Source organism: Miniopterus schreibersii, assembly GCF_964146895.1.
Source record: "Miniopterus schreibersii genome assembly, chromosome: 6".
In the NCBI taxonomy this organism is placed as follows: Eukaryota; Metazoa; Chordata; class Mammalia; order Chiroptera; family Miniopteridae; genus Miniopterus; species Miniopterus schreibersii.
This window is the reverse complement of record NC_138107.1, coordinates 64,100,094-64,221,989: the sequence shown is the minus strand read 5'-3', so window position 1 is coordinate 64,221,989 and position 121,896 is coordinate 64,100,094. Positions and strand designations below refer to the sequence as shown.

The 121,896-nt window shown below is 36.5% G+C and overlaps 2 protein-coding genes and 1 pseudogene across 5 annotated transcripts; 1 reads left to right on the top strand and 2 right to left on the bottom strand.

The window, feature by feature from the left end:
• The first annotated feature begins 361 nt into the window (after positions 1–361).
• SERINC1 (serine incorporator 1) lies at positions 362–26,059 on the top strand. Its single transcript, XM_081140017.1, has 10 exons — positions 362–542; positions 6,589–6,750; positions 9,445–9,614; positions 16,820–16,899; positions 17,128–17,265; positions 20,608–20,777; positions 20,872–20,962; positions 22,472–22,616; positions 22,717–22,947; positions 24,489–26,059. Exons 1-10 carry the CDS (start codon positions 504–506, stop codon positions 24,622–24,624), a joined length of 1,362 nt encoding a protein of 453 aa, XP_080996143.1. The 5' UTR covers positions 362–503; the 3' UTR covers positions 24,625–26,059.
• A 3,734-nt stretch (positions 26,060–29,793) lies between these two features.
• On the bottom strand, positions 29,794–60,968 carry HSF2 (heat shock transcription factor 2). 3 transcript variants are annotated; one of them, XM_081140137.1, is made up of 13 exons: positions 60,753–60,968; positions 47,473–47,581; positions 47,198–47,325; positions 46,177–46,301; positions 44,076–44,151; positions 42,108–42,169; positions 40,803–40,890; positions 39,688–39,836; positions 39,026–39,265; positions 38,280–38,385; positions 34,126–34,179; positions 31,412–31,496; positions 29,794–30,990 (listed from the first exon to the last, which is right to left on the bottom strand). In XM_081140137.1, exons 1-13 carry the CDS (start codon positions 60,843–60,845, stop codon positions 30,698–30,700), a joined length of 1,608 nt encoding a protein of 535 aa, XP_080996263.1. In that variant the 5' UTR covers positions 60,846–60,968; the 3' UTR covers positions 29,794–30,697. The 3 variants fall into 3 exon arrangements, with proteins under 3 accessions (XP_080996263.1, XP_080996264.1, XP_080996265.1); XM_081140138.1 differs by lacking the exon at positions 34,126–34,179; XM_081140139.1 differs by lacking the exon at positions 39,026–39,265.
• A 57,335-nt stretch (positions 60,969–118,303) lies between these two features.
• On the bottom strand, positions 118,304–120,272 carry LOC308559138 (large ribosomal subunit protein eL32 pseudogene; annotated as a pseudogene). Its single transcript has 2 exons — positions 120,257–120,272; positions 118,304–118,782 (listed from the first exon to the last, which is right to left on the bottom strand). The product of its transcript is annotated as a large ribosomal subunit protein eL32 pseudogene (transcript).
• Positions 120,273–121,896: the final 1,624 nt, after the last annotated feature.

The window sequence follows — 121,896 nt, the reverse complement described above, 5'->3', positions numbered from 1 at the left end:
GTGTTTGTTTGGGTTTTTGGGGGGAGGGGGGGGAAGACGCAGAAGTGGAGAAACGAGAAGCGGAGGCAGGAGGGATGAACGCCGAAAGCAAGCAACCCCCAAAAGCAGAAGAGGGGGTTCTCCAGCCAAGGAGGGCACAACGGCCACCAAGACCCCAGCTCTACCCTCTGCTACTACCTAAATAAGAAGCAAAGGGGAGTTTTCCTCACACCGTCTAATCCGACAAACCACGGCCGGCCGCCGGCGCCGTCAATCCGGGGAATTAGAACGTCCCCGGGAGGAGGCGGCCCGGCCCCCGCGGCCGCGCACGCGCAGTCCGGGCGCGGCGTCCTCCCCGCCCCGCCCCGCCCCGCCCCGCCGCAGAGGACGTGACGCAAGGCTGAGGGGCGGGGCGGGGCGGCGCTGCGCCGGAAGTGGCCCCTGGATCGTAAATAAGCCTGAAAGGGCTGGCGAGGCGCTGTCTCCATTTTGTTGGCATTTGCGGCGTCTGCGACGTTGTGGAGATGGGGAGCGTTTTGGGGCTGTGCTCCATGGCGAGCTGGGTAAGGGGGTTTGGGGCAGCCTTCGGGGCGCTAGCGTGGGAGGCGGAAGAGAAAGGGATTCGGGTGGGCTTGGGGAGACCGGCGAGAACGCCACACCCCGCCCAACAGGGAGTGCCTGCCGTCCCCATTTTCCTTTCTGTCTCCTGGTCACTCCGACTCAGCTTCGGGGCTGTGATTCTTGCTGAGAGCTGACCGCGTCGGGTGGGGAACGGTGGCGATGGGAAGGGGACTCCTGTGGGAGAAACGAGGAAGGGAGCTGCGAGCCTCCCGCCCCACCCGTCTTTCTCGAAGGCTTCTCCCGCTCGCCCAGGCCCCCTTTGTTGTTTTCTCCCTGTCGGCCTAGGCCAGCCCTGCGAAGCCCGTGGCCCTTTCCCCCTGCGGTGCTCCGTCTCCTCCTCCGCAGCCGCCGCAGGCTGCGGCGCTGCCATCCCTCGGGCACGCCGGCCTCTTTGTTCTGCCGCGCAGACCGCGCTCAGTGCCCGTTACTTGGGACAGCCTGGCAGTAATACTGATGCAATGATGTCGATTTGAAATAAATAGTCCTATCCTGCGACTGGGCGCTCGACCTTAATGCTATGAAGACATTGCTATACAGTACTTCTCCAGTAATTTGGGTGTCTGGAAAAGCTGGTCAGTTCCGCAGTATTAAACATCCTGTGTCTTTTGACATAAAGCGTGATTGCGTAATCTGGAATTTCATGTTTAATTACGCGTACTTTTCATCTGGATTAGACAGCGTTTTTAGAGTGAAACCATTTTTCATTTTAGTGGCAAGATTTCTTGATTTAGGTGGTACAAGTCAATTTTAGTTCAAAATAACCACACTCTTCCAAGTAAAAGTAGACAAAACATTGACGTTACAGTTAATAGCGGTATTTGTAATTTTGGGCGAGATATTTGGATTCAAATCATCTTTCTTTAATCTATGAGTTCTAATTTCCACTTCTAACAGTTGCTTGTCTGACTTCCCAAAATACTGTATTATATACTTTAGCCAGCGTTTTGATTATTTTACATACTTTTTTTCTCTCAAAAAGTTCTTGATATGGCTTGAATTATAAATGTTAAATTTTAATAAAATAGTAAGTGGAGGTTGTTACTCCAACCAGGCCATTCTCATAGTCGGACAGGAAAACTTGGAATATTTTTATCCAAATAAATTAGAGAACCTACTTGTCTATTAACTTTTATACAAAAGAGGCATAATTTAGTATAATAAATAAAATGCATTACAAAATAATAAATGATTATTATAAGATAGCTTTCATTGTTTCTTTTTGTAGTGGAAGATACCATGTAATTTTATTCATAAAGCTAGATTTTGTCCAGCTATCAAGTGGACATTTCTTTGTATATAGGGAAGATTTAATTAGGAGGGGTACATGTTTTCCATTTCTCTTCTCCAGATCAGTGATGATCAGTCTTTCTAGTTCTCCACCTTTATTGACTACAAAACTGCAATAGAATTGACACTCCCTTTCCAAGTACATTGGAAAGATAGTAACAAAGAGGTAGTTTTCTTATCTTCTGGTAATTACATCTCTGGCAGATAGAGAGGCTAGGTGGCCAAGGTTATTCATGGTTCTAGATTATTGTGGCCAGTGTGGGAATTTACCCTGTAGTATGCAATTCAGGTCATCTTTTCCTTCCTGGTGCCTTTGTCTCTTTATTCCTGAAGTGTTCAGTTGTAGTGCAGTTCCACAGCAATTAAAGGGGAATTTGCCCTTTAATATACATATCCATTTTCTTCCACAGTCTTAACAGTCAGTATGCTCATTTACGTAGAGGTTTTGACAAAAAGTATTCACGTCATTAAATTAGATCAGTTAAGTCATAGTTAAGCAAACCTCATTCTTCCTTTGCTCAAATTTCTTTAGGTTAATTTTTGTAAAAGTTTTTCTGATTAATAAAGCAACTAAAAAATTTCCGAACTATGGAAAAGGAGTGTAATACTGTGTAGAGATTGGAGTGTTAAATTTTTTATTTCATTGATTTTTTTTTTTTTTTTTTTTGCTGTTAAGGGGCCTGGAATTAGATGACTCATACCGTTTGGTGATGACTTTAAACACCATAAAACATCTTTGGACCTCCCGCCTAATCCTATAACTACAACATTACCAGCAATTTAAACTTGCTTAAGTGTTTTTACCCACCCCAATCTCAACAACAGTGTTAGTGACTAGAATTGATTTTTTTGGATGACTGCACCTTGTATATAATAACTGTCATTTTTTGCCAAAGATATTTACAGTAATGTAGTTAAGTAGTTAATAAGAAAGAGCTAGTGATTACTGACTGCCTATTTTGCACCACCCTTTGCTAGATTTTTATTTTGTTGATAGAATGGCTTGTTTTGTGGAAATGATTCATAGCTGCTACAGATAGTCAAGCAATGCAGAGTGTACAGTTAAAATGTCACACAACAAAACAATCCCACGGCCCATAATATTTCTTCTGTCTCAGTGCATATATACAAATGGACGAATAAATAGACAAAAATACTTTTTTGGGAATAGTGGCATGCTAAACATGTATTTTTAAAGCAATAAATCTAACTTTTTCTGAATTTAACAAAAGAAAAAGTAAAGGAATTTCTGAATGGTAAATAAACATTTCTTCATTAGGAGAGTTTAAAAGATTTTTTTAAGGCAATGTTTTTATAGCAATGGTTCTCATCTGGGCACAGTTTTGCCTCCTTCAGGAAATGTCTCATACCGAGGCAAAACTGTGCCCAGATGAGAAAAATGCAGACATTTTTCATTGTCACAACTTGAGGTAAGCAGTGTTAACATCATCCTGGTGGGCAGTAGAGGCCAGTGACACTGCTAAACTTTCTGCGATGTACTTTCTAGGACAGCCCCCAACAACAATTATTTGGCCCAAAATATCAATATTGCCATTTCTGCCTTATCGTCTTCATTTGGCCAGAGCAAAAAATGGAATGAAATCTGGGGTCTTAAATTGCTCTTTAAAAACTCTTTCAAGTCTGGCCAGCGTGGCTCAGCAGCTGAGCATCAATTCATGATCCAGGTGATTCCCGGTCAGGGCACATGTCCAGGTTGCAGGCTCGATCCTCAGTTGGAGGCGTGCAGGAGGGAGCCAATTAATGACTCTGTCATTGATGTTTCTATCTTTCTCTCTCCCTCTCCCTCCTTCTCTCTGAAATCAATAAAGACATTTAAAAAAATAAAATGTCCTCTACCTAGTAAGGATCTCCCTCCCTCCCTCCCTCCCTCCCTCCCTCCCTCCCTCTCTCTCTCTCTCTCTCTCTCTCTCTCTCTCTCTCTCTCTCTCTCTCTCTCTCTGTGTGTGTGTGTGTGTGTGTGTGTATAACGGCATTCAACCAATCCTATTTTCAGTCTCACTTGTGGAGGTATGTGTTGCCACCAATTCTTGATCTATTTGGAGATTCTGCTATAAATTTTATTGCTTTTTAATTTTTCCTTTGATGGCTTATAATTTCAACTTTCTTACTCTGTTAAGTCAGTTATTATTACTCTGTCTTCCAGATTTAATTTGTTGTTTTGGCCTTTTAAGTTTATTTCTCCTTTAAAAAATCCCTTTTTCATTTTACTGGTGTTTCTAAAGGGAACATGAGTAAATTCATATATTCAGCATGCCATCTTTAACCAGAATCCCTCTGTATTATTTTTTTATATGTAGCCGTTATTTTTTATAACCATAATTGCCACAGTTGCTTAGTCTTTGAACTAAACTAGTCATTGTTAAAGTGTGTTCCTAGACCCAGTAGCATTAGCATACTAGGAAACTTGCTGGAAACACTGACAAGGGCTCAGCTTTCTGTTTTAATAACCCCTCCACTTAAGTAGATTCAAAGCTAAAAGCATTACCTTTTTACCGTGTTTTCTCCCAATTTTTGGTATGTAATAGATTTTTTAAAAAGGATTCATGAATGCTGAAATCCCTGAATTCTTCGATATTTAAAAATGTCTGTTGGCCCGGCCAGGCGTGGCTCAGCGGTTGAGCGTCGACCTGGGATCCAGGCGATCGGGGCTCCATTCCCGGTTGGGGCACATGCCTGGGTTTCGGGCTTGATCAATGACTCTCTCATCATTGGTGTTTCTACCTCTCTCTCTCCCCCGCCTTTCCTCTCTCTGAAATCAATAAAGATATATTTTTAAAATAAAAAATAAATAAAAATAAAAAAATAAAAATGTCTGTTAAATTCTTGAGAGAGATTGTGGACTGGTATAATGGTATAGTTGACCCTTGAACAAGGGGAGGTGGTTAGGGGCACTGACCCCCCCCCCCATGCAGTCAAAAATCCAAGTATGACTTTTGACTCCCCCCAAAACTTAACTACCCTTGGTATCCAAAGGGGTTTGGTTCCAGGACCCCCTGCAGATACCAAAATTCATGGATGCTCAAGTCACCTATGTAATATGGTATAAATTGGTGCATACAGTTAGCCTTTGCCCTCCTTGATTACCAGCTGCAGACTAAAAACAATATAAGGTATTAAAAAAAAATCCACGTATAAGTGGACCCACACAGATCAAACCCTGTTGTTCAAGGGTCAACTGTATACCCATTTCCTTCAACTTTGTAGTTATTTCTATGGATTGTGTTCTGTCTTAATACCACCCTCTATCCCACGCCTGCCAACACATGTCACATGTGCAGTTGACTTGCTTCTTCTACCTGGGTAACTGAAGAGTTTTTACTTATTTTTGAAATTAATTAATGAAATATGTCAGACTTTAAATCATTTCTCACTTTTTTTTTGCTTCTGGAAAATAGTGTTCTTTTGAAAATACAGGTTAAATTTCTTCATCTAAGGAAGTTTTTTTTGTATTAAATCTTTGTTCCTTTTCCTTTGTTTTATTTAGAGGATTCTCTTTATTTTTTAATTTTTTTTTTAAACATATATCTTTATTGATTTCAGAGAGAGGAAGGGAGAGGGACAGAGAGATAGAAACATCAATGATGAGTCATTGATTGGCTGCCTCCTGCACTCCCCCCACTGGGGATCGAGCCCCCAACCTGGGTATGTGCCCTGACCGGGAATCAATCCTGGATCTCCTGGGTCATAGGTCGATGCTCAACTGCTGAGCCACGCCAGGCAGGCAGGCGAGGGTTCTCTATTTTAAGGATACCAGTTACCTTTATGTTACACTGTCTTTGTTTTCCTTCCACGTTATTATTTTTATATTTATTTTTGTCATTTCTTAGTTGATACAGTGTACATAAAATTCATGCTTTGTAGTGTATACAGTTCTGTTTTGATAAGTCATGTACTTGTGTAACCACAACAGAACAATTATCTCCTTAAAATACTCTTCTTTCCCCATCTTTGACAACCCCTGTTTTTTCTGTCTTCAGAGTTCTGCCTTTCCAGAATGTCGTATAAATAAAAATCATACAGTATATAGCCTTTTGAGTCTGACTTCTTTTACATAGTGTAATTCATTTGAGATTCATTCATATTATTATACTTTATTTTTTTTTATTGTATGGTATTCCATTGCTTAGATGTACCATAGTTTATCCACTCGCCAGTTAAAGGGCATTTCCTGATTTTGGTAATAAAGTAGCTATAAGAATTCCCATAAAAGTTTTTAGTGTGACTTTAAGTTATTTTGTTAGGTAAATATCTAGCAGTGGAATTGCTGAGTCATATAGTAAGTGTATGTTTGGCTTATAAGAAACTGCCAAACTGGTTTCCAGTATGTCCACACTATTTTTTATTCCCATGAGCAAAGCATTCTAGTTGCCCTGAATTCTTGTCAGTACTTAATATTATCAGTTTATTTGATTTTAGCCATTCTAATATGTGTGTAGTGATATTTTCCTAATAACTAATGATATTGGGTACTTTTTCATGTGCTTATTTGCTGTCCATATTTTTTACTTTGCTCCATCTTTACCTAGAAGTTACTAAGTTTTATAATTTACAGATATGTATGTGAGCCATGTACCTTTTATCCCTTGGTAATTACTTCAGTTTTTTCTTTTTTGAATGGGTAGAATGTACATTTTCACAGTATCATTTTAAATATACTTATTTTTAATATTCTTTTCTCAGATACCATGTTTGTGTGGCAGTGCTCCTTGTTTGCTGTGCCGATGCTGTCCTAGTGGAAACAACTCCACTGTAACTAGGCTGATCTATGCATTTTTCTTGTTTGTTGGAGTGTGTGTAGCTTGTGTAATGCTAATACCGGGAATGGAAGAGCAACTGAATAAGGTTAGTCTTTTTTTTTTAAATTGATTAACTGAACCTATAGTGTATGTATGCATGAAACTGATTTTTGTGTATTGGAAGCAGAATAATGTACAAAGTAAGATAATACATAGTCCCAATTTTAGTAGCTCATAATCTTTTAGGAAAGACAGACCATATAAGGCAGCTTGTTAAATTCTGTGATGGTGGTGCAGAAAATGTGCTTTGATAATAAGAGAAAATAAGTAATTCTAATCAAGTAAATGTCAGTGGGTCTCATGGGAAAAGGGACATTCTAAGAATGAGTACAACTTTTGTATTCAGAGATTAAAAAATAGGAATCCTGATGAAGATAAAGAACTTTTTTGAGCCTGATTATGTATGCTCTAGGAAGATTGATCTGATAATTAGGATAGAAGACAAGCAATTAAGCATGGAGGCTGTTGCAATGATGTAATAAGTGTGTAGAGGTCCTGAAATAGACTTTGTAGAAATGACTGAATCTGGATTTAAATATTGGCAGTGATAGGATTATAAATAATAACAAGGTTCTGGTCTTAGACAATTGGGAGGAACCTGTTGCTGTTAACCCAGAAAAAAAATGGGTGGGTGTTTTATTTTTAAGATTTTTTTTTTCATGGAGTCAGGTTGTAAAAAGATGAGGAAAATACAATTTATTATAGTTTGTAACATGTTGACTTGGGAGTACTGAACTATGTATGTGAGAGGGAGAGAGAGAGAATCCAGCAGGAAGTAGAAAACATGAGTGTGTAGCTTAAAAAAGAAAGGGGTTTAATAGAGGAAAAGGGAACCTCTGAAGGACCAGTGAAAAAAGGGAAAACCAGGAGAATGTACTGTTGTGTAGACATTAGGAAAAGAGTCTTGGACAATCGGTTCATGACCTGAAAAAGTAGTTTCTTTATAGATGATGGGGCTAGAGGGGAATGGGAGGAGAACCGTCAGGCAATAAGGAAATGTATCCAGTGGGTATAAACTCTGATTGGAAGTTTTATAATGAAGATGGTGGTCTTGGCAGGAAACTAAGTCAAGGAAAGGATTTTTTAGAATGGGGAGATTTAATTGTTTGTATTTGAGCAGAGTCAAAGATAAGAGATCTCATTTGTGTGTGTAGGAGAGTGATACAAGAAGAGGGAGAGGAGGAAGAAGGTGATTGAGGGAGGGGATATGCAGTAGAAGTTAGCTGTCCTCTAAGGCAAGATGAATGATGACAGGAAATTTGAGGTTGAGAGAGAATATTTAATGTCAGAACCTCCATTTTAAAGCACATAGTTGTCTGCTTGGGGTTAGCTTTGGGGTGAGGAAAAATGGTGAAAGTTTGGGAAACTAGATTATTATGATTTTGAAAGTAGCTAGCATTGTATATGACACATCTGGATACTCAGTTAATGTTATTCCAAGTCCTGGGTATAAGCAAAAAACATGCCAGGAGATGTTCATATGGTTTTGTCATGGATCTAGTTGACCATGGTTATAAAAGTTTAGTTGGTGAATGTTAGCTCATATCACCAAATATTTCTGCTTCTCTGCTTTCTGAAGGTCATCAAAGATTTGTATTTCCTAGAGTACTGTGATATGTAGGGTCATGTCCCCAGTACTGATCAGTGAGCTGTGCGTGGGTATGATACACTTCAGCTACTTCATGATGGAAGAGCTCCTTTCTTTTCTACTACAACCTGCACATCATTTGAGATGGTGGCTTCTCCAGCAGCCTGGATTCCTGAGTTGACTACCAATTATGTACATGTACATGATGCAAGAAATATACCTTTGCTGTCTTAAGCTGATATATTGGGGTGGTTACTGTGCCAGCGCTACTTAATATAGGTGGCTGAATTAACTTAATAATGGAAATTGGCCAGATGGTGTGCTACTCTAAGGGAGTGGGATAATTAAGGGTGCTAGTGAGTACATATTACAAGTGATTATGTGTAAATACATACTGCCATAAGGTTTAAACTGCGTTGGAAAGGTAGGATTTAAGTCAGACCAAAAAAGGGCTGTTGACTGTAGAAAGTAGCAAAAGGAAGTAGCACCTTCTTAGTTTAAATGTTATTTTAAGTTCTCATACATACAAATAGTGTATATAGCTCTGAGGACTACTATTTATTTCACTTAAAAATATTTTTTTGTATTCTGATTCCAATATGACTTTCTGAAACGATCAGTCTTTTTCAAGATTCTAAGTTAAAAAAGAAAATTATTGCCAGTGATTATGTTAACCCAAATTTATTCATTATCAGAAATAACACTTGTAGAATAAGGGACCAGAACTCAAAATGAATTTAAGTAGCATTGGTTTTGAAAAGCCATCATTGTTCTCTTACGGGTTTAAAAGGTGACTTAGTTGCTCTATAATTCTTTAAACTTTTATTGATTGTATTTTTTTCTTATATAGGTACTTCAGTATATCACAGTAGAATGCAAGTTTTAAAAAAATTCAGAATAAGTCTGCAAGTCAAAATAAACATTCTCTTTAGGAATTGCATTTGTAGTTTATCATGTACTCACGTAAAGTGAAAAAGAATTAAACTTTTATCTATAAAAATGTTCCAGACTTATACTTTGATTACATATTCAACATAAACTGAAAAGCAAACTTTAATTTTCTAAATCTTTACTTAAACTACTTGATTATATAGAATTTTTATTTTTACTTGAAAAAATTCTAGATCACAGACTCTTGTTTTGTTATATTAGATTCCTGGATTTTGTGAGAATGAAAAAGGTGTCGTCCCTTGTAATATTCTGGTTGGCTACAAAGCTGTATACCGTTTGTGCTTTGGCTTGGCTATGTTCTATCTTCTCCTCTCTCTGTTAATGATCAAAGTGAAGAGCAGCAGCGATCCTAGAGCTGCAGTGCACAATGGGTAAGTTTTTGAATATAGTCATACGCTGCTTCTTGATGGGGGTACATTCTGAGAAATGTGTTGTTAGGTGATTTCGTCATTGTGTGAACATCATAGAGTGAACTTACACAAACCCAGATGGGATAGCCTGCTACACAACTAGGCTATATGATGTAGCCTATGACCCTTAGGCTACAAACCTGAATAGCATGTTACTGTACTTAATACTGTAGGCAACTGTAACACATTGTTAAGTATCTGTGTATCTATCTAAACATAGAAACAGTACAATAGAAACATGGTATAAAAGATAAAAATGGTACACCTGTATAGAGCACTTAACCATGAATGGAGCTTGCAGGACTGGGAGTTGCTCTGGGTGAGTCAGGGAATGAGTAAGTGAATGTGAGGGCCTAGGGCAGTACTGTAGATAGACATTTTGAACACTGTACACGTAGGCTACACTGAATATATGAAACAACACAAGATTAAATCAAACACGAGAAACTGATCAGTCGAGACATGGTAAACATGAGATACATGAGGCTGCTGCTGGCATAACACTGCATACTGTTTTACAGGAAACCTTTTTTAATAAGTAGAAAACAGTACATGCTAAAGTAATAATGAAAAGTATAGTATACCCTGAAACTTATATAATATTGTATGTGACCTGAATTGAAAAATGTATTTTAAAAAGTATAGTATAGTAAATATATAAACCAGTAACAATTCTTTATTAGCATTATCTAGTTTACATACTGTACATAATTGTATGTGCTATACTTTTATAGGATGACACACAGTAGGTTTGTTTATACCAGCATCACCACAAACACATGAGTAATGTGTTGCTCTGTGATACTATGTAAGCTACATTGTTACTAGGTGATAAGAATTTTTCCGGCTTCATTATGATCTTACGGGACCACTGTCCTATAGGTGGCCTGTCTGTGGTTGAGCAAAATGTTGCTATGTGGTGCATGACTGTAAACTTCAGTATAAAAGTATGGGTAGTCTCTTCTCAGTAATTTTGAATCTGTCTAAATGTTGAAATAAAATAAACGTAAACAATTTGCAGAATTATTTTGTGATTCATGAACGATAAGGTAAGAAAATCCTCTTGTGTCTATTTGAGAATGGCAGGATTTCCTTCTTTCTTATGGCTGTATAATATTCTATTATGTATGTATCTTACGGTATATTTATTCATTCATCCATTGACAGGACACTTAGGTCGTTTTCATATCTTGCCTATTGTGAATAATGCTGCAGTAAACATGGGAGTGCAGATATCTTTCTGGCATCCTGTTATTTCCTTTGGATATACACCTAGAAGTAGAATTGTTGGATCATATGTTAGTTCTATTTTTAATTTCTTGAGAAACCTTCATACTGTTTTTTTGTAGTGGCTGAACTAGTTTACATTCTCACCAACAGTGCATAGGGGTTCCCTTTTTACCATATTCTCACCAGCGCTGGTTATTTCTTGCCTTGATTATGGCCTTTCAAACAGGTGTGAAGTGATGTAATTGTTTTGATTTACATTTCCCCTACAATTAGTGATATTGAGCACCTTGTCATATACCTGCTGGCTATTTGTATTGTTTCTTTTGAAAAAAATTTCTCTGTCCATTTTTAAATCATATTGTTTGTTTATTAAGTTGTATGAGTTATTTGTATATATTGGATAATCACACCTTATCTAGTATATGGTTTGCAGTTATTTTCTTCTATTTTGTAGGTTTCATTTTGTTGATTGTTTCTTTTGCCATGTAGAAGCTTTTTAGTTTTATGTAGTCCCACTTGTTTGATTTTACTTTTGTTAGTGTGCTTTTGGTGTCTCTCGTTGCCAAGACTAATGTCAAGGAGCTTCTTCCCTGTTTTTTTCTTTTTAGTATCGGTATCTTCCTAGTAGTCTTTTATGGTATTTGGTCATATGTTTAAGTCTTTACTCCATTTCTAGTTAATTTTTGTGGGTAGTGTAAGATAGGAGTCCAGTTTCATTTTTCTGCATGTGACTATTCAGTTTTCCCAAGATTGTCTCTTAAAGAGCATATATCTAAGGGTTTAGTACTAGGCTCTCTGTTCTCTTCTATTGTTCTATGTGCCTATTTTTATGCCAGGACCGTACTGTTTTAATTGCTATAGCTTTGTAGTATAGTTTGTAGTATAGTGTGATACCTCCAGTTTTGTTCTTCCGTCTCATGGATGCTTTTGCTATTTGGAGTCTTTCGTGGTTTTATACAAATTTTAGAATTGTTTTTTCTACTTCTGTGAAAAATGCCACTGGAATTTTTATAGGGATTGCATTAAATCTATAGATGCCATTGTGTAGTATGGACATTTTAACAGTATAAGTCTTCATTCAGATCCATGAACACAGGATATCTTTCCATTTGTTTGTTTCTTCTTCAGTTTCTTTCATCATAGTTTTGTAATTTTCATTGTACAGATCTTTCACTTCCTTGGCTGAATTTATTCCTAACTATTTTATTGGATTTGGAATAGTTTTTAAAATTTCTTTTTCAGATATTTTGTTATTAGTGAATGGAAGCAACTGATTTCCATATGGTGATTTCTATATCCTGTAACTTTACTGAATTTGCTGATTAGTTCTGACAGTTTTTTGGTTGAGTCTTCAGGATTTCCTATATACAAGATCATATCATTTGCAAATAACAATTGTACTTTTTTCCTTTCCAAGTTGGTTACCTTTCATTTCTTTGTTTTACCTAATTGCTATGTCTAGACTTCTGATACAGTGTTGAATAAAAATGGTGAAAGTGGGAGCCCTTCTTCCTGATTGTGGAGGAAAAACTTTTATTGAAAATACTGTGTTCATGGATTGGTAGAATTAACATCACTAAAATGTCCATACTACCCATAGCAATCTATAAATTCAATGCAATCCCTATTAAAATACCAATGACATATTTCACAGATACAGAACAAATAATCCAAAAATTTATATGGAACCAAAAAAGACCCCGAATAGCCGCAGCAATCTTGAGAAAGAAGAACAATGTTGGAGGGATCACAATATTAGATATCAAGTTACACTACAAAGCCACTGTAATCAAAACAGCCTGGTACTTGCGTAAGAACAGACATATACATCAATGGAACAGAACAGAGACCCCAGAAATCGGTCCAAGCCGTTATGCTCAATTAATACTCGACAAAGGAGGCAAGAACATACAGTGGAGTAAAGTTAGTCTCTTCGATAAATGGTGTTGGGAAAATTGGACAGGTATATGTAAATAATGAAACTAGACCACCAGCTTACACTGTACACAAGAATAAACTCAAAATGGATAAAAGACTTAAGTCATGAAACCATAAAAATCCTAGAAGTAAACATAGGCAGCAAAATCTCTGACATCTCATGTAGCAGACTTTTCACTGATACATTGCCTAGAGCAAGAGAAACAAAGGAAAAAAATAAACAGATAGGACTACATCAAACTAAAAAGCTTCTGCACAGCAAAAGAAACCAGCATCAAAATGAAAAGGGAGCCCACTGTATGGGAGAGCATACTTGCCAGTGATACATCTGATAAGGGGTTAATTTCCAAATATATAAAGTATTCATACAACTCAACAAAAGGAAGACAAACAATCCAATTAAAAAATGGGCAGAGGACCTGAATAGACACTTCTCCAAAGAGGACATACAAATGGCAAAGAGACATGAAAAAATGTTCAGTGGCACTAATCAGAGAGATGAAAAATAAAATGACAGTGAGGCCTCCCACCTTCCAGAATGGCTACCATCAGTAAATTAACAAGTGCTGTCAAGGATGTGGAGAAAAGGAACGCTGGAACACTGCTGGTGGCAATGCAGACTGGTGTAGCCTCTATGGAAAACAGTGTGGAGTTCCCTCAAAACATTGAAAATGGAACTGCCATTTGACTCAGTGATCCCACTTCTAGGAATATATTTTAAGAATTCTGAAACACCAATTAGAAAGAATATATGCACCCCTATGTTCATAGCGTTATTTACAATAGGTAAGATCTGGAAACAGCCCAAGTGCCCATCAGTAGATGAGTGGATAAAAAAGCTGTGGGACATTTATACCGTGGAATACTATGCAGCTGTAAAAAAAGTATCTATTACCCTTTGAGATAGTGTGGAAGGACCTGGAGATGATTATGCTAAGTGAAATAAGCCAGTCAGAGAAAGACAAATATCACATGATATCACTAATATCTGGAATCTAATGAACACAATAAACTAATGAATAAAATAGAACCAGAGGCATGGAAACGTGGAACAGACTTGACAAATCTCAGAGGGAAAGGGGGGCGGCGGTAAGAGTGGGAACCCTTGTCTTCTTCCTGATTGTCAAGGAAAAGCTTTTATTCTTTCACTATTGAATATGATATCAGCTGTGGGTTTTGTGTATATGGCCTTTATTATGTTGAGATATGTTCCTTTTATACCCAATTTGTTGATTGTTTTGTCATGAAAGATGTATTTTGTGAAATAGTTTTTCTGCATCTATTGAGATGGTCTTAATGATTTTTATATTTCCTTCAATTATCGCATTTATTGGTTTGCATATATTGAACCATCTTTGTATCTCAAGGATAAATTACACTTGATAATGTTGAATTTGCTTTGCTAATATTTTGTTGAGAATTTTTGCATCTGTATTCATCAGGGAAATTAGTCTATAGTTTTCTTATCTTGAGGGTAGGGTGGCATGCAGATGCTGACCTGGCTAGGGCTTGGGTGAACTGGTCGTGGCCTTGGCGACGAGGCTTCCCCTATGCCAGTTGGGGCTCTGGAGAATGGAGGCTGGGCCCTGACGGTTGGTGGGATAGAAGGCCTGTGGACCCGCTCACCCCATGCAGGGTGGATGCAGCCACAGTGAGGATGGATGTCCTAGAGGAAGAAAGCTTCGTGCTTTCTCTTCTACCTTTGATGCTGTGGTTGGACATTCATGGAGTTCCAGTTACGACAGAAATTTTATGGACAACTAGTACCAGGAGTTTGAAGACACAGAAGAGAATAAACTCACCTACACACCTATATTTAACGAATATATTTCTTTGGTAGAAAAGTGTATTGATGAAGAGCTGCTGGAGCAGATTCCTGGATTTAACATGGCGGCTTTCACAACAACTTTACAGCAGCATAAAGAAGACGTGACTGGGGACATATTTTACATGCTACCGACATTTACCAATTTTCTGGCTTTTAAAGAAATGTTTCTGGACTACAGAGCAGAAGAAGGCTGGGGGACTGGACTTACGCAGTGGTTTAGTGGTAACTTCATTGTGCAAATCATCTTTGCTGGCTTCCCAAAACAATCTGTAGCGCTAGGTCCCACCTCCAGGCAATGAGATTGTTCTGGAGAGCGGCTGCCAAATATACTGGGAGAGGCTTCGGCTAATGATGGAAGAATACATCTTGGAAAGACTGGCTCTGTTTTGCAACTCTTCATTAATGTTAAGTATTGATGGGTCAAAAAAATTACCTGACTTTACTATGACCTAGTTCTCCTGAAAAACCTTGTTTGTTCAGTAACACCAATACTCCTTCCCCAAGTAGACTCCTCTCTCAGGGGCTTTTGAGTCAGGCTTCTCTGGAGCAGGCCCACATTCCACCTGGGGGCCTTTTCCAGCATACATGTTGGTGTGTCAGCAACCACTATCACCAGCCCTCTTTGTTCCAGCAGGCTTTGCATGAGTCTTGGGCAGGCAGAGCTTTTTATATGCATTAACGTTTCAGTCCTCAATGGGGTTTTTTGACTGTTTGGGACTGTGTATGTGGGTGTTACTGAAGCCAGATGCCTTTCTTGAGATTTCCGGAGCTCCTACTATCACAGCTGGTCTTAACTGGAAATCAACTGAGAAGAGATGTTCTTAACCTAAAAGTTACATGTGAAAATCAGTTCCTAGACTTACATTCGCAGTCCTTGTATCACTGTGTCTTCTGCTGGTCCTGATGGAGTCGCACTGTTTCTAGAAATCTCTTTTAAGCATTTTTGAAAAAATATTTTTGTAGTTGAATACTTAGGCTACCCTAGTAGATATAATCTTGGGATTTCCATGGTTACCCCCTTAAAGATCAAGTATTATGTGCTGTGTGCTTTTTAGTTGATAGTGCTATAAAAACAAAAATGCTTTTTTTATTGTAACACTCCTGTTTTACTGGGCACCAGTGAATGTGTGCTTATGCTGGAAGTAGAGTAACAGGTGTCCTTTTCTTATAGCATGTTAAGTATTCGTGCAGGTTTGCTTAAAACCCTTCTGTATAAATCAGTTTGTTAGGTTTTCTGTTGGGATAGGGACTCTGCAATTCTTTCTTCCTGTCAAAACCTTCCTACAAAGACAGTGTTCCACTGGTCTAGCTCAGCATAAGTAGAGATAGCAAACAGTTTTTTGGTCATCTGTCTGCCTTGATTTAGTACATTGGCTTAAGTAAAAACAAGAATCTCTACTGGCTTTTCTCTTGGCTTTTCTGGTTTTAAAGCAGGGGTGGGGAATGTCCAGCCTGCAAAATCGTTTTGCCTGGCCCTGCCAAGGCAACCACAGACGGGACTTGATATTCAGTAAATCTAGGAGCTTTTTTCATAGCTGATTTTTAAGTTGATAATTTTGTATGGCTCACGAATGATGTTATAAATATCCAAATGGCCCTTGGTAGAAAAAAAGGTTCCCCACCCATTTTAAAGGATGAGCTACAGATTAGGTGTTTTTTGTACTGATAATGGTGCTTATCACTTTTGTGCCATGAGTTAAAAACACCACCACCAAAGGCCCTGGCTCGTTGGCTCAGTTGGTTTAGAGCATTGTCCTGATACACCAGGGTTAAGTCAGTGCACGTACAAGAAGCAATAAATGCGTAAGTAAGTGGAAAAACAAATCAATGTTTCTCTCTCTCAAAAATCAATCAGTAAAAGAAATGAAACCTTATTTAGCTGTACAGTGTACCTTACATTTTCACATATTATCTCACTCATTACATAAAATATACCTGTGAAATGGAACTGATTGTCTTATTTTATTATAATGAATTAATGACAAAAATATTTTTCTTAAAATTGTCCTAAAATGGTTTACATAGTAGTCTTCACTTCTCATTCTCAGGATGTCATCAGAAAAAAAAAAGAACAGCCACTTAAAGTGTTGCTATTCTTTAAAATGCTTTTAAAAGATTTTATATATGAAATTATTGTTTATTAATAAAATCATATTTCTTGTTCTTTTAGATTCTGGTTCTTTAAATTTGCTGCAGCAATAGCAATTATTATTGGGGCTTTCTTCATTCCAGAAGGAACTTTTACAACTGGTAAGATAATATATTTCTTTAATTGCGTGATGTTGCTTTTATTAAAGAAACAAATCATTGCTTGGAACTGTAACGCTACTTGTTTTGTTTTGTTTTCTCTTAGTTGGCAGAATCAAAGCATTTATGTAAAATACTATTTTCCCCTTGGAGTATTGTGATTGTGACAATGAAATAATAAAAATTCAATGAGCCACTCATTTGTATGTGTGTTGTTGTTTTTTCTTTCAGTGTGGTTTTATGTAGGCATGGCAGGTGCCTTTTGCTTCATCCTCATACAGCTAGTCTTACTTATTGATTTTGCCCATTCCTGGAATGAATCATGGGTTGAAAAAATGGAAGAAGGAAACTCAAGATGTTGGTATGCAGGTAAGTTTTTATCTTACAGAATATCTTCAAGATAGTTGAATTTTGAAGATGGGAGCAGATATGTAGACTATAGAGAAATCATGATTTTTATGGGTTTAATTTTTTTATGAAGAGGTTTATGTATATGAGTAACACTAAAAGAATTCTTATTGTAATTGTTTATTAATGATAATGAACTTGAGTCCTATGGTTATACTGTAAAATAGATGAAAATTCAAATGCTTACAACACATAATAAAAATGGAGGAAAAGAGCCAGGTTTAAGTTTCTTTTCAGTCCTTGTAAAAATAGTAGAGAATGATGTTTTGGAGACTATGAAGGCCTTGTTTAAAGAGCATAGCTGTTGCTCATTTCCATCCTATAGTTGCCCTGTGGAAATGTGAACCCAGTGTTGCTTAATTTTTCTGATTTTAGTTTTCAAAAAAGCCATAAATCTAGCTTTAATGTTAAATGGTCTGAGTTTCAGCTAAAAAATATTTTAAATCAAAATGAAAGGTAAGTCCAACATACCTGCTAGCCTAATGTTTCTCTCACACAACTAGCTTGTGGTATTTTATCTCAGTAGTTAAAATAGGAGAGTTTGCTATTCAAAGAAATAAGCTTTAGTCATTTGGAAAATTCACTTATATAGAATATGTCAGTCTTTAATGTTAAGTCTAATGTAAGAGTTTTTGTTTTGTCCTCTTGTTGTGTCCCCAGGGCCTAGAATGTTGTAGGCATTTAAATATTTGTTGGATAGATCCCCTGTCCTTGATTTATATATACATAAATGTGTGTATATTAAGCATACATAGCACAAAACTAAAATACATTGTGTATGTTGAAATTTATTTAGAAGAAACTTAGGCTACCTTATTAAATAATAATGACTTACTCTTTCATAACAAAAATTTTCTTAAAGATTTTAGTTGAGGAAAAGCATTGTTTTATGGGCTTATTAGCATTGACAATGAAAATAATTTTGTTTCAAATGCCTTTATTTACAACTAAACAATTATGGTTCTTTAAAAACCTTAAGTAGCCTAGCCACAGCAATCAAACAAGAAGAAATAAAAGACATTCAAATTGAAAAGAAAGCAAGTAAAGCTGTCATTGCAGATGAAATGATACTGTATATAGAGAACCCTAAAGATTTGATCAAAAAAACTACTAGAACTGATAAATGAATTCAGTAATGTAGCAGGATATGAAGTAAATATCCAGAAATCAGTTGCATTTTAATACACCAGTAATGAACTATCAGAAAGGGAAGCTAAAAAGCAATCCCATTCATAATTGCTTCAAGAATAAAATACCTAGAAAAAAATTTAACCAAGGATGTCAAAGACCTGTACTCGGAAAATTATTATAAGACACTGAAGAAAGAAATTGAAGAAGATACAAATGAGTGAAGTGTATACCATGTTCTTGGATAGGAAGAAACATCATTAAAATGTCTATACTACCCAAAGCAATCTATAGATTCAGTGCAGTACCTATGAAGATATCAATGCTATATTTCATAGAACTAGAACAAATATTTCAAAAATTTATATGGAACCACAAAAGACCTCAAATAGCAACAGCAATCCTGAGAGAGAATAACAAAATTGGAAGAATCATGTTACCTGATATGAAACTATATTACAAGGCCATAATAATCAAAACAGCATAGTACTGCCATAAAAACAGACATAGAGATCAATGGAACAGATTAGAAAGCCCAGAAATGAACCCACACCTTTATAGTCAATATTTGACAAAGGAGGCAAAAACAAAATGGGCTAAAAATAGCCTTTTCGATAAATGGTATTGGAAAATTGGACAAATACATGCAAAAAAAAAAGAAACTAGACCCACCCTCTTACACTGCACACAAGCATAAACTCAAAATGGATTAAAGACTTTTAAATGATAGACGTGAAACGTTAAAAATCCTAGATGAAAACTATAGGCAGTGAAATCGCAGACATTTCTCGTAGCAATGTTTTTTCTGATATATCTCAGGCAAGTGAAACAAAAGAAATAACAAATGGAATTACATCAAACTAAAAAGTTTTTGTACAGCAAAGGATAGTAGCAAAATGAAAAGAACCCACTGAATGGGAGAACATATTTGCCAGTACATCTGATTAATATCCAAAATTTATAAAGAACTTTTAAAACTCAACACCAAAAGAACAAACAATCCAATTAAAAAATGGGCCAAGGACCTGAATAGACACTTCTCCAAAAAGGACATACAGATGGCCAATAGACATATGAAAAGATGCTCAACATCTCTATCAGAGAAATGCAAATTAAAACCATAATGAAATATCACCTCACACCTGTCAGAATGGCTATTACCAATAAGTCAACAAGAAGAAGAGTTGGTGAGGATGTGGAGAAAAGGGAACCTTGTACACTGTTGGTGGAATGCAGATTGGTACAGCCACTGTGGGGGGCACTATGGAGATGCCTCAAAAAATTAAAAACAGAACTGCCTTATGACCCAGCAATTCCACTTCTGGAAATATATCTGAAGATACCCAAAACACTAATTCAAAAGTATATATACACTCCTATGTTCATTGCAGAGTTATTTACAATAACCAAGATTTGGAAGCAGCTCAAGTGTCCATCAGTAGATCAGTGGATAAAAAAGCTGTGGGACATTTACACCATGGAATACTATGCAGCTGTAAAAAAAAAAGATCTCGTACCCTTTGGGACAGCATGGATAGACCTGGAGAGTATTATGCTAAGTGAAATAAGCCAATCAGAGAAAGACAAATACCGTATTTCTTTCATTCATATGAGGAATTTAATGAACAAACTAAACTACTCAGCAAAACAGACTCAAGATAGCAGGCAGACAGCTTTGATGGGGGCAAGGGGTTGGGGGAAGGAGGAAGTGAGCAAAAAAGAGAAAACTCATGGACACAGCCAACAGTGGTGATTGTGGGTTGGGGAGAGGGTGGGTGGAGATGTAAGCAGCTAAAGGGATAAATGGTGATGGGGAAAAAATAGATTAAAAAAACCTTAAGTAATACTCCCCTTCTAGATATTTTTCTGTATTTTGAAAATAATGTTTAGTGTATGAGAATGTGTTTTATAAGCTCTGTGATTACTATTAATAACAACCACATTAGTATGTTACTAGAAAACATCTAATTGTGAGCTGTGTGTAAACACTATAAAACTATTCTGTTATAAAGTTCAGAATTAATATTTTTCCCTCCTTTTATAGCCTGCATAATGCTGACAGTGTTAGTTGCTTAAGTATATTTTGAGTAAAACAACATTATTTTAAATAAAGCCTATGCCTAATTTCTAATATTTGTGATAAAATCTAATTGTCCAATTATATTTCTTTCACAGCTTTGTTATCAGCTACAGCTCTGAATTATCTGCTGTCTTTAGTTGCTATCGTCTTGTTCTTTGTTTACTATACTCATCCAGCCAGTTGTTCAGAAAATAAGGCCTTCATCAGTGTCAACATGCTCCTCTGCCTTGGTGCTTCTGTAATGTCTATACTGCCAAAAATCCAAGTATGCTCTTTATATCATTAGTTTGTATGAAGCTTCTATTTTTCTGAGTTTTCCTAAGTCTTGAATATTTATCTCCATTGCTTATTTTTTGTAGGAATCACAACCAAGATCTGGTTTGTTACAGTCTTCAGTAATTACAGTCTACACAATGTACTTGACATGGTCTGCTATGACCAATGAACCAGGTACGTTTTTTTGCTTGGCTTTATTTATTTTTAATCAATCCTGCAACTTTTTTTTCCCCCCAAAGATGGTCACTTTGTGAAATTAAGCTATTTAAAATTTAAGAAAGACAAATGTATGATTTCACTCATATGTGGTATATAAAGACAAACAAAAGAACAAACTAACGGAGACAGACAACAGATGGTTACCAGAGGGTAAGGGGTGCTAGAGGGAGGGCATATTGGATAAAGGGAATCAACTGTATTGTAGGTGAGAGAAGATGGTTATATTTCTAGAGCAATAAAGAGTATGGAAATAATACCCATGTTTGATGCATTGCTATATATTTTTTAATTTCTTTCACTAACAAAATTATAAGAAGTTATATGAAAATTATAAGAAATGTAACTAATTTTCCCAGTGCATATGATATGAATAAGAAGAAATAAAAGTGGTTCAAATGCTTCTTAATTCAGTTGTAGACACTAACAGTTTTTTTCACTGAAGTTATTCTTTTTGTCTTTTATTACCTAGCAAGTGAATAGAATTGGGCTTTGTAATGAATCTGTAGATCAGTTACATTGCATTTCATGGGAATACAAGCCAATATATGTCACTTGAGTTGAAACAAATTGGTGAGAAATTATTTTTTTAAAAGGAAGAAAATAGTCTCTTTTCCTTTAAAATAATTATAAAATGTTATCTGAATCACATTTCATTGAATTTACAAACTCTAGGTGCTTTATCACTAGTTGGAGAAAGGGTTTTTGGTTTTTTTAGTATATTAGAGAAAGAGCCATTATTAATTTTGTCTAGGTAAGTGGTTAGAAAAACAATATTGATTTTGAAATTATCCTTATCTGAATGGCTTTAAGATAAGAATAATCTTCATTAATAAGATGGTGATTGACATACCCTGCTTGGTGAGAAAAAAAACAACATATTTTGGAAATTTCACTGAATACTTTACCAACCCTACTTTAATTCTTTCTTAGAAGAGTTAAGAAACTGAGTAACCCTCAGGTCATTAGAGCATATAATGGTCATTTCCACAAAGCATTTCCTAGAATTTAATAACTGGTATTATGTGTAAGCTATCTTGCTTTTATAACAATGTACTTTGACAAGTTGATAGAGTTCTTAAAGTCAGTAGAAACTGCTGGTATATGACAGCATATATTAAAAGCCAATGCATTTTGGTTTAGAATACTTGAATTCTATTCCTGAGTCATCTAGAGATTTATCCTTAGAGAGCTTAATGTTTCTCAGCTCTGCATGAGGTTGAAAATGAAATTATTTAACTTTTCAAGCACTTCTATAAAATTAGCAATATAAAACTTGAAAGGTTTCATTATTAATACAAATACTAGTTGTTTTAAAATATTTTTTTGTTACACTTGTTCTCTTTTCCAGAAAGCCTTTTGAATTTGTAAGGGTATAAAAAGTTAAAAGGAACTACAATTATACCTTGAAAAATACATTTTTCATACTATTCTAACATTTTAATTTGACCTTAATTTACATTGCAGAAACAAATTGCAACCCAAGTCTACTGAGCATAATTGGATACAACACAACAAGAACTGTCCCAAAGGAGGGACAATCCGTCCAGTGGTGGCATGCTCAAGGAATTATAGGACTAATCCTCTTTTTATTGTGTGTGTTTTATTCAAGGTAAGAAAAATTACGGAATTTTTTTTAACAAGAAGTCTAGATATTCATTTATACATAATTTTTTAATGCCCCTTTTCTCTCTTTTTAAACTGTCATTTAGCATCCGTACTTCAAACAATAGTCAGGTTAATAAACTGACTCTAACAAGTGATGAATCAACATTAATAGATGATGGTGGAGCCAGAACTGATGGATCACTTGAGGATGGAGATGATGTTCACCGAGCTGTAGATAATGAAAGGGATGGTGTCACTTACAGTTACTCCTTCTTCCACTTCATGCTTTTCCTGGCTTCCCTTTATATCATGATGACCCTTACCAACTGGTACAGGTACTTATATTTTGTGAAAACTTTGCATTTAGAAATTCTGATAGCTTTTTCTTTTTTTCCCCCCAAATATGTTTTTATTGATTCCAGAGAGAGGGAGGAAGAGGGAGAGACAGAAACAAACATCAGTGATGAGTGTCATTGATTGGCTGCCTCCTGCACACCCCCCATTGGGGATCAAGCCTGAAATCTGCGCATGTACCCTGACCGGGAATCGAACTGTGACCTGGTTCATAGATCAGTGCTCAAACATTGAGCCATACAGGCTTGGCATGATAGCTTTTTCTTAATTCCATTGCAAAGTATGGTGTGAAGTACTTTTTAACCTTCAGTGTATTTCAAAATTTATAGCGAAATGAATATTGAGATCAGTGTGCAAAATGCAGACTTCTGTGCTTTTGTGATAACATTAAAATATTTCCAAATTCAGTAGAGATTAAAATAGATATTTTCATGAAACTGACATTTCTTACAGAAATACTTGGTAGTTGATCCAATAGTTTATTTTTTCTTATTTTTTAAATACTGTAACCACTTCTCGACAACATACAGTAAAAGATATGTCTTCTGTTTTGTTCAAACCTTGTCATTAAGGCTTTAAAATTGAAGTGTGAATACATTAGTGTAGATAGATCCATAGAACCTCTTTAAAGCTAATCTGTTTTTTTTATCACTTTAAAACTAATCCGTAAATCTGTTTCTGGTAAGAGGAATGTAGCAATTTATATTGTTTTTGAAAATTCAAATTTTGTCCAAATGATTAGTGGAAGATTTGATCTGAGATTCAAGGTGAAATAGATGTTTTGGGCAGTTCTGTTTTTAATAATTTTTAATGCATAATACCTTTAACTTGTAATAAGACTAATTACCAGCAAAAGATTTAGAAAAAAGTCACTCTGCTTCATTTCTTTGAGAGCAGCCTTTACTGGCATTTACTATTGAAAAATAAACATTTTTTAAAATTCCTACAATGCAACATATTAAGCTGTAAGAATCCACATAGTTCTCAATAATTCAGTTTTGGGTCTCAGGTAATAAGAGTAAATGTTAAGACTTTAGATCAAAAATATATTTGGTATGTTTCATTAACACAAAAATCAGCTAAGTTTGGGATGTATTTCCTTCCCAGTCTTAAATCTGAGAGGGAGATGGGAGGAAGGGGGGAGTTTCCAATGTATGCTTTGAACAGATTATACGCGTTATACAGGATAAGACTGGTAAGTCTTTTGTGTTATAACAACATCTAGGGGTCACTCTCCGTTTCTCTGCTATCTCAGAACCACTGAGCTAGAAATACACAAAAAGCCTCTGAGTATTATATAAAAAAACTACTTTAGATGCCTGTGTCTTTTACTCCTTTAAAGAAAATTACTGATTTTTACCTTCACATTGTTAAAGTTAGTGAGGAAAGCAAGGCAGCAGATTAGTCAGCAACTATATTATTGTTATCTACAAACTGTATACAAAGAAAACTTCTGAAGTAATGAAGTAGCTTGATGGCTGGTAATTCAACACTTCCCCTTTCTGTTTTCTTTAAACTTCAGGTATGAGCCTTCTCGTGAGATGAAAAGTCAGTGGACAGCTGTCTGGGTGAAAATCTCTTCTAGTTGGATCGGCCTTGTACTGTATGTCTGGACACTGGTGGCACCACTTGTTCTTACAAATCGTGATTTTGACTGAATGTCTGGCATGAGAGTCCCAGTTTGATCACTGCTTATTTGAGGTTAACAGTATTTCCAGTTTTTGTAAAGTTGTGTATGTGTGCGCTTCCCATGAAACTTCTCCAGTGTTTTGGCATGAATTAGATTTTACTGCTTGCCATTTTATTCATTGTATTCTTGCCAAGCGCATTGATAGGTGTGTTAGAATGAATCACAGAGGTTTTATGAGTATGGTGGTAAGATAGGAAAAGTGGACATTGTTAGGTTTAACCTGTTCCATACATGTGAAAATAATAGATAAAAGACCTACTTGACAATTTTTTAAATTGTGTTAGAACTTAAGCTGTCTTAGAAAGAATAAAAGGAAGTGTATGGCTGCCTTTCGAAATACTTGATGCCTTGCCCTATGGGAGATTGCAAAGAACCATTTAAAAATTATATAAAGTCACTTAAACAACAGTTGTCTGGAAGATCTTTTCAGGTTTTTCCCTTGATATAAAGATAGGAAACTTAAACAAGTAGGGAGTGTTTGATAGACAACAAGATAGGTTATGATGGAGACTGAGACAGAGACTTCAAAGAGACTCAGATTGGTGGTAGGTACTAAATAGAATACTCAATTAGGTTAAATCTTCCTTGAGGAGGGATCGCTCTTCCATACCAACACAGTGAACTTTGTTTTGGTCATTATAAACATGCAAAAGTATGGGCTTAATGGAGATCTTAGGAACTATGAAGGATTTAGACAAAGGTTTTGAAAAGGATAATCATGAATTAGAAGGAAGTTGTTGAAAATCACTTTCAAAGTTTGTTTTGAAAATCAAAGGTGGTAAACTTTTGACAGGACAGCAAGAAACTGCAAAATACTAGGCTTCAGTACTTAGACAAAATCCAGTCCAGTCCTCCCGTTTTAAAAATGAAGCAACTGAAGCGGACTTAAAACACCTCAGGTAGCTAATTAGTGGCAAAGCTGGCAGTACGAAGTCTGACATTCTTTCTGGCATTCAAAACTGATTTCTTCAGAGTACGTGCAAAGTGGACTTTACACCTGAGCAGTGGTGGGCAGTTTATGTGATGTGGATGGCCGGTACCCAGCTTGCCTTCTGCCTGTAAACCGAGATCATGAGAATGATGGAATGCTGTAGAATGAACTCCTGCTTATAATATACTATACAGTTCAAAAGATGTTTAAAATGCTCTTGTATATGCTGCCATCTAATTAATATATATAGGTTATAATCTTAAAAATAAAACAGTATAACAGCTAATTAGAAACTCTTAGTTACTTGTGTCATTTAGTGGTGTCTTAGTCTTAAAAGTCTACCTTTGCTTTTAATGTATTTATTAATTTAAATGAAATGTAACAACTTAATTCCCCCACTTTTTTCTGTGTTGATATTGTGTTCCATGATTTGAATGACTGTATTCTCTCTAAATAAATGAATTCAGAGGAAGTGTGCAGGGTGTTTTTTATCAAATTGAGGTGGCTGTAAATACTCAGACCTTTATTCCTACTGTGTATAAAATAACCTGACACTAGAGGCTTAATTGACCATTTTCTGTCCTGAAAAATTGAATTGTTTTAAAGGTGATATTTACCCTTTTTTTCCTCTGAAAGTAACCCCTGAAATTGGATCTCAAAGGTAATTAAAGTGGTGTTCTCACCCTAAAGAACCTGTAGGTGGACCAGTTTAGTTTGGAGAATATTTTTAATTCACTTGACAGACAATTCTATTCTATACTTGCTGTGTCCTCCAGTCATTTTTTCCCTAAGTTGCCATTTGATGCTGCTGCTCTTATTCTTAGGGTAGTATTTCAACAACCCAATCAGAAAGTGGGCAGAGGGCCTGGACACCTCTCCCAAGAAGACATACGAACAGCCAGTAGACATATGAAAAGGTGTTCACCCTCACTAGCAGTTAGGGAAATGCAAATCAAAACTCCAGGGAGCTACCACCTCACACCTGTGATCAGCAAGATAAGCAATAAGGTGTTGGGGAGGTTGTGCAGAAAAGGGGACCCTCCTTCACTGCTGGTGGGAATGTAGACAGGTAAAACCACTATGGAAAGCAGTTTGGCGGTGCCTCAAAAAGTAGTAAAGCTACCATACAACCCAGGAATCCCTCTCCTGGGTATGTACCCAAAAACTCGAAAACGTATTAAAAAAGATATATGCGCCCCCCCCAAAATATATATGCTCATTGCAGCATTATTCATGGTGGCCGAGACATGGAAACAACCAGTGTCCTGCAGAGAGGGCTGGATGAAGGAGATGGCCGTTATACTACTCAGCCGTAAGGAAGGAAGTACTGCCATTTGCAACACAAGCATCTTGAGAATATTACGCTAAGTGAAACGTCAGAAAAAGCTGAGAACCATATGATTTCACTCATGTGGGATAACTGAAACTTGTGGACACAAACAGCAGTGTGGTGGATGCCAGAGGGAAGGGGGTGGGGGTTGAAGGGCATCTTAAAATATGGTGATGGGAGAAGATATGACTGGGTGGTGGCCATACAGAGCAATGTATATATCTTCTAACAGAAACTCACACCTGAAACCTGTATGTTCATATTAACCACTGTCCCCCAATAAATTTAATAAAGTATTGCTCCTGCTGTGAATTTCAAAAAAAAAAAACAAAAAACATAGTAAAATGCTCTATTACATATGAATTATCAAGTTTTATTACGTTTAATAACTCATTTGAAATGGTCCAAATCTCTCCAACATTATACACAAAACAATGTCCACAAAACTCTTGGATATTTACCCAGAGAAACTAATGCTCACACAAAAAACTACATAAGTGTTCATGGCAGCTTTATTGGTAATAACCCAAACTGGAAAGAACCCAGATGTACTTCAACAGGTGAAGGTTTAAACACAGTAGTACATCCATGTCATGAAGTACTACTAAACTATAAAAAAGAGTGACTATTGGTACAACTTCAACGGATCTCCAGGGCTGTATGCCGGGTTAAAAAAGCCAGTCCCAGAAGGCCCATACAGGATGCTGCTGCTTATATAGCATGCTTGCGGCGATAAAATTAGAGAAATGGAGAACAGATTACTGGGTCCCCAGAGTCAGAGGTGAAGGGGCAGGAGTCCTTGTAGATGAGTCACATGTTTAGTTTTATAAAACACTGCAAAACTACTTTCTAGAGTGACAGTAGCATTTCACGTTCACATCTTTGATGTATGAGTTCAGTTTCTCTGTACTTTCGCCAGCATTTGATACCACTCTTATTTTAGCTGTTCCGATAGAAATGTGATACCTCATTGTGGTTTTAATTTGCCTTTCCCACATGGCTAATGTATAGTATCTTTTCATGTGCATACTTGTCATCCATGTGTACTCTTTATGTCTTTTGGCTATTTTCTAGTCAGATTGGTTTATTTCTGTTAAGTTTGAGAGTTCTTTATATATTCTAGATACTTGTCCTTTATCAGATATGTAGTTTGAAAATATTTTCGCCCAGTACATAAATTTGTCTTTCCATCCTCTTAACAGGGTCTTTTGTAGAGCAAAAGCGTTTAATTTTCATTAGATTCAGCTTATCAATTTTTAATACCTTAAATGTTTCAATTAATTATTGTCTCGCTGTTCCTATGTTCGACTTGTATTTGGCCAGTATTACCCCTTTTAGTACTGCCCGGTGACATCTCTCAAAGTATCCCCATTTACTGTGCAAAAGCTATAGCATTCCTTCACTCTTGATTTTCTAAGGTATATAGCATAAAGAGAGCTTCTGTTTACTTTTTAGTGTATTGGAACCAACAGGATATGTATATGGAATTGTCACGCTGACTACAAGGGCTGACAAGTCCAAAATCTGCAGCTGGCAGACAAAATCACAAAAGACTGGTGTGTGTAAGGCAATGGCACCATGGCTGCTTGGGTTGTTTTTGAGGGAGCATTGGAGGTATTGTACAACCTCTGGGCTCACAGGAACGTTCCCTTTGACATTCCAATCCAAGTCAAGGTTAATAATGAAAAGTTAACCTTGATAGCATGTACCTTGATATATGTTGAAAATGATACTTCACCTCTGTTCTTTCCCAAAACCCAGCACCCCAGTCTAATCATGAAAAAAAATCAGGTAACCCCAAATTGAGGGACACTGCAAAACACCAGGCACTGTTCCACAAAACTGTCAAGGTCTAGCTTATTTGTATCGTAGTCTGCTTGACACCAATTCCTTGAAATTTGATGATTTGCTTTATAGCCTAATGCACAACCAGTTCTCAAAAAAATTTCATGTATGCTTGAAACAAAGGTCTAAGTGCTAATTCTTAAATGTAGCGTTCTATACATGTTCATCAAAACGACATACAACAAAATACTTCCAGTATTACACATTGAAATGTGTTCCATACATACATTTAAGAAAGACTAATAAAAACAATATATTTTCCAATCTGCTTATGTGAGAGGAAAGAAATCCTAGAGAAAATCCATGCAGGCATGGAGAGAACATGCAAACTACACAGTGGCCCCAACTAGGAACTGATTTCTTTTCCTCATCAGCTTAAAACGAAACAAAAAGTGAACAAAGTATTATTTGAGGACGTGCTGTAGTGACACACCCTAAAAAGAACATTTAGTTCTCTAAAGTTCTCTCTCCTCTCAGTCTCTCAACTCTTTTTCACCTGAAAACCTATATGAAAGCTTATGCAGAAAACTGTTCTGAGGCCTTTAATTAGTTCACCAAGATCCCACTCTCTGAGCCAAATATTTCAGGATCTGCTAAGAAAGGGTTTCCTATCCCTCTGTGCTAGGCTTTACTCTGCTCTTTTACATCATAGAAAGAGAAATTCCAAGATATTAAGAGACAGAATATGGCCAATAGGGAAGTCATCTGTGTAATTCCTCATCAATAAGCCCTATAAAATACTCAGACATTAGCCATACTGCTTCTAGCCCCCTGCCTGTCTTTAAGTGATAAAAGAGGTGGCCTTCTCTTGCATTAAGTCTCTATAGTCTCTGAGCACCTCTGAGTTCCAAAAGGTGTAGCTGATGTGACTTTCTCTTACCTTCTCTCAGAACAAAAATTATAGGCCCTTAGTGGCATCCAGTGATAATGTTCTTTACTCACTTGGAACAATGAGAGGCATACTTCTAAGTTCTTTATTAGAAACAGAAAGCAAGTCACTATAATTTTTAAACCAAGAACTATAAAACACATTAAGTTTAGAGACTTTATATTCCTCCCTTATTGCAATACACAGTTTATCTTTTGAGATGAGGCACAAAATTCATGGTGTAACTCATATTAAGAATGGATAACAGACTCAATTTTTACAGTTTTAGTCTACTTCCTATGAAAAGAAAAAAATGGTACACGTGGGTGTCATCTCCAAAGAAGACACATAACAGACACTAATATGCAACATTCATTATATTTATTTTACTAAATATTATGGTTCAAAAAAACAAACCAAAAAACTTTTACTTAAAACTAGTCCAAGTAGGTGGATTGGGCTGACACGATCCCACCCCCTTCTTCTATGTATACAGAACTGGAACCATATCAGACATCAAGCACTCATGTATACTTTGCCTTTCCTGTTGAACGTGAACTTCTCTGAACCGAGAGACAAATGAAATTTTACAAGATACAGGCACTTTATGTTCCCAGTTTTAGAAATAAGCCAAGTGAAAAATACTTAGTAAAAGTAACTGGAACAGAGGAAAGCTTTAGGAGCTCTACCATTAATTTTAGTGACTTACACTCAATGCAAACAGACAGCATCAAACAAGTAAAACAAAAGTTTAACTGGGGTTAATGGGCATATATATAAAAAATAATTCAAATTTACTACAATTGGAAAAAAATGCCCATATAAATCCAACTTAAAGATGTGCAATAATGTACATTAAATCTTGTGTACCTACATAGCTGAGTAACATATGAAAGCTTTGCAAGACTGTGTGGTTAGTGAGAAAAGCAAAAGGTGCTTTTGATTCCACAGTATCCAATTAAACAGAACAAAGCAATTTACAAAAAAAAAAAGGTACCAAATAATACTTTAAAATAAATAGTTCATCATTTTGATGAATATATACATAGAGTCCAATTCTTGGGAATTTAGCTATCTAAAAGTGGCATATCACTATCCAGAGGTGCAGGAGCAAGTTCACATAAATAGAACAGAGTGGCTTCACTAGCTTCGGCTTCAGTCAACGGCTCCAGGCGAACAAGCTTACTTTGGGTTGGTTCTGGGTCCAGGCTGCTATCCAGAAGCTCATCAACTTCTATGGGTTTATCTACAGAGGACAGAACTTCTGATGATGCTGTGCTCCCCTGTTCAACAGCAGAAGCAGGGTTCCCATCAAGGAATGCAAGAAGTGGAAAGGCAGTGTACTGGATAAGCTGTTTATCTATAACAAAGATTAGAAAAAAGCTCTTTTATCACCAGCTTATACAGAGTTCAATATGAAAAGTAGAAAAAACAAAAACAGAGATGTGCTTGTATGCAAACGCTAACCCAACAAAATAAGAAAGATATTTGTCAGTAAATTAAAAATTGTTCAAGTCAGAAGTCTTTTATTCAACAATTAAGAAATGAAGGTTCTTTCAGTTCTCCTAAAATTAAGTAGGAAAACAATTTTTTTAATAACTATTACCTCACCAATTCAATTTTCTCTGTATCCTGGAACCTTGACACATTATGCATAGAACTGAGATCAATACATTCTATGTCCAACTGTTAAGGCAAGAATTTCACTGGCATGAATTAGTTTCTATGTAAGCCTCCTAATTTTGACAATCTATAGAAACTAGTAATACATTTATACCTACCTGTTTTGGGCTTAGATTTTCTCCCCTCTTCTGAAACTGGCTGAATTACATTGTTCTTGGTAGTTTCTAATCCTTTATTCTCAGACTAAAAGAGAGAAAAATAACAAAAGTACTTTTTCATATTTTCTATGTTCCTGAAAACAGCAAAAAATAAAAAAACTGGTACATGAATATTGGTATATTATCTGACATATATAGGAAGGGGGAGCATCAGGAAAGATGGACTAGAGAGAGAGAAGAGATTTGAATAGAATAAACAAGATTGGTTAAGAAACGATTGCTGTCATCAAGTGGATGAAACAAAGATCCTGAACTAGGATGACAATAAGTATGAAAAGGAAGGGGCATTTCAACAGCAGAAGAGACAGAACTTGTCACGGATAAAAGACGGGAACAAGTCAAAGATGGCTGGTTTCAAACTTCTAATTAAGAGATCATTCTTTAATTTTAAAGTGTTCATTAAAAATATATTACACATTTCTCTTCATTCACAGAGTAAATGAACACATTTATAGTAGTTGAAGGTAACATGGTGAAATCCTAAAACTATTTATCCCTATATTTGGAAGCCTCAAAGTTGAGGTGGTTCTTCGTTTCCTTTATAAGTGGCTCTTTCCGTTCTTTTCTGTCATTTAAATTGCTTCTTTCAACCAGTGTCTTCTCTCCTTACATGTGATTGTAAGGGAATTAAATCTCTAATGCTGTTAAATTCTTCAATGCCCCTTTCAACGATGTTCAAAGTGAAGTGCAGAGGTTCACAATTTCTCCTAAATAGCTGTAAGTCCCATATAGCTGCATGCTGGTTAGTTATATATGGTGTAACAAACATACTAATTCCTGTAATTCCCTGATATTGTAAAATAAAGCAGTACGAGTTTCCAGGATTCAGAGAGAACAATGCCAAGATGTAATAAAAACTTATACCTTTCCAAAAATTTACATAAAAATATTTCTCCTTTAGCATTCACAATAAACATTAAAGCAATATTATTATTTTTATTTTCCAAGGATACCACTAAAACATGAGAGAACCAGGATGGCAAATGGGTTTCAGCTCCCATGCAAATGCTTATTCATTAGTAGTGGCCACTTAGATTCCTGTATTGAGGAGTATAAGGTATCCTGATTTATTAGGAAAGAGTCTTGTAATCCATGCCACATAATACCTGTCATGAGCAAAGGAGTAACAGTTGATGTGCGAATTATTTGAAAACGTTAATCTAGATTCTAGAACTATAATGAAAAGTTGCTCTCAAATTTAATTTTTCTATAGTATTTTGGAGCAATATGCCAACTGCTATTTCTGAAAACTGTATTTAAGCTATTGGTTTGTGGAATAGGGAGGAGATCCAAGAATAAAGAATGACTCAATGTCTACAAAATATAAACAGCATATCACATTCATTAAATAAATGCATGATATGGGTTCACTCAACTTAAGGGCTGACATTCAATAATATCATACTTACTGAAACACAGTGAGATGGTCCATAGAACCTTACAACATAAATCTAGGCAAACTATAGTCCACATGCCAATTCAGCCTGCTGCCAGCTTTTGTAAATAAAGTTTTATTAGAGCTAAGCCACACTCGTTCTTTTATGTACTGTCTATGGCTACTTTTACATCATTACAGAGTTGAGTAGTTATGACAAAAGAACACATGGCCTGCAAAACCGAAAATATTTACTAACTGGCCTTTACAGAAAAAGGTCTGCCAACCCATAACATAAATCATCCAAAACTGAATGTATAATCAACTTTCTGGTTCAAAGTTCACAAATTCTTTCAACTCTAAGTTATCCAGGCTATAACATCTGAAAATGTAAAAAACCTGGTTAGGCTATCCTTATGTGTGGTAATAGTCAGAAAAACTGTACCCCCTCCTCACTGTAATCACTCATATTTATTTGATATGTGTTCATTTTTAAACTATATTTGATTCCATTAATATAGAATTTGTACAAATTTCAGATGACTTGATTTACCTTTGTAATCCATGAAAAACAGAGGTTACTAAACAATTTGGTATACACACAAGATAAACAGAGTATATATACCTATTCGAGACAATAAGCAGTACAAAGTAATAATTTCTTTATGTCTACTCTAAAAACCTCAAATTGTCCCTTATTACACATAAAAAACCAGTTTCAAAGAATTTCTTATTAACACGTGCTAATCCCAACTGGACTTCCTATACCTTTAAGAAAATAACAAAAAAACATTACTTAAACTTTGTTTCAATTTGCCTTAACTATAAAATTAGTACAGATCCCTGAGCTTTTACTACATTCTAATAAAATGAAGAAACTTACTTAAGAATACAGGTACCAGTAAATTCTCAATAAAAAATGCTGAGAAGTTTATAGAAGAAGAATGCAAAACGAAGCACATAAAACATAAAGAAATCATATTTTAATAATTTATTTCAGTGATATAACCTGATCATGCTAAGTTTAATCACGTGATCTCCCAGCACTTTGAGGGCTGATTTCATAATGGTAGCTAATTGCACAAGTGCCAGTGAAACTGGGTAATGATTTACCCCATAACAAAAAGCTAATTTTTCATCGAGAATTTTACTATCTTGATTGCACATATTAGTTAATATAAAATGCTTTGTAACTGGGAGTGGTATTACTCTATGCTTACTAGGACTTTTAAAAAATTCTTATAGCTATGGGTCCTGAGCAACGTGAATTAAAACTTACTTTTGTATTATTGATGTAATCTGTGGGATTCATCTGCACAGAACTAGTGAAAAGCTGAAAGACCAAACAAGAAAGATAAGTTTAAAAAATATTTTAAAAACTAACTGTGTTCAAAATTTTATACAGCCATGTTGAGTGAAGAGATGTAGTTCCTGCACTAGGAAGTTTCCATAAGTAAAATAAGTTTGGAAGAGAAAAGCAGGAAAACAGAAAGAAAAATAAACAAAAGCAGAGCAAGCTAGCCCATGCATTAGAATGCATGTAAGAATTTATCTGTAAAACTTTGAAGTAAATCACTTGAGATAAATGGTGGTTATCCACAGCTCCCCTCTCCTTCATTTCCTTTCTTTTTCTTCTCCCTAAATGCCTTGGGTCTTAAGTGGCAACCAGGACTGAGTTCCTTGCCCTGACACTAAGTCTTCACTAACTATTTGCTAATTATGTGATAAATTTATAGAATCTCTTCTATGATAGTGACTCCTAGATTACAAATGGCATGCCTCCTTGTTGGTTCTTCTTACCTCATCCAGCAAGGGAAGCTGTAAATGCTAAAACCACTGCTTACTGAATTCCTCAGTCCAGCCAGTTTACAGACATAACTTTTGTTTAAGTCATAAGTTTCAAACTAATTCATTCCACAGGAACTTTTTGACCATATAAGAAATAATTGACATCATAAAGAATATAAAATGAAGACACTATTCCTGCTCTTCAAGAGCTTACAATCTAAAAGACAAGGTAAGAACAACATCAAATAGCAACATATGATCAGATACAATCCAGTATTATAATAATAATGGATGGCAGAGCTCAAAAGTACTAAGGAGTTAAGAGAAAGAAAGAAAGAACAATACAGACACACAAACATATGCATACATACGCAAGATAAAGAAAAGGTCTGGATAAAGCTATGCAACATGTATCAGTCAGTCCCTGAGGACTGGTTAATGACTTGGAAAGGAAGGACGGAGGGAAGAACATATTATTATACCATTAGCAACAACAGGGAATACGATGACCAATCCAAATTACACAGAAGTTCTCAGTTGAATACTAAGCTGTATACATGAGGTTCAAAAAGTAAAGCAAAGGCCAGTCAGAGGACAAGATCACATTCTGTTGGCAATAAGAGCCTTGGGAATGGGCTGAGCCATGAAATACAGTGATTAAAGCATTTTGAGAGAATGAGCACACCAAATGGTTCACAGGATAGAATGAAATGCAGAGGCCACAGGCAGATTCCTTCTCTATTCTAGACATTGATTCCTCTGAAAGTTCCACATTCATGGTAGACCTAAAAATATCCCCAGCTCTTTTTCTTTTCTTTCATTAACTTTTCCCCCTTTCCTATCACCTACTAATCTATGAGGAGGAAGAGACTCAGTTCCCTAAGAGTAGATAGCTATACGTGACTGCCAATGTCTTCCAGTTCAGCTTGCACTGCCTTAGAGGCCTGACCAGATTCTGTCCCTACTGAAAGTGGCATCTAAAGAGGGCCAACAGTGTAAGATCCTCACTCATTCTTTATTCCGCTCCCCCTTCACAATGACTCAGGATTACCTCCATGGATTCCCAGGTGTATGATATGAACTAGAAAGATGTAGATCACAGATGAGGAGCTGACATAGTTGGTTGAATTCTATGGCCAGGCCGCTCCTGCTGACTACACATGGTGTCACTCAGTACTGAACTTTGCAGAGAGAACTCATGAACTCTTTAGCATACTTATTCATGTCCTTATTATCTTTGCCATCTCAGAGAACAAGGCAACCTATGGGTGGATTTTTTATTTATGAGAATACAGCATAATTCAAGTATGAGCTAATGAAGGTCTTGGATGAGAGGCAATGGTGGAAACGGAAAGCAGAAATAGCTTGTGAATGCTATTTTGGAAAATACACGGGACTTGGTGAATGATGAGATAAAAGATCAGGAAGCCAAGATGCCTCTGTGATTACCATCCTGGGTGAGTAAAGTGAAGTCTGATACCACTACAAAAAATAAAAAAAACTGAAAAGGGTCTCCAGTTTAGAGAATAAAGAAAAATTTGGTGTTAAACACAATCAACCTAAGGCAAGATCTGATGATTCTCAAGGGCATGGAATTAGAATTCAAGCAAAGTTTACTTTAAAAAAATATTAAGAGCTGGAGATATATATTTGAGAGCAACTCTACAAGCACAAATCCCTTCAGAGAGGAAGGATAGAAAAAGAAGAGGTAGAGAAAACAAGAGAGGATAAAAGGCTGAGTACCTTGGGGAAGACCCAAGGAGAAGTAAAAGACAGCAGGAAAAAGAAAAGCTCTTTGAGGAAATGGAGACAGGAGGGGAGCAAAGGTCCAGGGCTTCTAAAATCGTGGAAAATGAACAGTATTAATAATAATACTGCTAATTACTTATAATTCTTACAACAGCCCTTCTGGGATTTAGCTACATTTTATAGATGGGGGAACTGAGAAAGAGAGGTTAACTTTCCCAAGGTTAATAAGTAACACAAGCCCAAAATGGAACCCAAATCTGATTCAAAACAAATGTTCCTTCACTAGTCCAGTCACCTAATTTGCGGAGGAAAAAAAATCACAGCCTACTTACTATGGATAAACCAAGGCAGCACAGGCTTAGAGTAAATAAGGAAGACAATACAAGGTTTCAAAATATAGAGTAAAAAAGAAGTAACAAATATAGCCACTCATTTCTAAATGAGTGAAACAATTATAGAAGCAGAATGGTAACTGAGCAGAGCAACACATCAAAATGTTTTTTAAGATGGGGAAGTTCTGAACCTATTGAAGGCAGATGGGAAAGATCAAGGACAGAGCTCGAAAAACAGAGAGACAGAGGGCAGGTGTACAAATTGGCTTTAAAGAGGAAGTAAGCACTTCCTCTATGATAATATTCTTCATGTTACGAGAGGACCAGGGCAGGATGAATTATCCTCTGTGAATAGTAAACAAAGACAAACGACTGTGATGTTTCAAAGTTGAATTAAAATAACCTCTAGTTGAAGACTACAAGGATTTGTAGAGGGCCAGAATTTTGGCATTTTATCAGAATTATGGGATTTTCTTTCTTTCTTAGTGATCTAAAGGACAGATATTCTAGAAGGTCACTGGATTCAGAGAGGGGACAAAGACTGACAGAATTAAGAAGGGCAGTCAAGTCTCCTGTTAAGATGAATGTTATTAACACGAATGCTGAATACACTTAAGATAGTAACATAGGTCAGCATGGAAAGAAGTCTTCACAAAGATGATGAAATCTATCCTGTGAGGCACTGATTATTTGGAAAAGATGACCAAGTCTTGTGACACAGACTGATGAGAAGAACAGGGATAAGGTGGTAAATTAAGATTGAAGAGTAAGAAAGGAATAATTCCTTTTAGCCTCATTGAGAAGCTCTTCAAAGGACAAAACTATACACTCTTGATGTGAGAGAAGCTGCATTTTAAGGGAAAAAAATGCCAAAAAAGGAGAAACAAAGCCTTCAAAAGACAGAAATATGTTCACAACAGAAAATGAAAATGAGGAAAGAACCAGATTTATCTGGATGGGAGCTTTAGGTAAGGGGAGGAGGAGTGATAGGAACACAAGGGAAGAGAAGAAGAAAGGTGGTTAGTGCCAGAAATGGTAGATAAGGATTCACAGACCAGACAACATTGGAGTCAAGTTCACAGAGGTGGTGGTGGGGACTGGAGCAGGGGAACCTTAGGACACAGGACATAAAAATTTTAAAAATATAGCAAGTTTAATACATTTGAATGGAAAACAATAATTCCCAAAGTTAGTAAGTGTCTTCATGCTGTTTCCTGGCTACATACCTCTAATAGTAACTTCCACCAATTTCTATGCAGTGACAATTTATTCTAGAGGAAAACAATAAGCAACAAGTTCGGACAAGACCTGGACTTAATAGTACTGCTGAACAGAATTGATATGTTGTTACAGGGGGATTAACGGAACTGCTACTCACTGACGGGTAGTGACTACCCTCATTCACTGTCCTCAACCCATCTGTTCAATCTTTCTGATAAAACCGTTCATTTAAAAAAGCTGCAAAAACGAGTGTAGAATACTAGAAAATGATGTACAGATTTATAAATAATATACACAGACACAAAACCTGCAAGTACAGCAAAGATTTATTCAAAGTACCTACATCAACCAGGAGATCTGGGTCTATGCTAAACTGTCTTCCTGACAGCATGGCTTGAAAGTCCTCTAAACTGCAATCAATACTGTCAAGATAATCCAACAGCTCAACCCTAAAGGAAAAAAATTGAGAGAGGAAAAAAATCAGTTTTTCTTTTTATGTTTAAATTACACTGCAATGTAGCTAGACAAAACATTCCCAGCAACTGCTGAATCCTTACCAATTCTTATCTTAATAGATTCTATTCAATATTTGGGCTTCCTGAAAATCCGGTTAACTGAGAACTTAGAGCCTTTACACACAACTTTAGTGTTTATAGAAAAAAGGTTCTGCAACAATACAGTCTGATTTATCTCTTCCCTCTATATTACAAATTATTAAATGTTTAACCAGTAATGTTACTGATCATTGCTAATTTGTTCTTTTAATGCTAAAAAGTAAGTCCCTTAATAGAGATATGTCATTCCATCATCCTGATATAAACACAAATACAATCACACATACTTTATAGACATTCAAAACAAGTATTTCACTAAGAAAATCTGAGAAACTGCCAAGAAAATCCCAAGACTGCTCTCAGGATTAACTCCTTCTCAAAATAGCATTTGTGGAGCTCAGCCCTGCCTGACCAATTCAGAGAAAGGTAGACTACATGAGTTCATAATGTGAAAGGAAGATCAATCAAAAAGAAATAGAATATATGAAATAAACAATGAGAGCAAATAAATTTAGACATCTAGATGAGCACTCACTTTCCCAAAAGATTGATGTTATCATTTAAAATGGAATCCATCATGGTCACAGGATCATCTGTGGTCAGACTGGATGAGCCATTTAGTTGGACAGCACTAGACATGAGAGGACTCGTGCCATCAGAGCCTGAACTTAGGGATTCTCTGGCTGGTTCATTCTGATCTCCACTCTGAATAACAGGTGCATATTCATCTTCATTGTCATCTTCAACAATGACAATATCAGGGTACTGGCTACAGCTAAATCAGCAATAGGATAAAGAACCAATTACAGACCAAATCAATAAATTAATTCTATCCATTCATTCTCCTTGGAAATTCTCTCCCCAAACCACATATCAAAAGGCTTAAATTTCTTGGGAGAGTATCTTAACACAAATATTGATAGTTCGTACGATATAAGACCACAAAGAATCAATTAAAGGTTTAACTATAAAATTTAAAAATCAGAATTCTCATTAGTTTTTTGTTGGGAGTCTTTACGCTTGGGGGTGGGTGGGTGGGGTGGTAATCTGGTTGAATAATTTGACTTACTTTTTCAGTTTAATAACCCAACATGAGTTAGATATTAGTTCATCAAAGAATAAAGTGTTCTTGAATTTAGCTCTTTGGTAAGAAAAGTAACCAATATTTTCATAAATGTTATTTCACAATCTCCTTACTTGGTAGGATCAGATATAACATCCTCATTAGTTTCTGGAATAACTGGGATACTTTCTTCATCTGCATTATCATCAGTAACATCATAAATAATGATGTCATCTGAAATCCGCTCCCTTGGTTTTAAACCTTCAGTCCTACTGTGTGGAACCTAAAAAATCAGGGAGAAAAAAAATATATAAAAAAATAAAATTATATTAACTACAACACATTATTATTTTAAAATGCTAATTGGGAACCTACTATTTACTAAATGTTGAGACTACGATAGCAAGCAAAACAAGTATGTTCTCTGCCCTTCTTGGATTTATACCCTAATTAGTATTAGTAGTACAGAGGTATAAGGCATATTCTCTGCATTCTACTTAATTTTTTTCTTTTAACTATAAGGGACCTTGAAGATGACATGCCTCAGAATGCTTATATGGAAAGATCTTCAAATTTTAAAGTATATTTCCATACCCAAAGAACAAAAAAGTCAGGATTTCACCAGAAATTTTCAAGCATAACCACAGGGGTGCTGTATTGATGGGAACTATTTCATCCCAAAATACTCTGTTTGACACATATTTTATTCTTACTCATTAAATGGTTTCAAAAATCAGAAAAAAAACCACTTCAACTATTCCAGTTAAATGTCAGCCTGGCATTTTAGTAATTTTTTTTTTTTTTTTAATTTAGCTACATTCAGACCATAGGTACATTGACAAAAAAGCATTCAATTCTTTAAAGCAAACTAAAGTCATTAGTATAATGCAAAAATCTATCAATTTTAACACTAGATAATACAGAGGCAGAAGATATAAAGTATTTAAAAATATATAAATCCAGTTAAATTAAAAATCTTCATTCTCTTATAAGAATCTTCAATCCTAAAAACAAAATATTAGGTGTGCTTGATTAGAAACAGTGGTGGGAACAAGGAACCATGTTAGGTTAACTCTGATTTTCCTGAGAACAAAATCTTGAAACTTCAATAATAAATGTCTTAATAGTATTTAAAATTCTAAGACTTGAAAGTAACAATGATAATCAGATACTAACGAAGTCTGGACTCTGTTAATAAAATTTAGCTTGAGATAATAAATATAAAATAGAATTTAACTAAAAAAATTACTTTATGATGGTGATTATCAGCTGGTTCTTTGACTATGTGCTGAAACAGATTCTTCTTTTGGGCTCCATTAGTGTTCAGAAGTAGAGGTCTGAAAATGAGAAGATATCCATGAGTTCAGTGAAGCAAACATATAAGGAATTTAAACTGCTTCTAATAATTTATCTACATACCAACACAATCACGTTAATAATGAATAAAAAATTTAAGTGAGGATACAAAGAAACCCTTAAAAATGACTATATCTTAGAAATAGTAACTGAGGGATGAGTGTGCCTAAAACTTTTATTTCTCCATTCATCTGTACTACTTTTGCTATAATAAATGTAATAAACTACTCTCTCCAGATATACTTTTACTGAACTATATTATTCTTTAACAACTGTGCTTACATGTTAAAAAATAAATAGGTAATATAAGAACTAGTTAGTGGAAGTAGAGTTAGTTAAGGCCACAGCATAAGCTGTGAACATAACCAAGCTCTGCTAAACTCTTAGCCTTTCAAGACAGTTTTTTCTCCTTCCAAATATTCCTTTGTCTACATTTTAAAAAATATATCAGTTGTGACAATGGTAGTTACTGATAATTATAGGTTTCACAACCCACGGTTGACATACAGGCTTTTAAAGACCCTTATGAGTAGACTAAACATAAGATCAGGTAAAAAAAAAATCAGATTATTTTGCCCTAGCCTGTTTGGCTCAGTGATTAGAGTGTCAGCCCTTACACCAAAGGGACGCAAGGGTTTGATTCCTTGTCAAGAATATGCACCTGGGTTGCAGGTTCAATCCCTGGCCCCAGTCGGGGTGCATATGGGAGGCCACCAATCAATGTGTCTCTCTCTCTCATTCATGTTTCTCGCTCTCTCTCCCCCCCCTTGCCTCCCTCCCTCCCTTCCACTCTCTCTAAAAAAAAAAAAACCAATGGAAAAAATATCCTCGGATGAGAATTAGCAAATAACAAAACTGGTGTTTATTTTTTTAAAGATATGGACTTTTTAAAAGAACTTCCCTCAGGTTTTTAATGACACATTATAAATTGCTAATGTGAATGAAATATGGATTTTTTTTATTAACTGTATGTGTCTATAAAATGACCATTTAGGTTATCCTTATCTTTCAAAAACGTGAGCAGGATAACAGCACTAGGAAATGACATGCTCTTGAAATGAGAGTGTAATTTAATGAGGGAGCACTGTTCATCCAAAACAACAGGCATACACTAAGCAAAAGTAGGCCATTCATGGTTAAATACTAAAATTTTTGGTTGTCCATATATAGATCAAAATGTTTTACCATAAAAACTTACCTTTTACGTTTTAAACTTACAAGCTGGTTATTCTGAACTAATGTAACAATAAACTGCACAATCTAGAAAAAAAAATAAATAAAAAATTTTTCCATCATAAAGAACTCCTAGTTCTTTAGTCTACATTACTGGTCTTACAAAATTAACTCAAGTATTTCATGTCCTCTATTCTAAGTCACATAATTTCTCATATAATACATTTGAAATTGGAATGCATCTTAAAATTGATATAAAAAAATATATACCAGCTTCCAGGCAGAAGAATAACCTGTGATAAAATTACTACTACCTAGGACAAAGGGATGCCTGACACACCGGTCTATCCTTCCACCTATCCAATATTCAGTTCAGTTATTTGTTTTGATGATAAGGATCAAATGTAAAAATACATTTACACTTAAAGATATCTTTGAAATCATTCAACTTCAATTATTTTTTTTTAGTTTATATAAAAGTGTTATGTTTCAAATTCTAAAAACATTAGTAATTGAGTTTATAAGAACACGAATCACTGGCTAAATTTCTTCTGAAATTTGTTCTACACCTCAGTTCTCCTTTTACACTTCTACACCACACTGTACAAAGTTTGTAACCTGACGAAGATGAGGCATCTAAGAGTAAATGGTAGAGTTAAAAACCAATTCCAGGAACAGGAAAAAATGATTGGCTATCTTCATGCATTATATAAACTCCCTAACCCTCACCAAAACACACAGATTTAAACTCAAATCTGAGCAGATAGAATGTTAGCTTTCATGAAAACCTGAAATGTTATATAAGTATTTTACAAACTATTCTTGCCATTAGAAAAAGAAAAAAAAGCCAACAAATTATGGAGTATTGTAAGTTAATATTTAACCAAAATACTATTTTCTGAAAAAAGAGGAACAGAGTTTTACAATAAAGTACAGGTTAAGGTACATTATCATTTAAAATCAGGTATTCTTAACAGGACTGTGGGTTGAAATTAGCTATGGAAGTTTTGAAAATGTATGTACTTGGACTTATAATTGAATTCTACATTCAATCTTCACTTGCATTAATAATTATTTAAAAAATAACCTATTTTCACTATAGGCCAAAGGGTGTAACTACCATTCATCTCTTTTCTAAGCCTGTTCCACTAGATTCAAATCCTGTCAGTCATAATGCTATTTTTAGCTAAAGACCTCTGAGCATGAACAAGCTGAAGCTCTCCCACTTCTCCCTCAAAGGAAAAAAAAAAAAAAAAAAAAATCTGTTGTGTTTTAAACTTAAGAATCCAGTTTATTTATGAGCAAAAAACAGCTACCTTACTTTTTTCACCTCTTATTAACATATGAAAGCTGATATGAACAGATTAAGTCACAAGAATACAATGCAACAGAGAGACTTCTGTTCTTCCAGTAATTTTCAGCTCAGATACTAAAATCTAGGATTTATTTTACAACACTGTATTAACTGCTTTTCTGCAGACTAATAATGATATATTGATAACTCATTTTTTGGAACTCATAATTTGGTCAACTGATTTGAAAATATTAGTAATTTATCTTCCGAACCTGTATCCATGCCTTTTAGAGTAAAAAAAATAGTAAAACCAACAAACAAATCAACAAAACCCCCACAAAGTAAGGCTTTGCTTTTTATAATAAAGTAAAAATTGTGTAAGAAATTGGTAATGTATTAATTATGCTTCTAAGAGTAAAGTATTTTAAAGTTGTTCTATCAGGCAAAAGGTTCTTTATTAAAAGCTAATGACATATTAACTGGGAGCATGGAATAACCATATTTAGCTAATGAAAAGTTTTTTATAAAAAAGAATATTAACACTTGGCCTGATTTGTTTGATTTCATAGTTTTACTTCTATCTGTGCACCCAATATATGAGACTAAAATCAATCACTGACTAGTCAATAGAGAATTCTTTAGGTCACAAATGGTACTCACTGAACAAACGCAATTACAGTCATTGGGGAAAAAGCTTACCTTTCGAATAACTTGTTGCTGTTGTGCGTGTTTTGCTCGTAATTCTGACACCTCCTTCCAAAGGGACTCATTCTCACTGTGTTATCATTTATTAAAAACAAATAAAAAAATTCAGTCAGAAAGCCAGGTCTCAGTATCTTTAATTAAGCATATCAGAGAACACCATAGATACAGAGAACAAGCTGATGGCTGCCAAAGGGGAGGGGGAGTAAAGGCATGGGAATAAAAATTTTTTTAATTAAAAATAAAGATTAAAAAAAATAACAGAAAACTTAACTAGTTTTAATTACATATTTTTATGAGACTAGAAAATCTTTGGTTCAATTATATAGATGGCAACCATCTTGGCACAAATCCAGAATCATTCCTTCATAACTGTAGTAGCTTCTGCTTATGGCACTATATACACAAAACTTAAGACTCATGCTTATATTCATATAGTAGTAGGCAATTTATTCTTCTGACAATCTGGTTCATTACTTCTCATTTAAGCTAACCTTTCAACTATGGCTACCAAGTGAATTCAGTATTTGTGGTTAGGAAACAATTCTTAAAGGTAAGTGACATTTACCTAGCACTTGCTATGCTCTAGGCACTATGCTCAGCATTTTATATGTACTAGTTATTTAAACTTCTCTCAAATCCATCCTGAAGGGATTATCTCTATGTTATAGATGAGGACACTGAGACTCAAAGAGTTGAGAAGACTTGCCCAAGATCACACAGATAATATGCTAAGTGTTAAAGACAAACTAAAGTCTGTCAGACTCTAAAACTGTCTATCTTAAGATGTCTCAAAAACAAGCATATGAAAACACTAAAAAATATTTGTTTTTTAAAAGCATATTCAAATATATGACAAACCAATAACTGGACCAGTAGTAATAGTTTCTTTTTCTTCATTCAACATATATTGAAATTGCATTGTTATTAAATGTCAGCAGCAACAACGCTAAGAAGACATTAAGGATAATCTACGTCCTAAATGTTTAATTTTCATTCTTTTTTTAATTTCCACAAAAGCCATCTTCCTCAATCCAAACTATTACAAAAAGAACTGGATTTACAAATAGAGGGTGTTGAAAATGTGACTCTTTAATACTTACCGAAAAAATACTGTACTTTTTCTGACTCAGAATTATTTAAAGATACTGTAATCTGCCTAAGACTTAAAGAATAAATTTGAGATCCCATTCCTTAAAGACAACCTGAAATTCAAAGAGCTGGGTCAAGGGCACCTCAGTAGACATAAGATACATACAGTAAACCAGCATAAGTAATTAAATAAAATATGCAAAATGGGGAAACTTAAAATTAAGGCTTAGTCAAAAAGGGAATTAAAGTCCATTGTTACTATTTTAATGAAGATACTTAAAAATAAACTAATGGCCCATATTTAAAATGGGAGAGAAAATACACAAAATATCTATTCTCAAGACCTGTACATCTATTAGGATAAGCAAAATCCCACCTTCTTACAAAAAAAAGTAATACACATCAACTCTATATACAAGCTGTTATTATGGCAAGTTAGAATAATGGTGCCAAGAACTGTAGTAAAACAAAACACAGCATTTTTCTGTAGATTAAAGGTTTGAATAATACTTTCTCCAGTGTATGTAAAATAAATATCAAATAGGGCAAGTCTCTTGTGTCCTTTTCTCCCTATTTTTTATGCCCTGCTTTTTCAAGAGATAGGTCACACAGAGAAGTAGATAAAAACCACCATAAAAGAATGGGTAACACATGGAGTACTTTGTGTGCCCTCATATGTATGGATCATATAAAAGCTAACCTATGTAGAATCCTATTTCCTACACCAACTTAAAGATCTACTCTTTTGTCAGTAAGGCACGTGCATCATATTGTTTTGAATGCCCAGGTTTTTATATTCTTTCGACCACCTTTATGAAAATACAATATTGGGATAAAGTCTATGGCTACAAATAAAAAACAAAAGGGAACCAATACTCACAGAAAAATGATCTTTGATCTTGGTTTCAACATGATCTAAAAGTACTTAAAGCACCAACCTTCAACTCTCAACACACAACACATCAACTCTCCCATATTAGAATTATATTTGGAAATGATACTTTACCTTTTTAACTCAGAAAGCCTGGACTCAATTGTCTCTTGTTTTATTTGAACCTTCTGAGCACTGCTTATAATTTTTGTTAAATCTTCCTGACGAATTTTATTTTCTTCTGGTTTTGAAGATGAAACCTTTCAAAAAGCAAATTTAGGACATCAAACAAATACTAAATGCCAAGATTGTAATTCAAAGCTTCCCTCTAAAGAGGTTTTTATAGCCTGTTCAGGAAGTGAGATCCAGTTCCAAAAGGCCCAGGATAGGATTCTAGGGAAAGAATACACTTCATAGCTCAAAGAGAGAGAATAAGGAATAATCAGTCTTTTTTTTTTTTTTTTTTTTAGTGTGGGTAAGTTTCCACAAGCAGGGACACCTTAGGAGCTCCCCTCCCATTTCCTTCCGTCAAACTCTCTGTAATTTCCCCAAGCCTCTTTATCCCATTCCACATTTAATTAAATTTATGCAGTAATAGCTTCATGCTAGGCCATTTTCTTTCATGGTCCACTACCTTTTTACGGCCCACCCCACCCCCTACCATCTTGGGGATTTGATAAAAATACCTATTTCAAAAAAAGTTCACTCAAAACTGTATTGTTAAATGCCTGCTGTATGCAAGGGACTTATTCTGAGCATTCGAATTCAGCAGTGCCTGCTGTATGCAAGGGACTTATTCTGAGCATTCGAATTCAGCAGTGAACTACATAAAAAGCCCTCTAGGGAGCTTACATTCTAGTAGGAGTTTACATTTTTTAAGCTAAATTAAAAGGAGTGAGCTATCCCAATATGAATGACTCCTCACCCTCAGTCAGAATGTAAACATTTTCCTTCCCTTTAAAGATGTTTGAGCACTCAATATAGTTTAACACCAGGAAAAAAAAAAAGAAGGGGTAATTAAAATTTTGTTAGTCTAAGTTATCCAACAAAGAACACCAGTGTATTTCTATGCATTAACTTCAACAGTGAAATATAAGTTTTGGCCAAGTATATGACATGGTAATGCCCCAATTAAATCATGTTAACAATAGCTCACCTTCCTTTTAATGTTCTCCAACAAGTCATCCTGCCCTTGTTTGAAGTAAGGATGCTGAAATTCAACAGGACCATCTCGTTCCTGCTTTACAATTCCAGAGTCAATATGTACTACTTTACGGAAACCATCTGAAAAAGATTCAAAATTTAGATGGCTAAAACGGAGGAAAGTAAAAAATTAATGGTGCTTCTATGCAGCATATTTTCCTAATGGGAAAAAATGGCGTAATCATTGGCTGATGAAAGTACTCTAAATAAACTGCTGTCCATACTCACACATATTCAGTTGTCTTACAAAGCTTGCCATGTTATTGTGCTTGAAATATTTGGGAAGAATTTCTTTTGCAAATCTTTGTTCATCCAAAACCAGAAAACTCTGACCATTCTGAAAAAATAAAAAAGTCAATTAGTTGGAAGGAATTAGTTGAAGTCCTGTGACACTAAATGGTATATATGAACCCCAAACTGGGCAACCCTTTTATGGTAATTCAGATGAACAGTTTATATCTGTTAATGGCAACAAGAAACAAACTCCAATTAAGTGTCAAGCTGCAATTAACCTTTTTCATGTCAACTTCAAAAGCTTTAAGAGTAAGTCTCAAATCAAAACCTGCATCATACTCTATGGTGAAATATTAAAAAAATTTCCATTAAATCAGAAACAAGAAAAATAAATATAATATGTAGCCAGCATAATTATTTAATATTGGTGGTTGGGTTTTTTTATCCTCACTCAAGGAGTAAGGATATTTTTTTCCATTGATTTTTTTTTTTTAGAAGGAGTGGAAGGAAATGGGGAGGAGGGAGAGAGAAACATCAATGTGAAAAGAGATACAGCAATTGGACCTGCCACCCAGGTACATGCCCTCGACCAGCAATCGAACCCGAGACCCTTTGGTGCATAGGCCTACACTCTAACCACTGAGCCACACAGGCCAGGGCTTAATATTGTTTTAAAGCCAACACAATTAATAAGATATATTTGAGTGAAGTATTATCATTTTTGCAACAGACATAATTATATCTTTGTACAATCAATTGAAAAACTGTAAGAGAATTTAGTAAGGTACCTGGTTACAAATTAATACTTAAAGTCACTAGTGTTCTTCCATACAAAAAAATAAACTGTGAAACTTACAAAAATACAGTAATCAAAACAGCATGGTACTAGCACAAAGACAGATGAATAGAACAGAACAGAACAGAACAGAACAGAACCTAGAAATAAATTCTAGCATATACAATCCAAGGATTTTTTTTATAAGGGTGCCAATGAGGAAAGGACAGTCTTTTCAACAAATGATGTTGAAAATCATGCCAAAGAATGAAGTTTGAATCTTTATCTTATATCACATAGAAAAATTAACTCAAATAGATGAAAGACCTAAACTTAAAAATTTTTTAGAAGAAATCATAAGGACAAGCTTCATGATAATGGATGGATTTGGCAATGATTCCTTGGATAATACCAAAAGCACAAGCAACAAAAGCAAAATAAACAAATGGGGCTACCTCAGACTTATATACTTTTATGTAAAGAACACTATCAAGAAAGTGAAAAGGCAACCCATGGAACTGGAGATATTTGGAACTTACACATCTTACAAGGGGTTAATATCCCTAATACATAAAGAACCCCTACAACTCAACAATGGCAAAAACAATCTAATTAGAAATGGGCAAAGGACTTGAATAGACATTTTTCCAAAGATATACAAATGGCCAATAAACACATGAAAAGATGTCTAATACCATTAATCATTAGGGAAATGAAAAACGAAACCACCACATACCATTTCATAGCCATTAGAATGGTCATTATTAAAACACACACATGGGGGGGAGGGAAACATACAGAAAACAAGTGTTGGTGAGGATGAAGAGAAATTGGAATCCCTGTGCATTGCTGGTGGAAATGTAAAATAGTGCAGCCACTATAGAAAACAGTATGGTAGTTCCTCAAAAAATTAAAGAGAATTACCATATAATTCTATTTCTATGTATATACCCAAAAGAACTGAGAGCAGAGGCCTGAAAGGATATATGTACACCCATGTACATAGTAACATTATTCACAGTAACCAAAAGGTAGAAGCAACCCAAATGTCCACTGACAGATGAATGGATAAGGAAAATGTGGTATATATACACAATGGAATATTATTTAGCCTTAAAGAGGAAGGAACCTGAGACAGGCAAAAACATGGGTGAACCTTGAAGAAATTATGCTAAGTGAAACAAACGAATCACAAAAGGGCAAATACTGTATATTTCCACTTATCTGAGGTATTCAGAATAGTCAAATTCATAGATACAGTAGTTATTAAGCTAGGAGGAAGGAGAGAACTGGAAGTTATTGTCTATGAAGCTTCAGTTTGGGAAGATAAAATCATTCTTGACATGGATGGTAGTGATGGTTGCATAACAGTATGAATATACTTAATGGCACTGAACTGTATACTTAAAAATGGTTAAAAAGCTTAGCTCTGGCTGGGTGGCTCAGCTGGTTGCAGCATCATCCCTACACCAAAACGGTGCAGGTTCGATTCTCGGTCAAAGTACATACCTAGGTAAAGGGTGAGATCCCTGAACGGGGCATGTATGGGAGGAAACTGATGGATGTTTCTCTTATATTGATGTTTCTCTCTCTCCCCTCCTCCCCTTTCTCTCTAAAAATAAAAAAACAAACACATATCCTAGGGTGACGACTAAAAAAATGGTTAATTTTACGTTACGTATATTTTATCACAACAAAATTAAAAATAAAATGGAATAAAAGTTCCAATAATTAAAAAGTGTCTAGTATCTAAAAATAAAATTTAAAATATACAAGACCTTTCAGAAAATATTAAACTACTGAGGGACAAATACACAGTTGTGAAACTGTCAATTCTCCTTAAATTGATCAATTCTCTCTCAGTTGGGGGGGGGGGTAAGATTTTTGGAGGCAGGGTGAAGAGCTGCCAACGCAAGGAAATATTCAGTACTGAAGTTCATCTGTAAAAATAATTATATATATTTATACATATGTCCCACAATGGGACATTATACACCTTTTAAAAAAAGAGATCCTGCAATATGCAACAACATGGGTGATCCTCTATTTTCTTACTAACTGAATTATAATTTTGTTTGATGCTGCAACTGCATTTCTCAGTCTTCCTTACATTTAGAGGTGATCAAATAACACACCTGACAAAATAAAAGTAGAATATTTTAAGTGGAACTTTCAGAAAAGCTTCTACAAGGGGAGAGATTAAAACTGTCAAACTCCTATATTCCATATACCTGCTTGAAACTTGGACAGAGCTCCAGCAAACCACTGAAGTAGAGGAACTAAGTAAGTATGGCTGAAAAAAAACAGGATGACTGGGCATCTTCAGATGTAAGAGAAAAATTCATCCTTTTGTTTAAGGCACTCTTGTTTGGCTTTCTGTTACTTGTGTCTAAACTTAACTGATAATAAAGTCATTAAAAAAGATTCAATAAAGTTGAAAGACCATTATCAAAATATTTTAAACATTTATGATGAGAGATTAACTGCACTGGTTAAAAATTTCTAACAAATAAAAAACAACAATGTGAATTTTAGGGAGACTTGGTTTCATTCATAATTGAATGTACAGCAAAACAAATGATTTTCACTTATTAGATTGGCAAAATTTAAAAAGTCTAATAATAACTACTGCTGGTTATTAGGTAATAAATTATAAATGCATACATTTTTCCCTATCTTCAAAGGATTTTCCCTCTGCCTTAATTCCCTCTCAATCTACCCACCCCATTTATCTTTCCTTTACTGCAAAATTGAACAAATATTTTAGTCTCTTTCTCCAATTCAGGCCCATCAACTAACTTTCACTAAAAAAAATGGTTTCTGTTTCCCTCACTCAACTAAAACTGTTTTTTTCTAAAATGTCAAATGCCAAATTCAATGCCCTCTTTTCAGTCCTCATCTTCCTACACCTCTCTGTGGCATTTCATTTGGCATTACTGACAATCCCTTCCTTAAATGCTCTACTCTTGGCTTTGAAACTACACACCATTGGCTCTCTTATTTCTTACATTTCCTTTTAACTGACTTCCACCCACCAAGAGGTAGGGTGTTTTTGGCTTCTATCCTTGACCATAGTACCTATTACACTCTTTCCTTGGGCAATCTCACCCACACCAGTGTATCTAATTACTGATTTTATTATGTGTGATGATTATTACATCTACACCTCTGCCCTTGCAATCTCTAATTTCACACTTAGATTTCCTATTGTCAACATTTTTACACAATGTTCTTTAACTCACTATATTCTCATCCTGTTGGGTATTACAACCCTATCTTCCTACTCGTAATCAACTTTTTCCTGTATCCTTCATCCTGGCATGCCTCTCTCCCCTTTAAGTTACCCAATTAAGTTTGACATCAACAACAACAAAAATAAATTAAAAACTCTCAATTTTAACAGCTAGTACTTAAAAGAGAAACATTAAAAATGTTCCCTTTAAAAATAAGGAAAAGGGATCCCATGACCACTGCTGCTGTTTGACACTCTTACTGAGGTCTTAGCCACTGCAAAAGAAAACAAACTAAAGGTATAAGGTTGTAAAAGAAAGAACAAAATTGTCATTTACAGATGTTACACTTAAGAGAAACCAAGTCAGTAAAAATGATTAGCTCACTAGGGTATTATCAATATACAAATGGTACTTGTATTTCTAATTACCAGCAACAGTCAGAACTGTATTTTTAACTAAAGGACACTATTTACACAATACCTAGGGAAAAAAAAATCTAACAAAGATGTGCAAGACCTAACTACAAAAAATTATAAAACTTTATTAAATAAAATGAATTTAAAAATATGCCTTGTTCATGGGAATACTCAGTACTGCAAAAATATCCATTTTCCCTAGTCTGATTTACAGTTTCAACACAATTCCAATAAAAATTCCAATAGGTTTTTTAAAAAAATAGAGCTTGATTTTAAAACATACATGGAAGATCAAAGACCAACAACAGTTAAGGCACTCGTGAAGAACAAGTTGCCCTCCCAAAAGCAAGACTTTTTATAAAGCTACAGTAATTACATGTGATAAGGGCCTGTGATATGCGATTGTCTGATGGAACAGCACAGGGAACCTAGAAACGAAACCACAATATAGAATTTTGCTAGAAGACAGAGGTAGCAATACATATCACTGGGGAAAGCAGAAACTATTCAATAAAGGGGCTAGGACAACTAAATATTAATACGGAAAATAATGAACTGGATCCCTCATACAACATAAAAATCAATTCCAGGTGATTAAGATATGAAATGTAAACCTTTAAAACTTTCAGAAGAAAAGGAGATCGGAAAGTATTTTTCTCTCTGGAGGAGGTAAGGAAAAACATCCTAAAGGAAAAAAAGCATAAACCACAAAAAAGACTGATATATTTAAAATTATACTAAAATTAAGAACTTCTGCTCATCAAAAGAATGTAAAAAGACAATCCACAAACTGAGAGAAGATATTGGCAGCACACATATCCAAAAAAATGAATATACAAAATATACAAAGAGTTCCTACAAGTAATAAAAGATAAACCACCCAATAGAAAAATGATCAAACATTTCATAGAATAGGAAACATAAATGGTCAATAAATACGAAGAGGTGTTTGAATTTATTAGTCATCAGGGAATTATAAATTAAGAGCTCATTGAGATAATACATCCACTAGATTGGTAAAAATGATAAAATCAAATTCTGAAGATGTGTGTTAATGAAAAACCTCATATATAACTAAGAGTATAAACTGGTTTGATCTCTTTGGAAAACAACGTGAACTATTTGAGGTTAAACATTTCATACCCTATTTTCTAGCAATTCTACCCTTCAACGTACATGTATATATTTTAGAAAAAATTTTGCTTATATACACCAGGAAAGGTGGATAAGAATATTCATAACAGTATATAACACAGTTGACCAACTCTTTTCTTGAACCATTTTCTTCCATTAATTTTTATGATCTCCGTCTGTTTTCCTCTCATTGTTTCTTCTCTCTTTTGCTGGATTATTCTTTTCTTCATACCCTCTAAATGTTGGAATACTCTATCTTCCAGTTCCTTCTATCTTCTTTTGTCTCCCTGGATGATCTCATCCAGTCCCATGGCTTTTACCACTCACAAGCTCCAAACTTCACCCTGAACACGTCTTACATCCAAACATCCTATTCAAGATTTCCACATGGATGTTTTGGAGTGTAGAAGTCATTCAGGCTGTTCAGAAATATTCATTCTCCTTGCTAAAACTGCACCTCCCCACCTCCTTTAAAATTAGGTGTGGCCAGCCATGGCTGGGTGGCTCGGTTGGAGTGTCAGGTTCAATTCCTGGTCAGGGCACAAACCTAGATTGCAGGTTCGATCCTCAGTCAGAGTGCGTACAGGAGGCAACTGATCGATGCCTCTCTCCCCCCCACTTCCTCTCTCTCTGAAAATCAATAAAACATATCCTAGGGTGAGGATTTAAAAAAAAAAATTAGGTGTAACCATGAATAAATATGGTCAATGAAAATGTAAGCAAAATAAAATAATTTTCAAGTATTACTAGTGATCCATCTATAATCTCAAAGTTAACATGGCCCAAGATAATATGGCCTCACCTGCATTTCTCCCAATCTTGTCACATCTTAGCAAATGGTAGCATCATTCATACTGCTGCTCAAGTCAAAACTAGTTCTGTCCCTCCTCCAACTCCAGCCAATTTATCAGTTAAGTTATGCAGCTTTGCCTTCAAAGTAGGTTATCAAATCTGACTACTTCTCACCACTTTCATTGCTACTATCCTAGTCCCAACCACACTATATTCCATACCGTAGTGGGAAACTGTGATAATCTTCTAACTAGTTCCCTCATCTCCAATCTCCTCACCACAGCCCTAAGGCCCTATACCATCTTCTCCTGCCTACCTTTCCGACCTCACATTCTCTAAAGACACTCTACCCACATGGGCCTTTTCCAATCACATAAAAATGCCATGTTCAAGGTCTTTAACATTTGCCATTTCCCTTTGGTCCATCCTTTCTAATCCAAGTCTCAGCTCAAAAGTCAACTGTTCAGAGAAGCTTTCCTCATTACCTAAAATACACACAAATCTCTGTCATTTTACATGCAAGTTATTAGTTTATTGCTCCAAATTAATTCTTCATTGTTCCATAAACATGGAGCTGGGTTCCATAAATAGCTTTCTTTTTCTAGCTAGTATGGTATTAAGTTTTGTCAATGGAAGAGTCTAGAAAGAATTAAGAGGAAAGCATTCTCCTTCCTGATTCCAGTGTGTCCTTAACAAGATCCTTCAGGGCAGGCAGGTTCTCCAGCACCTAGCTCTTATAGTATATGGACAGCAGCACCACAAGGCTAGCAGCTTCCCCCAACACTCCCTCTTCCCTGGAAGACCCCAAATTCAAGTATCTCTAATAAGACATCTCCCCATGAACAGCTTTCTAGGGTACTCTAGACCAAGGGCTGATGAACATTTTCTTAAAGGGCTGGATAGTAAATACAGGGTGTTCCAAAAACATGTATACACACTTTAACAGTTGATAGCTCAACTGATGTTTCTTTTTCAGCCAGACTAAGCTTTGAACAAAGGAAATTCATCCTAAAATGTTATTGGAAGTTCGAAACACACTTGCAGTACAAACACTGCCTCCATAATTATTCAAAAGTATGTATACATTTTTGGGGGGACTTTAACAGCTAATAACTCATTTAATTTTCACTCTTTTTCAGGTTTAACTGATTTGAAATAATGGGTGAAGCCAGACTAAGCTTTAAACAAAGCAAATTTATCCACTAGACTTTTTAATGGGGATAAATAAAAGATCAAGTTTACAGTACAAAACTGGCAACAGCTGACAAATTGAGGGCACACAAATACTAAATGAAATGATTCTAGATTATTTTAAATTTTGAAAATGAACTATATGTTAATAAACACTGACTTTATAATCAAAGTGTGTATACATTTTTTTGGGACACCCTATATTTTAAGCTTGTAGCTCACAAGGTCGTAAGTCTGCCCTTGTAGCAAGAAAGCAACTATATAGACAATATGTAATAAACTAATAATAGCTATGTTCCAATTAAACTTTATTTGCAAAACAGACGGCTGCCTCATGGCCACAGTTTGCCAACCTCTACCCTAGAGGTTGTATTTCCTGGCAAGTTCTGAAGGATGAATTTCCATTAAGTTCCACCAGTGTGGCACCAGTAACTTCTTTGCCATTCAGTGAGACAGGGTCATACTCTCTCCAACAAGGCCAGGATCTTAGACTAGGCAAGAGGACTCTTACTTTGGTAGTCTGTGTTAGCCCTAGCAGTGATGGCTGCTTCTTATAACTGCTACTCCTATATTTTAGAGTTTTCTTTACTCTAATTTACCTAATATAGTTAGCAATTCTATTAAACTTTTCTTGTTCAAAAAACTGTGTGACTTCTGTCTCCTAATTGGACCGTAAATCAATATTCTCTCTTTTTAACCTGCTTTGTTTCCTTTATGGCACTTACACTAACTATATTACATTATTTGTGTTTGCTAACTTTTTAATTATCAGTATCCTTCACTAGAATGTAAGGTCTATGAAGGCAGACACTTTGTTCGCTACTGAATGAATTCCTAGTGCTAGCACACTGTTTGGCCATAACAGATTCACAATAAATATTTGTGAGTGAAATAAATTTATGGCCACAGGAGAGCAAACTTTATTTTTAGAATTTCAAGTCTTGGATTATATCAAATGAAGAGATGAATGCCTCTTGGTTATTTCTGCGTGCTCTCTCTCTCAAACACACCCCTCATTCATTCATATCATTCTGATTCCACTTATGGTATTCCTGCAGTCTCCACTCTAAAATTAGTAAATAACCTCTCTGAGTGCAAACATTCCACCTTACTGCTGTTCAGACCTGTGAGGCTCAAGCAATACAACCCAGGACTCTCCCTACACACTTTACACGGGGCAGAAGCCATTCCTGAGTGCAGTGGGAGAAAGGGGTAGCTTCTCTTTAGGCCTCTCTCATAAATGTTGACAAGCTTCTGAAAAGTATTAAAGTTGTTATTCCTCAAATTGGCCCTCTTGGTCAAAAACATCTAAAAATTCTTACTAAAAATCTAATACCTCAGCCCCATTACTTCAAAACATTTTTCAGAATAGAAATTTGCAAGGTTATTAAAAACCATCAGCCTACAACCTTTTTTTTTTTTTTTGGTTAACTCTCACCTGAGGATATGTTTTCCATTGATTTTTAGAGAGGGAGGGAGGGAGGAACATCGATGTGAGAGACACATCGACTAGTTGCCTCCTACATGCATCCTGAAAGGGGTCAGGGACCAAAACCTGCAACCCAGATACGTGCCCTTGACAGGGAATGAAACCCATGACCCTTCAGTCCCAGGGCTGATGCTCTAACCACTGAACCCACACTGACCAAGGCAATCTACAACTTCTTAATGTTCAACAGCCATTCCTTCCGAGTCTTGAGCTCATTCTCTCTTGTGTATACAAACTAAAAACACTTCTCAATGAATCTTTCAACTTTTCTGTAGGCCCATCTAAGATGGATTTCTGCCATACTTGAGGCCTTTCTTGTTTTCAGTTGGGAATACTGGAATAACTCAATGGTTGCTAAGAAGTTCAAACAATAACAGAACATTGGGAAGTCTAAGGGCCTACAGAAAAAACTCAACCAAGATAGCTAGAGAACACTGGACAAATTCTGTTTACAGCCCTGGTCGGTGTGGCTCAGTGGTTAAGAGCACTGGCCTGTGCACAGAAGGGTCTCAAGTTCGATTCCTAGTCAAGGGCACTTACCTTAGTTGTGGGTTCACTCCACAGTCGGGGTACGTGCAGGAGGCAACCAGTCAATGTGTCTTTCTCATGTCGATGTTTCTCTCTCTCCCCCGCTCCCTACAGGCCTTCTACTCTAACAACTGAAAAAAATATCCTCAGGTGAGGATTAACAACAACAAAAAATTCTGTTTTTGCACTCTTTTCCTATTTCCAAATTCGTCTCTGACGACTTGAGAGGGATAGGGAAGTACAGAATGCCAAAGGGCACAAAAACGGTAGATACAAGGTCTTCAGTGGAAATCACTTCATGGTCTTCTCAAGCAATCTGAAGAACAGAGACAAAGGTAGTAACACTGGCAAAACAATGACTTTCCAGTTTTTCCCCCTTTTTAAACTGCTTCACTTCAACATACACAAGCATCAAATATCAATAGCAGTGAAGGCTGCTTCTCACTATCAATGGCAAGAACTTCCATTCAACTTCCACAACCTCATCTCTGTATATCAAGTTTCCTCAGCTGCTTCCAAGTTAAACCTGTATCCTCCGTTTAGGACCCCTTCACAATAGAAACAGCTTTAGGTTGTCTAATATTACTATCTGTCCTTGACTCAGCAATAGACTACTTACCAGAGCCAAAATAGCTCCATAAAATTTTGAAGTTACAGGAACTGAAAGAACAAAAAAAGAAAGTAAAAAGTAACTTCCAGCCTGGCCAGGTGTGGCTCAGCGGTTGAGCATGGACTTAGGATCCCGATCAGGATCCAGATCACGGTTCGATTCCTAGTCAGGGCACATGCCCGGGTTTCAGGCTCGATCCCCAGTCCGGGGTGTGCAGGAGGCAGCTGATCAGTGACGACTCTCTCATCATTGATGTTTCTTTCTCTCTCTCCCTCTCCTTCCCTCCCTCTGAAATCAATAAAGATATATTTAAAAACAAAAACAAAAAACTTCCATGGGGAGAATATGGGAAAAATAAAACACATACAATATGTCTTAAAGACACTGGATCTAAAGATATTTCTATTATTTGAATCAATAACACACTTAGTATAATTTTGATTGTTTGGAATATTTCTATAATTAATGAGAATGGCGATATGATTTCATTTTTAATTTTTGTCATATTACAAGTTTCAAAGAAAACTAAAGTTATATAAGGCTTTAGGAATATTAAGCCAAGCTTTTCAAACTATAGTTGGTAAGAGTTTTCTCCCCTTCCCTTACACTCAAGCTAAAGGAGTAAGTTATTTTCTACTAGTGAAAAAAAAAATTTGCATAAAATTGCCCAATGATTTTCACTGAAATAGTATAAATGCTAAATTACCTCAACAAAAGTTCAGCAAGACAAGTTTGAGGGAAATCAGAAACAATTTTTTTTTAAATAGCAACTTCTAAAAGATGAGTAACTTATTTTGGTTTTTCCATTTAACATTATTGTTTAATTAAAGTTTTATCTTTCATTGTCACTGCTTTTGGAAAAATCTGTGGCAGAGTGAGAGACAGCTTCCCTAAGCCACTAAGCTTTAGCCCTAGACAACATCAATCGAGAACTGTCCACTGTCTTGAAAGGGTAACACTTTGGTAACTAAATACTGTGCCACCCTGTATTAAGTGTAGTGATGTTGCTGGAACACTGATGTAGAAGGTCAGGAATCTGTTAGATTCCCACCTCAAATAATGGCTAGCTTTGTAATTATGAACAACTAATTTAACCTAAGCCTCAAATCCTCATCTGCATAATGATAAGGCTAAACTAGATGATTTCTAATATTCTTTTCAGGCATAATTCTATCTTTATCATACTTATCACTCTCATTATATATTTCAAGAATTTCATTGATTCATCAAACATTTATTGAAAGTACCTACCCTGTCCCTGGCATGGATACTATCCCTGCCCTCACTGAGTTTATATTTTAATTGTCCCATTATGTATTAGAAAATGTGTATTTAAGTTTAGTCCTAATGGGATAAATAAGAATGACTTTAAGTTGCTTATTTGGCTTAGGATTAATAAAATAATGCATTTATAGGTTAGTATGAAACTCTCTACATTTGATATTGCTCATAAAATAAGGATGTTAAAATATTTTGTCTAACGAGAATTTATTAGACCTGCCACCAACATAATGCCCTTAATTTCAACCAATTACCAATATACTTATGCACCATTTGTAGGCAATAAAAACAAGAAGGCCCATGAAAGTCAAAAAGGTATGATAAAGTCAGCTTGGGTGGGGGGGGAAGACTCCCAGTCCAATCTCCAACACGAAAACAAGACTGAGTAACAGCAGTCTGTGCTGATCCATCCTTGTCAACTTTTAATCCTTCTGACTGATGAAAGCATGAGACATCTGTTTATTTTTAAGTACATGCAGGCAGCTGGCTTCCCTATTTTCACCTTTCTTTGTACAAGTGTACAGAATTCATCAAATGCTTAATACCATCCAGTTCATGATACCGACCTTCAAGAAGATTAAGTCCTAGAAGGAAGGTATAAAAAAGTAAGGCAGAATATGATGTTATAGTAGTCAAAAACGTCAAGTACTCAACACAGTGCTCCCTGTTAAGACAAAAGTAAATAAAACTGAGAATTATAGGAAAGGAACAGAAAAGAAAGAGAGAAAGAGGAGAGAGAACATTTACTCGTCGCTTAACAGGTGCTAGGTACTGTGCAGGTAGCTCTCGCTTCTCCAGACCTCTAACCAAGAAAATATCCCAAACAGATGACCATCTACAAAAAGGAAAATCCACTCCCTTTCACAAAACCATTCCAACTGCCTAAGAGTGACTTCTAACCCAAAGACACAGTTCGTGTAAAATCACTCTACTTAGAATCTTAGTCATTGGAAACTGAAGGGGTCTTAGATCACCTAGGCCACCCATTCATTTTACCAACGTTGAAGCACAGGCCAGACAAGACGAGGAGCTTGGCTAAGGTCATCCCTGCTTAATGGCAGAACTGGGATCCAACCAATAATCATGGCATTTCATCTATCACTCTGGAGCGACTGATGGTAAAATTTAGTGATTCATTTTCGCCCCTCACTAAGTTACTCAACAACTATTAGCACTTTTATTAAAATAATTATAAAAACCCGTCCACACAAACGGCTCAGAACCCCCAAATAATAATGTGCTGTTTCCTACAAAGTATCTGAACGCTCCCGATAAGCAGCCACCTGCCTTGCACACCTGCCTCCTCCCTGCGGCCCTCATGAAGCTGTAAAGCGCGGTGTGTCCAGTGAGAACCGGGTCGCTGAGCTGGATGTCTCAGGAAACCCCGGCGCCGGAGATCCCGCCCCCGGCGGCCGGTTCGCACCGCACGAGCCCGGCGGGAGCACCGCGGGCGAGTGTGCAGTAAGGCGGCTCCCTCGCCGCCGGCTCCTCGCCGCCCCGCTCCGGCGGCCGGTTCCGAACGCTGACCCGCAGGACCGTTACGAGGCCTCCCAGGCCGCGGCGCCGCGCGGCCGCCCCTCCCCCACCGCGGCCTGGGCGAGCGGCGCCCACCAGGACCCCGCGCGGCTCCCCTCGACCCCCCGCGCGAACAATAACGCGAGGGGTCCCCCGCGAGGCCGAACGCCGAGGCCCGCGCCGCCCCGCCACCCCACGGGCCTCACACGGGGCGTCGAGCCACAGGCCGCGAGGGACAGCCCGCGGACAGCGAGCGAGCGAGGAGGCGGCTAGTGAGGCGGGCTCGGCGGCCGCCGCGCCGGGCCCTCACCTGGCTCCAGGTGATGAACTCGTTGGTGTGGGTCTCCTCCACCAGCGTCCACAGCTTGCTGAGGAAAGCCGGCACGTTCGAACTCTGCTTCATTGTTACCGAGGCGCAGGGATTCCAGGTTCTACACCCGAACGCAGCAGTGGCGTCGGCGGCGACGGCAGCTGCTCGCGGAGAACGCCCACAACGCAGGCGCAGCAGCTCCTCAGCCCCGCCCCCCGCCTCGCCGGGCGCGCAACGAGGCCCCGAGGCCCCGGGCGGAACGTGACGGACAAGCCTCCACGCTCCGCCCGTGCGCTCCGAGCCGGCGCTGGTCTAGTTCTCGGCCAATCCCGGGCGCCGGCCACAAGACAGAGAAAGGCGATTGGATAGGACGGCATGGAGTGGGCGGGAGCAGAAAGGGGTGCTGCCTTCTCATTCGCCCTTTATGCGAGAGCCCTCGCTGTAGCGGACCTCTGGCTCGGGGGCAGTGTTTGGCTGTTTCACGTGGGAACGGCGCTGGGTCCCCGGCCGCGGCCGAGCGCTGCGGGAAGGCCTCCGGGCCCGAGGCGCCGGCTGGCTGGCGTGAGTGCTTTGCGCCGGTCAGCAGGAAAGCGCAGTGGTTCAGATGGGCGAGGGGAGCAGCTTTCGAGCACCAGGTGTTAGGCCCTAAATTGAAACTATCGTAAAAATAAGAAACCTTGCTCTTAAGTTTTAATTAGGAGAAAATGGGCCCTTTAAAATACGTTTATCAAAAAGAGGATTTTAAATATCTCACTAACCATGTGCATACTACTGTGAACCAGGATCTGTAATAGGCACCTTACATGCTGTTTTTAATTCAACAGACATTGAATGCCCACTATATGCTCAACATAATATAGTCTTACATTATTTTAATCTACTAAAATAAATGTCCCCCCACGTACTTTACAGGCATATTCTTATTTGCTGGAGATAGTTTGGTTATAGTGGGCAAGGAGTCAGCATATCTGAGTTTAGACTCAGCTTCAAGAACACTTCAGTGCATATTAAATTGCACTGGTACCTTGTAATTTAGAGAAATCCCTTAATCTGTTGGTGCCATTCTTCCTAATTTCCTCATTGGGAATAAGAATATCTCTATTTTCACCCATGTAAAGTATTATTAATAACATAGTAGGTGTGAAAATGCTTTTTAAAAAAAGAGCTAATAACACTTGATACAAAATTTAATACAATAGGATTGGCTTACTTCCTGGATACCTGTAAAATAGTACATTTTAAAAAAGATGCATTCGATTTCCAATGAGCAAATATTTATTGAATACTGACTTTTGTGTTCAGCACTGGTCTGCCTGCAGAAGCAAATCAGATGTATGATAGGATACATCTGATAAAGAAACTAATATCTGATGAGCCCTTATATATACCCAGCTCTTTACATACATTATCTCATTTAATACTCATAAACACCCAATGAAGTAAGTCTTATTATCCAGTTTTTCCAATGAAGATTCTGAGGCTCAATGTGAATTAATTTATCTCATCACAATTAGCAAGTAAGACAGGATATTTTACACCCAAGCCTCAAAATCTGTGCTCTTTCTATTGTATGATGATGGCACCATCTTGATGCTTAAGATGCATATATTCTAACTCAAGAAACAACATGAACACAATGATCAGCGATCATTAATATTTAAAAAATAAGAGCTATAAAAAAGAAAGATCCCTTACCCTTTGTGACAGCATGGAGGGACCTGGAAAGTACTATGCTAAGCGCAATAGGCCAGTCAGAGAAAGACAAATGAACAAAATAGATCCAGAGACATAGAAGCATGGAACAGACTGATGAATCTCAGAGGGAAGGCCACTGTGGGAGGGGCTGGAAGGGAGAGATTAACCTAAGAATTTATATGCATAGCCCATAGACAAAGACAATGTGGTGAAGGCGGGTGGAGGAGATCAATGGGGAAAGAAAGGGGACATCTGTAATACTTTCAACAATAAAGATAAAATTTTAAAACGGCTAAATTTACAGTATAAAACAAGTACTTAAAAGTCTAGAAAGACAAGAGTTAAGTGAATTAAGGTGGTAAGGGAAGATTTCATGGAGGATGAGGGCTTTAAGTTGGGTCTTGAAGTACAAAATACACACATAGCTGAAAGGAAGGCAGACAACAGTGAGCGAGCATGAGGAGCTAATGGGCATGAAGAGAGGCAACTCAGGAGTTAGGATTGGTGGTTCTGAGGGGGAAATGGGGCCTCCTTTCATGGCATTGTATCATTTCCATCTGAAGGAAAAAAAAGGTGTGGTTAGATACAAGTGCAAACTCCTCTTTGGGCCTTGAAGCTGTACAGACATAGGCCTATGCTTAGTAGGGCCTCTTCCTTGTTTAATGCTCTGCTGTCACCATCTTGAAATTCTTAATTTTTGAGCAAGGGATGCTGCATTTTCATTTTTGCGCTGGGCCTCTCAGGTTATTTAGCTGCTGTGTTTTGGTGTATTACATCTTATAAACCAGTAGTTCTCAAAATTAAGTATGCATCTAAATCACTTGGAAAGAGAAGCCTGCCAATATAACAAGTGAATAAGAATAACTTAGGTAGTGTCTACAATACTAATAAGGCCAGCTAAGGGGCTAAGTTATTAACCAGATAATCTAGTGATGGCACCAGGAAGTATATGATGTGTCTAAAATTCCACGGCTGGGGTTAGAACTGAAACCATGTTCTTTGAAGTCTGAAGCGTATGATTTTTTCCTTTACACCAAAGGGCTTCTGTAAAAACAAATTGCTGTTTCTCCCCTTACTCCACTTGGCAGGTCTGGGGTTCGGGCTAAGAATTCACATTTCTAACAAGTTCCTAGGTGACACAGATGCTGCTAGCCCTGGGACCACACTTTAAGAACCACCGTTATAAAAAAAAAGTTAATCTGACCTTCCCTTTCAAGCATATACAGACTTGTTTTTACCCTCCATCTCAACAAATTCAGACATTCCAGGAATAATTTAGACTACTGTATTTTCTTTTTCTATGAACTCGATCCTTAATATTGATTGGAATTAATAAACTTTTCAAAAACTTTATTGACTAAAGTCATTTTTTGGGTGGAAGAGAAAAATAATTATTGGTTCATTTGCACTTATTTATAAAACTGAGAAGGAAAATGAAATCAAGCTTTTTAAGTCACAATTATTTGCCACACATGCTATCCCACAAATGTCAGAAGAAATAAATTTGAGCCAATGTCAACAATTTTGAAATGTTTACAATATTATAAGATACAAATATCACTTTCTTAAAGTGAATTCCCTGGATTCTAAATCATATAAAATATGATTTAGAAAATTTAGAACATTAGAAAACATGAGTGACCCAGTCCTTTGCCTAGGAAATAGGCAAGAATACTGTGGAGCACTTTGATGCTTCAAAGCATCTGATTCAGATTGTACAAATCTGTCTAATCAATTATGCAAAAATAGTTGGAATCAGCAGTGCAAACAGAACTTTTAAAGAGTATTTTCAAGTATAACATGACCGAAGCCAAAGGTAAATGGCATAGAGTTTCCACCTACATTCCTGTCTGGACAGTGTTGATTTTGTTCAAATTTGGAATGACCTGTGGGACTTTCAGCAAGTCACTTGACACCTAGATCTTTTTATATAAAATACGAGTGAAAATTCCTGCTATGTTCAACTTCACAGAGTGTTTTTGAGGATCAGATAAATTGCTTCTTCTTCCAGTCCACCCTCACGATCTTCACAGATATCGTTCTGAAACAAATCTGAAAAGGTTACTGCCTGACTTAAAGCCATTCAGTGGCTTCCCATAATTTTCAGAATAAATCTAAATTCCTGTAGATGCATAAAAGACCTTCTGTGATCTTACGCCACCTACCATTCCAGCCATTGTCTACTGCGCCTCACAAACATGTTACCCTTAGCTGCACCCCACTGTATGTATTTACCTACTGGCCATGTTCTTTCCCACCCAGACCTACTTCTGCAAGCTGATGCCTCTGCCTGGAGAGCCCTTCTCCATTTTCCTGTGAGTTCCTCCTTAACCTTCAAGGCCAGGTACAATTCCATACAGAAGTCACCTTTTTTTGTGAGACCTTCCTTGAAGACCTTTATTACAGCCCTTATTAAATCAGATTGTAATTATTCATTTGCATGTATTTTTTACATTAGACTATGAAAATCCAGCATAAAGACTATGTCATATTTACATTCATTCTCATCTACAATGGCTATCACAGCGCTTGGTACACATTAGACTCTCAATAAATATTTGTTGGCTTAATCAATGAATACATTAACCTGAGTGCTAGCCATTCATTGAGCTTTCAGGACTTAACTTTGATTAGCTGGTCCTCCCATATGGTCCCATAGCATGTGGAACTTGACCTTTACGGTGTCCCCCACACTGCTATTGCTCGTTCACTTCTCAGAACCCCTCTTTAGCCTGACAGATTGAGCTTGCGCCATTCACTCTTGTATATTTAGCAGTAAATACAGTGGTAATAATATAGGAACTGCTGGATAAATATAGGGGGTTCCCCAAAAAATGTACACATATACTTTGAATAATTATAAAGGCAGTGTTTACTAAAATACATTTCATTTTCAAAATTGAGCTGTCAGCTGTGAAAGTGTGTAAACATTTTTTTGGGACACCCTGTATTTGTTGAATGAATAATTTTAGTTTTTGAAGCCCTTTGGATAAAATGTCCTCTACTTAGTAAGGAAACTCCTTACAATAAGTCTCAGTCCATATAAACATTTTAGTTAACACGAGAGGACAATGAAGACAAGGAGAACATAAGGATAGCTTAACAAAGAGGCATATGATTGAGGGACTATTAGTGGAGCAAATACGAGGATCTTGACATTAATGCCAGACATTAATGGAATGTCATAGAGTTCCAGGCTTGAGGTCATTTGTCTTTTAAACAGGCAGTTCTTTGGACAGAGTGGCAAAGAGCTAAAACACCCTATAGTATGCTTTTGAATAAGTAGAGAGCTAGAAGACAGTGAAAGTTAATTTCTTAAAATTTAAAGACGGTCAACGTACTTTCTTTTTTTCTAAGGCTACAACTTGGGTGCAAAAGGCACCGGCTGGAGGATCTTTTAAAGTTAGGAAATGTGTTAGTATCACTTGCACTAGACTTGCCCTGGGACCCCTTTACATGAAAGTTCCCTTGTATGCCAAATTTGCTTGAATCCAACCATTAAGGGTGACAAAGAAGTCCAGGTTTGAGCAGGACATTCCTGTTCTAGTGCTGAAAGTTCTCTGCCCCAGGTACTACCTCAGTCAGAGCAAACCAGGGTGATTAATTACCCAAACTCTAGTCTCTTCCAGTTATGGATGTTGAACAGGAAGCAGGGACTCATTAAGCCAGGTAACTTGTCTGGCAGCTAGTGCACATGAGGTATCTAAAACTTCAATGCACCTCTTAGCCCTTCCTGAAGAAAGGTCGAGGTACCCTTTCACAGGCATCCTAATAGCCAGCTGATAAATGGAAGGAATCGATGTGCCCCACTAATCAAGATCTTGGTGGAGGCCCAGACCCATGCAGAGAGATGTTGGAAAGAAAGAAAACTCAAGGCCAGAAAACTTAAAAGGACTGGAAGCATTAGAAAAATGTCGATTAGCGACATGGCCTGTGATATATAAGCCTTCTGTTATTTCCACTAAAATAGCATCATGCTAGGATGCCAGTTTCCATTCCCTTGGGACTGGTCTTGCTCCAAATGGAGGTGGTGGCCAAAATAGATGGTGTTTGTACTTCATCTTTCTATAGAATGGGATTAAATGATTATTTTATTCAAATAATTTAATGGTGAAGATTGGAGGCCCCTCAAAGATTAAATGAACTGGGTCATATGGTTTAAGTACAGAAGTCTATCCATACCTTAAATATAAAATTAAACTGGACAAATTAAAAATTAAATTGGCTTCATAGAGAAGGTAGCCATTATCACAAATGTGTGCCATGATCGGGGAGGTGAGAGCTGACAATGACTGGAACAATTCTTTAAACTTTAGCCAAGTATTATGTGCAGCTGGAAAGGGAGTTGTCCTTTCTACTCTGTGAGCTCCAAGTGCAGTTCGGTACAGCAGAGATCAAATAGAAGCATCTTAGGGCAGAATTGATAACTTCTCACCTTTCAGAGGAAAGTCTGGCATCCTTTGAATCAAGGACCTGCAAGAACACCTGAAAGAACTAAGTCTTTATTTATTTATACAGCCCTTATATATAGTGATTGATACATTTGCTATAATTTACTTTTAAATACAGCTATTTAAACAGTGGTATGTAGTGTGACAGTTCATTGTAATTTACACCCTAGGGGCGGTTAACATTTGAAATGTCCTAATTAGGAATGCTTTCTCCAGGAGTGGTTAGTCAGTATTTGAAAAACTAATCAAAAGCCTACTCTAGGAAGGCTTTTCTTGGAAATTTTGTTATGAGGATAATAGAAACAGAAAGGATATTTCTTTGGTGAAATGAACAAAGTTCGTGATAACGTGTATTGACTAGAAACAGTGTATTGGTGCTCCTGCTCTTCACTACCCTGGCCATCAAGATACCTTGAGCCGAGTAGCCTTTGCCTTTCTTAGGTACCCTAAACTTAGATTCTCATAGGTCCTTTATTCAAAGCACTTTTCAGGCCAGTCCAGAAGATTTGGGTAGCCTGGGTTGACAGTAAAAATGGAGGCCCACATATGTATTTTAGAACATTTGAAGACCACAAATCAGGTTAACAAGCTGTTAAATAAAATATATTCTATTTTCCTACCTGGACAAATATATTTTCATAATAACAAATTTGAAAAATATATGTAAAGTTATAGTTTTCATAAGACACTAAGTTGGCAAAGTATCCAAAAATATAAAATTTAATTATTGTTTGGTGTCCTATTGATTGAGAAGTGGTGTTTTAGATGGCTAATAAAATAAAGACACAATATAATTCATAAATAATATGCTTATTCTATAAAATTGTTTTTTCTTGCCTTTACTTCAGCAAAATTATTAACTTATCATCAAGATTTTCACATAATCTATGTCCTATTGATGGTAATAATCAAAGTATTAAAAATGTAATTGTATTCAAAGTATAATTGTATTTAAAATCCAAATTGAATATATTTTATACAATGCTATTTAAAATAATTGTAAAAATTTGAAAGAGTAAAGTTATATGCATATGTTTTTTAAGTTATAAATTATTCATAATTATGTAATAAAATTTAAAATTAAGTATAAATTGTAATTAGTACATTTCAGAATTTAAATGTGTCCACCCTTTGGCTATTGTGAATAATACTGCTATGAATTTGCTGTATACAGATAATTTTATGCATTTTGCTTTCCTCATTTGACAACACATGGTGGAAATTCTTTCAAGTCAACTGGCATAGCTATAATTTACTTCTTTCAATGACTCCTTGGTATTCTGTGGTGTCTGTGCAGCACAAAATATTAAGTCATTCTGCTACTGGTGGACATCTGCTTTGTTTCAAGGCTTTTGCTTATTTATTTTTTCACTATGAAAGATGCTGCAAAAAGAATCCCTAAACATAAATCCTTAAATATGGTTGCTTTTATTTCTCTGGATTAGTGAATTAAGATTATAATTTGCATGGTAAATAGATACTTTCCATTTGAGCCAACAGAATGCTATTGTACACGTATCGAATATTGTGACGCTCCTAGCAACCAGGAATGTCAACATCATGCTTCTATGGCAAAAGCAAATGTTTAAGCTTGATAGAGAAGAATTTGATATTTGGTGCTCAGGGGAATTTTGACAGATAGAAATCAAAAGAGATACCTTTAATTAGAGAGACAGGAAGGCGGGGAGAGAGAGAGAAACAGAGAAACATGTATGTGAGAGAGAAACATAGATTGGTTGCCTCCCATAAGTTCTCCAACCAGGGATCTAACCCACAACCTGGGGTTGTATATGTGCCCTGACCAGGAATAGAACCAGCTAAATATATGAAAAGGATGTTTCTAAAATATTATAAAAATAAATCGACAAGATCTTTTCCTAATTATATTTACCCAAGAATTAATATTTGGTAAGAATGGGCTCCAGTAAGGATAGTTTGACATTTTTATACTACCTTTGAGAATAAAAAGATCTCCCAATTATTTTAATCAATGTGCTTTTTGCACCCTGGCGGTGCGGAGTTTTGCACATGCAGGCCCGGGGCAGATTCAGGCCTGGTTTGGCAGGGCTAGCGGCACTAGCAGTCACAGCCTGGCTTGCGCCTCTAGCTCCCTCTGCTGTTCATGCTGCGCTAGTGCTGCGACCTGTAAATGCATTATTTCGGCCGCTATGTTAAAAAAATACAACGGAAAAAAATTACTATAAAAAAAAAGTCTATTAAAGAAACCTGAATCTCATTTTAAGAGGCCCCCAAATGGTATTTAATGTGATTAATTTCATAAGTTCCACTCTCCCAGCACTAGAATTGCTCATTGTTAGCAAAACTATGTTACTGAATATACTTCAGAGTTGTATTTCCTAGGATCAGGTTTTCTCCCCTTGGTTAACAGTAAGACATGAGTGCACAGTAAGTGATTCTATTGGCAGGTATGGTTTTTTAGAAAAGGTGTCGTAGATGATGTTAGAGACACGTTGTTTCTCTGAGTTATTTCAATGATTCATTAAGTCAATAGAATTTTGGAATACTATTAAAGCACGGTTCATAGTTATTTGAATTTTCTAAAAAGTTATTTTTTTAGATTTAAACAGTGTGGTAATTTATGAGGTCTTAGAAAATCATTTCAGTATTATATTTATAATATTAAATAAATTGCATTTATATGAGTCACAGAAATGAATGTGTTATAGGAATCAATACATTTTAATTACTGAAATATCTATTTCCATGGTTACCCATCCACTAAGTACCCCAACAGGGATAAACAAGCCGTGTAAGACAGGCCACGGACATGCTAAAACTTAGGCAGGGCAACTAGTTTAGAAGGAGAGCAAACAATGAAAAAGAAAAAGAGGCAAGGGGAGAATGAATGACAGTGAAGGAGAAAAATGAAAGGAAGAATCCATGCACACAGCAAAGAGGAGTAGGGTGCCCAAACATTTCTACCTGGAAAATCATGAGGAATGATAATTTGGCTTAGTTGCACTCACATTAATTCTTTAATTCAATTAGACTTGATAACTTTTATAGCAGAGCTTAAAAATTCATCTTATAATTTTAAATTTGACATCTTTAGGTTTTGGAATTGACTATTCAATGGTAAAAGGTGATTTTAAAAGTTATTTTTTTGTTTTGTTATCAAAGCAATACTTATTCTTGTTAAAATAAATAAAATAGTGAAGGTAAATAATTAAAATTAAGAGCCCTATGGCTCCCTTCCCTATCTCCACCAGCATTACTCATCAAGAGGCATCAAATATATATTTATTTGTATGTGTCACGCAATGTACCAGGCAGTATTATAAGAGATTTACATATATTAACTTGTTTAATCTTCACAATAAACACCATGAAGTTTGTACTATACTATTCTCATTATGAGGAAGTAGGCACAATGGGATTAAGTTAGCTTAGCTGTCATACAGTTAGTAAATCCTTAAGATATCTTCAAAATGTGCTTATATATCTATTTTTAGATTCATCACTTTTAATTATTCTTTCCAGTATTGACTTCTTGCTCATTACCAAGCTTTCCAATATTTCCCCTGCTTCCCAATATATTTTTATCAAAAATTTTATCTTCTATGCTATAGCTTTAGTTTAGGCGATATATATGTTTTACTACCTTGATTTGTTTCCGCAACTACAGAGAGTAATTTTGACTCCACTCTGTAAAATAGGGACAGGAGCCCTGATGTCCCTTCAGTTCTCCCTTACTTTCCTTTTCAGCTGTTGGCATTGTACTTTTACTTTTATCGAGGGTCACACCACTTACATTCTACTCTACACAATACTTTCATACTTTGTAAGTTGTTTCTAAAATATGAAATTCGTTAGACACTGTTAATGGTTATTATGGTCATGTAAGTATCATTCCCTGCGGTCAAGTAGTACATTACATTTATTGGTTTCCTTTTCCTTGCATCATTTGCCTTTTTTACATTTTGTCAAACTTCCTGTCATGGGTCTGTGGTACTGTGGGCCTTTTTTCCTGCCAGGTTCTCCTGCTTGTGGCCCTCCGACCTCCTGGTCCACCCATTAGGGCTGACTGGGTGCCCTACTGTCACCCTGCCACTCGCTTTCACTGCTCTTCTGAGCAGAACCCACTGGTTCCTGGTATTTTCTTCTTTCTTGGCGTAGTCCTTTTTGTTGGAATATATTCTAAAGGAATTTCAACCAAAAGCATCATCGTCACTAAACTTTCTGATTTCTTAAATGCCTGAAAACATTTATTTTATGCCTTCACATTTGATGGATGGATTTGCGGTATATAGACTTCCAGGTAGAAAATCATTTTCCCTCAGAATTTTGAAAAAAGTCTTTCACTATTTTCTAGCATCTAGTACTGCTGATAATTCTGATGAGTGTGTAATTTATTCCTCTTTAAGGAATTTGTTCTATTTCTACACTGAAAAATTTAAATATATTCTCTTTATTTATTGTTTTGAGGTTTTTACAATGATATGGCTCAGTGCATCTTTCTTTTATTCATTACGCTAGACACATCACGGGCTGTTTCACTCTGTAGACTTTCCCCGAAGGACATCAGCTCTAGGAGATTTCCCCTCTTTTTATTATCACCTCCATTCTATTAGCTCTGTTCTCTCTCTCTAATGTTGGACATCTTAGAGTAATCCTCTGTCTTCTTTTCCCTTATATTTGTTATCTTTTGTCATTTAGCTCTATTATTCTGGAAGATTTTTATTATTTATATTTTAATTTGTCACTTTAACACAAATGTTTTCTGATTTTAAAATTTTAATAGCAGCCTGTTCTTGTTTTTTGTTTGTTTTATCTGTGCAATAGACATAGTATCTTCTTGAGTATTTCTGAGGATGCTATAAGAAGTATTTTTAAAATCCCTTTGTTGATGAATTGATTCTGCCTTCCCTGGAATTATTTTTGCTTATTTTGATCTTTATTATTCATATTTCAGGTTCTTTCTCCCCTTCTGCGTTTTGGTGGCTCTTGCTTGTCCATTTAAGGTTAAGAAAGAGATAATAGAAAAGCTGAGTGAGTTTTTGTCAAAGGTGTTTACTGCCCTGGCAAGCTTTTTTTTGAGGTGTGTGGGAGAGGCGCTGAACATTATAATTTGCAACTCCTAGATGCCACAGTGCCAGCTCCCACACAAGCTGCACTGCTCCTTCCCAAGCAGTGTATTCAGTTTTTATCAAAAAGAAGGGCTGCTTTTCCCTGCCTCCCTCCCACCCTCTCTCCCTTCTTTTCTCCCTCCTCTCCTCCCTTCCTGCCGATCTCTCCTACCATCCTTCCCTCACTCCACCTGCTCTCTCTGTTTTTCTTTTTCTTTCTTTCTTTCACCTAAGGTTGGGATGAGGGTAAATGCTAGGCAGTTGGACCTACTGAAAAAAATACTGGGCGAGAGAGGTGGGTGTGGGGGGGAAATAACGTGTTTTCTCTGAAATCTTTCAGTGCATCTGTCTTTAGCCCATGCCTCACTTCTCTCCACTGTACAGTAGTTGGCTCTGGGCAGATTAATTTCTTATTATAGCCTTTTCTGTGGATACTTAACAGCATCTTCCTTTGCCTTACTTTACAGTCACTAATTCGTCATCTGCTTTTGGTCTTCCCAAAATTTTGTTGAAATCATTTGCTGATTGTCCTGCTTTCTCTTGCTCACTGTTGGTTTATACCATTTTTTTTGTATTTACCTTTACTATCATTTTCACTGAGTCTTGAGAAAGAGAGGTGATTGACATAGGTACTTTTTCTTTCATTTTGATTTTTTTCCTTGGAATGAAGACAAAATGATCGTCGTCATTCATTGATCTATTTGTTTACTCAGGAAATACTTATTAAGTGTTTCCTAACTCTATGCCTTGCACTGAAAATATAAATATTAGCAAAACAGAGAATATTTACATGCTCACGGAGACACAAAAAGGAGCAGATGAGAGGGTAGGCTGGCCTAATCTCATGGGGAGGGGAGTGTTCCCTGAGAAATCAAATTTGAATTAAGACCTAAGGGATAGCTGAAAATGAGGTAATTAAAATGGGGTGGGAGGAAAAGTATTCCATGAAATAGCAATAGTATTTACAAAGCCCCAGACTTGGAAAAAAGAATAGTGTTTAGAGGAAAGAAAAGAATTCTGATGGCTACCATATGAGGGCAAAGTGAAGAGCAGTGTGACGTGGGACAGAGGGAGCAGGTGTTGACCAGATGAGATGTGAAAGGAGCCTTCTTCGGTAGACTCAGGACTGGGATCTGGATCTGTAAGAGCACTGGGAAGCTACTGAAAGGCTGTAGAGAGTTCGTGGGGTGGGGCAATGTGGAGAGACTGGTCTGGCTGCTGTGTGGTGAATTGAGCAAGGGCATTAACGATGAAGTGAGATGAGTTTGAAAGTTATGACAATTGCTCAGGTCAGAAGTGTTGGTTGTTTGAGCTTGGGCTGCAGAAGTAGAGATGGAAAGGAATGAAAAGATTTGAGAGTTGTACCCTTTGGGACAGTATGGATGGTCCTGGAGAATATTATGCTAAGTGAAATAAGCCAGGCAGCGAAAGAAAAATATCACATGATCTCGCTTATACGTGGAATCTAAAGAACTTAATAAACTGATGAGCAGAATAGATTCAATGACATGGAAGCATAGCTGAGACTGACGAAATGTCAGAGGGAAGGGGGAGAGGAGGTGGAGGGGGAGAGAGTAACCAAAGAATTTATATGCATATATGCATAACCCAAGGACACGGACAATGGTGGGGAGAGGGACTGGGGAGGGGGAAGGAACGGGGGGGAAAGGGTCATTGGGGAGAAAAAGGGACATCTGTAATACTTTAAAAAAAAAAAAAAAAAAGATTTGAGAGTTACTTAGAAGCCACATCAGTGGCCTGGAGGATGAATTAGATTTGAAAAGAGAGGGAGAGGCAATTTTCAAGGATGACCTTCAAGTTTCATGGTGCCATAGACTAAACAAAGGAGGTCTGCAAGGGAAGCACGTTTTGGGAGAAAAACATGATGGCTCTGCAAATGTAGAGTCAAAATGTCCTTTGAAATAAACAGAGATGCTGAGCTGGCTTTTGAATATGTAGATGCAAGATCTGTATTCGGTTACCAACTTGAAGTCAATGGCACATAACTATTGATTGAGACTTTATTTTTTTTAACTGAATTTATTGGGGTGACATTGGTTCACAAAATCATACAGGTTTCAAGTGTACAACCCAACAAAACATCATTTACATACTGAATTGTGCACCCATCGCCCCTAGCAAAGTCTCTTTCCATCCCCATTTCCCCTTCTTCCTTCATCCCCAACTACCCCCAGCCTCCTTTCCCTCTGGCTATCCCTTCACCTTCTTTCATCCAGCTCCTCAATCCCCTCCCCTCTCACAGCTGTCAGTCTGTTCCATTTTTCCATGCCTCTGTTTCTATTTTGTTTGTCAGCTTATTTTGTTCATTAGATTTCACATGTAAGCAAAATCATATGTTACTTGTCTTTCTCAGATTGGCTTATTTCACTTAGCATAATGCTCTCCATGTCCATTCATGCTGCTGCAAAAGGTAAGATTTCCTTCTTATTTCACTGCCCAGTAGTATTCCATTGTGTAAATATATCACAGCACTTTTTTTAAAAAAATTTATCTTTATTGTTGAAAGTATTAGGGGTGTCCCATTCCCCCCCCTCCCAATTGACCCCCTTCACCCCACTCCCACCCCCTCCCCAGGTCTTCACCCCATTATTGTCTGTGTCCATGGGTTATGCATATATGCATATAACTTCTTTGGTTAATCTCTTCCCACCCTCCACCCCCCTTCCCTCTTCCCTCTGAAATATGACCGTCTGTTGCATGTGTCAATGTCTCTGGATCTATTTAGTTTATCAGATTCTTTTGTTTATTAGCTTCTTCTTAAAGAAGACCCTTCAGCATTTCCTGTAGTGCTGGTCTGGTGGTGATGAACTCCTTTAGCTTTTCCTGTCTGAGAAACTCTTTATCTGACCTTCAGTTCTAAATGATAGCTTTGCTGGGTAGAGTAATCTTGGCCATAGGTTCTTGTTTTTCATCACTTTGAATATTTCTTGCCACTCCCTTCTGGCCTGCGAAATTTCTGCTGAGAAATCAGCTGACAGTCATATGGGTGCTCCCTTATAGGTAACTAACTGCTTTTCTCTTGCTGCTTTTAAGATTCTCTTTGTCTTTAACCTTTGGCATTTTAATTATGATGTGTCTTGCTGTGGGCCTCTTTGGGTTCCTCTTGTTTGGGATCCTCTGTGCATCCTGGACTTGTAAGTCTATTTCTTTCCCCAGGTAGGGGAAGTTTTTTGTAATTATTTTTTCAAATAAGTTTTCAATGTCTTGCTCTCTTTCTTCTCCTCTGGCACCCAAATAATACAAATGTTGGGCCTCTTGAAGTTGTCCCAGAGGCTCCTTATACTACCTTCATATTTCTGGATTCTTTTTTCTTTTTGCTCTTCTGGTTGGGTGTTTTTCTCCTCGTGTTCCAAATTGCTGATTTGATTCTCAGCGTCCTCTCCTCTACTGCTGATTCCCTGTAAGTTATTCATTTCAGTTCATGTAGCCTTCATTTCAAATTGGTACTTTATTAGGTCATTGATGGTGTCACCTGTTTTCATAATACTCTTACTAATATCCTTGAGCATCCTTATAACCATAATTCTGAACTCTGTATCTAGTAGCTGGCTTGGTTCTATTTCATTTAGTTCCTTTTCTAGAGATTTCTTTTGTTCTTTCCTTTGTGACATGTTTCTTTGCTACCACATTTTGGCTGCTTCCAGGTGTTTGTTTCTATGTATTAGGTAGAGCTGCTATGTCTCCTGGAATTTGTAGAGTGGCTTTGTGTAGTAGGTGTCCTGTAGGGCCCAGTGGCTCAGCCTCCCCAGTCCCCTGAGCTGGGCCTTCTAGGTGCTCCCCTGTGTGGGCTGTGTGCACTGTCCTGTTGTAGTTGAGCCTTGGTTGCTGTTGGCGTCACTGGGAGGAATTGACCCCCAGGCCAATCGGCTGTGAGGACCAGCTGCAACTACAGCCAGAGAGCTGCTGTGCTGGAGACACCCCTGTGGAGCAGGATTTACTTCAGTGGGGCTTTGGTGTTCACCAAGTGCGCCCCTTGAGTGTGTCACTCGTGGATGTGGTAGGGTTGTAATCCAGCGTGGTCGAGTCTGACCACCAGGTGCACTGTCTCTGGGGCCTCCCGGGAGGTGCACAGTCAGCCTGTGCCAGTGCCTTGCCCAGGGCCACCCAGCATGAGCTACACAGCAAACCGTAGTTGGCTGCTCCTTGTGCTGGGCTTGGAGGTGCCCACGAGAGGCCCAGCTATGAGCCAGTGCAGGCTGCCGCTAGTGCCAGGCCTGGGGACGCTTATCAAGCCATATGGGGCCTGCTGCTGCTTGTTTGAGAGATTTTAGGAAAGTCCTAAGCATGAGGCTCCAGAGGCCACTTGCACAGAAAAGCCCCTGGAAATGGCCTGGATGAGCTGCAGGTGGGGAGGGGCGGGGCCTCCGGGAATCACGGGGCGGGGCCAACGGTGTGAGTCAGGTGCTGGCGACTCAAAGATGGCGCCTGCCTGCCGGCTGTGTGCGGGGAGGACTCGCCACAGGAGCCATGGCCTCCGCCAGCCCTTCTGCCCGGGAGGAAGCCGCCCTCCGCCTCTCGCCCGGATCTCAGGCAGGTTAGTTCCCCCCGAGTGTCCCGGGTCCTTTCAGGCTGCTCCCGGCGCTGGGCTCAGAGGGAGCGTCCGAGTGAGTCCGTGCCGGGCCCTTTAGAGGAGCTGCTGGGGCTCCCGCAGCCTCCGTGACCCTCAGGGACAGTCCCCGCTGGTTTCACAGCCCGGAGTTGTGGGGACGTCTCTTCCTGGCTCTGGGGCCCTGGGCTGGGGGCCTGCTGTGGGGCTGGGACCCCTCACTCCCCCAGGAAACCCCCACCGCCGAGATTCCCTCCTGGGTTTAACCTGCGGCACCGGGTGTGGGCCCGCGGCCTCGTCTCTGCAATTCAGCCCTGATCTGCCCGCGTCTCCGCCCCCCCTCCTGGTCTCGGTGCTTCTTCAGGTTCCTGGTTGTGGGGCTTCTGTGCAGCCGGGTCTCAGGAGGCTCTGAGTGACGGTCATTCTGTGTTTTAGTTGTAATTTTGATGTGGTTGCGGGAGGCGGCGGGGACCGCGGTTGCTACTCCCTGTTGTTCAAGAATCCTGTATCACCGCTTTTCTATTCACTCATCTACTGACGGGCAGTTGGGATGTTTCCAGATCTTGGTTATTGTAAATAACACTGCAATTAACATAGGGGTGCCTATATTCTTTTAAATTAGTATTTTGGATTTCTTTGGATATATTCCCAGAAGTAGGATCACTGGGTAAAAGGTGTTCCATTTTTAATTTTTTTAGGAAACTTCATACTGTTTTCCACAGTGACTGCACCAGTTTGCTTCCCACCAACAGTGCGCAAGGGCTCCCTTTTCTCCATGTGCTTGTCAACACTTGTTGTTTGTGGATTTATTAATGATAGCCATTCAAACAGGCGTGCAATGATATCTCATTGTGGTTTTAATGTGCATTTCTCTGATGATTAGTGATGTTGAGCATTTCTTCATATGTCTCTTGGCCATCTGTGTGTCCTCAAAATGGATTTAGGACTTAAATATAAGTCATGAAACCATAAAAATCCTAGAAGAAAACAAGGGAGGCAAAATTTCAGACATTTCTTGTAGCAGTATTTTTGCAAATATATCATATCTTCAGGCAAGGGAAACAAAGAAAAGAAAATAAATGAGACTGCGTCAAACTGAAAAGCTTTGGCACAGCAAAAGAAACCATCAACAAAATGAAAAGGGAGCCCACTGTATGTGAGCACATATTTGCCAATGACACATCTGATAAAGGGTTAGTTTTCAAAAAATATAAAGAACTTATACTGCTCAACACCAAGAAGACAAATAACCCAATTAAAAAATAGGCAAAGGACCTGAATAGATACTTCTCCAAAGATACTTTATTTTTTAATGAGACCAATTAGAAAGAGAGCATAGAGAAGATAAAAGGCATAGAGATTTAGTCCTGATTAAGTACTTTTAATATAGCATAGTAAAAAGAAGGAGCTTCTTCTAGCTTTTTTTAAAAAAATAAAAAATGTGTTTATAAGTAATAGTAATAATTATTTTTAGAAAGTAAGTTGATTATATGCCATAAAGACTAGTTGCATATTAAAAATGTTTACTCATAGAAGGTAGTGTTACTGTGAATGTAACTCACTTTGTTACATAATGCTATGAGGCCCAGAAAGATACTTGGTAAAAATGTTTGGTGATGAAGTTTGATTCTCTCTTTTTTTGGTAATAAAACACTTGGGCTTTGAAGTTTTTATAATCTACATTTCAGTTTTCCTGTCAGTAATACTATTTATTTATTTATTTATTTATTTATTTATTTATTTATTTATTTTTGGTATGAAGAACAAAAGAAAGGTTTTTCCTTATCATTTAAACTATTTTTTGGTAACACAACTGTTACACTTTATTTTAAGTATCTAGGCTTTAGCTTAATGTTAGAAGAAAATCTAGCTATAGGCTCTCTAATTTACTAAGGGAAATTAGAGTTTAAATTATGTTCAAGAAAAATTTTAAGTAATTGCAACTATAAGTATTCCTGCTAGATTCCAATCGGCATCTGACTTCATTTAGATAAGACTGCAAATCATATTTAGCAGGACTACATGAAAATTATCTCAAGCAGATTTAAAAAGTTTCTATTTTATAACTCACTTGATGAGATTTTTCAGTTGGTCTTTATAATCAGTGTTTATGGTCAGTAGAAATGTTGCATTTTTCCTCTAGGTGGTGCACAAGGCACATTTATGTTGGAAAATCAATAGGAAATTCCTAAAGCCTTTCTAAATTTTATTCTGCATCTGAATAAAACCAAATATCTTCTATCTACCGACTATAATTTAAGAGTTGAGATAACATTATGTCATAGTTTTAGATACTGGCATATATACAATAACTGCCTGGAGTACAGTAAAATACAGGTATAATATTTATCTTGGTATTACAAAATTAAATTTTAGCCCTCATTAAATAAAATTTTGATATATCATACCTATTTCTTTCAGTTATTTCAAGTGAGTGATAAATATCCAAATAGCAAGACCACCATCAACTATGTAACTATCAATGCAGAATGGAAAACAGTTCTACACTGAAGTTAGTTCTTCAAGGTGTGCACTGTTTTCATGCCTTCATATACCTCAAACAGTTCCTATCTCTTCCTTAACATCCATGAAAGGTACAGGAAGTCTGAGTGCAGTGACATATACAGTTTAGGTTATCTTTCCTCCATGTTCGTTGCATAGGTTGGAAGGATCCACAAGAGTGCAGGGCAGGATTTTTGCAGAAAATAGTACAGCAGAGGATTGATGAGCACCGGTATGGCTGGGCAGAATCACTTTTTATGTGTTAATTTGAGTTTTAATAATTTTTAAAACTAAGGTTGCTTTTCTAATATAGATTTTGTTCCCATTAAGAAAATGATATTCTTTCCTTCCTCTTTTCCTCTCCTCCCACCTTCCTTCTTTCCTCCCCCAACGCCCTGGCTTTTTATTTAATCTTTTCTTCATGCATCTCTAAAAAAGCAGTGTGGCACAGGGAAAGTGCCTTCAACTTTGAAATTGTTCATACCATCCATCAACAATTATTAATTGAATATCTACTGTGTGCCCGGAATTGTTTTAAAAGCTGAGAGTACATTAGTGAATTATACTAAGTCTGCCCTAGTGAAGATAATATTCAAGTGAACGAAGGCATTACTTGAACTCTGAATTCCAGTTTCCTCATCTCTAAAATCAAATTTTCCTAAAATAGGGCTATTGTGACCTAATGAGATAATGAATGCTAAATTCCTGGCACATAATCTAAAGTCATAAAATGGTACCTATTGTTATTATCACTATATTCATTTTAGGACATAACTAAGCTTTTGCAATTTTTTGGAAATTTACTAAATTCCAGGTATAGTGGGCCGAAGTCTGAGGCTCCTTGGCAATATGTACAGTTGCATGTTGCTCATTAATAGCTCTCTGGAGCTACCTAAGAAGGTAACTCAAAATTACCTGTTGAAAATTGGTGATTAGGCTTCTCTAAAAGTTGTTTGAGGCTCACATTTTTCTTTTGAATGTATGAAAAACACCTTTCCCTTTCTTTACCTCCTTGCACACATGACCTTTTTGCCTCACTTGTCACATAGATGGCTTTGACAATGTCCCTGGTGTCCATAGATAATTTACTTGGTAGCATAGTCAGAAGCCAGGCACACACTACAGAATTTGTTTTAAGCTAGATAATTTTATACATGATTTCTATCCTATGGTACATTTCAAACCAAAGACCGATGAGAAAGTGGGAAGGCACAGGAAGAGTTTAGCATGTAGCAGCAGATCTTTCTTTATTAGTCTATATTAATCCCATTTCATAATAGCAATATGAAAGCCTAACAAAACAATTTCAGTTGATTTACGCAGTTCTTGGGAATTACTTTGCTTTTGGCCTGGGGCCTTACAACAGCCACTGTGCTAACCACTCAGAACTGTGCTGCCCAGCAGGGCTGCCACGCTTAAACAATCTACCTTTGTTAATTCACTCAGCAGCAGTGTGGCTCTGAGGCAAATGACGCCGATGCCAAACACTCCTTTCTAAAGTAAAGCAAAGTTCAGTGTCTTACAGGAGTGGACATCTCATTTTAAAAGGCTTCTGACCGTTGACTATTGTGTAGATCATTACCTTCTCAGCATGGTGAAGCAGCAAAAAACACTTCCATTCTTTGACTATGGGTCAGAGAGTGATTCAGGATTGAAAGGAGCTTTGAAGGCTTTTTCTGACATTTTCATGTGTGACTGAGGTTTTTAGTAACTGAATATATGTGGCTATATTTGGAACTTATACATATAACTAACTCTTGGGTTTTTGGAGAAGCCATCAAGAGTTCATGGATTATTCAAGCCAGATAGTTCACTTGCTGACAGACTGATCTCAGTGAGGTCAACGAGACTTAGCTCTCTCTATGTGCTAGTTAGTGTCACACAGAAACACTGTTCCTTGGCCACATAACTGTATTCAAGTTTCTGGTTAGCTGTTCCTTATATATTTGTTCCAAATTGAAGGTTGGAGCAAACACATCTATTAATAGAAATCAATCAAGTTGAAGTTGCATGTTGTGACAGTTCTTTGGGGTCTCATCTGTGAAATCATCTTATCATTCACTGTCCCTTCTAGTAGGGAAATGTGGGGAAAAAATAAGAGCAATTAAATATATATTCAGAAATATGATGCACTGAATAGTTTGGGGATTTTTCTAAATTGCTCAAAGAGTTTATTAGTTTTATGTGCATCAGTGATATTTTAATAACAAAATAATCAGGGTGTTTTCACAGGATAACTTAACTGTTAAATAATTATATAAGTATTTTCTCTCTAGCTATCAATAAATTCAAATAAATGAGTTGTTTTGATATTTTTAGTAAATGCAATAAATCGGCTAAATCACATACTTGGTGGATCACCTGCAGTTTCACTGGCAGCACAGTGTAGAGAGAGATTGAGTTTGGAGTTAGAAAACTTGAGGTTTGAATTCTCAGTCACCCACTTGCTTACTATCTAAACCATAATAATGTCTTTACTAACAGCAGGTCAATGACATTTCTACTTTCTAAGGTTCCAGCAAATATTGTAGTTAACGCCCTGCCCTCAGCATCAAAACAGGAACCAAGTAGTTGCTCAGTAAATTGGATTAGTTTTCCTCTTGAGATTTGCAGAAGTGTAACAAGGGAGATTGACTTACGGCCTGCCTTTTTTCCACTGTTGTATTTGTGAGATTAAAACTGTAAGAAAAAATATTATCCATGCCACTGTAACTTCTTGATGGAGAAAACATCCAACATAGACATAGTACCTTTTAATGTTGGAAATAAATGTGAAATAACTTCTTACCTTTCATTAGCTCAGAAGTCTGTATCTACTTTTCTCAAAGCAAAACAAACAAAAAAACTCGTCTTCAAATTGAAATCCCTTTTGTTACTTTTCTAAAGGTATTTTATAAGAAACTTTATTTTTATCTTTTTAAACATGTTTTTATTGATGTCAGAGAGGGAGAGGGAGAGAGAAATAGAAACATCACTGATGAGAGTCATTGATTGGCTGCCTCCTGTAAGCTCCCTACTGGGGATCCAGCGGAAACCTGGCCATATGCTCTGACCCTCAGGTTCATAGGTCGGTGCTCAACCACTGAGCCACACTGGCTGGGCTATTTTTATGTTTATTTACTTTATTTAAAAATGCACAAACAAAAGGGTTTTAAGCAAAAAGAGCACCCACTCACTGTACCTGAGAGACCAAGCAAATCTCAGCTTTTCCCTTTCTTTTGTTTATTTCTATTGAGGGCTTGGGAGGTTAGGTGTTAAGATTTTTATTCTTCCCTTCTTATTATTTATGCCTAGTCGTCTCATCTGGGACTTGCTATGTAAAATAGAGAAAGCAGAGGAAAAAAATACATTGACCTGGATTTTGAATCCTCACTTTTTCATGCAAAACATTTTTTTTTAACCATCTTTTGATTTATTTCCATGTCAAGCATCCAGTAAGTGCATTGCACAAAAACCATCTAGCTTTGAAGCACTTAAATTAGTGTTTTGGTTTTCAGTGGGGAGGGACAAAATTCATGTGGGTTGTTGCTGGAACAAGATGTACATTTGAGACTCTGGAATTCTACTGTGATTTTTATCCCTTTTTTGAAGCAACTATCAGCTTTGGGATATTGTATTTGTATTGTTGTTTGTTTAATTTATCTTTAAGAACAATTGAAATCTGTAAGCAAAAGGAATTTTCAGCTTGTTAGAGCATCAATGTTGGCTATTTAGAATGTGCAATTATTCTTTTGAAATGGTACTGAGCCAGTAGTTTACAATCTAATTAGTTCTGGGCTCCTGGGAAATCTTAAAGTTCTAACTTCGTATAAAAATCCCGTGAAACTTCTCCCTGATGATATTAGTTCTCTGAGAACATTACTAAGGTGATAATGTATTTGAGTTGTATCTACTTTTTCATTTTGGTAGTTACTCAACATCATTTAGATTCCCTGTGTCCTTTCGAATTGGTAATATGTTATTTCTCTGTTGCTTGAATTTAATTTGTTTTTAGTGAATTGCTTCAGTAGCTATTATATTTCACCCCAGGAGCATCTCAATTTTACAGGTGAAAATGAAGTACCTTTATCTTGTAAATGAAGCTTAGAGGATATGAAAGTTAGGGTGATGTTTATGCTAAAGATCAAAATACAATTATTGTTAAATCTGTTCTCAGTACTGGGACCACAGCTAAGAAATAAAGAAGCTTTTATGGTAAACAAAGTCTTGAGCTAGAAGACATAACATTTGGCTTCAAGTCTTAAATCTCCGACAAATTTGCTATATGGCTCTGATGAATCTATCTGGGCTCAGTTTTCTCATCTATAAAATCACACTGTGTTCTATGAGATTTTTTCCTACTTTAACATTATGATTTAAGTTGGATACAAATGAACTACCTGGTGGTAAGAAGCACAGAAGCATTCGAGCACAAAAGACTTAGTTTGAAATACTATTAGAAACTAGGGTAGAAACCAATAGTCAGGGGGTACTTGAATATGGAAATCAGAGACTGTGGTAGGATGCAGGAAAGAATATATGACCAGGACAAGGTAGGGCAGAGGGTTCAAAATCTGAGCAGTCTCTGGACTTAAGGAACTATTAAGAGCCATAGAGTAGGAAAAATAAATAGAAGAATAGATTTAAGGCACCAGCTGCAAGAAAACTTTAATAGCTGAGGTAACGCTTGGCCTTCCCTGGTCCCTTATACACTTTCTATACAGGTAACAAGAAGTCCAAATGTTGCCTGGCTTAGGAATAGAAAGAGAGAAAGTAAAGCAGGAATAGACTGCTGATGTAAACTACTCAATTTAGGTAAAGAAGGCAGCAGACTAATCCTTACATGTGTAAATCAAACCAGTTTTCTCTTTCATATATGATTTTTAATGAAAGCTGCCTTCTTATATGCCATTGAATTTGGGTATGGCTTGATACTTAAGGTCACATAATCTTCAAGTGGATATAACTTAAATTAATAATTTTCCTGGTGATAATCAATTAATTTTTAAAAAGCACTGTCAAGTTAATCACATAAATGTTTTGAAACTCCACATCTCTGAAACTGGGAATATAAACTAGACATTTGATGTCTCCACAAAAATGGAAGTATTCATTCTCATTTTCTTTTCTCTGGATCTAAAAGTATGTGAGAGATAACAGACAATATAGATATGACTTTTATAAGTGAAAAATGAAAGGGAAGGCAGTTTCTAGGCAAAAATATAAACTGAATTACCTATTGGATATGTCCACTTGAAGATCATGTCATCAGCCCGTTGTCTGTACTCCCCACTCTCCTACTCTGCAATTCTTCTTGTATTTCTTAATTGTTTCAGGGATCCAAACTTAAAACTCAAAAAATCACCCTTTTCCCTTCTCCATAAGTGGGACAATTAATTCTTTACAAGCATTTACAATTTAGGTTAAACTCACTGACTAGTGTGGAAAAGGAACACTATAATGATCGGGAGCCTACACACGCAACTCAAAATTTAATATTTTTTTCCTCTTTAAATAACATGGACTCAATTGTCATAAGGCAGCTATTCCGTTTTCAACAACCATATTTAGGGATACACTCATAGGAATGATTACATAGTCCAAGTGAAATGGGTATAGAGATAGAGGCAGTGTCATATCTGAAAACTCATTTACATATCAAGATCTATTTGGGTATCTGGAAGTTTACAAAAAGGCTGAATTCTTCAGACCAGTTATGCCTTCTGTAACTCAAGCACTCTTCTCTTGGCAAGAGCAAGCTGAAGCTTATCACGAAGGTCAAGGTGCTAAACTGAACTCTTCTTCGAAGCTTAGACTTAGGCTGCTAAAGAAACTGATACCCAAGAAACCAGCATGCTCTTTTTACATTTTTACTATCTTAAGATTAGAACCCTGTAAACTCACTCATCAGCTTTCTTTGTATAATTCTTGGCACTCAATTAAGACTGCTGATTTCTATTATACTTTGTACTGTCACATTTTCAAATAAGAACTTAAGATTATAAAATGTGCATAAAATGGTGTAAGATAGTTTTGTCATTTAACATGTGGAGAGATGAGACTTTCATAGCAGAATTTGTATAAGAGAATAAATATTATGAATCAACCTTCCTTTTTAGGTTGAATGACTGTATCTTCAAATTCTGTGCATTGTTTTAAAGTTTAATGAGATTATTTGTTGGGTCACCAATATTGGCAATCAGACAAATTTAAATATTGGAGATGGGACTGTGTTGGCAAACGAGAAAATTTTAGATGTCTCCTATCTTACAAAAAGTTATCAATCCATCCAAACCACTCCTTATGCATCAGAAAATGATCTGGCATAAACTAGTCCTGTCAGTAGAGGTCAGAGTGACATTTGCTGGGCACTATTTCATATGCTTTGAGTCAGTAAAGACTGAAATAATGTCCTATGTTGAGTTGATTATTTTGAAATATGATTAAAATTGTCATTGAGGTAAAACAATTCTATTAACTGGATGATCACAGGATCCTATCTATCATATTTTTCAGGACAGCTAAGTTTTACTGTTGGGTGAATAAGTAAAAATTATACAGGATGACAATTGTGTTTTGGTTCTAAAGAAAATAATCCTCAGAGAGATCTATGCAATATATAATTTGTCCAGATTAGTTTTTATTTGGGGAAAGAAGTTCTGAAATATTCCCAAAGCAGCTTACTCATCAACTGAAAGTCCTCCAAAACAGAAAACAGAACTATTGGGAAACCATGATAAATGGGGTGGAAAAGTAAAGCTCCCTCAATTAACCAATGTCACCCCTATAAGTTCAATAAAAAAGAAGAAAAAAAATAAACCAGCCCTGTTTGAGTTTAAATTAAAAAAAAATACTTAAATGGCTAAGTCTACTTGGTGTAGTTAAGAATTAAATGTGTTGCTTTTAACATTGCTGTTATATCCAAAATAAATTTATGTGATGTTCTGGTAAAAAAAAAAAAAATCACCCTTTTCCTTTTCCCCTCTCTGGCCTTTTTGCAGCCAGGTAGGTTCTAAGCCCTGTTGATTCTCCATCTAAAATATATCTAACATCGAACTTATTTTTTCATGCCTGTTGCCATCCTAATCAGCTTCCCACCCACACTCCCCAAGCTGCCATTGCCTTCCTATTTTCAATATATTCTAATTCAGCTGTCACTTCTACACTTTCCTGTATTAATTTCCTCACTATTAAAGTTTTGAAAAGTTCTAATAATAAAATAAATTAAATTTATAAGCTGTCATGGTACTTATAGTTAATTTATCTATATTTATAAATGTAAGATGTATGATGTGTAACTACAGTAAAAATTTGATCCACATGTAATAACCAGCATAACCAAACCAAGCAAATATGTTCTTTTAGTACCCCTGGGACTACAGGCTGCATAACACTGTTCTAATCCATTTGGAATGAAATACTAATTCCATTATGTCTAGGGAGATTATATAAGTTTATTGTTCAAACTGGACCACTTTGAACAGTGAAAGGGAGGATATTAATAGTTATTATAATTATACCTGGGCAGTGGTGTAAACTGGGACTGTCCTAGGCAAAGTGGATTGTTCCAGTCATGTCACTCCCTTCTGCAACTCAGTGCCTTCCACCATCTATGAATAGAACTAAAAATTTTTTTAGCTTGACATTCAGGAACTTTGTATTACTCTTTGTGTTTCTCTGATGGGTGTACTCATATCTTCTCCTTAAGCTTTCCTACCCTTGCACCTTTGATTGTTATTTTCTCTCCGTGGAATGTTACTCTACACAACTTCACCTGTTTAGTTCCTACACGACTTTGAATGTAGAGTTTATCTCTTCTGTTTCCCATAAGGCATCCTCTTCTGTCTGCTCTGATTAATTACTCTTCTCTCTGAACTACTAAGCACTGGTTGATCACTTGGCTCCTACCTGGAATTATGTACTGACAACAGATTTTTAGGTTTAATTATTTGATATCTCTCAAATGGATTTCAGATCCCCAGCACTTTTCCTAGCGTATACTTCCTTTTGATATTTTAGGGTTTTCTTTTATCCTTTCCATCCATTCTTATCATCTGGATACTACCCTCCAAGGAGCTCTAGAGGTGATGTTAAAATGTAAAAAGGAATTTCAGAGGGCAGATACTAGAAGAAAGAATCTTCCATGAGATGAGAAACAGAGGTAGGAGAGTTGGACAAAACTACAAGCTTCATGATTGCACCAATAGTCAATAGAAGGGGAGTTGGGCTGAGGTGTCATGAAAGGTGAAAAAAAATAAGTAGGTTGGAAACAGGTCGTGGGAGAAGTTGTGAGGAATGGCAGCAGCAGAATTCTGAACATTTGTCTGGCCCTAGAAATTTGTTATTCAGAATGGTCCACCATCCAGCAGCATTGGCATTGCCTGAGAGCCTAGAAATGCAAATCCTCGGGCCCCCCTGTAGTCCTGCTGGGTCAGAATCTTCATATTAACGAGATCCCTACTTGATTCCTTTGTGAAGCACTGGCCTAGAACATCCACTTGTCTTGCATACAGATTTCATGATTGAGCTGAGTTCTGGTGCATGAGTGGATCTCTCTGAGTTGAATATTCAGGGGTGACACTCAGAATATCTGGTAATAAAGACTGGTTGATTAAATGTTGCTTTGAAATCTTGTTTTATTTCCCCATTGGTTCCTTAGTGCTTCAAATGATAGCATAGGTCTTGTACAGACTTTCACAAAGGTGTGGGTGGAGGAGATTTTGGCTGTGTGTGTGCCAGGATAATATTTTTCAGATAATAAACTTGAGATTCAGTTAGAGTTGGGTGGAGAATAACTGAAATAATCTAATTATGAATGAACCAGAGTTTTCAAGTGTCTGTTCATGTCATTAGGATCTGTAAGGTTTTTGACCTCAGATATATTCTTGCCAGTTTTAAGTGCATTAGGACAGGAAAACAGTTGGCCATCTGGTTTTACTAAACACTTTCTCACATACAAGGACAAGATGTATTACTTGGAGCAGCTGGGAAGTGCACTGTTGGAAGAATTTAGGACACTTCTCTATACAAAATATTTCTCAAGGATGAAGAGGTTGGCCTGTATTAAAAATTAAAGCAATTTCTGTTGGAAGTACTTCTGATTCTTTCTTCATATGCATCAGTTTTCTGTAGGTTATTTATAAATAAGGATTTACTTAATTGGAGAAGGTGTTCTCATGGTTTGAGCTACACACAGCCAGCCACTCTTCTACCATTCCCTTAATGGAACAGAAAACTTTGTCATCCAAATCTTTGTTAAGTGAATTATTATATTTTTCTTGTTATTTTATTATTGAATTAGAGAGGACACTTGGCTAGTTAAAATTCTGTTGCCTAAACAAGAAAACAATGAACTCATATGTTGAAAAAGACTAAGATATGTTTCTGATGAAACATTAACTGTATTGTTCTGCAGGGAAAAGAGGCAACATAGAATAGTAAAACACAACAAAATTCAGTATATTCTACTAAACATATTGTTTTTACTGTAGATGTAACAAACTCAGGGACAGAAAAACATTTCAACATTACTAATTTTACACTTAAATAAGTCTTCCTCCTGTGATTTGATCTAACTAGTCTCCAACAGACATTATTTTTTCCAATGATCCCTGTATAATTTGTCATAGGATGCTTTGATCACAGTTAATAGCATAAAAATATAAGGTCAAACTACCAATTTATATCTAGAAGAATAGGTTCAAACAAATGTTAGGCTGGCACATGTATTTGTCCAGCCACAGGCACGATTACTCAGCAAATACTTAGTAGATTGTGTTTCTTGATTTTTGTATTTGATCTATCCAGTTGTTCGTTTAACTAATAATTTACTCTTGAGGCGGTATCATGGAAGCATTTGTCAAAATATAAGGTATTTTCCAGTTGCTAAAATTTAAATATAATTTATTAGGAGGAGCAGGATATTTAAACTGGGGATCAAGAGAACTGGTGAAAAACAGTGACATGATTTCCTCAAATTCACTAAGATTAGAGTAGATATAGTTATAGAGAATCATGACTTCAAGGACTCCTTACACATCCAGATCTCTTTAGAAAATGTATTTTAAGCCAGGGATAATAAAATGGAGACAGAACAAAAAGTGAAATATTTACCAACCCAAACGTCTTGTTGTTGCATATAGTACAGCTCAAGACTTGTGCAGAATGGGATTTCAGGCATCTTTTACACTGTCAACCTCCCCATCCCCATGGCTGGTGCCCAGGGTGGCCACTCCAACTCCTCTGCAGGCTTCTTGTCATTTGTCAGGCAGTTCTAAAGGGCATACAAGATAAAGATGCACATTCCTTGTGTAAATGGGACTATCCTTGCTTCACCCATGGATCCCTTGCCTTCTTGATGGGGCAGTGTGGGGAAAGCAGAAGTGTTGTCAACATTGTTGTAAGATGTCTTGTTTTATGTCTGTGCTATAAACTTCTGAATAATAAATTTAACCTGACCAGTAAATTAATTTTTCACATTTCTTGCATACTCTGGATAAGACTGCATTTGTGGTTGTCATCATCATTCTTTGAGAAGATTAGCAACCTTTGGGAAAACCATTGGAAGCCATTGTTCACAGGCAGCATGAGGGATACAAGAGCATCATGAGTAATGATGTAACTAGCATTGAGGAAATGTTATTGCAGAACTGAACAGGCAAGAAGATATGGGTTGCTGAAAAAATGGGCTTTAAGGAACTATGGCATTATGATAATAAGACTCTCATAGTAGGAGATATAAAATAGCATATATAACAATAAAGAACACAAGGAGATGGTTCCTAGACCTGAAGAGGAAGAAATGGCATCTGGACATTATGAATCTTCACAAGAACAGATTGGACAATAAACAAATAAATACCTTATTTCTATTCATTTTCATTTTAAATCTTCATCAAGTCCCTAATCTTCACAAGGACCCATGAATTTTGTAAAATCAAATTGATTATTTAGGTTGGGGTTCTGCAAAAATATTTTGCCCAGGACATAGTACACCCTAGAGCAGGGTTAGCACAACATGTTGCATAAGTACTTTCAATTACGATTTTAGATTTTGGCGGTGAAGTTTTAATATAGTTCATTTTAACCCTGAAGAGAAGGTAGAGAATAAAACAAAAATTGGAAAGGTAGACTTTGCTGAGCTTTTCATCAGGGTTTGCTTTGGAATTAGAACTGGAACTTCAAATGAAGACATAAGTGGGGTGGAGCCTTAGATTTATTATTTGTGTGTGACCCTTGGTAAGTCTCTTCCTGCAGCAAGTCTCATTTAATTAATCTTTAAAGTGGAATGATTACAGCATTTCCCTTCATAAGGTTGGATATAAAGACCACAGAATAGTTTTGTAAGTAATTAACACAGTCCTTGGCACATAGTAAGAGTTCAAGTCTGATTAGATATTTACATATAATTAAATGGAGAGGGCAAATGCAGCAAAATTGAATGCTTAAGATAGTGTTATAATTAATGAACAATCTATTTTTATTATTTCTTAACAGAAAGCTACATATTTAATCTTAATTTGTGCCTGAAAAAAGTATATAAGTAGGTTTGGTACTAATCTTCAGTAAGTTTACAATTAGTATTATACTTTATTTAATCTTTTTTTCTTTTTTCTTTATTTATCTTTTTAATTTTTTATCTTCACCCCAGGATATGTTTTTCTTGGTTTTTTAAAGAAAGAATGAGGCGGGGGCGGGGGCATCTATCGGTTGCTTCCTGTATGTGCCCCTACCGGGGTTTGAACTCACAATAGGTATGTGCCTTGACTGGGGTTAGACTGCAGCCCTTTGGTGTACAGGACAATGCTCCCACCAGCTGAGCCACCCAGCCAGGGCTTTATTTAAGCATTTATACAGATTCTTCCCTGGTGTTGACTCACTGGTATAATTTCCTAAGATATCAGCGGATGTTCTTCACCTGTAGGTAGTGGTTCAGAGGTACTCAGTGGGAAAGTAGAGAGAATCTTTCTGTCTTTTGCTATTCTAAAAGATTTCAGGCTTATCTGAATGAAATCAACATTAATTGAATTCCACTCTCTCTTTCATTAAATTCAGCTTGCTTGTAATGGATATTTGTTTGTTTGTTTGTTTATTTTGAGGGGCTAGAGGGCTGACTAATATCTGAAGTTCTTCTTATATTCCTGGAATACCCTATATAATTTGTCTTGGTGAGAGACAGAGGCTGGCTTTCAAATTATAGAAGCTGAGAATGCTTGATCTTTGTTTTCCCAGGGTTCCTTTCACCTACAATGTGAGCACATGACCAATGGCCTTTAATGTCCAGTGTCAGAAGCAGTGGTAGAGCAACCCATGGCATCCAGCGTTTAGTGGTAGAAGTAGCAGTGACTTCTCTGGATTGGTTTTGTAAAATGGCTTGGCCGTGGTTTCTTGCCCTCCTGTCCACCTGTTCTCCAACTCAGAATTTATTTTTCAATAAATTCCATTTATCCTAAAATCAGTGTCAGTTTATGTCGTTTGAAATTGCAAACCCTAATTGATGTATGCCCTATGGCCCTCTGTCTACTTTATCTACCTTTGACGCCCTTCTTTTCCTGATCTCTCCTTCTCCTCTTCTGGGAACAGACAGTGTGATAAGCCTTGTTGTCACACATCTTATGTTGACAACTAGCCCTGCTTCCACCTGCATGTGATCCTTTCTCACATGTAGGTCTTTGAATGATGCATGAAGGTGAAGCCACTATATCTGAACAGACTAAGATCATCCTCAGGCTTTGTGATGCTGTTTCACTCACATTCTGCAGCAATTTCATTACTTACTATGGGAAGATTTTTGTCAAGCAAATGGTTTGCATCTATTTCTAAGTCATTTCCTTTGTTGAATTTTTGCATGGTACAACTTCAATGAGAGATATGCAATCCCAGAATGCTAGTTTTATTGATTTCTCTCTTACAGTGAATACGTAAAGAATTTAGAGATACTGATGAAGCAGAATTTTCTCTGGGTTTCCTTTAGTTCCTAGTAATTACAATAGGTTTGTATTTCTGGAAAACATTTTGTTCAATTATTCACTCATACCCCTTACTTTTCTCAATAGAAACATTTTAAGTCATATCCACCAAAACATGGGGACACAAAAACTTACATTTGTAAGAGGATATTTTAAATTCATAGATATAAGAATCATTGACTTTAGAGCTGAGATGTTATTCAAGGACATGTTTTATGTTTGAAGTGATATGATAGTGCAAACATTACCTCTGGAATAGAATGATTTCCTAAGGGAGACATGGATTCAGATAGAAAGACTGACAGGCATGATGATAGTATGCTAGGATACCCAAGGAGAGGAGAAACAGTGACAAAATCTCTTGGAAGGAGATGAGAAATAATCAGGTTCAAGAATTTCTAGATACAGTGTAGACCCTAAGGACCTTCGTATTAAATCAAAGAATCAATCAGACAACATAAAGTTTTGGAAAAGTTCTCTGTGACAAAATTGCTGCAAAAATACATAGAAACACTAAACAAAAACACTTCAATTAATGTTTGTCATAACTTTTCTCCTCCTACTTGTCCCTGGTAAATTTGAGGACAAAGCCAGTGCTAAACAAAGAGATTGTTCTGGACATGACAATGTGAAATAAAAGATTTTCTGTCTAATTTTTCCCATATGTTGGGCAAACTAAATTTATTGTTCAGAGTACTTTGATGGGGCAAAAAATTTAATGAAATAAAAACTAGTAATGAATGTACTAAGTTCATTACAACCCTGAATCTCCCACTGTCTTCTGTTGCTATTAATTGTTATTGCAGCCTACAAGTTATATCCATGAAAAAGCTCTACCCAGTTTTTTCTTAAACCATTTTTTTTAGGCTGCTATTTTCTGAACATTTTCCTTTTATCATCAGTTAAATTTGTTCCCCGCTACATAACAAGAATATATGTAACTTATATGTAAGTTCTAAAGTATATATAATGTGCACCAAGGAACCTGTCATTGAATTAAAAAGTTTACCAATATTTTACATCTAAACTGGGTGCTCGGTTTCTCTCTTATCCTCTTGACTCCTCCCTCTACCTTGAGAATCAGCAGAGAGATTTATCATTCTCCTACCTTAAATTAAAAGAATCACATGTGTATGCATTCCTAAACAACATAGTATTATTTTTGCTTGTTTTGAGCTAATAAAATTTGTGTCATGCAGCATATGGCTTTTTTACTTGATTCTGATTCTGATTCTGACTTTTTTACTTAATTATCTGAGTAAGAGGCATCTATTTTGTTGCAAGTTGTAGTTTAGTCATTTGTACTGTTTTATTATTCATGTGTGAACATATCACATGTTATTTATCTGTTTTCTTTTAGATTGACATTGGGTTTTTCTAATTCTATTTTATTATTATACACATTGTTATTGTGAGCCTTTTGGAGCATATGTGCAAGAATTTCTAGTTTATATGTAGAAATTTCTTTAGAAGTGGAAAGTCTAGGTCATGGGACGTGCACATATAAGGCCAAACTGTTTTCCAAAGTGGTTCTATTTTACACTTTTCCTCATATTACATGTGTTATAGTTGACCCTATCCTCTTGATGTTGTCAGACCTCCCATTTTCTCCATTCAAGTTGTCATAAATAAAATATTTTATTATAAATGTGAACATTCATAAATTTTTAAACAAAAAAGATATCAATAAAATGACAAGGAAAAACTGATGTTCATTCATCCAATAAGTATTTATTGAATGCCTACCTGCTACCTGTCACTCTGAAAAACATATGAGTATATAAAGAAAAATATAAAAATATATTCTCACTCAAGGAGATTACAATATACATAAAACTGAAGTATACAAATAATAGTACAATATAGTATAATTTTTCATTTTTCCTTTTCTTCTACCTTCAGATTGTTTGTCTATAATTTAGACCTTCCCAAGAAAGAACCTTAAGTGGTTTCTACCTTCAAAATGACCTTTGACTGTCCATCCTGTTTTATTCCTGCCACTTATTCCATCAGCTTGTACTTGCTTGGATCGCTGCCAGTTTCCATTGAAGGGTGACCCAGATCTGAATGAGAGCAGAGTGGACAGTTCAACAAGGGAGGCTTTTTTTATATGAGTGAAAGGTAGTAGGAAAGTAGAAGAAAGCAAAGTGCATGGCTTTAAATGGCACAATAAAATAATTTGGAATTTATCTTGTAGACCACAGGGAGCAGTTAAACAAACTACTTTTTTTTCTTAGTTTCTGATTTACTCAGAAGGGATTACATTTAGAAGGGACTTGCTGAATCTAAATGTACAAAGGAAAAAACAACATATATGCAAGTACCAGTAATGTATTTTTTTCATGGAGAAAATAAGAGTAAAGTAGGATGTGATACCACAAAACAGCATCTAAGCATTCTCTAAACTAGTATTTTTTTATAAATATAAAATTAACCAGACCACATTATCCTGGGGAAATAAAAGAATAAAATTAACATTCTTTTCTTCTTACCTGACATAAATTATTTTCGATAAATTTAATGCCTACCATAAAGCTGTATTCTGTTTTTAAATACTCTATTGCTTTATTTTTAAACTTTTGTTTTGTTTTAATGCCAAACATGATTAGCTACTTTTCTAATTTGTATATAACACAAATTCCTACCAAAACTTGTCATTCAATATTCACTGATTTACACTCTTAGTTTAAATAGACAAATATGTTTTCAGGAACACTATGAAGTTAGCACAAAGACCCAGAGTCCAGATGAACTGTGGAATGAAGGAGAACCAGGCAGTGGGCTGAATAACATTCAGAATGTCCTATGTATCTTAATACTTCTTTACAGCATACTTTTTATAAAAATGTTTTCTCATGAGAATCTTTTCTAGTGAGTTGGATGGCTTAGTCAGGAAAAAGTGTTATTAGTAAAGATAAAAAAATTGTAAATTCTGGGCCACATTTATAATTTTTTTTTTGTCTGATAAATTTTAAACTATTTCCAAGGGTGTTTTCGTCATAATATATTTATCCGACCATCAAATGAGTAACTTTAAATTTGTTATTGTCAAACAAAACTGTTAGAAAGAGTCTTTTATAACTTGCAAGATGTATATTATTAATTCTCCTGTAAATAGGGGCCATTTGTGAGGTTTTTATACCTAGGAAAAAAGGAATAAAAGAGACAGCTGTTTCTCTTAGAATGAAATGATGCTTACTTTAATTTTTTTCCTGCTAAATCTATCTAAAAATAATAACAGTGTTTTAGGCCAGGCTTTGGCTATTCTTTTGAGGTGCCTCTACATCACACTGAGTTCCATAAGCAGATTTACTGTGGTTCAAAGCTAACAGTGGAGGTAAGGGAGGAAAAGTTGTGTCAGAAATCACTCTGGAAACTCTTTCATGCCATAAATGGAGTATGGCTTTGTCTTTTGCTTTATGTAAAGTTTACAAACAACTTTAAAAAGTAGATATTAACCTTTCAAAAGTAAGTAATTAAACCTAAATATACACACAATCTTAAAATTATGTTAGTTTGCCTCAGTCAGCCTGGGACATATTTGCTGTTGTTTGAAGGAAGCTGTTTTATGCCTTTATTAGAACAGTTTTGTATTTTATTCATTGTCTTTTATCCCTTCTTCCATCCCTATGTAGTCAGTAACTCAAATGTATTTGATATGTATCTTTTACGTTTTGTACATAAAAATGTGTATTACATTTGAAATATTTTATACAGCTTTTACTATTTAAGCAGATTTCTAAAACCAAACTAAGCTAAAATTTGAACCTTACTTTTTATCGATTATATTATTTTTGATTCTCTAAAAAAAGCTAGCAATTTTTAAAATTTGCTGAGTGGCTGTATTCTGGCTTTTTAAAAAAAGAAAAATGTGGGAAATACTAAATCAGGATAAAGAATCAGAAAAATACATCACACAAAATTCTACTGTCTACAAGTGGCCAGGCAGGTAGTAATTTTGGGTAGTAGTTTTGAATGAGACTTGTATAAATGACCATCGTGGTATACTTTTTGATACATTATGCTCGTGGCAAGGAGGTGAGGAGAAAGAGGGCTCACTGTGTTGCCTTCCCTACATGCACAAGCAAGGAGGAGTGGAAGTTTAACTGGCACAGAAAAACCCTAAAGGCAGAAACTCCTTTGGAGGGGGTAATACTGATTATTGTTGGCTGCCTAACATAGGAACTTTGCCTTGAGGATCAAGACTGTGATATCTCCAAAAGAGGGACTAAGTGAATCCCAACTTGTCATTGAGTAATTCTTGCATAAACCCAGGCTACTGCTTACCCAGAAGTTATTATCCCAGATACAAACCTTCCTTTATTTATCATCTTCTGTCTTGGTCCTAAAGCAGAAATGAGGCAGTGGAAGGCTATATACACACACCCCAATTTCCCACCCTCACAAAACCTAGCCAGCAAGATATTTAGTGAATAAACAAACAGAGCTGGCATTTTGAGAATTCTTTAGGTTTGATTTTTCTGGCATTTCCTAATTACCTACAAAATCTTCCCATTATCTTAACAATCTACTTAGTACTTGCTATTTCCCATAAGGCAGAATGTTATAGAGGAACAGTGGCACAGCCCCCTGATGCCACAGAGTCACCACCCTCATGTCCTTCCCCCAATAAGAAAGATGTATTTTTAAATTTTACCTTTTATGACCATCAGTTCTCCCACTATTAGCAGATGGTTGCTTCAGATAATGGCCACAGTAAACCTTCTCAACAATCATATTATTAGGCTACCAAAGGAGTGGTCAGTACTACTACAGGATGCTGGAAGTCAGTTTTAAGCAATCATCTCATTAAGTAGAACAGGGCATCTCTGGTGAGAGATTTCTTAAATTCTGAGGCTGACATCATTTTTAAACATAGACAGTCTTAAGATATTTTATCCATCTTCCAATAACTCTCCTAGTAACAGAGGCCATTGCGCAGAGCCTTACTGTGGTGTGTGCCAAGTGAGGGTGGCTCTCACTAAGTTGGCACGATGCTAGGATTCGGAGTACCCAATTTTGATGTAAAGATACTAATCTCTCTCCTGTTTTTTTTTATAGAGCCTTTTCCTAAAGAGCCGAAGTCACTGTATCAATAGCAACACACCTTTCTTCTGGTAGGATTAGTGGACTTCAGTTCATCAAGTACTTATTATTGATTAGCCAGATACTATGGGTGGTGATGGAGACACAGAGAGTAATACACAAGATGAGGGCCTTTCAGTTTAGTGGTTCTCAACTGTTATTGTGCCTACGAATCATTTTGGGGGCTTGTTAAAAATGTATATTGCTGGTCATTTTCCTCAGAGATATTAATTCAAAATGTCTGAGCTGTGCCCAGCAGTCTGTATTTTTTCAGGTATTTCAGGTAACTCTGGTGCATAACAGTTCTTAGCCATCACATAATGATTATTTAAGGTAGGACACAGACTTTGGAATTACATTGACGAGGTTCGGCTCCCCAGATCTGTGTGATCACATATACATTCCCGGTTCCTGAACTCACTGAGTCTCACTTGCCTATTAGTAAAATACCCTACTTCATAGAATTATTGGGAAGACTGAATGAGAAGATGTATGAAAAGGACGTAGCAAAGGGACTCATTTGAGGTACAGACTCACAAAGTGAGAGTCTTTGTTAGTCTGAACAAGCAAATCCAGACCAACTTTACTACGTTTGTGCAATCCAGTTGGGAAATGTTCAAAGTAGGAGTCTGGGGATAATTGAGGAGTCTAGGAGGAATTGACTTATCATGAAAGGCAGGAATAATTCAGGGATTACAACTGTATGAAGTTAAAAGGTTTAGAGTGGTTGTGGGAAGAGACAGAGCTGAAGGGCATACAGAAGGCATTGCTGACCAAAATGCAGAATAAGATGATTACAGTATTTGATGCAACTAGAGAAAGGAAAGGGAAATTGCAATAGTTGTACTAATAAATGGTGGGGAGGGTCATCCTGACATGTTAAAAGGAACACTAATTATTTAAAATTACAAAAATACCATTTCAACAAGAGTGTGCACACAAAAAAGCTGCTGTTCACTTGTCCTTTGTTAATTACATAAGAAAAAAATACACCCAAGAAATTTGTCTCCAAAGTGGGGAAAAAAACAATTAAGGACTTGCTAAAGAACAGAGACCATCAGATTAGAGATCCAGATCCTGGAATTATTATTGTTATTTTTAAAAGCCACAGATTTGGACCGAAAACGATGAACTATATCTGGTTTCATAACAGCTTAGCATCCTTATTAATTTATAGTATAATTAAACCAGCAGTTATTGTTTTTATTACACTAGTTTTAATGGCACTTTATATACAAAATTTCTATAAAGTGCTTGAATAAGGAGTTTCTGAACAATCAAAAGTCACTGTTTTTGTAAAAGTTTATGTAAAATGGGGTGTATGAGGCAATAGAGGTAAGTGAAAATTCATTAAAAGTGAATTTACTGGAACAATAAATTATTTTTATGAACTTCTAATTTAAAATTTGAACCCAAAAGTAGAGGACCAGGTAGTCTTTTAGTTGAAACAGGAAAGCTCGTATGTCCGTAGCCAGCCTGGAAAGCTTTATGTGCCACTAGATAGTGAACCGAGCTAAGGCTTCCAAAAGCCAATCCCAAAGTCTCCCCATCCTATTTCCCCAAATCCCATTCTAACAAAAAATTAACCATTTTTAATAGAACACTGACCAAGTCAAGACTTTCTTAAGACTTCTTTCTTTCATTCTATAAAGCCTACTCTCCTTTCAAACCCGATCCAGTCTAGCAGAACTAATGACTGGAGCTGACTTTTTTTTTTTTTTTTTTTTTAATAGCTTAAGCTCTGAATAAACAGCATTTGATTAATTCTGTATGTGGTTTTCATCTGTCTGACATTGGGATTAAAGTTAATATTTAGTCTTACCTATTCATGGCCACACTGCGATGGTGTGTCACTTGAGATCACAGAACCTGTGTGTCACCCCATCTTCTCCACACGTGTACAGGCACATCACAAAACACGCACACAGATTCTTTCAGCAAGCAGCATTGCCCAGTAGAAGCAGACTGTAAAATCCTTCTGGTTTATCGCAAAAAGAACTCCAGAGAAAGTATCTGTATGTTGGGAGGTTTGGTTCATTCTGGGTGGCTGTGTTGTAACTTCACTGAATCCTGGTTTGTTTCCCAGTTTGCTGCTATTAGTCTCCCCCCTGTTAGTCTTTTCCCCGAGGAGATGGACCCTATCCTTATACCTTTATTGTCTGTCTGTCCTGAGGAAGGGGCAGAAAGACTAAGAGAAGGGGCAAAAGCAAGTCTTAGCTGTGAACATGGAAAAAGATATACTAACGTAATACAGAGTAGAACAAAAATCAAATAATGATCTGGAACTGTTAAGACTTGCCAGGTACATTGTAATGCTTTGTAAATATTTTTTAAATAAATAAATTGGTCACTAATAAGAACAATATATACCCTTTATGGTCAAATTAAGCCAATTTCCCCCAGCGAGGCAGGGGGTGGGATGGAGGGTACTTGCAGTCAACCTTACCTATAAGTGAGTCAGATAGTCAATGCAGTTTGGTAGACTCCAAAAATTCTGCTCTCTCAGAATTTCTCTCACATTCAATGGCCATTGTGACTAAAACTTTTAACAATGAGGAATTGACTTTTAGAGAGTCCTGGTAAAGGATTGCATCTGTTTTAGGGGACCATTTAAAAATATCAATATGTTATGACACATTATATGTTAGCACTCATTGGTCTTAAATATTGATTTGTTTTAGGATCAAGAGTTTCAAAGGACATGATTCTGAGGGAATGAGGGTAATTATCAAAGAGGGAGAGGAGTTATAAAACAGCTGTAGGTGAAGGTAGAATGCAAAATTTACACACATCGAAGTTTTGGGTAGGTTTGCTAAACAACGCATGCCTCTATGCTGTTCATTATATGCAGTTCTTCCGTCTTCAAATAGTATTTGGAATCTCTTCTTTCAGTTTCTTCTCCCCTCCCTTCCTTTCTTCCTTCCATTTCTCTTTCATTTTACATTTATTTAGGGTAGAATCTTACAATGAAAAATCCTGTTAGGAAGTAAAATTGAAAGCCTATTGGCATGACTTAACATTTGTTCATCTCATAGATCAAAATAAGTTTAAGAACTTTGGCAGACCTCACTGGGGAGAATGTAAGATGGGATAGTTGCCAGCCCACCTCTGGAGAAAAGGTTCAGCATAACTATGACCTGATGAGCAAGTCTCACCCGGATCTCAGCAGGCCTGGCTGCAGTCTGATTACCTGGCAAAGCGACTTGTCTGGGATTTAAGGAACAACCCATTAAATGAGGTCAGCAATTGTGAAGAGAAGAAAGCTTGCAAAGGAAAATACCTCAAGTTTTGAGCATAGTGAAGTAGGTGCTGGGAATCAAAATAATGTAGGGGGAGTTCTAGAAATGGATTTATTAACAACAGCTAATGATTATTAAGCACTTGCTCTGTTTCAGGTGCTGTTCCGAGGACTTCCGTGTTCTAATTCATTTATTCCTTACAACAACCCTATGAGATAAGTGTTAATTTTTTTTTTTTTAAATCCTCATCTGAGGATATTTTTTCCATTGCTTTTCATAAAGAGTGTAATGGAGAGAGAGAGAGAAAATCAATGTGAAAGGAACACATGGATAGGTTGCCTCATGCATGCAGCCTGGGGTATGGAGCCTGCAACCAAGGTACGTGCCCTTGGCTGGAATCGAACCAGGGACCCTCAATCCGCAGGCTGATGCTCTAACCACTGAACCAAACCAGCCAGGGCAAGATAAGTGTTAATTTTATCCCCAACTTATACAAGAGAAACTCATCAATACTATCAAGGCAGTGACCTCCCTTGTCCATGTCTCATGGTGGTCTGTGTGAGAGTTTCTCTAGGGTGTGTACTTACTTACAAGTGGAATTGCTTGGTCTCAAGGAACACACATCTTTTCCTCACCGGAGATGGCCAGTTATTCTCCAGAGTGATTACATCATTTATCTTCCCAGCTGTACATGAAATCTCCCTCTACTCCATATTGTCAGGCTTTTAAACTTCTGTCAGTTCAAGCGGTGTGAAATTGTATCTTATCTAACTTTGTATTTCTCAGATTACTGATGCTTCATCATTTTTTCATGTTTATTGGCCACTGTGTTTTCCTTTTCTAGGCATTTACTCTTTTTATTCTTTGCTCATTTTATTAAGTTGTATTTTTTATTGATTAGATATGCCTATATCTTTTGGCTACTAATTTTTAGCTAGTTATATGCAGCACAGTGCAAATATTTTTTCCAAGACAGTTTCCCTTCCTTCCTCCTTCCTCCCCCTCCTCTCTCCGGCCCTCTCACTCTTTCTTTCTTTAATAGTGTTTTTTATATACATTAGTTTTAAATTTTAATATAGTCAACTTATCAGTCTTTTCCTTAATGGTTTATTCTTCCTTCTATGAAGACCTAAAGACACTTTCCTGTGTATAATGATTTCATCTTTGCCATGTCCAAGTTCTCATATGTACCTGTCTCTGTTTCTGGGCTTTCTTTGTGATCTATTTTTCTTCTTCTTTTTTGCTTAATCCCTGTGCCAATTCCACATTGTCTCTATTGCTTTGTTTAGTTAGCCAAGATATCAGTAGGGCATACCTTGTTATTTTTCTTCAGTATTGTATTTATTTATCTTGAATCTTATTATTTCTCTTCAATATTATATTTAATATTCTTGGGTCTTTGCTCATTCTTATAGATTTGATAATCAGTTTTGTTAACTTCAATGAACTGACCTGTTAGTCTGAATGTAACTGAATGATTTAACAGATTAATGTTGCGGTGTAGATTTCCATTTGTTTAGGTTGTCGTCAATATTTTCCTATAAGATTTTATTATTTCTTCATGACATCTTTTGTTAGATTTATCTCTGGTATCTTCTTATTGCTATCATAAATGGAAGCTCTCAGGGCTTGGGGTGGGAGGGAGGCAATCCCCTTCAGGTGCACTCAGGTTAACAGAATTCAGCTCCTTGCTGTTGTAAGACTGAGGTCCCTGTTCCCTTTCTGGCTGTTGGCTGCTGGCTGCTGCCTGGAGGTTGTTTTCAGCCTCTAGAGATTATCTGCATTCCTTGGCTCATTCCCCCTTCATCTTCAGTCAACAATGGCATGTTGAATCCTTCTCCTGACTTTCCCTTCCGCCACCAGCTAGAAGAGTTCTCTTCTTTTGTAGTTAGATTAGATTAGATTAGATTAGATTAGATTAGATTAGATTCGGGTTTGTGTGATTTCCATATTTTATGGCCAACTGTACCATACAATGTTATGTAATCATTGGAATGATATATTATCATATTCATAAATTCTGGGAAGTAGGAGGACATCTTTGGAAGACCATAGCATAGCTTTACCTACCTTGCATTATATCAAGAATCTTGAAGGAAATCTTTATGACAAGCAAAATGGGAAATGTTTTTAAGTTATATTCTCGGTAAGAACTGTTAGACCTGTGCTGTAAGTGTAATTTTCACAAATGACTGTGAGAAGAGGGAATTCTTATTTTTATTCTGTGCTGAGTAGCACAGTTTTCAAATTGGAAAAATGTAGCAGGATTTTTTTCTTTCTTAGGTGTTTCATTTTTACTTACTAACATTGATAAGAAGGCCAATAATTACAAATGAGTAGATTTCTAAGAGAGTTCCTAACTTCTATAAATTTGTCTCCTGATTGAGAGAAATTTTGTTATAAAGTTAGTAAATAAAAATACATACTTGGATATCATTATTAGTTGATTATTTGATTTTTGGAACAATTTTTTTTTTTTTTGCCCTCACTGTGTGTCAGACACTTGGTTAAAGGCTCAGAATATAGCAATGAACAACTAAATCTGTATTTTTCACTCCCTGAAATTAATGTCTTCTGGAGAAGATAGGCACCAAAAGAATGACTATAATGAAGTGTGAGCACTCTTAAAATGGGAAGGTGTGGAGGTTACAGAAACTTAGAGCATGGAGAAACTTATCCTAGCCCAGATAATGTGAAATTCTGGGATGACAGGCAAAAGATCAGAGAATATTTTAAATTTAGTGGAATTGATTTGTGCCTCCAAAGGGAGTCTTTTGGTTTTGCAATTCAAAAGTATTATCAAGCATCTGGAATTTTCCTATTTAGCAGATATTTATATTCCATGTTCTAAGCTAAAACCCTAACTTTTAAAATTTAAAGTACTCTCATCTAGTATTCATGATCTCATAAAATAGTATTAAATACTGTGTTATAAGATTAGAAAAAGTAATGGTAATTAGAAAGAAAGTACTTCTGTGCTTCCTTGATTTCTTTCTTCTTAAGCTATTCCTTTTATATAAAGAAAAAACCAACAAGACAAAGGAGAAAAATCCAAGCAAAACCAACCCACGTTTTGTAAAATAATCTATTATAATATCTTTCCTTGTGGAACGTTGTAAATATAACTACTTTTAAATTTCAGAGGGCTTGTTTATTCATTCTGTAAAAACCTCAATTGACAAAATTACTGTCAATTTAATAAATTAGAATGATGTATAAAATAATGCATTTTCTATTTTTAAAATAAAATATCCTTGTAATGGAAAAATTCTTATCAAAAATTTTTTTATTACATGCTTCTCCCATGATTAGTACAAGCTTGTGCTTCAGTGTATTCATTCTCTTAAGCCACAGCCAGGTTAATTGTGAAATGGTTAGTTTCCAGAAAAAGATGGAGATTTTAAGCATACTCTCAGGCATATAGGTTATACCTGAAGAGAAACTATTGTTCAGGATGCTTCAAGCAACACTGGAAGGATGGGAGAGGATGGAAGGAGAGGAAAAAAGGGAAAGAAAAAGACGTGAGTTGAAAGAACAATCTTTTTAACCAATGCTGATTATGGAGTTTTTGTAAATGTCCCAAGTGATATAAAATGGTCTAGGCCAGTGTTTCTCAAAATCTGGTGTTTATACAGTTCATGTGGGACCTTTTTAAGATGCAGATTCTGATTCAGTAGTCCAGAGGTGGGGCCTGAGATGGTGTATTTCTAACAAGTTTCCGTAAGTTGCTGGTCTATGAAGTAGCCAGGATCTAGAACTGTGGTTCAGAATGTTGGCTCATATTAGAGACACCTGGGAAAATAGAAAAATCCTGACGCTCAGGTCATACCCCTGAACAATTAGAATCTTTGATGCTGAAACCCAGGCCTCAGCTTTTAAAAATTTTTTTCCCAGGATATACCAATATGCAGCAAAACTTGAGAAACCACCGGTCAGAAGATTATTGTCCCACATCATTGGCAAGAGCCGGTGGATTCACTCCAATGGTACTTTAGAATCACTCATACACTGAAAGTCAAATTACTCCATTAAATAGACTGCAGCTGAGAAAACACAGTGTGCACCACATTATTTAAATAAAAACCCAGCACGCATAGGATATGTTTGGCTTCATAGGTCCTCAGAAATGTTATTGTTTCTGTCCTTGCATAATTTTGCTATCGAGTTCCTGCGCATAAGTACGTCTTGGGAATAGTGGTTGAAATATGAAAAATAGGCCATTAAGTTTCTCCTGCTTGAGCCTGGAGTGATAAAGGCTGATCTCTTCACATGGACTTGTCTGATCTTTACAGGGATGGCAGGATTTCGGGAAACAAAGCTTTGAGTATTGGTTATAACTTATTGTGACCCATTCCCTACAAAGTGAGGGTCTTCTCAGGGTAGTCCTTCTGATAGCTTGGATTACCCCTACTTCCCACATATACAGAAAAGTATCAATTTTAATTTTTATTGTATTAGTAACTCTTAGAATTGTTTTCCTTTGCTCAAACTAACTGCATCACTTAATGTTCTTAACTGCAAGCAACTGAAAAGAAGTCTGGGTGAATTAAACAGAAAAGGAGTTTTACTTAAAAAGATAACAGGGAGCTCACTGGACCATTGGAGATCCAAAGAACCAGACTCAAGGCTAAATGTCCAGGAACCATGCCCAAACCACACTGTAGAATTATCTGAAGAGAAGCTGCTACCAGATATTAGAAATTTCTCTGCTGCCATTTTGCACCAGGGACATTGGAGTCCTTCTGTGGCTGGAAGCTGGTCACATTCCCACCTCCGCCCTCACTGGAAAATGGATTCTATATGCTTCCTCACATTGCTCAGCGAGGTCTCCTGCTGGAATGCCTGACTGTCAGCATTGCTCCCAACTGCAGGAATATTTTCTATGTTAGTAAGACAGGCCTTGAGTGGTGGGAAATTCCTCACACACAGGAAGGGTATTCAAAATGTGCTGGGACAAGAGACATGTAAATTGCCTGCTACACTTCTTAGAGTCCTCCTTTTGTAATTCAGTTTAGGATAGGCAGCACTAATTTTATTCTGCTTCATTGAACATCGATTCAGGGTCTACTGCACACTCCAGGTGTGGCAAAGTTCAAGATAAGTTGGATAGAAACTCTTACAGTTTGCTAGGAAAAGATTCACATGGATTATTTTAATGTAGTGTTGCAAGATGTAGTAGACTAACATATGGACAGAAGAGGTCTTAGTTTCAGAAACTATAGGCAGTGCAAAGTGGGAGAAAAAGAATAATGTGTTCCCCAAATTAACATTGGGTTTAAAGACTTAGTGTAGCAGTGGGCAACTGAGTGTTGAGTGGTGACTAATGATTTCCATCTTTCTCTTCTTCTGGGCCACCTGCGTGATGCACGGTGCATGCAAATTATAGGCCTGGCCATAAATTGTCCTTTATAACCTTCTGGCTACATTTTTTACTGCCACAGCACTCTTGGAGGCATGGGTTAAGATGGAGAGATTCTGAACCCCTAAGTCACCACATGAAAGAGAGGAGAGTCTTTTAAGTGCGCCTAACTAATGTCAAGAAGCGATACACACACTTTGATATGTTTAAGCCACTGATATTTGGGGGTTTATTTGCTATCTGATTCTGACTAATATAGTTCAGAGGGTAAGATGAGTATCCTTTTTTTTTTATGTCTTTATTAATTTCAGAGAGAGAGAGGGAGAGGGGGAGGGAGGGATAGAAACATCAATGATGAGAGTATCTTTTAATGGCTGCCTCCTGCACGCCCCCTACTGGGGATTTAGCCTGCAACCCAGGCATGTGCCCTGATTGGGAATCGAACCGCAATCTCCTGAATCATAGGTCTATGCTCAACGACTGACCCTGGCAAGATGAGTATCCTTTTGCACTGCCATTCTGTTACATGAGTTTTATGTCATAAAAATATTCATGGCAAAGTCCCTTTAAAAAAAGGGGGTATATCAGTTCTTTTGTTTTAAAACTATAAATCATTTACTATAGGACAGATTGTTGACAAAGAAACTAAAAGCCAAATTGTCAGGCATTTCTGCCAATTGAAGAATGACTTGGGATAAAGATAAAGCATGTTAGAAATTACAAGTTAGTGGAGAAATATGATTCCACTAGAAAAAAATAAAAGATTTATGAACAATGTTTGGTGGCATGTCTATTTTATAAAATGAGGTTTTCTCAATATCTGAAGATCATTTAGACAGAGGCAATTTTTTGTCATTAAAATTGATTTAACTGTTCTCTATTATCTCAGTAAAGTTTAACTTTTACTATACAGAAAGTTTACACAAAAGCCCTATATTTTATTATTTGATGTGGCTTTTGCCCCAAAGCTAAAAGATTTAAGTTTAGCAGATCTCAATGTTTTGGGATATAGAAGGTCTTAGTATTTCCTTTAATCAGTTTATAAGTGACAAGAGTTCAATATAGAAAGTATTTTTCTTTGAATCAGAATTTAGACTCTCTGGGTTTCTCTCTCCCTCCTTCCTTCTTTTCTTTCATTCCTCTTCACATTTTTTTTTTTATTGTAGAAGAGTTTATTGTGTATTTTATTATGACTTAAAATTAAAGTCCTATAAAATACTTTAAAAGTATTTGAAATAATCTTTGTAAGCCCATTTAATTTTTTTCTATCTCTTCTGAAATCCTTTCCCAACATTAAAATATTAGAAGTATATTCCTGGTCTCTTTCATCTTTTCACACTGTTATTTCTGTGATTTTTGTTTTATTCAGAAAGGAATTTATTTACTTCTTTAGAACTTTCTCTGGCAATTGACTTGCATTCTCTTAAATTAGTAAAGTCATATTATTGTCCTACATTTTATAAGTAATAAAACTAATTACAACTTATACAGATATTTAGAAAAAAATGGAAAACATAACTTTAAGGTTTATTTTTAACAGGCATTGTAGCTGTATTTAAAAAAAATCATAAATAGAATTTTGGGAATCCATGGTAAATAGTGAGTGGGGATTTAAGGATGGAAAGGTTGGTCTATGACAGCTGTGGAAGAAAGAGTAATCCAAGTGCTGGTGAAAAAGTACAATTTAATATCAGAGTTTAATACTTTTTTAAAAAAGTTTATTTTTATTGATTTCAGAGAGAGGAAAAGGAGGGAGAGAGAGAGAAACCTCAATGATGAGAGAGTCATTGATCGGCTGCCTCCTGCACACCCCCAACTGGGGATCGAGCCCGCAACCCGGGCATGTGCCCTGACCAGGAATCGAACCCCGATTGTTTGGATCCTAGGTGGATGCTCAGCCACTGAGCCACGCCCGGCCAGGTGAGTGTAATACCTTTAAACTTCTCTTACAACCTGATTAGATGTTTTGTTTTCTCCCGCTACAAATCTAATGATAGACCTACTGGTGGAAGGGGTGGGACGATTTCTCTCATGCTGCTTACACACAGACATTCGTCCTACAGTTAACCCTCACGGTGACATCACTCATAGTCACCATTACCTTTTAAAACCCCCCAAGTAGCCAATAAGACATCAAGACAATTTTTTATTGTTGTTTTCTTTGCTTTTGGCATGACTTCCTTTTTTCTAGGGTAGTCCAGGATAAAGCTTTGTTTAGGGTGGGGAAACAAGTTCAATATAAGGACCTCTCCCCCTTCCCTCCCCTGCTTCTATACACTCTTTAACCAAGTACACATCGTCAGTGTTGCCTAACGCATCATTCTGAGGAACAACACTTTAAGATCAACAAGAAGGCCTGCACTTCAGATGTCTGTGTGTAGGCAGCAGGAAGCATCACTTAGCAGCTGCAATGGTCATTTGTTCATTCCTACCTTTAAGCTAACCTGCAACTGTGAGTAGGTAAGAGAAATGGGAGGGACAGCTAGCTTTTTCTGATCCAGGCATTGGTTAGTCTCTTTTTCTGTCTTGGCCATGCTTCATTCCTTGCCAGTGTGTCTTGTGACCTGTGCTCATGATGCTTCACATGGATTGGTGTCACTTCATGGTCAGTTTATGGTTGACTGCAGCCAGCTCAACACACTGTGGAAAGATGTAGGGAGTTGATTCTCAGTTTTGGTTTGGTGGGCCAGGTTTCCATGCCAACTGGGTCTTGGACACTATGACTACATTGTGGACACTATAACTATTGGTCAGCAGCTAAATCAGCCATATTAAAATTGGTTACTCTTCATGTTATATAATAACTTATTAGATAACTAGTTATATAACTTTTTATGAGATATATAATTCCAAGTGAAAGCATTTCAGAACTTATTGGCATGTTTCAAAACATGTCTACAAACTTTGAGGTAAGCAATTTTGAAAGAAAAACATGCTTACCAGTAAAGAATATTTGTGGCAGGAAAGCCAGTTTTAGACACAACCAACACATTTTTACTTGCACATTAAAATTTAGGATGAGACTCCTTTATAAGCTTCATTTTGCATATAACATAACTAAGCAAAAAGCATATTTATGGTTGTCATGGTATCCTGCTATTAACCCAACAGAATTTCTTCAAAAAGACATACCTTGAAATCAGTTTTAACATACTTTTCAAAATATAATTTGCCTCAAGTTCTGGAAATCTCAAGGGAAGTTTCCCTAGTTTTAAGACAATAGCTAAATACTAATTTGATACCAAATGTTTAGGTCACATTTATTTGCTTCTTTGGTTTTGGAAATATATTGGTATCTCAGTGGCTCCACCCAGATTTTCTCATTATATTGAATCATCATAAAAAAGGAAAAGTTATATGCGCATTTCCTTGGCAAACTCTACTTGTTGGCAGCTAGTTAGCATTTGCCACTGGGCACCTGAGTTGCTGTTCCTCCTCCTAACTGGGAATGAGTATAAGGCTTTCTCCCCTTTTACTTCTCAGGAAAGGCATGGACAGTTTTCTTGGCATTTTTGCTCTTGAGATAGACTTTCTTTCAATTTTGGCAATATTATGAAGAAAACAAAGGGCAAAGCTTCTCTTTCCCTTCGCTAAGTTGAGGTTTCCTTTCCTTGTCATCCCCCTTCTTTATATTCCCAATGACATATTCTTTTAAGTATTTAATTTTAAACAAAATTTATGATAGTAATTCACATTTTTTTGATTTTATTGGACTCTTTTTACATGCTTATTTTCCTCTGTCCATCTACCAAAAAACTTTTTCAAGGCTTAGTTTTAGTTTTTTACCTGTTTTCACTCTTTTGCTCTGACCCTAGTCAATCTCATCGTATCTGCCTATGACTTAATACACTAAGCATCTTTGCTTGGATGTCTCAGAGGTCTCTCATTTCAACATGTCCAAAATCAAATTTGTAATTTCCCCTTAGAATCCCTATCAAAACTAACTAACTGACTAACTAACTAACTTACTATCTACCATGGACACCTTAACCATTTTTCAGGGCTCTCAGTCTCAAGGAATTATAGCACCATTTGTCCAATTATGCAAGCCAAAAACCCAAGAGCTTTCTTAATGCTGACCTTCCTTTCACTACTCATTTTCATTCCTCCTAAATATCTCTTGACTCTATCATTTTGGCTTCATTCCTATCCTCATTACTGCCTACCTCATCTCTTGCCTGAATTTTTAAGACAACTCCTTCCTGCGACTGAGACATTTCTCAGATCTCTCTCCAAGTGAGAGTCAAACATAGAGTTCAGCTCTAGGCAACGACTAATCACAGAGGGATGGTGGGGCCTGGTCTCTTATGACCATGTGGAACTCCTCGATAAGCGATCTTTGCACTGGGGATCTGTGTTGGGCTGACTGAGACTCGTCTGAGGCCCTTTCTACTCATACTTTCTTCCTGACATTTCTCTCTTACAGGTTGCATTCTTGTATTGCAGTCTGAAATCTTTCCCTGGGTATTCAAGCTCCTCCTCTTTATCTTTCAGATAGACTACCCTCAATAAATCTCTTGCACTTCTAACTCCATCTTGGCATCCACTTCTTGGAAGAGCTGAACTGACACACTTCCAAACTGCTTTCCCATTTATTATTCATCCTTGCTCCCCTCCAAATTTCATGATGAAGCCAGAACATTTTTATATCATCCTGTTATTCCTGGGTTAAAACCTTTCATTGTCTTCCCACTCTTCATAAGACAGTGACCAAAATGATTAATATGGTGTATAAAGCTCTGTTAGTTCTGGCTTGGCGTCCCACTCCAACTTCATCTTGCCCCAAGCTCCACACTGGCTTTATGTTAGTTTCTTGAATGCTTTCTTCTTTTTCCATATAGTTCCACCTGCCAGTACACTTTTCTCTCTGGTAACTTCCTGTTATCTTTTAGGACACAACTTGAACATTTCTTCCTCAGTGAAGTTTTGTCTGGTGTGAGCTGTACTATGCCTCCTGTTTTGTACTATTGTAATGATCTGTATCTTTTCATCATAAAACCTAGAAGGCCTGTGATTTAACACTTATTCTTGGTGCGTTGATGAGAAAACCAACTCCCCCAGTAGACGGAGAGCTCCCTGCTGACAGGGTCTGTGCTTTGCTTCCTGGTTCGTAGACTGCCTGCTTCTCGCTGCGTCCTCACAGGACAGAATGGGCAAGGTCATTCTTCGGGGTCTCTTTTATAAGGGAACTAATCCCATTCATGAAGGTTCTGTCCTCATGACCTAATCACCTTCCAAATAGCTTGCCTCCTGAAAGCATTGCATTGAGGATTAAGTGTTATCTTTTGAACTCAGGAGAATACCGTCTATGACAATGAAAAAGCTTCAACTACAAATCTGGAATTATCTGTATTCAAATACCTCTTTCACTGGGCCTAGGCTTGAGTCCTATGAAACCTAGTCGTGAGCACTAAATTTGCAGTTCATTTGTAATATGTTACATGGTTTTGATTATATAGTTTTTTATTTTATTTTAATTTTTATTGAATTTACTGGGGTGACATTGGGTAATAAAACTATATAGGTTTAACAATTCTATAATACACTGCCTGTACATTGTATTGTGAATTCACCCCCCAGAGTTAAGTCTCCTTTAGTCACCATTTATCTCCCCTTACCCTCTTCTACTCCTCCCCTGCCCGCCTTCCTCTGGTAATCACCATACTGTCGTCTGTGTCTGTAAGGTTTTTATTTATTAATCTCTTCACCCACCTTTTTCTCCCAGGCCCCCAGTCCTCTCCCCTCTAACAGCTCTCAGTCTGTTCTCAGTATCTATGAGTCTGTTCTATTTTGTTAGCTTATTTTTTTCATTAGGTTACACATATAATTGAAGTCATATGGTACTTGTCTTTCTCTAACTGGCTTATTTCATTTATCACAATACCCTTCAGGTCCATCCTTGCTGTTGATAAAGGTAAGATTTCCTTCGTTTGTACAGCCGAGTAGTATCCCATTGCGTAAATGTACTATAGCTTTTTTATCCACTCATCTACTGATGGGCACTTGGGCTGCTTCAATACTGTAGTTTTAATGGAAGACTTTTTATACTTCTAAATGTGGCCTCAAGGTCAATAGCAGTGTCGCAATCAGGTTTAGCTGTCCTTTCCTGAACTGACTGCTGCTCTAGAAATCAAATCTCAAATTAGTGGTCTTTGCTCATGCCTAACTATATATATTACACTTGAAGGAAATAATAAGCTTTAGAAAAAGGACTGAAATTTCTGGGCAGTCGTTAAACAAAACTACAATCTCTTCTTTTGAGAAGTCTCATTCAAAGATCAAAAAACATGTAATTAGGAGATAGGCTTCAATTTCCAGATGTAATCTTTAGTAACTGTTTGAAGAATGTGTATTTGAAAAATATATAATAATTTGAAATTATAATTTGCTTAATATTGGCTCATTTGAACATGTGGCAGATTAGCAGTTTAGGTTCTAAATCTTATGCAGCTATCCCCTCATATTCTGTTTATGATTTGAGCCAGCCAACCCCTCTGCTAACTTCTGGAATATGTTGCCATGTTTTTGTATGTGTGTGTGCATAAGATGTGCAGCTCAAATTTACGTTTCCAATAAAAAAATGTCCAGATACTCATAAAATGTGTGTAAAAGAAAAAATCATTATGTAAGCTATGTTTTCCAGTAAAAATTTTTTAAAAATTGTGACTGGGTATAAAATATATGTGATAGTACCTTAGCTACCCTCCAAGAGTGCTAACTTGTTTACTGTTCCTGCGTGAGAAGCAGGATATATAGTGGTTAAGATCTGGGGTTGTGGAATTAGGTCAAACATTGGTTAAAATCTCAACTCTATCATTTTCTATTTGTGTGGCCTTTGGCAATTTAGTTAATATCATTAAGACCCACCTTTCTTTTCTGAAAGGGGGTATATAAATTAAGACCGTTTTCACAGAAATATAGTAGAGCTTAAGTGGGAATATGTAAAAAAAAAAAAGAGGGGGGCTTAACCTAGTGCCTGGAGCATAATATGCGTGCAATTAACATTATTATTAATATTTTTATTACTCTTCAGAAAAGAGATTTTCAATCTTTTCATAGAGTAATGATTAGATTTAGCAATGTGAAGCCTCAGGGTTCCTCTATTATTGCTCTATATTCCTTTTTTTCTTCTCTTTCATTAATTTATAGGAACAGTACCATTACGTAGAGGATGAATGAAATGGCTTAGACAAAACAGAAGTTGCTTCTCTCATGTAATAGTCAGAGGTAGGTGGGTGGTTCAAGGCCCTATTTAGGGAGGCCATGTAGGAATCTGGTTCCCACTCATGGTGTTGTGCACTGTCTCCTAGGATGGTCTTTTCTTGCGTGGATGAAGCTGCTTCACTAGCACCTTGCCCATGCTCTAGTCTTTAGGACGGGGGAAGGAGAAAGTAGAGATCAGTCATATTCCTTTTAGAGGATTGATCCAGAAGTGGCATGGTTTATTTCTATCCACACCCCACTGATCAGAATATAGTCACATGGGACATCTATCTGTAAGGAAGGATTGGAAAGGTTGTGTGATTTGCTGGAAGAAAACACAGGGTTTCTATAATTAGAGTGAAGGGAACAGTTAGCGAGCAGTCTTTGCCACAAATACTGTGATATAGTGCAAAAACTCGATTGGACCAGAAGTCAACACCAGTGCGAGTATGACTTGGGTCAGTATAAAGCAGTCTTGCGAGCTTGAGATCACTGAGCTTCTACAGGCCTCAGCTTTCTCTACATCTTACTAACTTCCCTGCCTAGGGTACCCCTTAATCCTTCATCAGATGACATAACAATAATTAACATTTATTGAGACCTTGCTGTATGCTGGACACTAATACAAATATTTTACATCTGTTATGTCATTCAATATTCTCAACAACACTGAGGTAGGCTCTACTATTATCCTCACTTTATAGGCTAGAAAAACAAAACTTTGAAGTGTTACGTAATTTATGCTGTGGGATTTGGTTTCAGTTTTTAACACCAGAGCTCCAGTGTTTATGTGAAGAGTAGTGACTAGTTTAACCCCTTAACTGAAATGTTATTACTGTCTTATTTCTGCTGTAGCAATTTACCACAAACTTAGTGGTTTAAAACAGCACACACATTATTTTATAGTTCTGGAGGTCAGAAGTATGAAATGGGCTACATGGGGCTAAAGTCAAGATGTTGGCAAGGCTGGTTCCTTCTGGAGGTTCTAGAGAATAGATTTCCTTATCTTTCCAGTTTCTAGAGGCTGCTTGCATTCCTTTGCTCATCCCCAGGCAGCAACTGCATCAGTTCAAACTTTGTCTCCATCAGCACATCTCCTTTTCTCACTCTCCTGCCTTCCTCTTTCACTTGTAAGGACCTTGTGATTATATTTAGGAACAACCTAGCTAATGCAGGATAGTATCTCCATCTCAAAATCCTTAATTTAATTATATCTGCACAGCCCCCTTTGCCATTTAAGGTAACATATTCACAGGTTCCAGATGTGGACATATTTAGGGAGCCATTACTCTCCCTACAACAAATGTCAGTAACTTAGTAACAAATTCAGTGGACTTTTTCAGGCTTCACCACCTTGTAGCAAATGCCAATCTGGGTTTTGAAGCCAACCCCTAGGTTTGAATCCTGGCTAAGCCAGGCAAGAGTTGGTAAATTACTCAACCTCTCTGTTCCTCATATTCATCCTCTAGAAAGTTGAGAAATAATTATAGCCACCCATAACACACACACAACACTATCTGGCACATGATAAGTCTCCAGTACATCTATCCAATTACATTATTATTTCTCAAAAATCGTCATAGTTTAGAAAGATTGAGAAGTACTGGACTAAATGGTCCTTACCATAACTGTATCTCTAAAATTCTATCATTGTAACACTAGTAAAGTTGCCTAATCTCTGTCATCATGTGGATTTATATACAAAGAGACAGTTAAAATGACAGCTATTTCATCTTTATTATTGACTTAGGCATTATGATGCTTTTGAGACTTACTCATTTTGAGTCAATTCTTATTGATTTTAGCTTTTTGCACTTTATGGCATTAAACTTATGAAGAACAGAAGCAGGTTTTTTTGTTTTTTTTTTAATTTGGGAAACTTTGTTTTCTGTTGCTCTTTGTTCCAGTTTAGATTATTGACTTGTCTTGTAGTATTTAGAACTCCTGTGTGTGTGTGTGTGTGTGAATATGTGTGTATGTGGTACATTAAATTTACACAAAATGTTAATAATTATGCCATGTTTTACCCCATAGGTTGCTTATATTTGGGAAGCCTGCTTTCCTCCCTAGGCTGTTTAATTTGCTGCTTTGAGTGAAATAATTTCATTTTTGTAATTTTAATGTCTGAATTATATGTCAACTAGATTACATAGACCACACAAGAATGGATACTCTAGCATTTATTAATACTCTAAAAATACACCAATATTTGTTAGAAGAGCATTGCTTGACAAATAGTATATCACTGGCTTAACATTTCTATTTTAAGACTAAAGTTGCTACTGAAAGATACTAATTTGGAACTATGTTTGCATATTTATACTGTAATGGAGAGCCTCATGTTAGCAATGCTGAAATTGTTAGAACTAACTCACATATGCCGTTAGAATATATAAAAGCTTTACATTCTGAGTAATTATTATAGTATAAGGCAGTGAATAAAGAAACTTGTTTGTCACATAAATCTGCATGTGTTTTTAGAAATTAATAAACATTTACATTGATTCTTTGCTACTTAATCAAGATAAGACACAGTCTCTGTTATCTTGTGATTTAAATACTCAAAATGTATGTACAGAAATGTAAAATGCTAATCTCATTGGACTGTAATGACTTTTTCCTTTTCTTGTCTCATTTGTTGTCAGATTGCAAATGTGGAATTATTCTTTAGCTTTTACTCAAATTTATCTTGCTGGAGAATCAGGCTTACAGAAATTTTCCACTTCTTTAAACCACAAACAAGCTAAAATGTCTCAATCAAATGATGTTTAATAATAAAATCCTCACTGGTGGTGTTGCTCATAGGTAAACATGAAAATGATTTCCCCCCCAATTCAATGGCAATGTCTGCTGACAGCTAGAAAAGTGGCTTATTTTATAAATAAATGTTTTCAACATAGACGTAATTGAAAGGGAAGGTACAGGCCATGGTAAAATTAGCTATACTGTTGATGAATATCGTAACAAATTGTCAACTCGTATACATCGGTGAAAAATTCCTCTGTATTTTTCGTTATGTGATATAATAACATGTACAATTGAATATGTAGCATGGTTCTTAACTTTGTCTATACATTAGAATCACTTGAAGAACTTTGAAAAAATGGCTTATTAACATCAGAATCTGAGAGTGAAATTGGGGCAGCCACAACTTTTAAGAGCTCCCAAGGAGATTCCAGTGCTCAACCAAGCTTGAGAACTAGTGGGATAAACACTTTGGCCTTACCTATTATGTTGACATGTGGAAATGTATGTAATATCTGTATATATGCAATACATACATTTACATATACACAGAGAGATAATATAAAATGTCATTTCTTTTGCATGTGTGACTTTTAGTATAATGATAATAACATTTGTTATAATAAGGCTAATGTTTAGTGATCTAAGTGCCAGTTAATTTTATCAGTGCCTTTAATGCAATTTTAATTTAATTCTCACAATACCCATATGGAGTATGTAGTCTGCCCACTTTAATGATGAAGAAACTGAGGCACAGAGAGGCCAAGTTACTTGTCCAATGAAATACCACTGATAAGTCATAGAGTCGAAATTTGAAGATGAGCCCTCTGAATTCAGATTCTGAGCAGTTGGTCCTTTCTGCCATACTACATTTAATAGTAATTTATATGTTACTAATTAAATGGTTATAAGAGGAAAAATTAGATAATGATTAAGATTGCTGTGAAAATATAGATAAGGTCATGAGAGATATTTATGGCTGTGTGTATGTTACTTGATACAAGATAGTTAATTTACTAAAATTATTCCAAGTTTTAACTTTTTAATTAAATGTCTCTTGTTTTAAAACATAAAGTCTAATATCTCAGAGATCATCTGGAAGTTTCCAACAAACAAGGAGGTTTCTTATATATTCTTTATTGGGAATGTAGGCTGATACAACACATCTGTTTACCGTACACGATCTTTGTCCTTTGATTTCAGAAAAATTGTTAAATACTTAGGATAAAGTTCCATAAAGACCTGTAGATGGCAGCAACTTTCTGTTATTGGGAATTTGCTCTTCATAAGCATTTTGACTGGAGAGCCAACTAAAATCAGATGTAGGACTGCAATCTGTGGCGGCTATGTACTAAGGTACTCAGGTGGAGGTGTATTCTCTATGTGGCTTTCCAAAAGCAATTTTCTGTTATTGGTTTTGAAAAGCTATCTCATACCTTTTATTTGAATAAGAATTGAATCATATTTATCTGAATCTGAAAGGAAAAAGCTGAACCAAAGGCAGGGCATTCTCAGCAAAAGTAATACCAGGGGGCCTCCTGTTATCATTCTTTGACATTGCATTTAGGCAGTTATACAGTTTTTTCTAAATACAGTGACCTGCATGATTTATGTGGCATTCCAAAAGCAATGATCCAGTAAATTTACTAACAGTTCCAGTAAATTTGCTTCACAGATCCTACATCTGATGCTTGCCTTCTGCTCTTGGCATTTTCTGCCTAATATACCATGTAATATGGTTCAAATTGAGAGTTTTATTTTGTGAAATCATTCACTGGAGAGGCTAGTGAAGCCTTTTATTGTGTATTAAACAAATCGAAGCCACTGATGGTTTGGGTGCATTGCTTTTGAAGGCTTTATTAGAGTTGTCAGGGAAAAAAGTCACCTATACTCCTAATACCTTTCAAACAAATTTACTTCTTTATCTTGTATAGTCCTTATTTTTTATGTTAAATTACATAGAAGTATTCAGATTGCTATAATTGAGAGAATGCCTCATGATCAGTATCTCTCTTCTGCTTGATTTACTGATACGGATGAGAAAGGAAGGTCCCATTAATATGTTTAAATAGAATTAGAAAATTAGCTCTCCAGGTTCCTAAATATTTGGAATTGTCCCAGCACTGTTTGAATTTAAAGAAACACACATTTTGTTAATCTTAACTTCCATGGGCTTGCCCTCTGACTGACAGATAAGTTTTGGCATAACTGAATTTTCTAGGCTGGTTTCTGACACCCCCTTTTTTTTTTTTTTTTGGTCAGTGGGCCAGAATCCAAATAAATATTTTTGAAAGCAGGACACCTTGTTTAAAATTTGTTAAGTCCATGTGAATATTCATGTTTACTAAGACAAAACAGAGATGAGATGAGTCGAAAATACTTATTTAAGGGGGCTCATTTCTATATGTAATTGGTCCTAAAGGGAAGACCAAAGCTAATGAGCCCCAGGGAATTGAGAATGCCTTTGCAATTCTGACATACAAGAACAAGAGAAACATCTGCTTTCTGCTGATTTTGTAAATAAGTTTCTTCATATAACCATGTCTAGGGAGATGATTATCACCACAAAAATCATATTATAGTGAGATACTTAATGGAATAACTGTACCTATTACACAACTGTGACCCAACCATTTTTTTGGCAGAATTTTATGTTTTTATTAACATAAATTCAACATGTATAAAATCTTGTCCATTCATTTTCTTTGCTGCTCAGCCTGGCATTGGGATTGGTGACTCTGATGGCCAGTTGGGCTGCGCTTTCCACAATGGCTTTGCAGTTCTGAGAGGAGGTGTGAGCACAGTAATATTTGTTGCACATCAGCAGCATTTCAAGCTCCTTTATGTTGTGGAACAGGAACTTTCAAAAGTCACTGGGCAGCATGTGCTTTCTTTCCTTGTTGTACCCATTACTAATGCTGGACATCAAGATCTGGCCCTTGAATCTTCTGCGCACTCGATCATCAACACCTCTGGGTTTCCACCAGTTATACTTAATTTTGACATATCAATCTGACTGTTGCCCAATGAACTTCTTGGTCTTTGTTTTGACAATCTTGGGTGTCATGAAGAGTCTGAGGGCAGCTATGATGCCAAGTAGGAGATGACTGCCACCTCCATAGGCAGTGCCAAGGAGAAGCCACCCAACCACTTTTTAATTGTTTAAAATAAAAGAGACTATCATGATAGTCAGTTTCTGTTATTTATAGAAGTGTTTAATGAACCAGAGAAAAGTATTCTTACTTTCTCTATCCTTCCTGGCATCAAATTCAATAACACAGCTGAAACAGCAATAGTGGTCTAAAGGAATTTGATTTTAGTGTCATGAATCAAAATTTCTACAGGTCATTTCTTAGAGCCATTGGAGATTATTCCCAATTTTAATTAGATATCAGAAACTTGAAATTCATGACTACTTCTTTCATTCAATAAGTATTTGAGTGCCTACTTTATGCATGAATTTACTAGTGAATAAGAGAGACATGATTTTTACTCTCATGGAATTTAGGTTCTTCCAGGGGAGTGGGAGATTACACAACTAATTTCACAAAGTAGTTTTAAAAATTATAACCATGGTTTTTATGTTGGAGGAGAAGAAGAGTATATCATATAGTCAAAGAAAGGTCTAACATAATCTGGGATTTCAAAGAAGCCTCCCTTAGAATTTATTTTGAATTCTTTACCTAAAAATTAGATTTTGATATATACATAGTTTACCTATTACCACTGATGAATGGAAGCTCTCCTTTTACATAGTATGATTAGGGCAACTCAAATAGCAAAATATGCAGGAATTAGGAAAAAACTTGGCATATTTTGTTAGCAAAACCATGGATATGTTGGTGCTCTGGGTTCTTAATAACAAATCTCTCACATGTGAGATGAACATACATTTATTTAAATGGGAGAAGTTATATTTGTTTTTTAGAAATGAATTTAACTTCCATTTAAATGAATTAAATTTGATTTTTAAGTTATTTTGTAAGATTATCACAACAGAATCATGCAAGTGAATCAAGTTTTCTTGGAAGTGAACAGTTTAAAAATTAAAATAATATTTTCTAGGAAAAGGCATGTTGGATTTGGGTGAATATAAATCTGTAAGAAAATAAATGATGCTCATTTCTGTGTATAATTTTGTCCAACTCTTATGAAAATGAGATCAGACTCATAAAGTATAACATTTTATCTCAGAGCACCAGGGAGACAAAAAGCTATTCACACTTTTAGATTGAACTATTATAACTTCCAAAAGATTAGAGATTGGTTAACAGTGATAGAATTTGCTTTTATTAATAAAAAAGTTTAAATTTTTATTTATTGATTTGAGAAAGAAGAGAGATATTGATTTGTTGTTCCACTTATTTATTTATTTTAAACAATTAATGTAAATTTTGAGGTTTTTTTAAAAATATGTTTTTATTGATTTTAAAGAGAGAGAGGAAGGGAGAGGGAGAGAGATCTCTACTCAGGACTGAGTCCCCAACCCAGGCATGTGCCTTGACCAGGAATGGAATCCGTGACTTCTTGGTACATGGGACAGTGCTCAATCCACTGAGCTATGTCAACTGGGCTGTTCCACTTATTCATGAATTCATTGGTTGATCCTTGTATGTGCCCTTACCTGGGATTGAACTCATAACTTTGGCATATTGGGACGACACATTAACCAACTGAGCTACCTTGCAAGGGTGAAAAAAATTTTTAAATTCAAAATTTGTTGGCAGTATATAGCAGAGAGAGAGAGAGAGAGAGAGAACCCACAACAAATTTAGTGTGTGTGTGGGAAAAACAATAGAAAAAAACAAAATAACAAACAACCAAAATGACAAAAATTCAATCCCTGAAGATGAAATAAATGAATTGTTCTTTTGATGCCAGAAATTTTTCTTTTACTCCTAAAATATAAGCAAAAATGCCCTAAAAGTCCATGTTTTAGACATGCTACTTTTTAGTAAAAATTTCTGTTTTTATCTACTCAGTCCTTGAGGTATTAAGTCTTGTCAGCTAAGTTAACAGGTGTCTGCTTTTCTCATCAGTCTTATCAATGATTATTTGATGATGCGTGCTATTTTCTTATCCTGAATTTTATTGGGTTTCTGTGAAATATAAATCTTTATAATTTGTTCTGAAGTTTACACTAGCCTAGGTAAATTAACCTAAAATTATTCAGATCCCTCTTAAATTGAACCTGAGTTTAAAAACATTTATCCTAATCATTTTCATGTTTTTGCAGAAGTTATTTTACTTAAGCATTTTCTTAATTTTGTATTGTATTTAATTCATAGATATCTCTTCTTCAAAGAGATCTTCAAAGAAATTATTTGATATTTTGCTGATTATGATGCCTACAGATACCTTCTCAAAATAGCTGATCTGAGGATGTTTTGTGCATGTTAATAACAATGGATATGTTTTCCTTGATATTTAACAATTGTCTGCTATATTCAAACATAGTACTACTGATAGTGTTTAATAAACTAGACTTATTTGTTGAGGTGAAAAACATAATCAAGGAAAGATTTACTAAGTCTTTGAAGCCACAACATATTTTTACCACAAAACATTTTTTATTCTTATTATGCAGAGGATAGTGACCATCTGTTTTCCATCACCACTGGAGCCAGAAGATGAAGAAATAAATGTAACTTGCAGTATGAGGTAGTTTGTAGTTAGGTTAGAAAAACTGAGGAATTTCCTGACAGGGTTGCTTACACGAAGTGAATCAGGAAGAGAAGTTGTGAAACCTTCTTAGATTCTTTTTTCTCCCTTATTATTGTTACTTTGGTCTGTAAACTGATAGACTTCTCAAGATTTGGTTGTTTCTACCTATGATTTCACAAATGTGTGTGTTTTTTAATGTCAAAGAGAGCACCATGAAAAGCCAACAATAAACAAATAATATGCAAGATTTTTTGAATTTTTATTATATTGTAAGCTCTTTGAGAATAACTTTGCAAGCAGTTCCTATTTGAATAAGTAATGAATCAGTTCAATCTACATGGATTCTGTGTTTAGCTTTTAAGTGATGGCTACCACACACCAAATAACTCAGTGCTGGCAGCATATTTATTTATACATCTCTTAAACTTACTGTAAGAGTCATCTCTTCTATATTGAGGAGGACAGAAACTTAGTATGGCAATGACTTGGTGAGGTCACTTGGATATGTTAATATGACATAGAGAATCTATCAGTTTCACCAAACTGGATCAGGGAGCTTCTTATTTTCAATGCTCCATGTTGTGTCTGATGATAACATAT

Excerpts from the sequence above, each read along its gene's own strand:
- SERINC1 (XM_081140017.1), top strand. The coding sequence starts at position 504 with ATGGGGAGCGTTTTGGGGCTGTGCTCCATGGCGAGCTGG. Across the intron at positions 543-6,588 it reads TGTGCTCCATGGCGAGCTGG|ATACCATGTTTGTGTGGCAG; the intron begins GTAAGGGGGTTT and ends TTCTTTTCTCAG. Across the intron at positions 17,266-20,607 it reads CTCAAGATGTTGGTATGCAG|CTTTGTTATCAGCTACAGCT; the intron begins GTAAGTTTTTAT and ends TTTCTTTCACAG.
- HSF2 (XM_081140137.1), bottom strand. The coding sequence starts at position 60,845 with ATGAAGCAGAGTTCGAACGTGCCGGCTTTCCTCAGCAAGCTGTGGACG. Across the intron at positions 47,582-60,752 it reads AGTTCATCACCTGGAGCCAG|AATGGTCAGAGTTTTCTGGT; the intron begins GTGAGGGCCCGG and ends TTATTTTTTCAG. Across the intron at positions 44,152-46,176 it reads AGGCTTTCTGAGTTAAAAAG|TGAGAATGAGTCCCTTTGGA; the intron begins GTAAAGTATCAT and ends ATGATAACACAG.